Genomic DNA, 144,179 nt, shown 5'->3' with positions numbered 1-144,179 from the left:
TGACTTTGAATTATTACTGGCATTCCTTATTTGTATTAAAATCTTTAATATATTTTAGTAACTTTGAAGGAAATGCTATGAAGGCAGAATGTTCTCCGACCTACATGATCTTTATGTAGTTTGTGTGTGAAAATGTATTATGTGAAAGGTCAGGCTGATGATGACTGAGGTTTTAAACTTTGATGACTAAGGACTTAAAATCAAATGACTTACATTTATATGTGTACATGCATATAGAGTCTAATTCATTCCAACATTTATTATTAATATTCCTATGAAATAATCCTTAAATGCAAAAAGATTTTTTAATGCCAATAACAAGTGGAGCTTGTTATCAGTAACCTTCTTGAAGCCCATGTAGAAAACTTTCAGAGACTGGTTTTACTACTTTGCCTGTAGGGCATATCCCCAGAGGGCCTTTGCCAACACAACTCCTTCCCCTCTTTTTCCTTTATACTTCCAAAACATAATCTCATAGCATGCTACGAATTTAACATATTAAGAGAAGAGAGAATTGTCTGGAACAGCCAGAGCCCTTCTCATCCTTCCTAGAACAAGATGTCTTATGACATTTTAACCCAATATTAAATGACCCTTAGTGTACAAAACCCAGAGTGAAGTGCCTTTTGGTATCCATCAGCAGGGATGCAATTAAATGCATCCTCTTTTAGCAGTTTCCCTGAACTGTGGGGGACTGACTCACTCAGGATTCTATACCCGTTCCTGCCTGTTTGTAATATAGTTGCTTCAGTTATTGACTGAATTTTTTGTCTTACTGTACTCATGGAAGTGGGATTGATACTGGTACACAGTATTGCCAAGATGTTTTAGAGTTCATCCCTTCAGTTAATAGATGTGCACAATGACCCTACTTCATTTCCCTGTCTAGGGGCAGTCCACATTCCTCTTCCATGTTACTCATATTCACCAATACTCTGCCATTGCCTGGTATATTGTTGATATATAGATCAATGCATTACTTAAATGACAAGGATTAATGAATTACTTATACATTATATATACATATATCTATACATATGCATAGCAATATATGAATTCATACATTTTTAATATATCTAAAATAAAATATGCTCAAACAAAAGAAGAAAAATTAACACAGAGTAATAGAATAAAAATAGAATTTTGTAAATTAAAATCATGTTTTTGTGTAGCTGTTAGGTCTACCCTTATCAACAAGGAAATACTTGGACCTTTTAACATCACTGGAATGTTTTTTTCCTAAGAAAACAATTTCTTCACTAAAAATAAAATGCTCATTATAGATTGTACATGAGACATCTAAAAATTATCATCCGTTTGTCTTATGAAAATGCTAATGTTTATATAAAAGCATACAGTTACTAGTTTTATAAACAAATTTCTGGAATTTGATAGTAACCTTATCTGTATCACTAATGAAATAAAACTTTTAATGCTTTGGTGAAAAAAATTTTAACATGCTATAAAAGTATCTCATAAAACAATATATTAGCTAAAATTTACAACTTAATTTGAAACTAACTTCTTATTATGAAGAGAAAATTGCTTGTGATTCAGACAAAATCATCCATAAACACTATTGATTTTCTCCTTGCTGTGACCTATATCCTCTTCTTCTAGTCTGGTGCTCATGCCAGTATTGGCACTTCATGAATAAAATCCTTCAGAAAAATCCCCACAATGGACTCTTCGTTTTATAAAATACAAATCTACAGAGAAAACAAAGCAAAAATATATTCAGTAATTTTCTAATAACTTTAACACAACATTAACTTGATTGCTATGCCATAACAATCTATTTGTACAGCTTGAAGTATAATTGAAGGTATTCCTGTCCTTAAGCTATTTAGGAGATAAGTTTTCATAATTGCAGCCCATTGATTCACTCAATAAATCATTCTTCTAAGATGGCTGACTTCCACATGAAAATATGCAGAACCTCTGTGAAAAATATAAATCGAAGATCTATATTTGTATTTTTAGAAGTGCCAATCATTATTTTAAGGTCTAAACTTCAAAATTTGCAAAGAGAATTTTTTGTTGTTGTTGTTTGTGGTATTAACTGTAAATGTGTCATGTGCATGTTTTGATAACATGTAGACTCAGATAAAATGATTTATTTATTTAGTGCATTCATTCATCTTGCATTAAGCAACATGAGGAAATCTTTAGTATATAAACCTTAAGTAGTGCAAGGAATCCTCATTACTTTGTGATTAAAATAATAGCCAGCTCCCAAAGGAATGTAGCTTTTAGAAGAGGATAGCAGCCCAGTTAGGCAACTCAGTCGCAGTAGCAAGGAAATGGACTGAAGCAGTGTAATATTCATGCCGTGTGGTGCCTGATGAAATGTAAGATGGGTAATAGGGCATTTACTGTTCACACATTTTCTCCCTTCACTGCTTCTCTCATACCAATGTGCCATAATTTAACTATTGCTTTTATCTCCATCACTATTTGAAAATTAATGTTGCTAAATTTTTATTTGAAATTAACTGGATTTCAGTAAAAATAAGTAGAGACAGTTTATAAATGTAACATCTGTCACAACCAGAGCTGACTTAAAACAGATGTTTTCCTATAAGATCTATCATTTTTATTTATTCAGACTAAGTTCTACATGTTGAAGTCTTGGTCAAACGTAAGTATTTTTAAAAGGTCAGATTAGTTTCAGTGAATGTCAAGTGCCCAGTTTAGCAGAATAGAAGTCTGCAAAGAATCAAACTCTTTTTCTTTTTATAGAGGCTGATCATCATGTGTAAACAACATTTCTAAAGTACAACCTGAAAAGAAGATTCAAATTATACAACCCATTAAGAAGGAAACTTAGTTTTTGTTTTTTAAAATAGTAAAAAAAAAAAAAAAAAAAAAAAAAACATTTGCAGTATAATTATAGATCATTCCGATCATTTGCTTCGCCTTTTCTACCTCTTCTTCTGTCTAGGTCATCAGCATAACAGGAAAATAAACAACTCACGTTACTAAACCAAGGAGCTTCCTTACCTGAAAATCTTGTTAATACCCTTGTTAATACCACCCTGTATTCAGGAATAGTGCAGTCCTACTTTCCTAATGAAAAGGAGACTTCCTGTAAGGGAATGGCTACCTTTTATCTCCAGCGGTACCATGGGGCTGCCTCCAGACATTTTCCAAGGAAACTCAGATTCCACTGGAGAACCACACTTGCCAGTCTTTGTGGTCTTCTCTGAGTTTGGTAGCAAAATTTATTTAGAACTGCTAAGCTTTAATTTCAGATGCCATGTCACCCTATAGTTCTACTTAAGAAACATTAATTTATAGGTTCAATTCAATTCAACTATAATTCTAGCTAATGGACCTTAAATATCTACAAGATGCATGAAACTGTGTGTTTATCAAGAAGAATGCATCACTTCCATTAGTTCCCATACTCTGTCACCTCTTTACACACATAAAATTTTATTCATTTCATGTTACCAAAGGATTAAACATTAGGTCTCTGAAGTATTAGTTAGAGGAGGCCCTAATAAGTGCTTAGATGTATAATCAAAATCACCTCTAATGAAATGCAATCAGTTATTGTATTCCCTGGCTTTGCTGGTTCACATGATATTGAACTGTATTCATTGACCAATGATAGGTTGCTAGTAAAAAACAGTATTTGAATTTACTGTGTCACAAATCTGCCAAGGAGATGTCTGCAAAATGAAACAGAAATGCCATCTATCAGGATAATGAGAAATCATGAACTAAGACATAGGTGTCTAGATATCAATATATTACATTCCATATTCTAGGAGAACCTATTAAAGAGTATGGTCATGTATTACACTATGGCATATAGAATAGAAAGCTGATGCAAAAATTAGTCCCATTTACAAATTTATTAATCGCTTTGGATGTTATGATGCCATTTAACTCCTTGCCTGTCAGCTACTATTTTTTCCTAAATTTCATAGGATATATTTTACTATTTAAAAATATAGAGAGCTGGGTTTGTAGCTCAGGGGTAGAGCATTTTGCCTGTCATGAGTGAGGCATTGGGTTTGAATTCCCAGCATCACATCTAAATAAAAAAAAAATAAATAAACATATTATGTTCATCAACAATATAGGTACTTTATATATAAAGTACCGATATAATAAGTTGATTTTCAGTTATCTGTTGGTATGTCACATACCATTATAAAATAGAGAGGCTAAAAATTAAAGTAATTATTTATTTGGTTCACAAATCTGCATTTTGTGCAAGTTTCATTGAAGATGCCTTTGTCTTTGCTCCATGTGGAGTCAGTGGTTGTACTTGTCTGGGGCTGGGGGAAAATGCCCTTCCTAGAGAACTTGTGCACACATGCCTGGCAATCTGGTGCTGGCTTTCAGTTGAGAGTTCACTTTAGTTTGCTGATCTAGAGGCCTAATTTCTCACAATTCAATGGCTGGTTGCTAAGATCAAGTGTTCCAACAGTTAAAAAGTGGAAGTTTCTGGCTTTCTAGATCCTGTAAATAGCACAGTCTCAATATTGTCGTATTTTATCGGCAGTATTTTGAAAATAAAGGTTGAAAATAGCATTATTTGAATTTATATTATTTATATTTATATAAATATGTTGTCTTTATTATATTATACATTAATGTTTTAGTTGTTTTCATACGTACATGCTATAAAATATTTTTATATGATTATTTATATATAATATTTGTTATGAGTGACACCTAGGAGTATATGTTCCATCCTAGGAAACAACTTTTTTTCATCCATAGACCTATGATATCATAAAAGTTATTTGCTTTTCTTCTTTAGCATGGCTAAGGGTCTGTTAATTTTATTTATTTATTTTTTATTGGTTTCAAAGAACCAACTCTTTGTTCTGTCGATTTTTTCAATTGTTTCTTTTGTTTCAATTTCATTGATTTCAGCTCTGATTTTAATTTTCTCCTGTCTTCTGCTGCTTTTGGTGTTGATTTGTTATTCTTTTCTAGGGATTTGAGATGTAATGTTAAGTCATATATTTGTTGACTTTTTCTTCTTTTAAGGAATGAAATCCATGCAATGAGATTTCCCCTTAGAACTGCTTTCATAGTGTCCCAGAGATTTCAATATGTTCTACCTGTGCTGTCATTCACCTCTAAGAATTTTTAATTCTCTCTTCGATGTCTTCTGGAACCCATTGTTCATTCGTAGCATATTATTTAGTCTTCAGGTGTTAGAGTGGACTTCATTTCTTATTCTATCATTGATTTCTAATTTCATTCCATTATGATTTGATAGAATATAGCGTAATATCTCTACTTTTTTTAATATTTGCTAAGAGTTGCTTATATGGTCTATTTTAGAGAAGGATCCATGTGCTTCTGAGAAAAAAGTGTATTTGCTCTTTGAAGGATGAAATATTCTATATATGACAGTTAAGTCTAAGTTATTGATTGTAGGATTGAGTTCTATAGTTTATTTTTTCAGCTTTTGCTTTGAGGATTTATCTAGTGATGAAAGAGGTGTGTCAAAGTTACCCAAACTTATTGTGTTGTAGTTTGTTTGTTACTCTGATTCCAAAACCAGGCAGAGACACATCAAAAAAAGAAAACTTCAGACCTATATCTCTAGTAGATATACATGCAAAAATTCTCAATAAAATTCTGGTAAATTAAATACAAAAACATATCAAAAAGATCATGCATCATGATCAAGTGGGATTTATCCTATGGATGCAAAGTTGGTTCAACATATGAAATCTATAAATGTAATTCATCACATAAACAGACTTAAAGATAAGAATCATATTATCATCTCAATTGATGCAGAAAAAGCATTTGACAAAATACAGCACACCTTTATGTTCAAAACACTAGAAAAACTAGGGATAACAGGAACATATCTCAACATCATAAAGATTATCTATGCTAAGCCCCAGGACAACATCATTCTAAGTGGAGAAAAATTGAAGGCATCCCTTCTAAAAACTGGAACAAAACAGGGATGCCCTCTTTTCACCACTTGTATTTAACATAGTTTTTGAAACTCTGGCCAGAGCAATTAGACAGATGATAGAAATCAAAGGGATACAAACAGGAAAAGAAGATCTCAAATTCGCACTATTAGCTGATGATATGATTTTATACCTAGAAGACCCTAAAACTCCCACTAGAAAACTTCTAGAACTAGTAAATGAATTCAGCAAAGTAGCAAAATATAAAACCAACACCCATAAATCGAGGGAATTTCTGTATATAAGTTACAAACCCTCAAAAAGGGAAACAAAGAAAACTATCCCATTTACAATAGCCTCAAAAAAATTGGGAATCAACCTAATGAAAGATGTGAAAGATCTATATGATGAAAATTACAGAACCCTAAAGAAAGAAATAAAAGAAGACCTTAGAAGATGAAAAGATCTACCTTGCTGTTGCATAGGCAGAATTAACATAATCAAAATGACAATACTTCCAAAAGCAATATACAGTTTAATGCAATTCTGATCAAAATCCCAATGACATTCTTCAAAGAAATAGAAAAAGCAATCATAAAATTCATCTGGAAAAATAAGAGACCCAGAATAGCTAAAGCAATTCTTATCAGGAAGAATGAAGCAGGTGGCATCACTATACCAGTTCTTAAACTATAACATAGAGCAATAGTAACAAAAACAGCATGATAGTGGCACCAAAACAGACTGGTAGACCAGTGGTATAGAATAGAGGACACAGAGACTAACCTACAAAATTATAATTCTCTTATATTAGACAAAGGTGCCAAAAACATTACCAGAGAAAAGATAGCCTCTTCAACAAATGGTGCCAGGAAAACTGGAAACCCATTTGCAACAACATGAAATTAAAACCTTATCTCTCACCATGCACAAAACTCAATTGAAATGGATCAAGGACTTAGGAATACAACCAGAGACCCTGCGTCTAATAGAAAAATGTAGGCCCTAATCTCCATCATATGAGATTAGGCCCCAACTTCTTAATAAGGCTCCTTTCGTGCAAGAATTAAAACAAAAAATTAATAAATGGGATGGATTCTAACTAAACAAAAATTTTTCGGCAAAAGAACAGAGAGCCTACATCTTTTAAGCAAATCTTTACCCCTCACGCATCAGATAGGGCACTAATCTATAGGGTATATAAAGAACTCAAAAAGCTAAACACCAAAACAACAAATAACCCAATCAATAAATGGGCAAAGAACCTGAACAAACACTTATCAGAAGATGATATACAATCAATCAACAAATACATGGAAAATGTTCATCATCACTATCAATTAGAGAATGCAAATCAAAACTACACTAAGAATTCATCTCACTTCAGTCAGAATGGCATCTATTATGCATACAAACAACAACAAATGTTGATGAGTCTGTGGTGATAAAGGTACACTCATACACTGCTGAGGGGACTGCAAATTGGTACAGCCAATATGGAAAGCAGTATGGAGATTTCTTGGAAATTTGTGAATGGAACCACCATTTGATCCAGTTATCTCACTCCTTGGTTTATACCCAAAGGACTTAAAAACAGCATACTACAGGGACACAGCCATATCAATGTTTATAGCAGCACAATTCACAATAGCTAAACTATATCAACCTAGATGCCCTTCAATAGATGAATGGATAAAAATATGTGGTATATATACACAATGGAATATTACTCAGCAATAAAAGAGAATAAAATCATGGCATTTGCAGGTAAATGGATGGAGTTAGAGAAGATAATGTTAAATGAAATTAGCCAATCCCAAAATACCAAATGTGGAATGTTTTCTTTGCTATAAGGAGGCTGATTCATAGTGGGATAGGAAGAGGGAACATGGGAGGAATTGATGAACTCTAGATATTGCAGAGGAATTGGAGGGGAAGTGAGAAGGCATGGGGTTTTAAATGATGGTGGAATGTGATGATCATTATTATCCAAAGTACATGTATAAAGACACAAATTGGGGGGCTGGGGATGTGGCTCAAGCGGTAGCGCGCTGGCCTGGCATGCGTGCGGCCCGGGTTCGATCCTCAGCACCACATACCAACAAAGATGTTGTGTCCACCGAGAACTAAAAAATAAATATTAAAAATTCTCTCTCTCTCTCTCTCTCTCTCTCGCTCTCTCTCTCCTTCCTCTCTCACTCTCTCTTTAAAAAAAAAAAAAAATAAATAAAGACACAAATTGGTGTGATTATACTTTGTATACAATGAGAGATATGAAAAATTGTACTGTATATGTGTAATAAGAATTGTAATGCATTTCGCTGTCATATATAAATAAAAATAAAAAAAAATATTTGCTTCTGAAATATAGTCATGGAACTGGCATAAAATGGATATTTGCATTCAAAAAAAGAAAAAGAAAAAAAGGAAAGAAAAAAGTGACAGTGGGTCCCAGGCAACTTCCAAATCCAGAAGGGCAAATTCTAATAGATTTGAAGCTCTGAGAATAATACTTTGTGACTCATTGGCCTGTCCACATGGCCTACTCAGTAGTGGCCCCACCCTCTTAGTCCAAAGAGTTACCTTTTTTTTTTCAGATCTCTGCAAAAAGATCATTCTTTCTTCATTTTATGTCATTTCTGTTTCCTTCAGTCCAATATGGACAACCATTCTGTTGATATAAAAAAAAATTGCAAAAGCAGAGACTGGGGTTATAGCTCAGTGGTAGAGTGCTTGCCTAGCATGTGTGAGGTCCTGGGTTTGATGCTTAGCACCACATAATAATATGTAAAATATTGTGTCTCTCTACAACTAAAACACTTATAAAAATTGCAAAAACATTTTGGGTTTTTCATAAAACTTATGGAGCCCTATTCCATGAGACTTGAGGTCCTACAGTGATCTTCCTAAATGACTGCATCTCTGCTGTTGGGATTCTGCCGAGAAAGTTGAACCTGTACATGAAGCATGCATCTGATTTAATCAATGACTTTGCATCCACACACTTCTTGTTTCCAGAAAACATTGGGCACTCTGGTGCTTTTCTAAATCATCAAGTGCTCTTCTTTTTCCTTAAAAATTTAAGCCTTCATTTATACTTCTTCTCACGCATTATAAGCAATGTCTGCTGCTACTATAAAAGAATGCAACAGATTAGGTAAATTATAAACAATAGATGTTTATTCATCTTACAGTTATGGAAGTTGGAAAGACCAAGATCAAGGGGCCACATCTACTGATGGCCTTCTTGTTGCATCATAACATTGCAGAAGAAGAGGAAAGCACTTGGGACACAGAGGGGGAAAAAAACTGTTGAACTCATCCATTCATGAGGAATTCGATCAATAACTAACACTTCTGAAATAATGCTCTCAATTTCATTAGGGTGGTGCTCTCCTTACCTAATTACCAAACTTCCCATATCAATACTGTTGAAATTGTACTTCAACAATACACTTCTAAGCTTTTGAGGGGACATTCAAACTATAACAAACATGAAGAAAAAATTCAGGTCCATCTCCCTATGTTTGCTTGAAAACTTTTTTGACCAAATAGCCTATTCACAATTTTAATATGTGTATTTTTTAATTTATTCTAATTAGTTGTACACATGATAGTAGAATGGATTTTGACACATTATACATAAATGGAGTGTAACTTCTGGCTCTTATGGATGTACATTATGTAGAATCACACTAGTTGTGTAATCGTATATGTGCATAAGGTAATAATGTCCAATTTATTGACTATATTTCCTCCCACTATACCACCTCCCCTCCCATCACTCTTCTCTGGCTAATCCAAAGTACCTCTATTTTCCCGTAACTCCCACCTTATTGTGAATTAGCATCCATATATCAGAGAAAACATTTGGCCTTTGGCTCTTGGGATTGACTTATTTTGCTTAGCATGATATTCTCTGGCTCCATCCATTTACTGGCAAATGCTATGATTACTGGGTAATATTCCATTGTGTATATATACCACAATTTCTTTATCCATTCATCTATTGAAGGGCATCTAGGTTGGTTCCACAGTTTATCTATTGTGAATTGAGTTGCTATAAACATTGAAGTGGCTACATTACTATAAGGTGCTGATTTTAAGTCCTTTGGGTATATAATAAGGAGTGGGATAACTGGTTCAAATGGTATTTCCATTCCAAATTTTATGATTAATTTCCATACTGCTTCCAGTAATGATTGCATAAATTTGCATTCCTACCAGCAATGTATGAGTTTACCTTTCCCCCAACATCCTCCCCAACATTTACTATTGCTTGTATTCTTGATATTTTGATACTTCATCTCATTTTGGAGTGAGATGAAATCTTAGAGTTTTGATTTGTATTTCTCAAATTGCTAGAGATGTTGAATTTTTTTTTCATATTTTTGTTGATTGATTGTATTTCTTCTTCTGTAAAGTGTCTGTTCTATTTCTTAGCTCATTTATTGGTTGGGTTATTTGTATTTTTGGTGTTGAGTTTTTTTGAGTTCTTTATATATCCTGGAGATTACTACTCTATCTAACGTGCATGTGCTAAAGATTTTCTCCCATTCTGTAGACTCTCTCTTCATGTTATTGATGGTTTCCTTTGCTGAGAAGAAGCATTTTGGATTGAATCATTTATTATTTTTTTTTTTAAATTTTACTTCTTGTGCTTTAAAAGTCTTGTTAAGGAAGTCAAATCCTAAGCCAACATGCTTAAGATTTGGGCCTACATTTTCTTCTATTAGCACAGGGTCTTTGTTCTAGTGCATAAGTCTTTGAATCACTTTGAGTTTTGTGCAGGCTGAGAGATGGGATTAAATTTCATTTTGTTACATATAAATATGCAACAAAATATATGTGTTCTTTAAGATGATAACTATTTTTTCTTATTAATCTCCTCTTTTCCTTTTTTTTTGTTTTTCCTTTATTTTATTTGTTTATCTTTATGTGGTGCTGAGGATCGAACCCAGGGCCTCACACACGCTAGGCAAACACTCTACCACTGAGCTAAAACTCCAGTGCCCCCTCTTTTCCTTTTTATCCTCTACAAGAATTATTTTTAACACCATAAATCCTCAGATATGCTCACAAATGTATGTTTTGTCTTTTTACCAATTGTTGGATTCTGATAGGAGTGGAACACATCACAATGACCTATGGGTAGATGAAAGACAGAGTTCTTTCTTACTTATAAATGAGATGAGGGAAAGCCATGCCACAAAGTCACATAGGAGTTGCATGCAGGAAAAGGACAACAGCAATCTGGAACTGTAAGAGGAGGCTTTTGTGTGGCAATCAAATTGTGATAATTTGGGTTGAATGGGTTTCTTGTGGATTGTATAACTTGATGATTCCACAGGCACAAGAAAAGGAGACTATTTCTAGATGTTTGGAATCAGGGTTTCTGGTAGTTAGACGTACATGTTCCAATCCAGAAATGATAGAGCAAGTTAAGAAAAATTATTAAAGGGTGGGTATAGCAAACTTCCCACAAAAAAGAATTGAGGGCTATTTAGCCATAACCTCAAGACAGGAACAGCACAACATTTGTGAAATATTGCATGGCTGTCTAGAATTTGTGTCTCAAATGACTCAAATGACTAAAAGTTCTTACAACTTACATTCATTTCTAAATTCCCAAACAATTCCAAACTTTTTGGTAATTTACATAGTAACAACCTACTTTCTGTTACCAAAATTTTTATTAATCCCAAGATGCAATAATATAGTACCACAAACTGAGAAGATCAATTATTTAAAGTTATCATTTCACAGTTCTCAAGGTTGCAAGTTCTATCAGAGTGTCAACAGGATCATAGTTTCTCTGGAAGATCTGGGGCGATTCCATTATATAACTTAATCTTTGCTTTGGACTGTTCAGACAATCATTGGAATTCCTTGGCTTGCATCTGTAACTCAAATCTCTGCCTACATCTTCATATTGTGTTCTTCCTGTATCTCTTTCTCCATGTCTCTTACCTTCTGTGAACACAAATCACATTGGATTAAGGCCCATCCTAATGACCTCATCTTAGCCTGAGTCCATCTGCAATTATCCCATTTCCAAATAAGACCATATTTTGAAGTTTAGGGAAGGACTATTATTTTGTGTGAACACCATCCAACACAGTGTACTTATAGCTAATTATCCTTAGAATTGTTTTCTTTCTAAACAGATACCATCAAAACCAGAATTTAATTAAGACATTTTAATTGTTCCATATACATAGAGGATAGAACATGTTATAAAGAATAGCTAATATTTGTGAGGATAAATTCTAATGTTAAAATGCAGAGAATGATAAAATAATAAAAATTAAAAAAAATAAAATACAGTGTAATTTTTGTTTTAATGATTTAAAAATGTCCTACACAATTAAGTCTCTTATGTCACAAATGGGAATTAAATATTTAGAAAATAATTTATAGAATATTAAAAAATATATTAGACCTTGGAGTTTAGAAATTCTGAGTGGAAACTCCAGAACATAATTTTAAGGGAAATATATTTCTCTTCATAGTGATGTGATCTTAAGCATATTAATTATGCCATATTTCCAATCAAGTTGCATAATTCTTGGAAGAAACAATAATATAATTTCTGATAAATGAATGTTTATCAGAATTCTGATAAATAAATGACTAATGCCTATCTCAGAGTATATATTCAATGCATTTTCCTTGTTTTGGTCATACATCAAATATTTTAAATAGTACTTGGTAAGAAGAACTTGTGATTACTCTAAATTCACTTAACAGTTTATCATTTCTAACTTATATGCCTATTTAAAGTAACATTTATATGCTTTATTACTGCAATGGAATCATCAACAATTACAATTTTAATAGAATTAAATATGCCATGGAATGTTTATTGGTGTTTGTAATGTTCACCTAAACTTTGATCATTTATAAAACAAATTATCACAGAAATGAAAATGATGGCCAGGCACATTGGCACAAACTAGAAATCTCAGAAGCTTAGAAGCCTGAGTTAGGAGGATCATGTGTTCAAAACCAGCCTTAGCAGCTTAACAAGGCCCTAAGCAACATAGTGAGAACCTGTGTCCAAATAAAATATTTTTAAAAAGGGATGGGGACATGGCTGAGAAGTCAAGCATCCTGAGTTCAATATCTGGTTTAAAAAAAAAAAAAGCAATGAAAATGTTGGCTACACGGACACATTTGGAGATATTAACATGTGGATGTCAGAAAAACATTTGAGTGAACAATAAGTAAACATCTACACACCCCAAATCAACAACACTATAAAATGCACAGGTTTTTCAAGTACCTACAGAATGTTTAGCAAAAAGTACTTTATGTTGGGCTGAAATAAAAACTATTAATATATACAAAGGATTCAAATAAGAGGGATTGCATTCTTTAATCACAGTGAAATAAACAGGAAATAAATAAAATTAAACTGGAACATCCTGGATATCTGAAAACTAAGCAACCATTCCTGCATAACCATCTATCAAAAAGGAACTAAATAGCACACTTGTAATCCCGGTGGCCTGGAAGTCTGAACCGAGAGGATCTTGATTTCAAAGCCAGCCTCAGCAACTTAGCAAGGCCTTAAGCAACTCAGTGAGACCCAGTCTCTAAATAAAATATCAAATGAGCTGGGGTTGCAGAACAGTGGTTAAGCATCCCTGCTTTCAATCCATGGCACCAAAACAAACAAACAAACAAAACAAAAATCTAAGGAACTAAATAAGGTTTTTAAAGTAGTTTGTGCTAGTAAAAGTGGAACTTAGAAGACTTATTAGAACTTGTGAAAATCTGGTAAAATAGTGTAGTGGAAATCATTGTATTAAATTATGTATTTTATAAAAATAATGAAGGTACAAAATTGTTGGACTTTTCTCCTGATAATAGATATAAAGAAAGGAAAATTGAATACATACAAAATAGGAGAGAATGATTATTAATTCTTAGAGTAGAAATAAAGGATAGATAAACCTGTTGTACATTAGAGAAAGACAATAAAAAGGTCAATCCATTGGAAATAGAACAAGAAGGTAAAATTCTATTGATATGATAAGAGATATCACTACAGATCTTACAGTGAAATAATAGAAACAGAAAGTTACAAATTTTTACTTAGATCAATGATTCAGATATAATAGACCAATTTCTAGAAAATGTCTAGTAAATAGAAAAATATAATTTGATTAGTTTTTCCTTGTTGAATAAAAATGTTGCCTACAGAATTAAAAGCATTCTGTCACCACCCACCCTCTTCCCAATTAATCTATCACAGTTATATTCATGAGTGAATTTTTTCCAAAAAAATTAGGTAAGAAATAATATTTATTTTGCAGTCTTCCATAAAAAGGGGGAAGAAGAAGCTTTTTTCTTTAGTGAACATGTTTCTACTACCAATCCTCACATGAATCTTATGAAAAACATTTTTGACCAATGTATCTCATAAAGTTACAATACTACTAAATATTAGTAAATCAAATTTAGTTATATATAAAAGGAATGGTTTATTGTGACAAATTATGATTTATTTCAGGAATTCAAGGACCCAGTATAAAACCATAAATTTTGAAAATCTGTCAATGTAATTAACTAAGCCAATAAATTAAAAAGTAAAATCACATAATTACCCCAACGTTTGTTGAATTTAAATAGCCTTTCTTTTTTTTTGGGGGGGGGGTACTTTTAGATACACATGTCAATAGATTATATTTGGACATTATACATATATAGAGTATAACTTATTCTAATTGGGATCACATTCTTGTGATTGTACAAGATGTGGAGTTTCACTGGTTTTGTATTCAGATATAAACATAGGAAAGTTATGTCCAATTCATTCTACTGTCTTTTCTATTCCCACAAGATCTCTCAGGCAAAAATGATACCAGAAGACTTTTTTAAACCAATGATGTCAAAAAATAGATTAACTATGAATAATATTGTATTTAATGGTGAAATACTGAATATTTTACTCCTGTTATCAAGAAAAAAAGTCCAATATTTTCAAAAAAACTATGAATATGTCTGACTTAATTTTTAAAAAATCTGTTTTATTTTCTATAACAAAGTATCTTAAGAAATAAGAGCATGCTACAGGGACACTGCTACATCAATGTTCATAGCAGCACAATTCACGATAGCAAGATTGTGGAACCAACCTAGATGCCCTTCAATAGATGAATGGATAAAAAAAATGTGGCATTTATACACAATGGAGTATTACTCTGCATTAAAAAATGAGAAAATCATAGAATTTGGAGGGAAATAGATGGCATTAGAGCAGATTATGCTAAGTGAAGCTAGCCAATCCTTAAAAAACAAATGCCAAATGACTGCTTTGGTATAAGGGGAGTAACCAAGGACAGGGTAGGGACGAAGAGCTTGAGAAGAAGATTAACATTAAACAGGGATGAGAGGTGGGAGGGAAAGGGAGTGAGAAGGGAAATCGCATGGAAATGGAAGGTGTTCCTCAGGGTTATACAAAATTACACATAAGAGGAAAGGAGGGGTAAGAGAAGAATAATACAAGTGGAAGAAATGATTTACAGTAGAGGGGGTAGAGAGAGAAGAGGGGAGGGGAGGGGAGGGGGGATAGTAGAGGATAGGAAAGGCAGCAGAATACATCAGACACTAGAATGGCAATATGTAAATCAATGGAAGTGTAACTGATGTGATACAGCAATCTGTATAGGGGGTAAAAATGGGAGTTCATAACCCACTTGAATCAAACTGTGAAATATGATATATTAAGAACTATGTAATGTTTTGAATGACCAACAATAAAAAAGAAAAAATTAGATATCAAAATAAATGTGATTTTCAATTCCAAAAAAAAAAAGAAAGTGGATAAACACACTACATGAGTGAGTTAAAATATTCAATATTGTTAAGATGTCTATGCTGTCCAAATTATTGTCAAAGATTACTGTGATATTACAGTAATAAAGATAGAGTGGTGTTGGTATATGAGCAAGCAAAAAACTAATGCAAAGAGCAGAGTCCAGAAAGAGATCCCTTTATATATTCACTGCTGTTGTCTGAACATGCCCTGTCAAAGGGGTAGTGTGTTACAATATGATCAGGAATGTGAAAGTGTTCAAAGGGCTTTAGCAATAAGATCATGAGAGTAGATCCTTCTGGATGGGATTAGGGCCCTAATAAAGGAGCTTGCAGGAATGTGTTAGAACTCTTTGGCTCTTCTTCCATGTTAGTATGCCAGAGGATGAACCTGCTTGTGTTTTCATCTTGAACTTCCCAGTCTCCATACGTATGAGAAAATAAAATGCTATTATTTATAAATTAGCCTGTCTCTGGTATCTTCTTACAGTAATACAAATATATTAACTCATCACTTATTTGAACCATTCTAGTGACACAATAATATAGTGGAAATAGAGAATATTATGGTTTGAAAATGAGGTGTCCCCTAAAAGCTCTTGTATTAATACAGGAATTTTCAGGAGCAAAATGATTAGATTTTGAAAATTATAATTTAATCATTGAATTGATTCACTTGATTGAGTAAACATTTGAAAGGAGCAACAGGGTGGTAACAATAAGCAGGTGAGGCATGGCTAAAGAGTTGTGACACTGAGGGTGTGTTTTGGTGATTGTATCTTGTCCATCTGGCTACTCCCTCTCTCTTTTGGCTTCCTGGCCACCATTATGTGAGCAATTTCACCACCATGCCCTTGCCATATGATATTCTGCCTCACTTTGGGCCCAGAGCAATAGTGTCTGCTGATCATGGACAGATCTTCTGAAACTGTGAGTCAAAATAAACTTTTCTCCTCTAAGTGTTTGTCATCAGATATTTTATTCTTCTCAGGTATTTTCTAAAAAGCAAAGAAAACCTTACTAACACAGATGGTAAATCTAATAAATTTCACTAGAAAAAAAATCGTTTCATTAAAAATTATCTAAATTTCCTACCTTAAAGAAATTAGATTTTCTGATGAAAAAATTTCATAAGAAAATTAAGAGTATAACTTCATGATCATCAGATTGTCAACATTTGGGGTTATATAAGTTTTTATTGGATATTTTAACAATACACATTACGGGGTACAATGTAACTATTTGATACCAGTATGCAATGTGTAATGATCAAATCAGAATATTTACAATTTCCAGCTCCTTTAATTTTTTTTTGTAAATTTTTATTGACATAGAGTAATTATACTTATTTATGATTTATGGTGTCATATTTCAATGCATGTGTACAATATGCAGTGATCAAATCAGGACAGTTAACACTTCTACAGCTTATCCTGACATTATGCTTAGAGGCTTTTTCCTAATCATGTTATGCACAAAATATGTAGCAGTTTTTTATGAATTACAGTCATCCCACTGTATTGTTGTAGAACACTGGAACTTATCACTTGTATCTGTGTTTGGTACACATTAACCAACTTCTTGACTGTTCACCCTACTCCAGCACCTTTTCTCAACCTCTAGTAATCACTAATTTAGAATCAAATCCATTTTATTGTCTTCCTCATTTAAGATAGAAAATGCAGTATTTTTCTGTGTTTGACTTAATGTCATCCAGTTCCATCCACTTCACTGCAAATGATAAGATATCATTTTTTATGACTAACTGGTTTTTCTAATGAGGACACAAAAATTATTTTTAATGAGACTCATTTAGCTGTCTTCATAAAATGGACTTCATTAAGAGTTTTGAATTTCTGTTCATTCAGGGATACCATAAAGAAATTGAAAAGGCAAGCCAAGCCAAGGCATGTAAAAGACATACATCCTGATTTTTTTAAAAAATCGAGTAAACAACATTAACAGTCATTTCAAAAGACAGGCTATCCATTGAACAAGGTTTCAGTCATTATAACCAGAGAAAGGCAAATTAAAATCTCAATGTGTTTTACTTAACTGCCAGAAGAGTCAAAACAAAATAAAACCAAATGCTAAGTGTTATGTAATACATGTATTCGAAAATATCTGATATAGTTAATGGATAGTTGAGTTATCATAACTATGTCTGTGTTTTATAATATCATATGCAGTTATTCAATGATAAAAAATTTGATTCCAATGTATATAACCAAGGGAAATTTGTAGTTCTAGTTGAGACAGGGCATACAAAAGCATGTTCATAACAGCTTTATTGAAAAAATCCCTAAGCTCCAAAAAACTGAAATGTTCAACAGTGTTATGAATAAATAAACTATAGTAAGTTTATGAAGTGTAATACTATAAAGCTGCAAGATTAATAAATTAATGTTATATGCATGAACCAAGAAGGAACTCATAGACTTAATATTGAATTGAGTGAGCTGAATTAAAAAGAGTACATTTTGTATGATACTATTTATATGAAATTTATGAGGTAGGTCAGTTTATAAGAATGAAAGTCAGAAAATGATCTCATTGGTGGTTATTGTTTGATTGTTCTCTATTTTCATCTAGGTTATATGGGTAAATAAATCCAAAATATAAAGGGAATACACTAAACTATAAGAATGTCACATTTCAACAAGAGCAAAATATTAATTGCCCTTTGACTGGATGCGCACATATACACACACATACAAAAGCAAAGGTTTTGTAGTAACTGCAGCCTATTGATTAATTTACTACCATATTTTCAGGAAGACTCAAGTTGCAAGATATGTGTGGACAGATGGGGCACCCAGAAATTTTATTCCTTTGTAAGCCTTGTAGACCCTCAAAGTGTCCTGTTCCTTTTATTATTTCTCCTGGATTGTTTATACGTTAGTTGTTTTTTTGGTGATACATACCATTGTCTCATTCTTTCATTTTTGTTTATGCCTGTTTATGGTTTTTGAAAATAAATTATTGGTGCCCAGACTAAAAGAATCTTGGTTAAAATCCTCGTGTGACTAAAAATAAAATGGGACAGCTATAAGGCAGGAACACTTTTGCTTAAGTATGCCAATTGGATTTCATATAAGGAGTGTAGTGTGCATAAATTTATATTAATTTTAATGTACCTCTACCATAGTTTAATGCAAAATTATTTCTATTTAAATTGGAAAATTAGATGCAGATAAATCAGAGACATTATCATTAAGCCATTTATTTACCATAGTATCTCATGGATGTTCTTATTTTATAGAAATTTTATTTGTTATAATTTGATGTGCCATTCATTTTATTTAAAACTATACTGTGTGAGTGAAAAGCTATTCTGCAATTCTTTAATATAATCATAAATGTTATTGGGTTGTGTTCAGTTCTTTAGATGTCCAATTATCTTACATCCTGAATTCTGATATTTTATTTTGCTCCTTATAACTTACTGAGTAATGTTTGTTAAAATCTCATACTCTAATTAAATAAATCTATCAATTTTCGCCTATCAGATCATGAACTTGGGGCTTATGTATACTCAGGTTATATAATTGGTTTAATAAATATATAACATTATAATTAATACACAAGCAAAATATTTTTTACTTATTATAACTAGTATTCCTTTAAAGCTATTTTTTCCTGACATCCTTGTATTTAAAACAGATGTGTAATTATTTAACTTTTGTATGGCAATAATTTTTACCTATTTTATTTTACTTGTATTTTCTAAAGAACCCATGGCTTGGGTTTGTTTTCTATTTCACTTGACTTTTAAAATTAATTTTTAAATAATTATTGAGTGCAAGTATCCTTTGTTAAAAATCAAAGGGAAACAGAGAGGTATAAAACATGAATATACACAATGTATACATGAGAAATATTATATAATTTATGGGTTAGGTTGTAAGTATGCTTAAATTGACAGCTTGCTGCCTAAATGTCTGACATTTAGTAACAAATCAACTCTTAGGATTTATTTTTTAAATTTTCTTTCCTATACCTTGTATAGTTTATAGCAAACAAAGAATGGATGTTGAAAACAAGCACAAAATCAATGTCATTTTCTACCTTAAGTAAATATGTTTTTTTCCTGAAATACTATTTCTTACAAATGAACATGCAAGTTCTAACATATTATTCTTTTCTGGAAATAATTTTGAGACTAGACTAAAGGTGGCTAAAGATGGTATTTTAGAAAAAGAGAGAGAAAAAAAGAGAGAGTGAGATAGAGAAGTGGGAAAAAGAAGGAGAGAAAAAGAGAGGTAGGGAGGGAGAAAGGGAGGAAGGGAGGAAAAGAGAGAAAGAGAGATAGAAGACTTACTACTTTTAGAAGCTGCAAAATGAATACTTACTCTTCAAGATGGAGAAGACAATATCTGGTCCATGAAACATATCATTAAGCTGTCCATAGTAAACAGAAATGATTCCTTTATGTATTTTAGATTAGTAAATGCATTGCAAACTGAGGAAGCCAATTGTTTTTTCCAGAGAAAACTCAAGCACTGTATAAGGAAAATAAAGATTTTGCAGAGGGTTCATTTTCCATTTTAGACTTTACTTACTGAAAAAAAAAACGACATTCCATCATTTTGTTTATTATCTTTCTACCTAATTTTGTCCAGTGAATACAAGGAAAAAGAAAGAGGAGGACAGAATAACATTAAGCCCAGGAACAATGTCTTTACATTGGATTTCCACATGTGGCTTTATTCTTCTTGTATACAGTCTTTCCATGATTCACAAAAGACCAAATAATTCTATATTAAAGAATGTCAATTGTTATATGAAACTATTTTCAAATAGATAATGAAAGAAAATTTTCAATTGAATAGATTTTTCCAACTAGATTAGCTTATCCAGTTATATTTGATAAAAAGACCTTTCTGAAAGGAGGTTTTAGCTCATCATATTACACAGTTTATGACTATCATGCTGGAATCACCATAAATGAATAAGCACCGAAAATTGTAAACCAGAAGGCCAGTAAATTTCTTATCAGTGGTTTTACAATGTTTGAAATATAATAACTGGCCTGAGGATTACAAGGATAATTTTTTTTATTTTTTTTTTGTATGTAATTTCCTTTCCTGACACTTGAGATCTATCTGATGTGTAGTACCTGTTTGTGTGTATATATGTTATATATAATATATACACTTGATAATAATTCTGGCTAAGGTCAGAGATGACTGACATAGTTATTCCTCATCAGTGTTATCAGGAACGGAAAGATAAAATTTATATTTATTTATTTATTTATTTAATTATCTATTTTTATTTTGAGAAAGGGTCTCACTAAGTTAACTACCTAGGATCTCACTGAATTACTAAGGCTGGCTTTGATCTTGGAATCCTCCTGCTTCAGCCTCCTGAGTTTCTGGGGCCATAGGTGTGAGTCACCACACCTGGCTTAGGTCCACTCTTTAAATGCCCCACAAACTCTACGCTGCCATAGGATGGACGAAATGTACAACACACACACACACACACACACTCACACATATATTCTTTAATTTACAACTTAAGTCCTAGAAGAGACAAGATGTATTCAAACTATATTGTTTGTGTGCGGGGAGGTGTGATTTTATACTTCATGTTGCAGAAGCAGTGAATTATCGAGATGAGGAGATAAAATAGATTTTGGAATCAGAAATTTGGGAGTATGGGAAGGATGAATGCTATAAAAATTAGGCCTCCAAATACAGTGGATTAAGTCAATGAAAGTTTACTTTCTGCCAGGCCAGATGGCACCTGCCTTTAATCCCAGTAGCTCAGGAGGCTGAGGCAGAAGGATTACAAGTTCAACGTCAGCCTCAGAAAAAGTAAATGCTAAGCAACACAGTGAGGCCCTGATTCTAAATAAAATACAAAATATAGCTGGAAATGTAGCTCAGTGGTCAAGTGCCTCTGAGTTCAATTCTCAGTCCACTCCCCTGCCCACCCTCCCAGATTTTTCTTAGGATCCATTTGGTAATTTTTAAACTGTATATCTATCATCTATCCTCTACATTGGTTTTTATAGTTTAGTAATTATCAAATTGTCTCAAATTATCTTGCCTTTGGTTTTTGTGTTCTTAGTTATAATTTGTCATTTAATAACATCTCCCCTAGTAACTCTGTTCCTACAAATTATTTTTACCAAGTGAAATTTCACCTACTTAACATGTTTGCACCACATGTTGAGTTAACAAAAAGTTGTTAAAATAATCTAATATTTAGTTTTTGTTTCACATATTTATTATAAATAAAAATAATTCATGAGAAACTGTAGAGAATCACACACACACACACACACACACACACACATATACTCTTTAGTTTACAAGTTAAGTCCTAATAAGAGCATTCTAAATTAAAAATATCATAATTTGAAGTGGATTTAGCTAAATAAACAATTAGACATCATAGCTTAGGAGTATGGTTACTGTAAAGTATGGGTTGTTTATCATCATCATAGTATGAGTGATTGTGTACTATAGTTTACTGCCACTGCCCAAATTTGTAAGGGGATTATACAGCATAATGCAAGCTTGATAAAAGTTCAAAATGAAAACTTTTATATACTTTTTACTGAATCATATCACTTTTGCTTTATCTTAAAACTAAAAAACCAGGGATTGAAATACAAAAATTTGGAAACCATATATGTCAGTCTTTTCAATATAAAACTTGACTATAGTCAATAAGCAAATGGGATGGATCATTAGTTTTATATTTTTGTCATATTGAATTAGCACACATTTAGCAGCTTGAAGCACATTTATTAATCCTTAGCCCTCTAAGTGCAAGGTCTAGGCAGATCATGGTTCAGTTGGTCCTTTTTCTGTTTGTCAAAAGGCCAAAATCAAGGAGGTGTCAGATGTTTGTCTCTTTCTAAAAGATCTGGGCATGAATCCACTTGCAAGTTCATTCATGTTATGGACACAATACATTCCCATTATAGCTTTAGGACTGGAATCCCCTTTACTTATTAAAATTTATACAGATCATTCTCAGTTTCAAGAAGCCATTTGCATTTCATGGTTCATGTTATCCTTCCTCTAGTTTCATTGATAACAATAATAGGTCAACACCTCTTCATGTTATGAATTTCTGCTCCTCTTCTTCATCTCTCCTCTGAGTATTCTTTCTTTTTTCTGAGAAAAAAAATAATGTTTTGATTTTAGTACAAGTTTCATTATTTTTCTATAAATAGATATATACTCTTACGTAATCATCTTAATAGCCCAAATTACATTTTGGATATTTCTTTTGTGCTTTAAATTATATGAGCATTACTATCATCGATTTTTTTTACTTTGACACAATTTTTTAATGTGCTAAAAATAGTTAAGTTGATTGTAAATACTTAAAAATGGTAAAACTTATTATAGACCTTATTAGTACATATTTTCAGAAGCAACTTCATAATAGACTATGTTGACAGAGAAGTGTTTATAATACCATCAGACAGCCAGGTCCAAGGAGAGGCCTGTATTTGACCAGTGAGGGTCAACAGTCCTTTGTGGACCACCTTGTGACATGGCAGGTGTTTATCTGGGGCCTCCTCTGGAAGGTGGGCCTGGCCACACTGGACTGGCCCTTGCAGTAAGGGTCTAACTCCAGACCAGAGGTCTGCTGGCAATAAAATCATATCCACATCCAGTTCCAAGCCCTGTCCTCCTCAGAGTTGCATTCCTCTGAAACATAATCTGAAGATTCTGCTGTCACAGATGAGTGGAACAAGGGTCCAGTTTGGAATAGAGAGAAAGCCATTACTCCCACCTGGAAAACTACTAACTCATGCTTGTGAAGCTCTGCTTGCTGGCCTACTTATAAATTTTCATCACATAGAACCAAATACTGAGAACAAGGTGTCTGGGAACAGAGTCATGAAAATAAATAATTATAAACATAATCTTTAAATGATCATCAAACATCATCAGCAGGAATTTTACTTATTTCTTTATTTTTTTTAAAGTTCTTTATTCTAATTTGTTATATATGACAGGAGAATGCAATTCAATTCATATTACACATACATAGCACAATTTTTCATGTCTCTGGTTGTACAAAAAAATAGAGTCACACCATTCATGTCTTCAAACATGTACTTAGGGTAATGGTGTCCATCTCATTCCACCATCTTTCCTACCCACATGGCCCCTCCCTTACCTTCCCAACCCTTTTCCCTATCTAAAGTTCCTTCATTCCTCCCACGCTCCCCATTGTGAATCAGCATCCTCATATCAGAGAAAATATTCAGCATTAGGTTTTTGAGATTGGCTTACTTTACTTAGCATAATATTCTCCAACTGCATCCATTTACCTTCAAATGCCACGATTTTTTTCTCTCTGAATGATAAGTAACATTCCATTGTGTGTGTGTGTGTGTGTGTGTGTGTGTGTGTGTGTGTATATATATATATATATATATATATATATATATATATATATATACATACACCACATTTTCCCTCTCCATTCATCCACTGAAGGGCATCTGGGTTGGTTCCATGATTTAGGTATTGTGAATTGTGCTGCTATAAACATTGATGTGGCTGTGTCCCTGTAGTATGCTGTTTTTAAGTCCTTTGGGTATAAACCAAAGGGATAGTGACGGTTCAGTTCCCGGTTTTCCAAGAAATCACCATACTGCTTTCCATATTGGCTGCACCAATTTGCAGTCTCACCAGCAATATATGAGTGTGCCTTTTCCCCACATCCTCCACAACACTTATTGTTGTTTGTATTCTTTTTTTTTTTTTTGAGAGAGAGAGAAAGAGAGAGAGAGAGAATTTTTTAATATTTATTTTTTAGTTTTTGGCGGACACAACATCTTTTTTGTATGTGGTACTGAGGATCGAACCCGGGCCGCATGCATGCCAGGTGAGCACACTATGGCTTGAGTCACATCCCCAGCCCTGTTGTTTGTATTCTTAATAGCGGTCATTCTGACTAGAATGAGATAAAATCTTAAGAGTAGTTTTGGTTTGAATTTCTCTAATTGGTAGAGATGTTGAACATTTTTTTCATATATTTGTTGATTGATTGTATATTCTCTTCTGAGAAGTTCAATTCCTTGGTCCATTTATTGATTGTTTTTTTGTTTTTGTTTTTGTTTTTGTTTTGTTTTTGATGTTTAGCCTTTTGAGTTCTTTGTATACCCTAGAGATTAGTGCTCTATCTGAGATGCAAGTTGTAAAAATTTGCTCCCATTCTGTAGACTCTCTATGGACCTCACTGGTTGTTTCTTTTGTGGAGAAAAAGCTTTTTAGTTTGAATCCATCCCATTTATTGATTCTTGCTTTTAATTGTTGGGGCTATAGGAACCTTATTAAGGAAGTTTGGTCCTTATCTGACATGATCTAGGCTTACTTTTTCTTCTATTAGACTCAGGGTCTCTGGGTATAAATCATATCCACTTTGAGTTGAGTTTTGTGCATGGTGAGAGATAGGGGTTTAATTTCACTTTGTTGCAAATGCATTTCCAGTTTTCCCATCACATCTGTGGAAGGGGCTATCTTTTCTTCAATATATGTTTTTGGCACCTATGTCTAATATGAGATAATTTTAATTATGTGGGTTAGTCTCTGTGTCCTCTATTATGTACCATTGGTCTATAGGTCTATTTTGGTGCCAATAACATGCTGTTTCTGTTACTATCACTTTGTAATATAGTGTAAGCTCTAGTACAGTGATGCCCCCAGCTTTACTCTTCATGCTAAGGATTGCTTTGGCTATTCTGAACTCTTATTTCTCTATATGAATATTATGATTGCTTTTTCTATTTCTATGAGGAATGACATTGGGATTTTGACTGAGATTGCATTGATTCTGCTTTTGGTAGTATGGTCATTCTGACAATATTAATTCTGCCTATTCAAGAACAAAGGAGATCTTTCCATCTTCTAAGGTCTTCTATAATTTCTTACTATAGTGTTCTGTAGTTTTCATTGTAGAGGTCTTTCACCTCTTTCATTAAATTGATTATCAAGTTTTTTTTTTTGAGACTATTGTAAATGGGGTGGTTTTCCTAGTTTCTTTTTCCAAGGATTTGTCACTGATGTACAGAAATTCCTTTGATTTGTGGGTGTTGATTTTATATTCTGCTAGTTTGCTGAATTATTTTATTACTTTGTAAAGTTTTATGGTGGAATCTTTTGGGTCTTTTAGTATAGAATCATATCATAAGCAAATAGTGATAATATCAGTTCTTCTCTTCCTAATCTGTACCCCCTTTAATTTCTTTTGTCTGTCCAATTTCTCTGGCTAGAGTTTCAAGACCTATGTTAAATAGAAGTGATGAAAGAGGACAGCCCTGTCTTTTTTCAGCTTTTAGAGGGAATTCTTTCAATTTTTCTCCTTTTACAATAATGTTGGCCTGGGACTTAGCATAGACATCTTTAGCAATGTTGAGATATGTTTCTGTTAACTCCAGGTTTTCTCGTGTTTTGAATGTGAAGGGGTGCTGTATTTTGTCGAATGCTTTTTTTTCTGCATCTATTGAGATGATCATATGATTTTTATCTATAAGTCTATTGATGTGATTAATTACATTTATTGATTTTCATATGTTGATCCAAACTTGCATCCCTGGGTTGAGCCCCACTTGATTGTGGTGCATGATCTTTTTTATATGTTTTTGTATTCAATTTGTCAGAATTTTATTGAGAATTTTTGCATCTATATTCATTAGAGATATTGGTCTGAAGTTTTATTTTTTTTGATGTGTCTTTGTCTGGTTTTGGAATCAGGTTGATATCGAACTCATAGAATGTGTTTGGAAGTCTTCCTTCTTTTTCTATTTCATGAAAAAGTTTGAGAAGTATTAGTGTTAGTTCTTCTTTAAAGGTCTTGTTGAACTCAGCTGTGTATCCATCCAGTCCTGGGTTTTTCTTGGTTGCTAGGCTTCTGATGGCAGCTTTTATTTATTGCTTGAAATTGATCTGTTTAAATTGAGTATATCATTCAGATCAGTTTGAGTAAATAATGTGTCTCTAGAAATTTGTCAATGCCTTCAATATTTTCTATTTTATTGGAGGAAAAGTTTTCAAAATAATTTCTAATTATCTTTTGTATTTCTGTGGTGGCAATTGTGATGTTTTCTTTTTTTATCATGGATGTTAGCAATTTGAGTTTTCTTTCTCCTCCTCGTTGTTAGCATGGCTAAAAGTTTATCAATTTTATTTATTTTTTTAAAGAACCACCTTTTTGTTTTGTCATTTTTTTCAATTGTTTCTTTTGTTTCAATTCCTTTGATTTCTGTTCTGATTTTAATTATTTCCTGTCTTCTTCTAGGTTGAGGTTTGAATTGTTCTTTTTTCCCTAGGGCTTTGAGATGTAATGTTAGCTCATGTATTTGTGGACTTTTTCTTCTTTTAAAGAATGAACTCCATGTAATGAACTTTCCTTTTATAATTGCCTTCATAGTGTCCCAGAAATTTCAATATGTTGTATCAGTGTTCTTATTAATCTCTAAGAATTTGTTAATCTCCCCTTGGATGTCTTTTGCAATCCATAAACAATAATAGCATATTATTCATCCTCCAGGTGTTGGAGTAGTTTTTATGTTTTACTTTATTAATGATTTCTAATTTCATTCCATTGTGTTCTGATAGAATGCAGTGTAGTATCTCTGCTTTTTTGCATTTGCTAAGAGTTCCTTTATAGCATAACATATGGTCTATTTTAGAAAAGAATCCATGTGCTGCTGAGAAGAAATTGTATTCACACTTGTTAATGAATGAAATATTCTATATCTATCTATCTATCTATCTATATCTAGGTTAAGTCTAATTAAACCTGAGAAAAGTTTGTTTGATGAACAGAGATGCTTCATTGTTTAAGGCATATATATTTATAATTGTTTTATCTTGTTGCTGTATGTTTCCCTTAAGCAGTATGAAATATCTTCTTCATCCCTTTTGATAATGAGATAGCAAAAATACAAGCCTAGCATTCTATCTTAACACTCAGGAGCTTAGTGTTCATATAACCTCTGGTCTTTTCTGCCAAGATAATCAGGAGGAGATAATTATGTGTAACATAGTATTAGTCCATTATGAAGAATAAAAGGAATGATTATCTATTTTAACTCTGAAAGTTTTAGTATATCAAAATATACCCTTTCCTCTTTCCTTATGGAAGTCACAAGAATTTATATAATGACTTGTAAAATAAATCTCAATAATATAGCCTAGGTTGTTTAACATTAAATAAATATTATATTTCTGTGAGATATTTAAGTGATTATTTTATTTTTCATTTTTTTCTTGTGAATTTTTATTATTACTAGGATTTTTAAATACTTATATGGATGAGTCTCAAGTGATATGTCCAACTCATTATAGTAATTAGATAAATCATTTTTTTAACTTTTTGAGACTGTGTTATTACCCAGATTTCTCTCAAAATCATGATCCATCTGCCTCAGCCTCTTGAGTACCTGTAATTGCAGGTATCCAACACCATACCTGGATTTATGAAAAAAAATTATATAGAATTAGTGTATTATCAAATTATTCAAAATCATAAACTTACTATCCAAAAGATTAAATATTTTCTTTGAACTTTCTGAAACATTTCTGGAATTTCAAAAGAAGATTCTCTGAGATCTTATTTGATTATTTTTTATTGAGGGGCAGTCAAAAGGTAGACTATAAGGAAAGCAAAACTTTTTAATCATGTTACTGTTACAAGATTTTGGTGCCAGTACTTGGTTTTGTATTTACAGTAAAGCTGATGCAAACAAGCTGTCAAGAACTGATTTGAGGTAGATTTAATATGTAAATGATAACATCTGTGCCAAGTAAAGCAGAATGGAATTAAAGGACACAGCTCTAAAAATGTCTTCCAATTTGTTCATACAGAAAGGGTTCTGAGATGGGAAATATTCAATAACATATGAAAAGGGACTAATACAAAACATCAAATATTAAGCAGTAAATTAGTGAAAGCATATAAAAATGTTCTATGCCATTAGGGCCTAACAATAACTAATATTTATTGAATGATTTAACACAACTGTTAACAGGAATAGTGCTAAATCTTTCACATATATTAGCTCATTTTATTTATTAAAATCCCAGGAGAAGGACCCTTTGTTATCTGCTTTTGACAAATAAGGAATCAAAGGCACTGAAAGGTCACGCAATTTATCCAAGGTCACAGAGCTAAATGGTGAAGCCAGAATTGGAAGCTGGGAGATGCTTTGCCTAGCCCATAATCCTAAGCACTATTGTGTACATGCACATATATACAATCAACCCAAACTATCTGTGGATTTCATATATGTGGATTCAACCAAGCATGGGCTGAAAAATCTTTTTAAAAAACTTGAGTCTGTACTGAACATGCACAAAATTTTGTTTTGTCATTATTGCCTACAAACAGACACAATTATTCTCATAGTATTTACATTATAGTAGGTATTATAAGTAATATAGAGATGATTTAAATATGAAGGTGAACATCTATAAGTTGTAGGGAAATATTTTGCCATACTTTCAAAGGGATTTGAACCTCCATGAATTTTGGTATCCGACGGGGTCCTAAAACCAATCCCTTGTCGATCCTGAATATCAACTATGTTTTATTTTATCCAGTATTTATAGCAAACATAATCATGATCATTCATACTAAAAGATACTTTATATGAAGGTTTTGTCAATTGCATGAGTAAAGACTAAAATTTTTCTCACAAAATTTCAAAAATAAATAGAAATATTTTATTTCAGTGTAAGAATGGATTAAAATCAAGCACAAATGTGAGAATATAGATATTTCCCGTTTTTCATATTGATCTTTTTTGCCCATTCAAAACACAGTATTGAAGAATTTAGTGACTATTTACTTTTTTGGTACTGAAAAATTTGGAAATAATGAAAGCTAAATTTCAAAGAAAATCTTTCTCTTTTAACTTAAAGACAATGCAGGATACCGATACACTTAATTGTATTTTTTTCTATGTAAAAAAAAAAGACAAATTTTTCTATGTTGTGATTTTATTGACAGACTTGTCAAACGTATAAATATTAATTTCAAGCCGAGAAATATTCATAATATCAACTATTTCATGTGTGAACATACACACAAAGGTATATGTTCTTAGGTACATACAAAACATTCCTATGTTCAATATTTAGTAGTATTTATTTTAAAAATCTGATACATATTCTGTTCTTCCTTTTTTATTTTTGGACTTCATAATATTAAAATAACATTGACATGGGGCTGGGGTTGTGGCTCAGTGGTAGAGTGCTCACTTGGCACATGTGAGGCACTGGGTTCAATCCTCAGCACCACATAAATATAAAAGGTATTGTATTCATCTATATCTAAAAAGAAATGCTTAAAAATACCTTTAAAAATAACATTAACCTACTGACTTAAAAATCCATATAACTTCAGAATATTTTTGCTAAGATAGAAACAGATTTTTATTTAAATCAAAAAAGAAATTATTTAATATTTATTTCAAAACATACAGCCCCTTAGAGACAATTTACTATAGAAGTTATTTTTAAATATTCTGAATTTGCCTTTCATTAAGATGTTGTTAAATGTTGACTCACTGAATATGATTCATAATATTACATGCAAATAAGACAACATAGAAGACCCTTATTGATAGATTAATAATAAATTATATGGTAGTTTATATCAGAATTATTTAATAGAAAGAAGCAAATTTTACATTGGCACCCACCAGGAGGAAGTCACATTTTTAAAATATGTTCCATAAACAGTACAAGCATATATTAAATATTATTTTGTTTAAAACAAAATTGACCTAAGTACTCAAGTTTGGTAATAAATAGCCAGATAGGTATTTGCAGACCATATGTACATTGTAAAAATATACCACCAATGTTCGGCCTTAACTTTGTAGATCCTTGGAGATTTTTTTCAGAAGTATGCCAATTTTAAAAACCAAAACTGTTATCTAAACACAAGATAATATACTTTAATGTTAACTAGAGCTGCTTAATTTTCCTTGTGGCTGGGGTTGTGGCTCAGTGGTAGAGAGCTTGCCTAGCATGTGTGAGGCACTGGGTTCGATTCTCATCATCACATAAAGATAAAATAAAGACACTATTTCCATCTACAACTAAAAATATTTTAGAAAATATTATTTTCTATGATTTGTCTCAAACTATTTAAAACAAACAACTTAGGCACCTGATAATGAAAATTGTCATGGGTACTCTCTATTCATTATATATTTCTGGCTATATAAGGACAAATTCCTTTGAATACTAACATGTTAAAATATCTTATAGTTAAAGAAAATAAGGAGATTGAATTCCAGTTTGTTTCTGTCTAAAGAATAGTCTCAGAGACATAATGATTTTATTTCACTTAGCTGCTTTTATTGCTTAATTTTATAGGACATTTAAATCATTTTGTAGGCCTCTGCCTACCTATTAGAAATAGTCAGTCTGAGGAACAGGGAGGTAGAGTATGTGAATTTGAGAGGTATTTCTGAATAAGTGATCCATAGTAGCCAATTGAAATATTTGATTCAATCTCTCTTAAAGCTATTATTTCTTTGGAAGGGTAATTTGCTGTTAAAATGGGGAATTGATGCTTCCTACTACAGTTAAAATGGTCCGCCCCTCAAGGCTCTTGTGGAAAATAGCTGAAGAATATAGAGTTTAAACTGGTTCTTGTTTCCACTGGAGTTATAACATTTATGTGCTTTTATTGATTTGAGGCTTATGAAATAAATCTGGTAACAGAATTGTATGGTCGAGTGATTTATGCCTGTAGTCTTTAAATAGTGTGACAGTCTCTAGGGAATGTTTTCCCTGAAGTCTAATAATAGTATTCTACATTTTTTTTAATTTCAAAGTCTTGATTTTATTTAGAAATGGTTTCCTTGAAACTATTGAACTCCCCCATTCTCTTCATGACTTGCTTCAATCCATCTATTTATCAGACATAACCTGAACATTTCTTATACAGCAGACATATTCTACTGCTTCTCAGGACTGCTCCATATTTTTTATTGTTAGTTATATATAACATTGGGATTCATTTTGACATAATTATAAAAGCATGGAATATAATTTGCTCTAATTCAGTCCCCATTACTTCCCCTTTCTCTCCCCTTCATAGGTTTTATAGGTTTTTAAATTAATGTCTTGTGTCTCTATGTAATAGTGTGATTCACCCTAGTATATTCATATATGTACTTAGGAAAGTTATCTCAGATTCATTCAATTGTTCATCCACTATTTCATCCCTCTTACCTCACTGTCCTACCCCTTCTTCTACCTGTGCTCTGATTTTTCTTCTATTTTGATGGAATTATTCTTCCACCAACACTTTTATTTCCTTCCTTCCTTCCTTCCTTCCTTCCTTCCTTCCTTCCTTCCTTCCTTCCTTCCTTCCTTCCTTCCTTCCTTCCTTCCTTTCTTTCTTTCTTTCTTTCTTTCTTTCTTTCTTTCTTTCTTCTTTCTTCTTTCCTTGGACTAGCTTCCATATATCAGAGAAAATATTCAGTTTGACTTTCTAAGTATGTCTTATTTCTCTTAGTATGATAGTCTCCAGTTTCATCCATTTATAGGCAAATACCATAAATTTATCCTTCTTTATGAGTATTACTACACTGTGTATATGTACTACATTTTCTTTATCCATTCATGTTGAAAGCATCTAAGTTCGTTCCATAGCTTGGATTTTATTAACTGTGCTGCTATAAATATTAACGTGGCTGCATAACTGGAGTATGCTGATTTTAAATTTACATACATACCAAGGAGTGAGATAGCCTGGTCAAATGATACTTCTATTCCTAGCTTTGTGATAAATCTTTTTTTTTAATTTTTTATTGGTTGTTCAAAACATTACAAAGCTCTTGACATGTCATATTTCATACATTAGATTAAAGTGGATTATGAACTCCAATTTTTACCCCAAATACAGATTGCAGAATCAAATCAGTTACACATCCACATTTTTACATAAATCTTGATACTGCTTTCCAGAGTGGTTGCACTATTTTTTAGTCCCACCAACAATGTATCAGTGTACCTTTCTCCCTATACCCATATCAATACATACTTTTATTTGCTTTCTTGATAATTGTCATTCTGACTGGAGTGAGATGAAATCTAAATGTAATTTGTATGTATATTTCCCTAATTGCTAGAAACATTAAACACACATATTTGTGAGACATTTGTGTTTTTTTTCTTTTTTTTTTTTTAATTGGGTTACTATTTTTTTCTGATGTTAAGTTTTTGCATTATTTAAAGACTTTGGATATTATTAATTAATTGTTAATGCCGTCAGAAGCAAATGGCAAAATTTTCTTTGATTCTCTAGGCTCTCTCTTTGTGCTCCTGTTTACTTTGCTATACAGAAGCTTTTTAATTTGATGACAACCCAATTATTAATTTTTGGGTTGTTATTGTGTATTTGTAAGGTCTTCTTAAATAATTTGTTTCCTCTGTCAATATGTTGAAGTGCTGGACCTATATTTTCAAAAAGAAGTTGAAGTTTATGATCTAATTCCTAGGTCTTTGATCCACCTTGAATTGACTTTTACGCAGGATGAGGATAAGGGCCAAGTTTCGTTCTTCTACACATTGATATCCAGTTTTATCAGTACCATTGCTAAAAAGCTGTCTTTTCTACAGTGTACTTTTTGGGCACATTCATCTAGTAATGGAAAACTATCTTTATGTGGGCTTGTCTCAGAATCATTCTATTTCATTGATTTCATTGGTATTCATATCTGTTTTGGTGTTGATGTCATGATGTTTTTATTATTATCACTCTCTAGTAGAATTTGAGATCTGGTATTGTGGTGACTCCAGGATTGCTCTCTTGGTTCAGCATTGTTTTGGCTATTCTGGGTCTCTTATTTTTCCCACTGAATTTTAGAACTATTTTTTCCCTAGTTCTGTGGAGAATGTCATTGCTATTTGATGGAAATTGCATTGAATCTGTGTAACACTTTTGGTAGTATCACCATTTTGGCATAGGTCTTCATATCCAAGAACATGGGAGATCTTACCATCTTCTGAGGTTTACTTCAATGTATTTCTTCAGTGTTTTATTGATTTTATTGTAGAGGTTCTTTTCCTCCTTTGTTAGATTAATTCTCAAGTTTTGTTTTTTTTTTTTTTAATTGTGAATAGGATAGCTTTCCTTATTTCTTTTCCAACAGATTCATTACTGGAGTATAAGCAAGAGATTGATTTATGTATGTTGTTCTTGTACTCTACTACTTTACAAAATTTGTTTATCAGTTCTATAAGTGTTCTGAATTCCAAAGATGTTAAATATTTTAAAAGTATATTTATTTGCTCTAAAATACAGGATTAAGCATGAATATTTATCTCACAAAAATATATTTTAAAATGATGTAAATATATGTATTTTGTGCCATATACTGTTAATAGGTATCTTACACTTATTCTTGCTATTTTCTTTGATAACTCTGAGTTTTGATAAGGGTATCTCTCACCTTCCTGATCTCTTGGATAGATGGTAGCTACTTGCCATCATGTAGTGAGAAATAATCTAGGTTTCTGCTCAAGTTTTGTTTTCCTAACTTAGTTAAGTTTCTTAAGTTAACTTAAGTTCCTAACTTAAAGGTAAAGCTGGGTCTGGAATTGAAACCTCCGCCAGGGAATCAGAGCATGAGGAAAACGGAAAAAAGAATCATGGAACCCTTGAATACTGTTGAGTCACTGAATGAGCAGTAGACACTGGCTTTTCCTGGCTTCATTGTTCTTGTTCTTAAAAAGCACACTGAGATTTTAAGAGAAAAATTATGGCTGTTTGTTATTATTTGCAACTATACAGACACATTTTAAAAAATAAATTGAAGTTTAACATATATTCTTTGTAGACTACAGATGACATGACATGCTGTGGCCATTTTTTTTCCTGAATTTTCAAATATTATAGCTGTACTAAACAATAGTCCCATAGCCCTCTTCCTGCACGTGGTAGTTCTGGCAGGGGATGGTAACTCCCTGTTCTATATGTAGCCTGAACCTATCTTCTGTTACTGCTGTCTTGGTTTCTAATTGGGGTATTTTCCAAGAGAAACCAAGTGTCTTGACTCTGATTTAGGAAATAATTGTTAGCCTACGATATGAACCATTGATAAATGGGCTGCATGGGGATGGGGGAGAGCTAAAAAGAAAGCATTATGTCTCCTTCCTTACAACTGATTACGGTGGGGTTCAGTGGTTCATATAGTCTTTCTGAAATTGTCCTCCAAGACTAAATAAACCAATAGCTGTACTTTTCAGGAGGTGAAGCTATCTCAGTAACACTTCCTTGATTTTTTGTATTTTCTTCCTGTCCTTTCCCACTTCACTTCTGTTGTCCTCACATTCTGACTTCCCGGGAATCTGATTCCCCAGAAAAGTCATAGTACGTAAATACTAACTTAGGATGTATTTTTTTTTTAGAGAATTTGGCCTAAGAAAGTTAATTGGATTTTTTTCCCCTGAGGTAATACTCTACTGTATTTACTTCAATGAGTTGCAATTTTCTAGTTTTGCATCTATTATAGATGTGTATCTCCTCTAACTCCTTTGACATAATGTCCATTTTATTTATAAAAAAAATATTCTGTGACATTTCTAGAGCAATGAATTCACCAGTGCATGCGTCTTCTCACCCTAGGCTCTCCCGATGCTAATCCTGAGCAATTCCTGTGATTTAAATTTTGTGAAAGACTTGAAATAATGAGATCAGGTAGATATTAAAATATGAAGTGTTTCAGGTATTTTAATATATCTGAATTTTATTGAAATATATAAAGAATAATATTTAGTTTTTAAAAGATAATTAGCAATCTCACTCATTTATTAAATATACTGATTATTATTAAATATACCTGTATACTTGTAGAGGCAAATCAATTATATATATATATATATATATATATATATATATAATTTAAATCAATTATATATATATATATATATAATTTAAATCAATTATATATATATATATAATTTAAATCAATTATATATATATATATAATTTCTTAAAATTAAGAAAATAAAACAGCATTTATTTAAATAGCAATTCTTCCAACTCATGAACATTTATGTCCTGACCTATTGAACACAAAATACTATAGTAATTACCATCAAGCTATTATGTATGAATTCTTATACAAATATGTCTCCTTTCTTGGTTGTATAGAAGTAATCAGAAGGTAATCAGGAAAAAAATATAAATTTTCTTCAACAGGTATCAAGCAGTGAAAGAATAATTCAAAGAAGGTTATGCCTTGTCACATCTTGTAGGAGGCTTTGAATAGAATTATTTTACAGAGTACAGTTAATTTAATTTGAATTTAAAATCTTGACTCTTTTTTGACCCCCTTATTCTAAAACAGATGAACTAAAGACTTAATGGATTTTTTAAAGTTAATTAGAATCTAGTTTAAACTGTACACTCAATCCCAGAGGAAAACCTTTTACAGATGCAACAGATAAATTACTATTAAATATTTTATAACATAGCAAAAATAACTGAAATACAGTGAATATGTATAATAGGCCATATTTATGGCTTTTAATTTAATTGTTAACCTGGGAGATGCAATTTCCTAAAATAAAATTTGTTAGAAATGATAGCATCTTTCACCAAATATATATCAAATTTAAGGCAATATACTAGAGAACAGTATGTATAAAAACATTCAAATATTCACAAGAAATCTTACAAATTATGAAATTTAAATGTAGTCTTATACAAAATTTTCTCCCCTAAGGTCTGAGAAGTCATGATAACATCACATTAAATCACTGAATAATAAAAATATATTAAGCAACCAATTTCAGCTTGGAACTGTTCCACATTGGTAGACGTTCACAATATTGTACACTTCCAATATTGTACTCTACCATAGTAATTTTTCCTGAACCAGATAGAACCTTTATTTTCTTTTCCACTTGACAGTTTCACCTATTTGAAAAGAGATGTTTATAATAATATCTTATGCTGAGTATCTACTAAATGTCAGGCATAATTCCAAAGAACTTTTCTGAAGGAAGCCAAACATTTCTACCTTAAAATGTAGGTGCTATTTTTAGAAGAGGAAAACTAGGCAGAGAGAGGCTAAGTCACCCCAGGTCTTATCACTACCTAGTTCTGGATCCAGATTCAAATCCATACTGTGGTCCTAGGTCTCAGATTATAAATATATAAATCTATCTCACTTATTTCCAATGAATTCTCTCTCTTAGGGGTTTATTTTCTACCTTTCTAGTCTAAAGAAGATCATATGCTTATATGAAATTGAAGCCAGGTGTGGCAGCACATTCCTGTAATCCCAGCTCCCTGGGAAACTGAGAGAGGAGAATAGTGAGTTCAAATACATTCTGGACAATTTAGAGAGAACCTATCTCAAATAAGAAGTAAACACAAGGCTGGGGATATAGCTCAGCTGTAGAGCTAACATCATCCATAATCTCATCACTCAGGTAAAAACCACAACACCCTAAACAAAGTACCCTGGTCTATTTTGAACTGAAAATGGTGCACATCACTAATTATCTCCATGTTTGTTTGTTTGTGTGTTTGTTTTTGCCTTATTTTGTATTTTATTTAAAGACAGAGCCTCACTGAGTTGGTTAGCACCTCTCATTTGCTGAGGCTCGTTTTAAACTCCAGGTCCTCTGGTCTCAGCCTCCAGAGCTGCTAGGATTATAGGCATGGTCACTGCACCCAGCTCCACACCTCTCTTAATGCTTTGTTCCCCCCCAATCTCACAAATAATGCTAATTCCAAAACTAAATATGTGCACATGCAATAAAATATAGATTAAGACACTGGAGTAGGCTATGTGCATAATAATAAATGAATCCCATTCAAATTCCTACTTCTGGTACATTTCCACTGGCATCACTTTCTGTCTCTTCTTCCTTAAAGCAAGCAACTTCCCCTTGATGTCCTGATAGGCAGAAGGTCACTAGACACCTGCTTCCTATTAGTGGTATGTTTTAGTGAATCTTGATAGTGAGGAATATGTAACCATTATTGCTCAAATGTGGCCAAATTAAATATTCATTTGCTTGTTTTGATAGCTTTGTTGAGATATAATTCAAATATCATGCAAAAGAGCTATCAAAAGTATAAAATTTAATTATTTTTTGTATATTCCAAGATCTATGCAACACTCACTTGAGTCGATTTTAGAACTTTTACGTCACTATAAAAAATTCTACACCCAATAATAGTCACTTCCCATCCCATCACCTAACTCTACAGCCCTTAAGCTGTTTAAAATCTATTTTAAATCACTACAGATGTAGCTTTTCTAAATATTTCATCTGACTGAATCTTATAATATGTAATTTTATGTGACTTCTTCTTCCACTAAGCATAAGAATTTCAAGGTTCATCCAAATTGTAGCATATACTAACGTTCTTTTTATTGCTTCATTTCATTTTATGGATGAAAAATATTTCAGTGTATTAATATGACACAGTTTATATTCACTTGTCAGTTAATGGACATCTGGGTTGTTTCTACCAGTTAGTGATTGTAAATAGTTTTACTATAAGAATTTGAACAAAGATTGGGGGTAAACATGTTTGAAATTTTCTTGAGTATACACCTAAAGGTGAATTTGTGGGATTGTGTGTTATCTCTATGTTTAATAGTTTGAAAACTGCTGGACATTTTCACAAAATGACCATACCATTTATATTCTTACCAACACTGCACGAGTGTTCCAAACTCCACATCCTCATCAAGGCTTAATATTTAAATGATTAATTCTATTCATCCTTGTGGATATGAATGAGTATCTTTTTGTCGATTTGATTTGAATTTTCCTGATAACTAATGATGTCAAGAATCTTTTCATGTGCTTGTTAGTGAACTGTTTGACTTCCTTGGAGAAACGTCTTCAAATAATTAGCCCATTTTAAAAACTGACCTGTTATTTTATTATTGATTTGCATTAATTACATACGTATTCCAAATATATATTTATATTATAATTATTTTCCTTATCAGATACATGATTTGTACATTTTAAAAATCCATAATGTGGATTACATTTTATTCTTTCTTTTTTTTTCTTTTTTTTAATTGTTGGTCATTCAAAACATTACATAGTTCTTAATATATCATATTTCACAGTTTGATTCAAGTGGGTTATGAACTCCCATTTTTACCCCGTGTACAGATTGCTGTATCACATCAGTTACACTTCCACTGATTTACATATTGCCATTCTAGTGACTGATGTATTCTGCTGTCTATCCTATTCTCTACTATCCCCTTCCCCTCCCCTCCCCTCCCCTCCCCTTTTCTCTCTCTACCCCCTCTACTGTAAATCATTTATTCCACTTGTATTAGTTTTCTCTTACCCCTCCTTTCCTCTGATATGTAATTTTGTATAACCCTGAGATTCACCTTCCATTTCCATGCGATTTCCCTTCTCACTCCCTTTCCCTCCCACCTCTCATCCCTGTTTAATGTTAATCTTCTTCTCAAGCTCTTCATCCCTACCCTGTCCTTGGTTATTCCCCTTATATCAAAGCAATCATTTGGCATTTGTTTTTTAAGGATTAGCTAGCTTCACTTAGCATAATCTGCTCTAATGCCATCCATTTCCCTCCAAATTCTATGATTTTCTCATTTTTTAAAGCAGAGTAATACTCCATTGTGTATAAATGCCACATTTTTTTATCCATTCATCTATTGAAGGGCATCTAGGTTGGTTCCACAATCTTGCTATCATGAATTGTGCTGCTATGAACATCAATGTAGCAGTGTCCCTGTAGCATGCTCTTATTAGGTCTTTAGGGAATAGACCGAGAAGGGGAATAGCTGGGTCAAATGGTGGTTCCATTCCCAGCTTTCCAAGAAATCTCCATACTACTTTCTAAATTGGCTGCACCAATTTGCAGTCCCACCAACAATGAACAAGTGTACCCTTTTCCCCGCATCCTCTCCAGCACTTGTTGTTGTTGGACTTCATAATGGCTGCCAATCTTACTGGAGTGAGATGGTATCTTAGGGTGGTTTTGATTTGCATTTCTCTGACTGCTAGAGATGGTGAGCATTTTTTTCATGTACTTATTGATTGATTGTATGTCCTCCTCTGAGAAGTGTCTGTTCAGGTCCTTGGCCCATTTGTTGATTGGGTTATTTGTTTTCTTATTGTCTAATTTTTTGAGTTCTTTGTATACTCTGGATATTAGGGCTCTGTCTGAAGTGTGTGGAGTAAAGATTTGTTCCTAGGATGTAGGCTCCCTGTTTATCTCTCTTATTGTTTCTTTTGCTGAGAAAAAACTTTTTAGTTTGAGTAAGTCCCATTTGTTGATTCTAGTTGTTAACTCTTGCGCTATGGGTGTCCTATTGAGTAATTTGGAGCCCGACCCCACAGTATGTAGATCATAGCCAAATTTTTCTTCTATCAGACACCGTGTCTCTGATTTGATATCAAGATCCTTGATCCATTTTGAGTTAACTTTTGTGCATGGCGAGAGAAAGGGATTCAGTTTCATTTTGATGCAAATGGATTTCCAGTTTTCCCAACACCATTTGTTGAAGATGCTATCCTTCCTCCATTGCATGCTTTTAGCCCCTTTATCAAATATAAGATAGTTGTAGTTTTGTGGATTGGTTAGTGTGTCCTCTATTCTGTACCATTGGTCCACCCGCCTGTTTTGGTACCAGTACCATGCTGTTTTTGTTACTATTGCTCTGTAGTGTAGTTTGAAGTCTGGTATCGCTATACCGCCTGATTCACACTTCCTACTTAGCATTGTTTTTGCTATTCTGGGTCTTTTATTATTCCATATGAATTTCATGATTGTTTTATCTATTTCTACAAGAAATGTTGTTGGGATTTTGATTGGGATAGCATTGAACTTATAGAGAACTTTTGGTAATATCGCCATTTTGATGATGTTAGTTCTGCCTATCCATGAACAGGGTATATTTTTCCATCTTCTGAGGTCTTCTTCTATATCTCTCTTTAGGGTTCTGTAGTTTTCATTGTATGGGTCTTTCACCTCTTTTGTTAGGTTGATTCCCAAGTATTTTATTTTTTGGAGGGATATTGTGAATGGAGTAGTTGTCCTCATTTCCTTTTCAGAGGATTTGTCACTGATATACAGGAATGCATTTGATTTATGCGTGTTGATTTTATATCCTGCCACTTTGCTGAATTCATTTATTAGCTCTAATAGTTTCTTTGTAGACCCTTTTGGGTCTGTTAGGTATAGAATCATATCATCTGCAAATAGTGATAATTTAAGTTCTTCTTTTCCTATTTTTATGCCATTAATTTCTTTCGTCTGTCTAATTGCTCTGGCCAGTGTTTCGAGGACTATGTTGAACAGAAGTGGTGAGAGAGGGCATCCCTGTCTTGTACCAGATCTTAGAGGGAATGCCTTCAATTTTTCTCCATTCAGAATGATGCTGCCTGTGGCTTATCATAGATTGCTTTTACAATGTTGAGGTATGATCCTGTTATCCCTAATTTTTCTAGTGTTTTGAAAATAAAGGGATGCTGTACTTTGTCGAATGCTTTTTCTGCATCTATTGAGATGATCATATGGTTCTTATTTTTACGTCAATTGATGTGGTGAATAACATTTATTGATTTCCGTATATTGAACCAGCCTTGCATCCCAGGGATGAATCCTACTTGATCATGGTGTATAATTTTTTTGATAAGTTTTTGAATCCGATTTGCCAGAATTTTATTGAGGATTTTTGCATCTAGGTTCATTAGAGATATTGGTCTGTAGTTTTCTTTCTTTGAAGTGTCTCTGTCTGGTTTAGGCATCAGGGTGATGTTGGCCTCGTAGAATGTATTTGGAAGTTCTCCCTCTTTTTCTATTTCCTGAAATAGCTTGAAAAGTATTGGTGTTAGTTCCTCTTTAAAGGTTTTGTAAAACTCTGCTGTATACCCATCCGGTCCTGGGCTTTTCTTAGTTTTTAGTCTTTTGATGGTTTCTTCTATTTCCTCTATTGTTATTGGTCTTTTTAGGTTGTCTATATCTTCCTGACTCAATCTGGGCAGATCATATGACTTAAGAAATTTATCTATGCCTTCACTATCTTCTATTTTACTGGAGTATAAGGATTCAAAATAATTTCTGATTATCTTCTGTATTTCTGAAGTGTCTGTTGTGATATTGCCTTTTTCATCCCGTATGCTAGTAATTTCGGTTCTCTCTCTTCTTCTCTTCATTAGCATGGCTAAGGGTCTGTCGATTTTATTTATTTTTTCAAAGAACCAACTTTTAGTTTTGTCAATTTTTTCAATTGTTTCTTTTGTTTCAATTTCATTAATTTCAGCTCTGATTTTAATTATTTCTTGCCTTCTACTTCTTTTGCTGTTGTTTTGCTCTTCTTTTTCTAGGATTTTGAGATGAAGTATGAGATCATTTATTTGTTGTTTTTTTCTTTTTTTACGGAATGAGCTCCAAGCAATGAATTTTCCTCTTAGAACTGCTTTCAATGTGTCCCATAGATTCTGATATGTTGTGTCTGTGTTTTCATTTAACTCTAAGAAGTTTTTAATTTTCTCCTTAATGTCTTCTATAACCCATTGATCATTCAGTAACCTATTGTTCATTCTCCAGGTGATGCATGATTTTTCCTTCCTTCTTTTATCGTTGATTTTCAGTTTCATTCCACTATGATCAGATAAGATGCATGGTATTATCTCTACTCCTTTATATTGTGTAAGTGTTGCCCTGTGACATAATATATGATCTATTTTTGAGAAGGATCCATGTGCTGCTGAGAAAAAAGTGTAACTACTTGATGTTGGGTGGTATATTCTATATATGTCAATTAAGTCTAGGTTGTTAATTGTGTTATTGAGTTCTATAGTTTTCTTATTCAACTATTGTTTGGAAGATCTGTCCAGTGGTGAGAGAGGTGTGTTGAAGTCTCCCATGTTTATTGTATGGTGGTCTATTAGACTCTTGAACTTGAGAAGAGTTTGCTTGATGAACATAGCTGCACCATTGTTTGGGTAATCTATATTTATGATTGTTATGTCTTGTTGGTGTATGGCTCCGTTGAGCAGTATGCAGTGTCCCTCTTTATCCCTTTTGATTAACTTTGGCTTGAAATCTATTTTATTTGATATGAGTATGGACACTCCTGCTTGTTTCCGCAGTCCATATAAATGGAATGATTTTTCCCAACCTTTCACCTTCAGTCTATGTATATCTTTTCCTATCAAATGCGTCTCCTGTAGGCAGCATATTGTTGGGTCTTGTTTTGTAATCCATTCAACTAGCCTGTGTCTCTTAATTGGTGAGTTTAAGCCATTAACATTTAGGGTTATTATTAAGATATTGTTTGTTCTTCCAGCCATATTTGTTTATTAATGTTACTAAACCTGATTTGTTTTCCTCTTTGATTACATTCCCCCCTTTACTGTCCTACCTCCCACTGTTGGTTTTCAATGTTATTTTCCATTTCCTCTTCCTGTAATGTTTTGCCAAGTATTTTTTGAAGAGATGTTTTTCTAGCTGCAAATTCTTTTAATTTTTGTTTATCGTGGAAGGTTTTAATTTCATCTTCCATCCTGAAGCTCAATTTTGCTGGATACACAATTCTTGGTTGGAACCCATTTTCTTTCAGTGTTTGAAATATGTTATTCCAGGATCTTCTAGCTTTCAGGGTCTGTGTTGAGAGATCAGCTGTTATCCTGATTGGTTTACCCCTAATTGTAATCTGCTTTCTTTCTCTTGTAGCTTTTAAAATTCTCTCCTTATTCTGTATGTTGGGCATCTTCATTATAATGTGTCTAGGTGTGGATCTCTTATGATTTTGCACATTCGGCGTCCTGTAGTCTTCTAGGATTTGAGATTCTGTTTCATTCTTCAGGTCTGGGAAGTTTTCTAGTATTATTTCATTGAATAGATTGTTTATTCCTTTGGTTTGGAGCTCTGTGCCTTCCTGTATCCCAATGACTCTTAAGTTTGGTCTTTTAATGTTATCCCATATTTCTTGGATGTTCTGCTCATGGTTTCTTAGCAGACTTGCTGAGCTGTCTATGTTCTTTTCAAGTTGAAATACTTTGTCTTCATTGTCTGATATTCTATCTTCTAAGTGATCTACTCTGCTGGTAGTATTGTCAATTGAGGTTTTAAGTTGGTTTATTGCTTCGTGCATTTCTAGGATTTCTATTTGTTTGTTTTTTATTACCTGTATCTCCCTGTGAAATTGACCTTTTACTTCCTGTATTTGTTTATGTAGTTCCTTGTCAAAGTGATGTTTCATTGTCTGATTCTGCTGTCTCATGTCTTCCTTGAGACTCCAGATCATCTGAAGCATGTATATCCTGAACTCTTTATCTGACATTCCATCTGTTGCAGCTATTACCTCTTCTAAAGTTGAGTTGACCTGCATTGCTTGTGGTCCTTTCTTTCCTTGTCTTTTCATACTGCTCACATTTCTTTCTGCTTTGTGAAACTGTTGTGTTTTTGAAATTTCCCCCCTATTTATTTATATTGCTCTTGTATATTTGGGAGATCTCCCTTGCAGGGCGGGTAGTGGCTGTGCTCCTCCTATTATTAGGGTGATCTATCTACTACGCTGGTTGGTCTCAGGTCTGCCCACCCTGCGGGCGCAGGTGGTGGCTCTGCTCTGCCCCCACTCCAATTGTGGTGACGTAACTACCACGCCCTCGGGTCATTGGTCCTAATCCGGATGTGGGCGGCAGCTCTGCTCTGCCCCTACTCCAATTGGTGTGACGTTTCTCCCACGCTGGTCGGCCTCTAAGGCTGTTCCGCCGGTGGGTCGCAGTTCTGCCTACCTTGCGGGCTCGGGCGGCAGTTCTGCTCAGCCCCCACTCCCAGTGGGGGTACCTGACTGCCTCTCCAACGGGTCGCTAGGCCTTTTTCGTACACGGGCAGCGGCTCTGCTCCACCCCCACTCCAACCAGTGTGACGTGACTGCCTCGGTGCTACTTGTCCACCACACTGGCAGGCTGCCGGGCCTGTCCTGCCAGTGGGTCGCAGTTCTGCCTACTTTGCAGGCTCAGACGGCTGCTCTGCACAGCCCCCACTCCAAATGGGGTGATTAGGCTACCGCGCCGTCGGGTCGCTGGTCCTGTTCCAGGCGAGGGCGGCTACTCTCCTCGGCCCCAGCTGCAGTTGGGGTGTCATGATACCACGCCAGCGGGTCACTTGGCCTGCTCTGGGCACAGGCGGCAGCTCCACTCTGCCCCCCAGGGCCCCACAGCTCCCAGGAGGACCCTGACCGAGAAGCAGTCCCCGCAGGTTCCCCAGCCCTGGGCCAAAGCAGCTTCGGGAGCCAGAACCCGGCCTCTCAGATCCCGGCCACGCTCCGCTAGGAGCAGGCTCCACAGAGCGACCCCCGTGGGTTCCCCAGCCCCAGGCCAAAGCAGCCCCAGGAGCCCGAGCCCGCCCACTCCAAACTCTCCCAGCTTGGTGCACGCTCTGCTAGGAGCAGGCCCAAAGACGCAGTCCCCGCGGGCTCCCCAGCCCCGGGCCAAAACTGTTCCAGGAGTCAGAGCCCAGCCGCCCCTCAGCGCACGTTCCACTTGGAGCTGGCCTCAGCAAGCAGTCCCCGCAGGTTTCGCAGCCCTGGGCCAAAGCAGCCCGGGGAACCAGAATCCGGCCGCTCAAAGCCCGGCGCACGCCTTGCTAGGAGCGAGCCCTGAGGAGTATCCTCCTCGGGTTCTCCAGCCCCGAGCCTGAGCGATCTGTCTGTGAGACGCAGGCAAATACCAGCCTGAAATCACCTGTTCCATAGTTGAATGAGCTGAGATCAGTAGAAAACAGGGATGATTACATCAGCTCCCCAAGATGGTGGCTGCTCTCCTCCTCCGTGGTCCGACCGGTGTCGAGAACCGAACTGGACCGCTTCTCTCCTCTGTCTCAAAGCCGGAACTCAGCACTAAGCACGGCCATTGCACCGCTGGCAAGAGCCCCCAGAATCCCCATCGCTGTACTCCCGCTACGGTACCTTGCCGCTGTACCTCGCCGCTACCCAGTGCGAGCCGCAGACTCTATCCGCGGGGCGGTCCGCCGACCAGGCTCTGCTACCCTCGGTGTGGAGAAATCGCCCGCGACCGAGCCCCCGCAGCCGAACCCCGCGGGATGTAAATCCGTCCTCTAGATTCTGGAGCACCTCAATTTCACTGGAAATTCCCAACAAGGTAGCCTTCAGCCATTTCACCTCGTCTTTCTCCCGCACAGTGATGCGGCGCACTGGGGTGATGCACTCCCATCGCCGCTATCTTCCCTTCTCTATTCTTTCTTGATGAGGTCTTCTGAAGCATGAAAGTTTTTACTTGTTTTATTTATTAATTTTTTGTGGTCCTGAGGAATGAACAGGGGTGGTCTGCCATGAAGCTACATTCCCAGTCCTACCCCTGAGCTACAATCCCAGTCCTAGCCTTAAACTTGCAATTCTCCTGCCTCAGTTTCTGGAGAGTCTGAGATTATAGGCATTTGCGACTATAGATTTTAATTTTGATAAAGCTCAATGTATATACTTTTTCTTTATAGCTATGTTTAGAGTTTTGTTGAAAACAGAGTCAATTTGTATAGGATTGAATGAGTAGCTATGTGCTTTAGGATCTGATTCTCCCTTTAGGCAAAAAATCTGAGGAAGGTGTCTGGGAATGAACATTCAGACTCTAGATCCTTAAAACTGGGTGGAACAGGGTATAGGGAAAGTCCAAGGCCCCTCCAGTTTTCCTTTACTAGAGTAAACCCACTGCCCTATGAGTTGGGTATTGTAATTCAGAGACCAGTATTTCTCAATGTGTTGTGTGCAAGGTAGAGTTTCAATTCCATAAATAGGGCTGAGGAAGAAAAGGGCCTATACTTCTGGAATACAGATACCCAGGACATAAGCTTTATAGGTATCTGGAGCTGAATGGGAGATGCTGATATCCTTCTCCTTTCCAGTAATAATGCTAACTGGGAGTACAGGGAATATGAAGCTCTGTGTTCTTATTGGCATCACTTTGGAGTACAGTCTACCTCAATGAGCTTGGGTAAAGGAGGCAAGGGGCATTTACTGATGTAAAGCCATACACATTTTCCTTTAGTATAATGTTTTCATAGATTTTCTTGATTAAATATTTCATTGGATGTTTACCCTTAAAACCATGTTTAGTGACCTTTTGTTGCTACTACGACTAAAAGATCCAATTAAGACCAGAGGTCTTAGTCCACAGATAGCCAGCTCCATTCCTTGGGAACCAGGTGAGGCAGAACATCATGAAGGAAAAGTGTGGCAAAAAGAAGCAGCTCAAATAATGATCAGAAAAGAGAGAGAGAGACAGACAGACAGACACACACACAGAGAGAGAGAGAGAGAGAGAGAGAGAGAGAGAGAGAGAGAGAAAGAGACTACACTTGCCAGATACAAATACATACCCCAAAGCCACACCCCAACTTTCACCTGCTCCAGCCAAACCTCACCTGCCTCCAATTACCACTCAATTAATCCCATCAGATGATTAATTCACTGACTGGTTTATAACCCAATCATCTGTGCTCTGAACTTTCTTGCATTGTCTCACAAGTGAGTTTTGGGGGGATGCCTCACATCCAAACCATACCACCTTTCCAAAAGTATTTTTTTATAGTTTTCAACAGTTTCTTTGAAGAAAGTATCAATGAAACATCTCATCCACTCATTCCAGTTGTTAATCTCTCAAAAAATAGTTTTAAAATTCCATAAAAGGACATTGAGTTTGCTACTCTGTCTACGTTATACTTTATCCACTTTGAGAGCCAAAGCCAAATTCCTGTCTTTGGCTCATATATACTGGGGTAGACTAGGTGTATTTTGTTCTCTTATAAAGGAGACTTAGTGAACAGCAAAGAAAGATTATTAAGTTAAACTCCTCACTACTTCAGAAGACTATTTGACATCTATTTATTTCTTTACATTTTCTGCCTTTAACTTCTCAATTTTTGATTTTGAATCACTTTTAGTACAGTGTGGTAAAGAATGTCAATTATCTCCATAATCAAATCTAATCAAAGAAACAAGATGAAAAAGAACTACTGAAAATAAAGCTTCAAAGGAGATGAAGAACATGAGTCTAAGTTATATATGAGCCAAGTTTTCCAAATTTCCAAATTCTTACCAAAGGAACAAACATGTAAAAGTTATATGGTCTTTATTAAGTTAAGCTCTTTCTGAAGTGTTTTTTCTCATTTGATGAAGAATTTTTCAAATTACACCAAATAACTTGTAACTATTATAAGCTGAGATAGGGATATGTACTCTATAAGAGAAATTCATGAAATGTAAGTTTACTTTTGGAAGTTGGAAAATAAGTTAAATATGATAGTTCTTTAGACAACAACCATCATTGTTAAAGGAACCTAACTTTATCAACTCAAATATCCTGAATGGGAAAATAAAGTAATGAGCCCATTTTACATACTTTTATTATGTGTAATCTTTCCTTTGGTTTGATTTGCACAAAATGATAAAGCTTATTTTTTCTTGTAACTGAAATTCTAAAGTTGATGTAAGTTTCCACTTTTCAATAGAGGTTCAATCTTATGATGAAGGACTTGGCTCTTTTTATCTGTTTTTGTCACTTTATATGTTATCTGCTTAATGCTAAGCCCAGATTACATAAAGTTTAAGATACAGTATTCTTTTATTAGTAAAATATTTAGAAATTCTTCTTCAATTTTTGAATTAGATTTACTGTTATGTTTTAAAAAGTAAAAGATTATTATTGTTTTTATATATCAGAAAATAAATAAGAATATCTAAGTTTTAATTTCAGGTATGTCAAAATTAATGATATTCATTATTTTCAAGTATTTATGCCACATAATCCTTGAACTGATCTGAAATACATTATTTATTTAGTTTTTGATTTTTTTTTTTTTGAGAATGCTGGAATTGGACACAGAGCCTCATGCATGCTAAGCATGCATTCTATCCCGTGATATACTCTGAGCCTTTACAGTTGCTCTTCCTTGATGTGATTTTAAAGGAAGATGAGGATATTTATGAAGTTATACATGTAAGTTTTGTCTCAGTCATATACAGCCAAATTTTCCAAATTCTGACCAAAGGAACAATCTGTAAAAGTTATATGCTCTTCATTAAGTTAAGCTATTTCTGAATGTTTTTCTCATTGGATAAACATAATTACATTTTCATTGAGCTATTAAGGAAATTGAAAAGTACAATATATGTGAAAATATATGCAGTTTTGAAAAGTATGCATTAGTTTTTCAATATTTTTTTCATTTTATAATAGAAAATTATAACAGAGTTTGTTTTATAATTATTTAAATTCAAAATTAACTTTTCTCTGTCTATGACAAATAAACTTAGAACAAAAAATTCTGGTGAGAGCTTTGTTAATTAAATTAATAAAAAAGAAAATATACTTTCAATACCTTGACTCAGTGCAACACATGCAATGAGTGCAACGAGGTTTTGACAGTGTCTGGAGCAGTACATCTACTGAATAAGTGGACTTATCACATTATATAGATTTGACTCATAGGGATCAGTGAAAGAAACCTAGCTGCATATTTAGCTGTCAGGACTAGATAATATTAATATCAAGTAAAAATTCATAATGTATAATTTTTGTCATTAAATTTTTTCTTGAATTTTAAAGGCATTCAAATATTAAACTTGATTTAATAAAATTTATATTGTAGTTATAAAAAGTCAACTGACTAGTGATTGAAAAGAAAAAAAAAATCACCATTTCTCAACAATCCTCTAGGTTTTGCAAGCTGTTATATGTTGAACATTTGTGTTCTTACATGAATATAAAAATTCTAATCTCCAAGCTAATTGTTTAGGTGAGATTTCAGATAGGATAAGGTCACAAGGGCAGAACCCTCATGAATGGGTTTAGTACCGGTATAAATGAGATCCTAAAAAGCTCATTTGCCCCTTCCATCAAGTAAAGTTATAGTGAGAAAATGGGTGTCTATGAACCAGGAGAGATGTCCTTTCACAGCCCCTGGATCTGCTCATTTCTTGGTGTTGGACTTATCAGAATCTAAAATTGTGAAAATTAAGATGTTGTTGCTTATAAATCATCCAGTCTGTGGTGTGCTATCCCATGTGTCCAAATGGACTAATACACATGCCATCATTATAAATATCACTATAGATAAGGATTATATATTATACACTACATAATATCCTTACATATAAGGATATGAAAAATTGTAAGTTACTTATTCAAATTGAAGTACATCTGATGTAGTTTACTGGACTTAAGTAGCTGATTTTAATATGAAATACTAGCATATTGTTAAAAGAAGATTTAAATTACATTATTTTCACTTTCAAAAATCACTTCAATTATCTAAGACAAAAATGCATGCTGAAAACCCAAAGTGACCTTTAATAGAGATCAATCATTAACTATTTTTCTCACTCTCATCCATCATACAGCCAACTTTTTATGGCATCACAGTTGGCATTGGCTCAAAGGTATTAGTCTCTCTGCTGGGACACTGTGTTGACAACATCCTCCTGTTGCTTGTCCATTTGTTTGTCTTGGAAAACCTCCAAATTCATAGGAAAAAATAATGTTAAAATTATTCTCACTGAGTCATCTGAGGATAAATCAACATGTGAGTTCAAAAAAGTGGTAGAATAAATAGATTGGTGTAAATATTTAATGTCTATTACTACATGAGTTAATAAAAAGACTTTCAAGTATGGCATCTGATATTTTGAGAAATTGTTCCTTTCAAAATTTCCTTCCACATACAACCAGAATCTTGTGACTAAAGGTCCTACTGAATAAGGGATGGATGAAGCAATCCCAGATAATTTATATTCAGAAATTATAGTGTACAGTTCTCTTCAGAAACAATGAGTCTATATTTTTAAGCAAAAATACTTTTTTCTATATATTATGCATTCCAGGTAGAATTTATAGTTGAAATATTTTATTATCTCTTTTCAAGTGAAATGAGGCTTGCAAAGTGTCTGGAGCTATGTACAAAAATATGATGCTGAAAGATTTATATTCTGTAAAACTCTCTCCTGAAGATTTTTGAAGGAAATATACCTTTTGCAACATCACATGACATCATGAGTGGTTTTTCTTACATGCTATTTTTAAGGATTTTACCTTCTTGCACTGCACAATGAAATAACAAACCTATGTTGGGATAGTAAAAGGTTATGGCTTAGTGAAAGCAAACACATTAAATTACTCTGCTCAATAAACATTTTTCTATTTTTATTCAAATCATAATATCAGTGATAACAGATTTTTTGCATCTGCAGAAGTGTATTTTTTTTTCCATTGTCGATGGAAATACAGACTAATAGAGTAACAGGTAATGTAACAGCTTGCAGGTAACTGTAATTTTTGTTTTTATTTTTTATTTTTGTACAATTTCTCCTCATGTAATTTGGTATCAAAGTCCTTTGAATTTTAAATATTCACTGTTACCTGATTGTTTATATTATTTTTGACATGAGAGTATGTAAGTGTTTGAGATAACATTTGCACCTGTCTATCTAAATGTCAGTGCCTTAACCACAGAGATACATTTTATCTTAAGGTGTACATTTTCCTGCTATTATATAATCATTAACAAAAGAACCAGTATTTGTATTAATGAGGATGTCATGAAAAGCATTTCAACACTATAAGTACAATCACCTCAGAAGGCAAATAATATTATGAGTTAAAAATTGGCAGAAAGGAAAATTTAAAGAATTACAAATGTGGAAAGTTTTTAAACATTATTAATTTAAACATGCAAATTAAAACAACAAACAAATAGCAACTCAATACTTTGCATTTCCTAAAAAACATTTTGAAAAACTCCCAATGATGCCAAGTTTTTGTGGGACTAGAAAAATATAGCAAGCTGACAGTGCAACCCATATGACATTCAGGAGAGCAATCAGACAATAATTCTAATCTAAGTACACTATTTTTTAAAAATCTCCCAGATGTTCCCTATAAGAACAGGATATAGGTATCTAGTGGAGTAACATTTGTAGAAATTATTAATTGAAGACAATTCAAAGCATACTGCAAAAGCACAGTGTGGTTTATATAGTCTCTGGAATATTATAATGAAGCAGAAAGAAATGTACTATCTGTACCACATACAATTTTAAAAAAAAATCTGAATGGAAATTTATTCACAAAAGAATATGTAATAAAATAGCATTCACACGAATAACAACGTCATGAGCAAAAATTACCAACTTAATGGTGACAAGAACATATCTACAAAGCATGATACAAATTAGAAAGTTTTTATACAGAAAGGGTATATAAGTAGAAAACGTGGACAAATAAAACAAGACAAAAGAATGAAAAGACTTTACACAAATTTAGGATAATAGATATTTTTGAACTAAATTCTGTGATCTATTTCAATTCTCTATTCTTTGCAGGGATAGGAGAATGTATGTAAAGGAATGAATAAATATAACGGATGACAAAGTTTAGATTCAGAAAGCACTATTTGCAATTAAAACTAATTGAGATATTTGCTTTTCTTTAGTAGAATACTAAAGAAAAAGGAAGACCCCAAATGCAAGTTGTGGTCAAAATGCATTCTTAAAAAAGTTGACAAGACTAACAACACTAGACTTCTTTGCAACAGGAAAGAGCAATAATATTTTCACTGAGATGAGATAAAAGAACTCCAGACCAGAGCGGTGTGGCCATCTGGGCAATTGCTCACTGTCATCTTTAATTCACTTTTTTCTTTGTGGTCAGTCAATACTGCTTCTACATGAGTACCAGATAACAATAATTTCTATATTTTTTCATAAGTCAAAAACTAGTTCTTAAAATAGAAAATAATGGAAATATTTCTCTTTAAAAATGTGCTATGAAGAATTATTTAAACACTGGAAGAACTAAGGAGCCAGGTGGGGAAGAGTGGAAAACCTCCCCACCAGGAAAAGGAAACCTGTGTGCTCCCCTCTTCCAAATCTAGAGGGAAAAGCCTGAGAATGCTGTGTAACCTGAAGCCAAGATCCTGGGCCTTTCAGAGGCAGCTGGAAACTCTGAAGACCTGCGGTGAGAGGTTGGAACGTGAAAGTAGGAGCTTGCAGACAGGATTCTATCATTTGCATATATAAATCCAAGAAATAGTTTGGAATATTTTTTTTTGATCATTAGTTTTTAATATGTCCTGTTCACAATGAATGTTCTTTACAATATGAATATTTATTCATGGTGATTATTTAAACATTTTTATTTTTATTTTTATTTATTTATTTTTATTTTTTTATTGGTTGTTCAAAACATTACAAAGCTCTTGACATATCATGTTTCATACATTAGATTCAAGTTGTTATGAACTCCCAATTTTACCCCATATACAGATTGCAGAATCACATCGGTTACACATCCACAGTTTTACATAATGCCCTATTAGTAACTGTTGTATTCTGCTACCTTTCCTATCCTCTACTATCCCCCCTCCCCTCCCCTCCCATCTTCTCTCTGTACCCCATCTACTGTAATTCATTTCTCTCCTTGTGTATTTTCCCGTTCTCCTCACAACCTCTTATGTGAAATTTTGTATAACAATGAGGGTCTCCCTCCATTACCATGCAATTTCGCTTTTCTCTCCCTTTCCCTCCCACATAATGTATCTGTTTAAAGTTGATCTTTTCTTCCTGCTCTTCCTCCCTGCTCTGTTCTTAGTTGTTCTCATTATATCAAAGAAGACATTTGGTATTTGTTTTTTAGGGATTGGCTAGCTTCACTAAGCATAATCTGCTCTAGTGCCATCCATTTCCCTGCAAATTCCATGATTTTCTCATTTTTTTAGTGCTGCGTAATATTCCATGGTGTATAAATGCCACATTTTTTTTTATCCATTCATCTATTGAAGGGCATCTGGGTTGGTTCCACAGTCTAACAATTGTGAATTGTGCTGCTATGAACATCGATGTGGCAGTATCCCTGTAGTACGCTCTTTTAAGGTCTTCAGGGAATAGTCCCAGAAGGGCAATAGCTGGGTTGAATGGTGGTTCCATTCCCAGCTTTCCCAGGAATCTCCATACTGCTTTCCAAATTGGCCACACCAGTTTGCAGCCCCACCAGCAATGTGCAAGAGTACCCTTTTCCCCACATCTTCGCCAGCACTTGTTGTTGTTTGACTTCATAATGGTTGCCAATCTTACTGGAGTGAGATGGTATCTTAGGGTGGTTTTGATTTGCATTTCTCTGACTGCTAGAGATGGTGAGCATTTTTTCATGTACTTGTTGATTGATTGTATGTCCTCCTCTGAGAAGTGTCTGTTCAGGTCTTTGGCCCATTTGTTGATTGGGTTATTTGTTTTCTTATTGTTTAATTTTTTGAGTTCTTTGTATACTCTGGATATTAGGGCTCTATCTGAAGTGTGAGGAGTAAAAATTTGTTCCCATGATGTAGGCTCCCTATTTACCTCTCTTATTGTTTCTCTTGCTGAGAAAAAACTTTTCAGTTTAAGTAAGTCCCATTTGTTGATTCTTGTTATTAACTCTTGTGCAATGGGTGTCCTATTAAGGATTTGGAGCCAACCCCACAATATGTAGATTGGAGCCAAATTATTCTTCTATCAGACACAGAGTCTCTGATTTGATATCTAGCTCCTTGATTCACTTTGAGTTAACTTTTGTGCATGGCGAGAGGAGGGGATTCAGTTTCATTTTGTTGCATATGGATTTCCAGTTTTCCCAACACCATTTGTTGAAGATGCTATCCTTCCTCCATTGTGTCGCGACCCCCTTGCCCGCAAGGAAGACGCAACAACAGGAATCTTCTTTCAGCCGTTTATTCAGGTCCTTGATATTTCTTCTTCTCCCTCTCGGATGCCTCTCCCAGCCTTAATAAAGCATCTCAAGCCCCAATGCGAAGCTGCCACGTGGAGCTTTCTCATAGGGTGTTAAAAAACCATGCGCCAACTCTCCCAAATAAGGAGTTGTTTGTTACAGACCACAGCGGAGCCAGCGCCATCTTGTAATGGCGACCACAGTCCACAGAAACGGCTCACCACAGTTCCCCCTTTTGTTTTCCAAAAACAATACAGGCGAGAGTAGAGGTCCTATCCCACTGTGCAGAAGTGGCTGCATAGTATGGCTCAGCCCCAAGGAGGGCCCTTCCCCAGATCTGAGGCCATATCAGCCGACGCCTTTTTTCGTGGGACGGGGCGTGGACACGTCTAACCCGCATGCAATAGGACATGCTCTCCTTGAGGTCCACTTCAAGGATCACTCAAGTGCAGTGCCTTGCCTCGCATCCTGTATCGTGATGATGGTGGACGAAGGGGGATGGCTGAGGCTGAACTGTGGCTGTATAGAAATACAACGACAAACAAGTTGGCAACACCCTAAAAGAAAGGCACGGGTCTTAAGGCGATAGAAAAGCACTAGTGTGGAAACCCATCTGCGTGCAATGGCAGTAAAGCCGGCAGAGTGCAAGGGCTTTCCAACACTAAGAGAATAACAAAGAAAGACATGTCGATCCCAGTGCAATGTTCATAAAACTTGGGGTGCAACGACCATGTCAAAGATTTACTATTTAATCTGCGCAAGCCAGACTTGAGGTGAGATGCCATTTTCTAAAGCTGCAAGAGCTTGTATGATCATAGCTTTATCTGGACCAATTTCCGGCCAAATATTCGCCAATGATACGGGAGGCATTCCTGGAATCATTAAATCATGAACCGGCATCGGCATTGGCCAAGCCCGTGCCGCTGCCCACCACTGCATTGGTGTCGTCCATGTCATCGGCACCAGCACCAGAGCCAGAGCGCTCAGCAGAATGAAGATCCTCATCACGGGATTGCTGTGGTATTTCTTGTTGCTGAGTAGCTGGCGTCAAGACTCTTCTTGTCAGGCGTTCAGGGACCCACAATGGTTCCGTGCGATCCTGGGGAAAAACACATACAGATCCTCGTGCCCATGTCAGCACGGGGTCGGGGCCGTTCCATTGGCCCGTAAGAACATCTTTCCACTTAACATAGCCACTCACAGAGGGCTGAGGGGACACATGTCTATCGGCCGCAGAGCGACCGTGAATATCCAAATTCAAAAAATTAATGGTAAAGAGAGCTAAGGACAGGCGTTCTTTAGGAGTATGTTCAGCTCCTATTCCCCCCTTTTGTTTTTGTAAAGTTTCCTTTAAGGTGCGATGAGCACGCTCAACAGTAGGCTGCCGCATAGTGGCAAGCACACATAATTGGAAAGGTTTATCACTTTGGAGCCTGCATAAAGTAGCATGTTGTATAGCTTCTTCTACTGTCATAAGGGCCGCTCTAGCCTCTTTAGTGAGGCTACGAGGGGAAGTAAGATCTGGATCACCCCTAAGAGTAGCATACAAAGGCTGTAGCATAACATTAGAAATATGTAAATATCCTCGTATCCAATTAATATCTCCCAGCAGTTTTTGATAATCATTTAGAGTTTGGAGATCCTGAGTTCGTATGGTGATTTTTTGTGGTCGTAATTTGCCATACCCAATTGTTGCTCCCAAATACTTAATAGAATCCCCTGTTTGAACCTTTTCAGGTGCAATATGCAGTCCATATTGAGCTAACAACTTCACTAGGTCTTTATAGGCCTCATGAATTGTCTGCTCTAATTTAGCAGCCAATAATACATCATCCATATAATGAATGATCTTGATGGAGGAATACTTTTGTCTGAGAGGTGCGAGTGTCTTCCCCACATACATCTGACACAACGTGGGACTATTAGCCATTCCCTGCGGCAACACTACCCACTCAAACCTTTGATCTGGTTCCTCGTGGTTACACGATGGAAGGGTGAAGGCAAAACGCTGCGAGTCTTTAGGATGCAAAGGAATAGAAAAGAAACAGTCTTTAATGTCAATAACAATAATGTGCCAGCCTTGAGGAACAGAGGAGAGCAGAGGCAGCCCTCTTTGAATGGGCCCCATAAGTTGCATTTTAGCATTAACTGCTCGTAGATCATGCAGTAGGCGCCACTTCCCTGATTTTTTCTTAATGACAAATATGGGAGTATTCCATGGAGAAGTAGAAGGTTGGATGTGACCCAAGTCAAGTTGTTCTTTAACTAGAGCATGGGCTGCTGCCAATCCAACCGAGGGAAGAGGCCACCGAGGCACCCAAACAGGCTCCTCGGTGAGCCATGCTATGGGTATTTGAGCCCCAGCGGCCCCTAGGAAAAACCCAGACCAAATCTGTCAAGCTTTTCATGACCTTGTACAGGATGCTTACGTCCCTGTAAATGTTTTCCTAGTCCCAAACCTGGCCTATACCCCATACTTTGCATAATTTGTTGAGACACCGGGGAATAATCATTACTAAGAGTGAACCCCATGTCTTTCATCAGATCACGACCCCATAGAGAGATAGGTGAATCAAGCACATAAGGCTGAAAGGTACCATTATGTCCTTCTACGTCCTTCCAGAATAGATGTCTACAGCTAATCTGAGGAGCTTGGCATATCCAAGTCCTCTCAGAGATTGATCAGAAGTCTGCACTGGCCATCCCTTAGGCCAGTCCCTAAGCGCTATAATGCTACGGTCTGCTCCTGTATCAAGTAATCCCACAATAGATTTACCTTCTATGCTTAATTCCAAAGTAGGGCGATTGCTCATATCTAGTGACAAACAAGCACAATTCCCTCCGGTGGCACCAATCTCATTCCCTGTCCGTGACCTTGAGTCAGCAGGGAAGTGATTATGCAAACTAGGCAAAATTAGTAATTGAGCAATCCGATCTCCTGGGGAGATGGACACAATGCCCCCTGGAGCTTCCACCATAACCTTTACTATCCCTACAGTATCAGGACTTATGACTCCGGGGAAAACACGAAGACCTTGTAAAATAGAGGATGCACGTCCAATTAGCAAACCTACAGTGCCAGGTGGTAAAGGCCCTTTGAACTCAGTTTCCACCAATTGGACTCCCATCTTAGGTGTTAATACGAGTCTGGAGGAGGAACAGAGGTCCAATCCCGCGGCACCTGTAGTGGCTCTCCGCGTTTCATGGGATGGCGTAGAGATGGCCATGTCTCGGGTTCGGGTGTAACATTCTCCACTGCCCCATATATTTGTGGGCCCTGGGGTCGAGGGCCCCGTCGGCCGTTTTTTGGCCCAGCTGAAATAGGTTGTCCATGAATGTCCCTCACTGATCTACACTCTTTTGCCCAATGCTTCCCCTTTTTGCATCTTGGACACAACCCCGGTAGACGAAAGCCATTGGAAGGGCCACCGTGAGGAGGTCCAGTAAAATTGTCTTTTTTGGGACATTCACGTCTGACATGACCGGGTTGACCACAATGGAAGCACGTTCCGGCGGCAGGACCGCCCCCTTTTGCAATCCGAAGGACAGCAGCTGCAAGACCTGCATTAGTTAAAGGTCCTCCAATCTCTCTACACACCTTCATCCATGCTTCTATGCCTTTGTTCTTATAAGGAGCGATTGCTGCTTTACATTCCTTGGTGCATTGCTCAAAGACCAATTGCTTAACAAGGGGCATGGCTCTATCAGGATCCCCAAAAATCTTTCCAGCGGCATCCACCATCCTTGCTACAAAGTCTGAAAAGGGTTCTGTAGGGCCTTGTATAATCTTGGTCAAATTACCAGATACCTCTCCTCTGTTTGGAAGTGACTTCCATGCCCGAATGCAAATGTTATTAATTTGATCATATACCTCAAGAGGGAATCCTGTCTGTTGATTAGCAAATCTACCTTGCCCCAAAAGCATGTCCTTATCCCAATGAGGATGTCCCGCCGCATGGTTTTGGGCGGCCTGTTCTATTGCGCCTTCTAACACAAATGTTCTCCAGTCCAAATATTTACCTGGGGAAACACAAGCCCGAACAAGGCTAGCCCAATCAGAGGGAGTCATACAGTATCTAGACAGACTCTCCACCTGAGTTAGTGTGAAGGCGGCATCCACCCCATAAGTGCGCACAGACTCCGCCAGGGTCTTCACAATTTTAAAATCTAAAGGCTCATGGAATCTTCCCCTATTATCGTCCTGAAAAACTGGATAAGCAAGACCCATCTCAGCGTGAACAGCCTTCCATGTTTGAGCATGGAAAGCTCTCCCCGAAACACCCCCACCATACGGCGGTGGATCCGGAGGATCACATTTCTTGAGCCCCTGCTTATCTTTGCTCCCTTCTCCTACAGCTAAACTCCCTAGCTGGCGAGACAGCCTCCCAAGCTCCTCCTCCTCATTCTCCTCTTCCTCTGACCCACTTTCACATGGAGGTGTGCGCAGCGCACTGAGATCTGGATACAATCGCCTCTTCCCCTGTTTCACGCTCCGCACACTTCCATCCTCCCGAGATACCTCACTTCCTGCCGTCTCTGATTTCTCCTCATGTAATTGTTCTAGAACTTCCTGTCCTTTAGTAAGTGCGTCATGACATCTGTCCTCTGTGAGGCAACTACGGACTATTCTCCAAAGGGGTATCACCCCGCCCTCTAATATGCCCTGCTCAGAAGCAAAGTCAAGATCTTTGCCTAATTTATCCCAACTAGGTATGGTAAGGCTGCCCGAAAATGCAAACCACGGTGCAGCAATATCTATCTTCTGTAAAAATCTCTGTAAAGTACGATGCTTCACTTCCAGGCCCTTGGAACGTAACAGGCCATCTAGGGCCAGGAGAAGCAGACTTGAAGATGCGGCACCCATGACACAACAACAAAAGAAACACAGAAAACAAAAGACACAGACGACAAAAGAAACACAGAAAACAAAAGTGAAAGTACACATTGCAGCTGCAATAAAATATGAGGCTCTCTCTTTCTTTGTAGAGGAGCTGACCCTGCTTTGGTCGCGGATCCCACTTACTGGGACTATCCCCGCTTTGGTCGCGGGTCCCACTTACCTGGGACTATCCGGTGCACCACCCCTGACGACTGAAAGTTCTGGTTCCCGGGTTTCGGCACCACTTGTCGCGACCCCCTTGCCCGCAAGGAAGACGCAACAACAGGAATCTTCTTTCAGCCGTTTATTCAGGTCCTTGATATTTCTTCTTCTCCCTCTCGGATGCCTCTCCCAGCCTTAATAAAGCATCTCAAGCCCCAATGCGAAGCTGCCACGTGGAGCTTTCTCATAGGGTGTTAAAAAACCATGCGCCAACTCTCCCAAATAAGGAGTTGTTTGTTACAGACCACAGCGGAGCCAGCGCCATCTTGTAATGGCGACCACAGTCCGCAGAAACGGCTCACCACACCATTGCATGCTTTTAGCTCCTTTATCAAATATAAGATAGTTGTAGCTTTGTGGATTAGTCTCTGTGTCCTCTATTCTGTACCATTGGTCCACCTGCCTGTTTTGGTACCAGTACCATGCTGTTTTTGTTACTATTGCTCTGTAATATAGTTGGAAATCTGGTATAGCTATACCACCTGATTTCACGATTCCTGCTTAGAATTGCTTTTGCTATTCTGGGTCTTTTATTTTTCCATATGAATTTCATGATTTCTTTATCTATTTCTACAAGAAATGCCATTGGGATTTTGATTGGGATTGCATTAAACCTATAGAGAACTTTTGGTAATTTTGCCATTTTGATTATGTTAGTTCTGCCTATCCATGAACAGGGTATATTTTTCCATCTTCTAAGATCTTCTTCTACTTCTCTCTTTAGGGTTCTGTAGTTTTCATTGCATAAATCTTTCACCTCTTTTGTTAGGTTGATTCCCAAGTATTTTATTTTTTTTGAGGATATTGTGAATGGAGTGTTTTTCCTCATTTCCATTTCAGAAGTTTTGTTGCTGATATACAGAAATGCCTTTGAATTATGCGTGTTGATTTTATATTCTGCCAATTTGCTGAATTCATTTATTAGTTCTAGTAGTTTTTTGTAGACCCTTTTGGGTCTTCTAGGTATAGAATCATGTCATCCACAAATAATGATAATTTAAGTTCTTCTTTTCCAATTTTTATGCCTTTAATTTCTTTCGTCTGTCTAATTGCTCTGGCCAGTGTTTCGAGAACTATATTGAATAGCAGTGGTGTCTTGTTCCAGATTTTAGGGGGAATGCCTTCAATTTTTCTCCATTGAGAATGATGCTAGCCTGAGGCTTGGCATAGATAGCTTTTACAATGTCGAGGTAAGTTCCTGTTATCCCTAGTTTTTCTAGTGTTTTGTACATAAAGAGATGCTGTACTTTGTTGAATGCTTTTTCTGCCTCTATTGAGATAATCATATGGTTCTTATCTTTAAGTCTATTGATGTGGTGAATAACATTTATTGATTTCCGTATATTGAACCATCCTTGCATCCCAGGGAAGATGGCCGCTGCATACGGGGGATGCTGAAGTGCTGAGCGTGGTGCTCAGAGCAGCAGCTTTAATCGAGATTTCGCGCAGCTTGTTAGAGCTCCTTTCACCATTAATCTGTAGCAGACCACTTTGCCAAGCATCAGAAAGAACAAAGAGATTGAAAAAGAGACACTTGGCTCCCGGACACTTTGCTGCTCAGAGCCGCGGGCGCTTTGCGCCCATCTGCTTCCTCTTTCACTTCACTCCCAGCAGAGAAGCTGAATGTGTAATCAGCAGTGGATTGTAAGTACTTGAGGCAAAGAAAGCTCAGTGTGCCCCGCCTTTATTTTTTTTTTTTTGAATATTTTCTATACAGGGAGAGTTAGTGGATTGGGATTGTTGGCTGGGCTGTGGTTTCGGGGCCGAAAATCCACTCCGCAGGAGCCGCCATTTGCTTTCTGCTTGCTGTCTTGATGGCTCTCTCTACATTGTACAGCAGCCGCATCTTGAGGCTGGAACTGGGCTGCGTGCGGAGCCCTGTCCTCTGAAGGCTGGACCACGGCCTCGAGCGCCTTGGTCTCCTGTTCGCCGCTGCACCTTTGGGCAGAGCCTGCTCTGGGGTCGTTCGGCATCCCCCTGCAAGGGGACCCGTGCTCCGGAGGAGGGGGCCGGAGAGCCGCGGCGGTAGCCGCTTGGGCCCCGGGAGCCGGGAACCGGGCCGAGGAGCGGCGGAGGCCGCGGCAGCGCTGCTAAGATCGCGGACAAGCGAGGCGCCCGTGAGCGCGGCCCAGAGGTGGAGGCGACGGCAGCAGGGTTTCATTTCTAGAAAACTGGAGTGGAAACAGAAGCAGCAGTTTGTATAATCCCAAGATCTTGCTTATGCCAGGAAGCTGTAAGGGTAACATGAATATCATTGAGGAAGTCTAACATGGTGGCAGGCGCGGAGAGATCAAGTCTCTGACCTCTTCAACTGCGCGGGCATAGGGAGCTGTAAATTATCTAAAGGCTGTTTGCTCAGGATCACTAGGCAATGCTGAGCTGACGTGGATCTGGGGCGTATGGTCTGGGCCCCTCAGAAAACACACACTGAGCACGGATCAGCTACATTCAAGCTCTGGTTCGCCTGCTTCTCGTGACTCAGCACTAACAATCCCGCTGAAATAACTGGTCGGCCCTTCTGAACTTAGAGGTAAAAGCCAACTGAGCCTTCATAGGCAGTGGCCACAGGACTGAAACGGGGATTGGGAAAGATAGTCAGGACCCACCCGTTGCATTGGTCACCCGGCATAGGGAACGAACGGTCACCATTTGCATGAGATACCACCTTGGAAGAGAACTGACGTCACAGGCGGAGGAGATAACTGCATTGAAACCAGCGAGAAAGGTGTGTAATCTCCTAGTCATCTCTCTCCACACAGCGGGGGAAACCTTAAGGGCCCCTCCCAGCTCTCCTGTGAGCGCGATAGCCAGACCGAGGGAATCAGGAGTGGTGTGGGACTCGTGGCGCGAAACTCCCGGCTACCACTCCCACCAGTGCTGACAGCTGAGGTCTCTTGCATCAGCTACCTGGGGCGTGGCTACCGGAGGGCAAGCAAATTCGCTGGGGGTTCTCAGCCGCAAGCTCTACAAACTTAGGGTCTGAGGGAGGCAAATAGGTAGAGGGAGCCCAGGTGTTCATGAAAACAGGGCTCCCAGAACAGCAGACCTGGCGTGTAGCCAGTATTGTGGTGAGCGTCACAGGTGAGCATGGCCTGGATTAAGGAACCACAAAAGAAGGCCCTAGGCACTCAGGATTGGAGACCCGCCCAGTCTGGGAGGAAGAGCTGCTGCACAGCTATCGGTTTCCACCTATTGAGAGGAGAAGCTTGACCCAGTGGGCACAGCTCCACCTACTGGAAGAGAAGTTAATTGAACTCTTGGACTACATTTATTATTATTATTATCATTTTTTTTCTCTTTCTTTTTTTTCCTATTTCTTTCATCTTCAATTTTTGTTGTTGTTGTTCTTTATTTTTTAATGTTTTTAATTTTTTTGTTTTAATTTTTTTTATTTTATTATTTTTTTAATTTTCATTTTCATTTTTTATTATCATTATTATTTTTGTAAAAAAAATTTATTATTTTCTTTCTTTCTTTATTTTCTAATTTTTGTTTGTTTGTTTTTGTTTCTTTTGCCTTTTCATTTCTTTTCAATTTTCTTATTCCCCCTTCCTTAAATTCTACCTGCCTACTCTCATTCTCTTTAGTGACTTCTTCCCTGCCCTTCTAATATCCTTCCTCCCAAGCATCAAATAAATTTATAAGAGTAAACAGTAACTCAGCACTCAAACAGAACAAGAAGTAACATGACCAGCATAAAAAAAGCAAGGAATAAAAGGAGTACAAACAATGCAGGACAGCCTAAATATTCAGGAAGACCTACATCAGCAGAAAAATGGTCACATAAAGAACTCAAGGTACACCTTAGACAGATGGAATGGAACCTTAAAGAGGATACGAGACAGCAAATCCAAACAGTGAAAGAACACATTGAAGATGAATTACATAAACAGATAAAAGAAGAAGTTAAGCATCTTTATCAGGAGATAGAGATTATAAAAAAAATCAAACAATAATTCTAGAAATGAAGGAAACGATAAACCAAATTAAAAACTCAATCGAGAGTATCACTAACAGAATGGAGCAAGTAGAAACCAGAACGTCAGATAATGAAGACAAAATATTTAAACATTTTTAGAAATGGATACAAATATTTTCATATGTGCCAATATGACCATAATCACTCCAGGTTCACAGTCTTTCAAAATTAGTTTAATTAAAATATGTAAGTATACCTTTGTTTTTACTGAATACCATATCAAGTAGTGTTACAGAAAAAATATTTTTATAAAAGATCAGATTATAAATATTTTTGATTGTGAGAGATATAATATATATTGCTGAAGCTCACTCCTTTGTGTTCATGAAATGGACCGAATTGGATTTGTCCTGCAAAGAGTAAGATTCGGCCTTTGGTTTATAGTTTGCCATTATTACTTTAGTATAAAATTTCATTGTAAAGACAGCTTTACATGTTGACCAACAATTGTGAAAATGAATTCAATCTATTCTCCAGTGATGTAGAATTTTAAAGATAAATAATTATCCTTTGAAGTAGTAAAATGTTCAAAACCATTAAGTCCTATCATTAGTGAGATCTTTCATTTCCACGATTTTACAAAAGTCTCAAATAAATATGGAAACATTCCAAAGATTACTATCAACTTTCAAATATGTTCATAGGTGGAAAAACTCAGGAATAAATACAAACAAATAGCAAATAATTAATTCATGGTAAAACTGTGTGATTTTTGAATGAATGTGTGTTTTGATTGCCTATGAAATTATCTGAAAACCTGGAAATTCATCAAACTCGCAAATGAAAGAAGAGAGAGATGGAAAGAGACAAAGAATGTGTGGTAAGAAGAGAGAGATGGAAAGAGACAAAGAATGTGTGGAAGTCCTAATGAAGAAAATTCTACAACTTTATTGAATTACTTTAGAGGAAATTTTCAATAAAAATTTATAATGTGTTGATCAATAAATGCCATTAATATGTCAGATACATTTATATTTATGTTTATATTTGACTCAGTTGTTTTGAAGGTCTCAACAGAGTTCTTTATATAATTTCACATCTTGATTTTAAATTCTATAGAGAAGAATAAAAAGACTAAGTCATCCAAGTACTTTGAAAGAAGAGAAAAATGGAGTTGCTCATTGTATCAGATATCTAGTCTTATTAGAAAGCTATAACAATAATAATATATAGGATTAGAAGAGGATAAAAAATGCTCAAAAAAAGAGAATTAACTGATGCACTCTGTGCAGATACACATCAGTGGTGACATCTTATGAAAATCATAGATGAATGGTTAACAGATGGAGAGCAGATGCAAATAAAAATCACTCATATGGCAAAAAAATGTAATGTTTAACATATAGCCACACAAAAAATATAAGTATATTATTAAAAGTGATTCATCATAAAGTCATCTGAAAAATATTAAATTCACATTGATAAAAAATACAGTTTTTGACAACACTATCACAGAGGATGAAGAACACAAGGAACTCTGAAATGCTGTAGGTTGACACGAACACTGAAGTAACATTGAAAATGAAGATGCACATACCACATAATATAAAGGTTTCTGTTCACAAACTTTGAGTAACAGTTGCAAAAAAGAAAAAAAAAGTTTCCTGAAACACTAGCCAATTAGTAAAAATGTATGAAAGAACTGCAAATGTCCATTGATAAGACAATGGAATACTAATATTGAAGATAAATAAAAGTTACCTGCAATTATAAACCTAAATGAACCCCACAAAATGATGACTACCTAAAGAAATTAATGAATACATAAATATTAAGAATATAAAGAGCAAAATATAATTTGAATAAAATTGAAAGTGTACAACATATTCCTTTCTGTTTTGGGGCCATATTACTATATGTTAATAATCTAAAATTTGTACAAAAAAAGTTAATAGCAATAAACCTAGCAGTATTAGCACTAATGTTAGTTAGACATCTAAAAATATATATTCTATTGAGAATTCAGAATTTATTTCAGTGAATTATTTCTGCTTATTATACACAGTACAAACCTTGCTTCTACTCTCATGACTCAAATATAAACATTCTCCATTTCTTTTTGTCAAGTTTTTCTCTTTTATATTCTGTGGCAATAACATCTGCTCCCAGTGTGTCAGCTTTCAGCTTTATGAAAATATCTTTCAAATTCACATCTCCAGTCTAACCACTCCCTCACTAATTCTGCATTTCCAATTTCCTGTTGGGCACTACCAGCTGGGTGTCCTACTGGCAATTTGAAGAGCAGTATTTTATTGCATGAGGATCAAATAAGGGTTAGCTAATGCTCATTGAGCATTATCAGAATTAGCCAAAAAGGACATGTAAAGCATTGCTCTTTGCACTTTCTCCTGTAGTGATAGTGATTTATGGAGTTTGTTCATGACCTCTAATATCCGCTGTATATGATTGTATTTACAAATCCTTTACAGGCTTCAAAAAGTCAGGAAGGATCTCTTGAGAAGGAAAATTATAATTTTAAATGGAAAATAGGATCATGCTGCAAATGGACTGAAACATTTTCAAATTCATTAAATATGTTTGCTTATTTGAAAGAATATAAAGGATCAATTGTTTCTTTACATGAAGATATCCTGACAAATATCAGGGTATATTTGTATTCTTCCCATCTTCTCTGATACCTTGTCCTTTTTGATATTTAATCTTTCAGAGTTTATCTCCAGCTGAATAAAATTAAAGCAAAATGTTTCACTTATTCTCATTTCTTCAGTTCACTAATGTCAATTACTGTTCATTCTGTACTTTTTTCCTACTTCTACTGTCTCTGAAAATATTCAGTTTTTAAGCCACTAGATTCTCATTTCTGCAATTCAATCAATTGCTTAATATGGTCTTTTAAATCTTTAATAGTTCCTGATTTTAAACTCAATTGTTAATGTGTATTTTATTCATTTTTTTGTTGAACATATCTGTTTTTCTAAACTCTCATATCTTAATCATATTTTTGTCAGTTTATCATTGTTTTATTTTATATACTTCCTAACTCAGTATATGATTCTGTTTCTCAATTTATAATTCTGACAGTTTCTAAAATATCTATCAAAGAGATCTAAGATTTTTGAGGATTTTTAATTTTCTTTTCCGGGAAGTTTATGTAATTAGTAAGAACAATACTCTGTATTTCCATATTTTGATAAATCAGTGATAACAAGAGAAATAATTGTAGAATTTAATACACAACAGAAAGTTTTGCATAACTATTAATACTGAAGCTGAACCTAAGACAGAGGAGAATGAAATGGTGGTGTTTCTGAAGGCATTCTGTTTTCTGCACATTATTTCAGAAATTGCCCCCTTTCCAGCCTCTTTCCCTAGTCTTCTTTCTGTAATAATGCACTTCCCTGGGAAGCTGCTACACAGATTAAAGTGAAATGTAATCCTTGTTTCTTGGCAAATTTTCTTTTAAAATCTGTGCAGCCACTAGAATGTACTGAATGCTGATCACTTTCTCCTTTACTGATTTGTGATTCTACACACAAAAAAAGTAAAGAGTCTTGGTTTGTTTGTCTGTTTTTTTTGATTCAAACTATTATAAAAATGGAGCAGAAGTTTGTACTATGAGAGAAATCATAATAAATATCTTACACATGGTAATTCTGACTTGGGGATCACACAGTGGTTAAAAAATATGATGATTCTCAACAAGGGGAAGTTTTGAAGCAAAATGAGAAAAAAAAGTGTAATTGATAGGTTCAGTTAGAATGACCTTGGCCATATAGTGGCAGAAAATTTGTAAACACTGTCATCCACGGTTATATAGAAAAAGGAAAAAGGTACCCAATAAAGTCAATAGACTACCTAAAAAATTCCTGATTTCTGCTTAGTGCCCATGATAAAATCTGAGAAGTGATGGATGACTTAAGGAACAAACTTTCCAGTTTCAGTTAGAATTTTAAAGACAAATATGGAGCTAGGGCAGTCTTTCCAGCTAGAGAAACATTTTAAAAGTAATTGATAGCCTCAGGACAAAGATCAAAGAAATCCAGAGTACTGCCAGTAAAACACTGCCTCTGGGAATCCAGAGTATGGCTGGCTGAGAGGCCCTTGGTTAAGACCATAGAAAGATTTAAAACAGTTTCTCAAATCCTTCTTTAGTTCAACAAAAAAAGGCCCTAAGAATAATATAAGAGCATGCACCAGTGACCCTCTTGGCTAGACAACAACACTTCTAAATTCTTGAAAGCATTGTTCCACCACTTACTGATGGCAATCAAATGCAGGGAAGGTGGATTTCCAAGGTATTTGTGAGTGTAGATTCAGTCTAGAAAGCAAAAAGTAAGAAATGCATCCAAAATTTAAAGTGATAATATAAACTTTCACTGAAAAGGACAGAGAGAAATCAAAGTGAAAGGTCTTTGAATCTCTAAATTTGTACAAAGAGAAAGCAGGTAAAATTAATGATGATAGGGGTATTTTTGATGGGAACAGAAATATGAGTTATTGGGAAAAAAAAACATTAGGCAGAATTTAGAGCCAAGGAAAACCACTGAAAAGGAATGGCCTTAATGAAGTAACTAACACCATATGCCCAGCTGAGTTTCAGACCTGGTAAGGACCGGTGCCTGAATGCCCACTACTTCATTCCATGTTTTGAACCACCATGAATGTTGAATGTGTGTGGAACAGAAAACTTGCCCTTTTTCTCCTAGGAACAAAGAAACCATATCAAATGACTGAACCAAACATGAACACATTATCATACCTACTCTGAATTTTGGACTCTTGAATCCATAATCATTACAGATTTTTTTTATTATATGCCAATACTTCCTCAGCATGTTTGTTATAAAGAAATTGTCAAAAGGTACTTGTATATCTTCTCTCCTATTCTGAGCTTTCCTCCATGCTCAGAAAAGAAGAGGGTGGGGAAGAGTAAAAGAAAATAGATTTTCAAAAGCAATGGTCATAAAAAGAACTTACAGTAAAATTTATTCAATATCCCAAGAATAAAAACAAAACAATAGTAGAAACAGAGAAGCATCAGGAAGAAAGTAAAAGACATTTTCCTTCAACATACCAAATATTGATAGCTTGTCATTAATCATTATAACAGCCCTTAGGCATAGATATTAAGTTTCTCCGTTATAGGTAAGGTAATGGAGGTCTATAGATGATAAAGTAGTTTTGTTAAGGTGACACAGCTAGGTTTCTATTCTAGGTATGTTTGAAGATGAAGTTTGACTATTTTGCTTTACCAAAATTTTAACATTCAGGTAGCAGCCTGCCTAAGACATAACTGAGTCTATGGAATTTCTGTGTCAGTAGAAAACTGAACTTCCCAGGGAAACAAAAATTAAATCTTTCCTACCTGTCAACATAGAGTGGTAGGATCAACGAGGAGTTACTCAAGGATGACAAACCTGGTTCCTTCTGAATTTTCAGAAGTATGGTTCCCAGAGGACCTCACATATAGAAGATAGAAGGAAGTGATAATGCAAAATTTTATATGGGCATAGCCTTTGATATTGTTTTTCAGATAGTAAAGTATGATTGCTTCTAGTTGTAGTTTTTCATCATTCATTTCTCAAGTTGTAACTCATTCATTAATGCTATATCTTGGATACCATTAACGGGTTTTCCGTCCTACAGTCTACCATCTATAATTTTCATTTGTATGATGACACAATTAAAATGATTATTGCATTGTAAATGTTTATAATTATATTCTTGCAGCTATATGTCTGTCTGTGAGTGTGAGCTGGCCCCAGGAGCATGACCCTAATGGAAGCACATTTCTGAAACTGAAGGATCTCTGAGGAGATGGAATGCTGTTTGTGGGTGGCAAGCCAAGTAGTTAAGGCAATGTGTTTTTTCCTGGTAGAATTGTGCTGTGTGGTCTACACTCTTTTGCCTGATACATAGAAGATAAACTGAGAGGGATGATTTGAGTGAAGTCAAAAATAAATACCAAACTGTGAAATCTATAATATAGGATGCTCTTCTGACTTTTATCAATTTCTCACCGCTGTACAAGGTAACTTATTCATGATGGAAGTAAGTCCAGGTCCAAAAGATTATTTGTATTAATGCAAAGTAGTTTTGTCTTTTGGCTTTGCTTAGAAACATTCCATTTGTCTTAGTTTCTTAGTTTTAAATTAAAAATATATTTGTTATTTTTGTTTCCTTTCTGGGGATTTGAGATAATTCAATTAATTCTGTTACAGTAGAAAATAAATCTCTCTGATTCTGGGCTTATGAAAAATTTCTAGACAAAATATTTTTACCATGATGTGTCTATCCATATTGAAATAGCCACAAAAAGCTGGGATCAAGTCTTATTCAAGGACCTTAAATTTAATGCAGCCAGCATAATAGAACCTTGACGTTTTCTTTCTTTTTTTCTTTTTTTTAAATCTATCAAATTCTTTTATTACAAAACCTTTTCTTTGGGCATACTATAGTAACATCAGTTAAAAATTAACTGACACATAATAATTACATGTATTTATGGAATGCAGAATGATACTTTGAATCATATATATAACATGTAATGATCAAATCAAGGTAATTAGCATTTCCATGCTCTTAAACATTTATCATTTCTTCGTATTGGGAATCCTTAAACTCTACTAAATATTTATAAAATATATAAAAGTTGTTGTAAACTATAGTCATGCTACCGTTCTATCAAAGAGTAGAGCTTATTTTTCCTATCTAATTTTACTTTAACATTTTACTGTTTAAAACTGCGTACATTAAGCAATGAAATTTAGTTTTACTTATCAGTTTTACAAAATTTAAAAAGAGTCATAGCTCTAAGAGAGTTTTCCCTTTATCCCTTGTCTAGTCCCTTCTGATAAATTTTGCTATTCTTTAAAAAATATATTAGAATTATCTTTAGGAGGTCAGGGAGAAACAAGACTTCTTATATTCAGAAGGTGAGGATGAAAATAGAAATCATATAAACAGTTAAATTTTTTGTAGAGATTTTAGATACTGTTCTCGAGAGAAATAGAGAAAATTGGATTTATAAAGAATTTATAAGAGGGGCTGGAGCTGTGGCTCAGGAGGTAGCGCGCTCGCCTGGCATGCGTGCGGCCCAGGTTCGATCCTCAGCACCACATACAAACAGAGATGTTGTGTCCGCCGAGAACTAAAAAATAAATGTTAAAAATTCTCTCTCTCTCTCTCTCTCTCTCTCTCTCTCTCTCTCTCTCTCCTCTCTCTCACTCTCTCTTTAAAAAAAAAGAATTTATAAGAGATTTATCACGTGACTTGAGCCATATAATCATGGAGGCCAAAGAATTCCATATTATGCTATCTACAACTGGAAAACCAGGAAACCAGTAGTATGCTTCAGTACAAGGCCAAAGACCTCAGAATGGGGGTGTTGGTAGGGTTGATTGACATAGTTGTACAAACATGGAGTATATCTTATTCTAATTAGGATCCCAGTCTTGTGGTTGTACATAATGTGAAAATTCACTGCAGTGTGCTCATATATGTACATAGGAAAGTTATGTCAAATTAAGTCCTCTGTCTTTCCTATTCATGTTTCCTGTCCCACCTCTTCATTCCCCTTTGTTTAATCTATTCTCCCTTCCTGCTTGTTGATGTGTTATTATCTATACATCAGAGAGAACATTCAAACTTGGGTTTTGGGGGATTGGCTTATTTCACTTAGCTTAATAGTCTCCAGATCCATTCATTTACCTGCAAAAGTCATTAAGTCATTCTTTCTTATAGGTGAGTAATATTGCATTACATATATACACCACATTTTCTTTATGTATTCATCTGTTGAAGGATCCTTAGGTTGATTCAATAGCTTAGCTACTGTGAGTTGAGCTACTATAAATGTTGATGTAGCTGTGTCACTATAGTATGCTGATTTTAAATCTTTCAGTATATACTCAGGAGTGAAATTATTGGGTCAAATTATGGTTCCTATATTCAAAGTTATGACAGGTAACAATTAACTCAAATTTAATTATGTAGTCATCTATATTACTCAAAGCTTTTGTTGCATAGCACCCAAAATGATACATAGGGTATTTGGAAAATGTAATAGTACACATATCTAACCTCAACATTCATCCTGGGACATAAAATGATGATTAAAAAAAATCACCTGATAATCATTAAATGAATGATCTTCAAGTGAAAGAAAACCTATAATCATATCTTGATAGTTACAGCTGTCTTATAAAAATGATTTTATTTTATATGGAGTTAGCATTAGCTAAGAAAAAGTTAATATAGTAACCACAATTTTAAATAATTTGACACTAAAATTCCATGAAATAATTCTTAGTGCAAAAAAACAATTATCAAAGAATGCAAAAGCAATGTAAATATAGACATTTTTAATATGGTCAATAGTGAAATACTCTACATGTACGGGTATGTGTGTGTATTGGACAAGGTGGCTACTCCATTGGCATGTATCCCTAAGCGGATAGAGTGAGCAGCCTCTTGTCAGCATGGGATGAGTATGTGCATTGATCAGGGAATAGATGGGTTTCTGCTATAATAAGCCATTGAGATTTGGGAGTTATCATAACATATTACAGTGTGGTTCTGTACCAACCACTGGGAGTAGTACATGGGATATAGCTAAATGAAAATTTTAGGAAAAATAACTTACAAACAGAAATAAGGAAATGTTACAAAACAATTATTTTAAGCAAAAATGAAAATAAACTTTCTGAGTGGAATTGGATTTTGGAGTGGCAAGAGTCATAGACTATGAATAAAAACATTGGCATGCAGAATTTTGCATGCGTATAAATTAGGTCCACTGAATCTCTGAACTGTGGCATGTGGCTTCCATTACAGTGGCTATAGCAGGATTTACCAAAGACATACCATGTGTTGTCACTCTTGCTGCTTGGAAAGAACCCCACAAGCAGCCAACCAATGACTGAAAATAGGTCTTGCCTCTCTACGGAAGCACCTTGCAGGTTGATTAGCCTCTGGATGATTGCTCACAGCTATACTGATAGGAGATTAATAGATACTGTTATCTACAAATAAAGACATTAGGAAAATTTTTTAGTAGGTAAAAATTTGTAAAGATGGTGAATAGTATGTGAAACAATCAACATAGTAGATGGTAAAGGAAAGAATAATAATGTGAATGCTGACTTGCAGTTTTAAAATATGAAAACCTCATTTCACAACAATAGATTCAATGTGATCACATACTGGTAAAGTAAGTTTGAATGAACTGATGTAGGATGCAATGTAAAATTGACTTAAGTTTTTTTTTTTTTCACTAAATGAATCTTGCCTTCTTAAATAAACCAAGTGCTAATAATTAAAAATCAGTTTATTCTTTCATACACACACACACACACACACACACAATTGTGATTGTATATCTTTAAGGTTTGTTTATAGAGTTTAACTACATTATTAGAAACTGGAATACAATATTTGGAACAACTAAATGTGACAGCTAAACTACAATTTATACCATTTCGCTATCAGGTCCAGGCACAACTGCCTTATATCCCTATGTTTGAGTGCAGGTTTTCTTACATCCCCGTATAGCATAAATACCAAGCCACTGATGTGCTTGACTCAGGATTTTCTTTCCCTTATCACATTTGAAGGTTTATTTTTAAGTGAAGATTTACTCTCTTTCCTCCATCCACAGCGGTCAGCACTTTGTACACTCTTCTGTACTTCAGAAAAAAACATTCACCAGCATTTCTTGCTTCTTCAGGGACCAAGAGCAGTGAGAAATAGAACACTGTCATCAACTGAGAGTCACTCAAAAGTACAGACATGTTTTTTGCTGCATTTCTTATTTTGACCTTGGGCATTCTTGAAAAAACAATGAGATATCAATGATATATCTGGGTAATTTGGAAAGAACAAAATGTCTTGATTGTTCACTTGAATTATTTATATGACTGATACAAGACAAAGGGAGAAAATTTAAATGTAAGCAATATTCTACAGATCTTTTTGTCTCCTAGTGTCTAGATATTTTTAAAAGTTTAATATATAGTCTCTTTATCTTGTTATCAGACACATGAAGAAACATTAACAATGCTAAAATGTGTGAAGAACTTTCTCAGGACACATAAATCACCATGTAATAACAGGCATTGTTTCATTAGATATGCACAGATGGTGGGTATGTTTATTCTTATACCTATGTAAAATTATTTTTATTAAAATATCTTTCTGCTAGCAAGTAGAAAGTGATGCAAGCATGTCACTGTCATTTCTCCTTTAACATTAAAAATAAATGCAGAAAGCAAGGAGACAATTCATGCAAAATACAAAAATCTACACATTAAACCTCTACACACTAATTATTTCATGGGCAGCTGGCTGAATTTGATCTGTTATTAAATTCATCATTGATGGCTATACTACAATTCTTGTGGTCATTCTAAATCATCCTTATTAGAAAATATGCCAGCGGAATAAACTTTGCATTACATACAAAAGTTACTTTAGTGCATGTTTTTATATTGAGTTAATGGCACAGTCTGTCATTATACCAAATTTTATGCTTTTGAAGCAGTATAAAATTTATCATATTCTCTGTAGTTTTGACTTTGAAATGTAAAACCACTTTCAGTGTATACACTCAAATAAATGCCAACCTTATGTACATAGATGCCCACACTGAAATATACACTCACATTTAGATTTTTATTACTTCACATCCCAATTTTGATATTTACATACAAAGTTGACCTGTTTTAGGTTTTGGTTTCCTGAAGAACATACCCACCCAGTTATATGTTAAATTTTGACCATATTCATACCAAAATTTTTTTCAACTCATCTTTGTAGAATATTGAAATCATCTTATATTAATTTGCTTTAATGTTGTAGCAAACACAGTGCCAAGAATGCTAATGATTTGACCATTATTTTTTCCATAATTGAAAAATGACAAATGATCCTTTCTAAGAGTTGAGCATGTAATCTATAACCAATCTAACTCATTGTTAAAGAATGACAAACAATACTTATTTTTATTACCTTGTCCACTTTATTAACACATCTTGAAATTAATACAGTAATATTTTTATAATGCTGTTAAATACTAAGATTTATTATTTCCTCATATATGTGGATAATTTAATGTATCACACAATATATTATGTATAAGTTAATCAGCAATGTTTATATTCTTTATCAATGTATTCGTAAATCAAAGGTGAAATCAATCATTTATATTATATAATTTTATTAAAAATTCAAAAAAAAATCTTATTCAATTTAATTGAGAGATTTTTGGACATTACAAAAATTAGAATGATTTTTTTCTGACAGATATTTACTACATTTCTGAAGGGAAAAAATTACCTGCTGAGCCATATTTTTAGTGTAAATAAAAAAATCCATTACAAATTGCTACTTTGGAATATAACTTAAAATCCTTAACATATCCATAAGTAGAATAGGTCCATAAGAGTGGGTTCTTGCCTGACAGTTCTTTCTGGAAAATCCTCTAATCCTTCTGTATTCAGGGAAACATATATTTAGCATATGGTTACAATGATTCCAGTACAATTAAAAATCAAACTCACAACTAGGTGAATACTACTCAAATATACAAATCTATTACTCCTGATGACTTTTTAAAAAGCCTACCTGATAGGTATCTTCATAGCAGCAATGATTACTATCAGGGAATTATAATTAGCTTAATCTGACTCTGAAATGTTTTCTCATTTTGAAGCCCTTATATCCAAGAATGTTAAAACATCACTGTACACTTTTGTTTTATTATTGAGATAATGGTTTTGTATTAGATTTCTCCATTTTTTATAATTGAGAAAACAAGTTGTTTTGGGACAAAATAAATCAGCATTATTGAAATAAGAATATCAAAAAAGTTATTTTAAACATATACTACTTAAATTAGTGAAATAATCAAATATGTCCTCTACAAGCATAATTAAACTTTCTGAGATGTAATCATACTTTCTAAGTAAATTGTTGTGCAAAAATTCTAAGGCAAAAATTTGAATTTAATCAAATTTCCTTGGAAAAGAAAATTTACTAGGAGTGTGATATAGTTTTCATAAACAGTAGATTCATAAAATGAAGATAATCGTGATCCAGATGGCAATTCTAATTAAACATGTTGAAATACAAATATTTCAAGATAAGTTTATAGGAGTTTAGATACATACATAAACCTTGTAACCATCACTGCAACAGAAGTTACATTTCTATCACCCAAAAACATTTCCCGGTAATTCTTTCAGGAAGTTCCTCTTGGTCCCTGGCAAAATGCAACCATTGATCTGCTTTCAGTCCTAATAAAGAAGTCAAATCTACTTCAGAATTTTATATAAGTTAAATCATAGATGAAATATACTAATTATTTTGACTTCTTTTTGCTAAACATAACTTTGATTCAAAGACATCTCATCAAATGTACAGGGAATTGAATGCAAGAGCATGTTACCACTAAGCCACTGCTCTACATCTCCAGCTCTATTTTCTATTTTGAGACAGGATCTCATTAAATTGCTTGGAACTTGCTAACTAACTTACTGAGGCTTATTTTAAATTTGCAATCCTCCTGCCTCAACTTCCCTAGCCTCTGAGATTACAGGTGTGAGCCACCACACTCAGACCCAGAAGCTTACAAGAAATTCTTATGGACTTATATTTCTCGTTATAAAATAGAGATTATGATTTTAGGTTGAAATAATAGTTAAAGGAATCTTTTGGGGATGGAGAGAGAGCTCAGCTGGTAGAGTGCTTGACTTGTATACACAAGGCTCGGGGTTCTAAATCCCAGCACCACCAAAAAAAAAAAAAAAAAAAAAGAAAAGAAACAAGAACACTTTTGAAGCGTTCTTTCTTTATATGTAATTATATAAATACTAATAAAAGGAATATTTGTTAAATTAAAACATGATATTTATTTATATGTAGCTAGTGTATAGATCATTTTATTATAAATAAGAATCAAAGCAACCACCAAAAATCAACCTTCACAAAATCAATAAGTGTGAAGAACTATAATATACAAAAAGATATGTAGAATAAAAATCAAGTTAAAGAAAACATATAATATCAATCATATCAGTTATATCAATTAATGTCAATATTATACTTCCAATTTAAATGAAAAAAGAGAGGGTATGATAAAATAGCTAATAACAATATATTAATACTGTTCATTTCTATTTCCTACAGTATATCTAAAATAAATTGCCAAAGTTTCAAAGCACAAGATTGGGAAAAGATGTCATATGAAGTAAAGTTAAAGATTGGATTATTAATTGAAGACAAAATAAGAAAAAATATTTAAGGGGATAAAGGCATCTTATTAAACTTATACAAAATACAATGTACAATGAAAATATCACAGTCATAAAATTTTATGAACCAAATAACAGAGCATAAAAGTATACTAAGCAGAAAGTGTTTGAAATTCACACACAAAGTATATAAATGGACTTGATTTTAATACATCATTTTCTGTCTATGAAACATAAAATATTGAGAAAATAAAGCCATATAGCATTCATACTATTCATCAAAACTTAGAGTTAGTTGAGTTAAAGTTAGAGGACCTGTGATATGAATTTGTTTTTCTTTTCTTTATTTTCATTAATTTGCCTTTGTTTTCTCCAAAGAAGTATATACATTCACTCACTTTTGCGGTATATTTTAGGGAATGTGTGAGATTAGACATTGTAAATGACAAGTATCATTCTGTTGTTATTCAAAAGATATTATTATTTTTAATTTTTAATTCATTGTGCATAAACAGTATGCAGACCATTGTTCTAAACCTAGATATTTCAGCATGGTATAACAGCAGGATTCAATAAAGAACCCTGGGTAACTTTATCAAGATGATGTCCCTCTAAAGGGAATGCTCTCTTAGCTTTTATAAAATATGAAATTAGGTACCAGGCACAGTGGCACATGCCTGTAATCCCAGCAGCTTAGAAAGCTGAGACAGGAGGATTGCAAGTTCAAAGCCAGCCTCAGCAATTTAGTGAGGCACTAAGGAACTCAGTGAGACCCTGTTTCTAAATAAAATATAAAATAGGGCTGGGATGTGGCTAAGTGTTGAGTGCCCCTAAGTTTAATTAATAGCACCTCCCCAAATGAAACATTAGATAATAAAGACCTTAAAACTATTGTTATTATTAATAACAATTTGTGTAAATGCGTATGTTCCCTCACAAGCTCTCCTTTATTGAGACAAGTCCATGACACTGTTATTGACCTCACCTCCTCTTCAATGAACTCTGAATGAGTTACTCTAAAAAGCTATCGACAAGTTTGAGGTTGTCAAGTAAATTCATATTTATCTGTTTTTTCTTGGTTTCCAAATACATGTTGGGACCTTGTATAATAGAAATAAAACAGCTATTAAGAATATAATATCTTACCACAGTTTTGTACATTTTGACACCATATCATTGCCCTTTTTATGATTAATGATTAAAATTATTCTACATCTGACAGAAAAGTGATGGCTTGAAGTGAAAATTTCATTTTTTCTCATACATAAAATATAGGCAGTCCTGGATGGGAGAGAGATCTACAGTCATTAGATGTTCTAGGACTTTCTACTTCTTTAATCTGCTATCCTCTGCTAAAGATGGTCCAAAAGGCCTGCTGAATTCCAGCCTGTTATGAGATCTTGTATTATACAATTTTCTGAGAAAAATATCAGAATATGCATAATAGAATTTTCATTTCTAGCATCTGCTTGCTTAAATACTGAGCTCTGAAAACAGGTTAAAAACAAGCAAAACTCACCTTGACTCTCCTGGGATTCTGTGTTCCAGATGAACCCTCATAAGAACTGAACTTCTTGGAGCGAAAAGGCTATGTGGACAGCTCAGCATTTTGAACATGGATAGGCAATCAGTACACATAAATGACTTGAACAGTGTAAGTTCCAAGGCATTTTTTCAATCAGAACAATAGCTCCAAAACTCGGAGATTGAATTATTTACAAGTTTGGTGCCCTAATTCAATGGTGTATAGACTATACATGTATTTATTTGCCTGTAGGACCGAATAGGATTTCCCAAAAATTGTATGTTGGAGCCTTAGCCCAGAATATTTGGAGATAGGACATTTACAAGGGCAATCAAGGTTAAATGCAGTCAAAAGAGTAGAGTCCTATTCTAATGGAACCTGTATTTAAAAAAAAGGAGAGAGAGAATAGCTCTCTTCTCACCATGCACACACAAGGAAAAAAGTCATATGAGGACACAATAAGAGGGCAACTCTTTGCAAAAAAAAAAAAAGGGGGGGGAGGGGAATTTAATCAGAAATCAAACTTCCCCTCAACTTTATCATGAATTTAACAGAACAAATTCATGTTTTTAAGCTATTCCAGTCTTTAGTTTTATCTATGGCAATCACATGCATAGATGTGTCTATGTTTATATAAATGTGTGTATGTATGTATATACATAAACATACACACACATATATATACACACATACATGCATGTACACATATATCCATAACAAAAATTTTCATTTCATTGCAGAAAACATTATGTTTCCATTCTTCACTCTGTAACTCATATCATCAAGTAAATTTCCATCAATACATAATCATTGATTGCTCATAAAGTTCTCTATGTAATCATTATAAATATTAAGAGAGTGTCTAGGAAAATAATTACTACATTGTTATAACAACAGTTTTCTATGTCATAAATGCACGTTTTTAGTCCTGTTATTTTAATCTGGCACTAGATTTGTAGAATAGCTGCAAAAATGTATTAGACAGTTACCATATATCCTTTATTCAATCTTCCACAATATTTATGCCTCATAAAATTATAGCTCAGTTGTCATAAAAAGAATATCAATGAAAAGGTAGCATTGACAACACGTAATCATGGAGGGTATAAATTATATTAATTTAATTATATAAATTTAATTATTTTAATAAATACTATTTTAGTGCAAAATATTTGTACCTATTATCTGGTATCTTATAGTTTTTTATTACATTATTTGCTTATTCTGAAAACTATATATAGTCTTGCTTTTGACAATGTAGAAATTTTAATCAAGAGACTGTGAGATCATAAACAAAGAATTAATGAACTCTTATGTAATCAAACAGCAGGAGAGAAACAAAACTCCTCAAATATGACATATTTAACATGTAGCCATTTAAGGAAGGACATAAGGATACATAATTTAACACATGCATTTTTAAAATACATGTGTGATTTATAATACTCAACAGAAAAATCTAAACTCTGTAAAATCTCAGAGTTGCTCCTGCCTTGCTTTTCTAAACACTGTCAGAGAGAAAAGCTCCAACGATGCTATCAGGGGTAGTTCATCATCACCCACAACATTCTTACCTTTGTTTATAGCTAACCTTAGCTTTTCAGTAATATCACCATAAGGTTCAGTAAAACTATAACCTCTTTATAATATCAATTTCAGGAAAGAACATGATTGTTCTGCCTCCCTCTATTATTTATATAATATGAAAGACACAGGTTTTTTCTATCAAGCATCTTATCTCAATAAGATTATTAGAAAAGTAACTCCCTTAGCTTTCTTTCTTCCTATTAAACTTCTATAAGATCATAAGCAGTTTAAAGGAATAATGGTTAGCAGTGGGAAACCTTCAATGCTCAGCAGAAAACAAAAATTGAAATCCATTCATGTGGTAGAATTATTAGAATCATATATTTTATGCTAATTAAGTTATGTAAGGAAATAATCTGAAAAGTAATTGAGCAAAAGGTTTAAATTATTAGCTAATATTTTATTATTCATATCTTGTCTCTGATATTTAAAAGAACTCATAACTTCATTAAGTGTTTCCATTAAAGTTATCACAAATAAAGTTCATTGCTACATGCAAAAAAGATATTTTTAAAGTAAGCTTAAATCTATTTTAGATTTGAGCCTACTCATACATAAAAATACATTTTGAAATTTTAGTGTGGGATGATTTTGATATTTTATTACAATTCACATAATGCATTTTATTATTATTAATTTAGGGAATTATTTTATTTCCTCTTTAAAAATATCTTTGGATATTGCACTGAATTCATATGCTATATTCATTACTCAGCAGTCAGAAAATTTCCTTTTCCTTCTTAGAAGAAATGAAATATTCCCTTTTACAACTTTTAAAGGACAGTAAGTAATAAACAAATGTGATATATTTGAAGCTTTAAATATGTGAAATAAATTATTAAAGAAGGAAAGTCAGTAAATATATAAGGTTTAGACTAAAAATGTCAGTCCACAGAGCAGTTATATCATCTTATGGAATTTATATTTCTTCATGAAGTGATAAAATCATGATTAATACACACTTTTAACATCACATTTTAGCTGTCAATAAATATTATAGAGGATGTGCAGTGAGCCAAACAGAATAGAGAATATCCCGATAATTGAGGGAAGACATGGAGGTTTCTTATCTTAAAATGTGGGGGAAAACTATGGCTTGTTCAATGATGTCACTCAGATCTCCGTTTACTGACCTCTTCAAAGGGGAGGATAAACAATAACGGAGTAAAGTCAGCTTCCACAATAGAATAGGGTCTGAGCTGAACCTTCCCCATTCTGCTTTATTATGACATCAAGAATCTGAATTTTCCTCCTGTGTTCATAGGCTTCTAACTATGCTGCAGTTGTTATAGATGGATTTGAAAAGTAAAAGCAAATTTACCAAATTTCATGGAATTCTTATTTGCATAAAGAGAAGAAAAAAATATGTAAACCAATATACAATCAAACCCTAAATTCATCTCAATCCTTCAACTAAGAGAGTACTCCTAAACAATATGAATCATTAAAATCACAATACGACTTCAAATTTCAGGTATTATTATGGCCAAGTTGCTGGCTAGCTTTGCCCTCCTGTAGTATATATTTTTAATCACTTCTAGATATCATCAAAGTTTCAGGGCAATCATTAAAATTAGCAAAACTATAACACATTTGGAATAAAGTTTTGAAGGTTGTCTAATGGCATACATATGTAAAATCAATACAAAACAGCAGGAGTGGAGTTAGGCAGTGATTCTCAATCACAAACTGTAATATAAATGTGGGGCTTGCTGTGTAAGTCATGCAGTAAGTCTTTACAGTTCAAAAAGTGTAGAAGAGAGTAGGAATTTTTTTTGAAAGAGGAACTACTAAAATTGTGTACATTAACTTGGGAATGAAAAAAAATTACTACAAATGCACCTCTAGAGTTTGGAGGACACACTATAATGCTGATATTTATTTATTTATTTATTTATTCATTCATTCGTTCATTTTTGTTTGTTTTGTTTTAATCATTCCTTATTCTTCTTTATTAAAAAAATCTATCATGCAAAAAGTCCTGGGTCCAACCCCAAGCACCAGAAAATTATATATATATATATATAGTTTTTTTCTTTTTCCACTTTGCATTTTTATGTTATTTTCCTCTTTGCTAATGTCATATCTTTCCACTAAACTCCCTGTCTTATTCCTCATAAGTGAGACTGACACCTAAGAGCCTGTTGAAGCTTAAAGGATGTAACTTACTCTTCTTGTTCACAGGATCAGAAGGAAAAAAATAGATGTCAGACTCCTATAGAATGCAAAATACTTAATAATGTCTTTACTTAAGGCAGGGGAATCAACCAAGGGTAATTTTGCACCATAGGAGTTATCTGGAAATGCTAAGAAACATCTCTATTTGCCACAACTTCAGAAAAGGATTATTGTTGGTTATCTGACAGGTAGAGGGCAAGGAAGAAGCTAATTATCTCAAAATGATAGGTTAGAGATACCAAAAAGAATTATCCATCCAAATACGACAATTGCCTAGAGATTAAGATACTACTTCAAATTGACATTGATTTGTATAGTTTTCTAGAATGCAGATACACTTTTCATGAAATTTGATGACTTGCTTGTTTCTTTTAATTTTAGCTATGGGATTTTCATGTTTTCCACTTTTCTGCTATTGTATTTATTTTCTCTCTTTTTTAGTCTTCTTTCTTTCTTTCTTTTGATTTCTTTCTTTTTTTTTCTGTTTATTTCTTGCCAACTGTTATTTCCCGTCAGGCTTCTTTTGTTAAGAGTGACTTTGTATTCACTAAACTCTTTTCTTATTCTGATATTGCTTATTATGTCATGTTCTAAAACCTAAGTAAGACCTCAAAAAATAAATATTATTTCAAAATTATTTGTAATATTATTGAGTACACGCCATGCAGAGATTTCATTACAGGCAACTATCTAAAATCCTACTTACTTTAAATGAAAAGCAATATCCACAAATTCATCAATAATGGCACATGTGTTTATGTGTGGATGTGTGGATATATGCACATGTATGTGTGTGTGTGTATATATATATATATATATATATATATATATATATATAGACATACACAAATATATGCACATGTATATGTATATATGTATAGATATACACACAAATATACAAATATACATACAAAATCATGATCATAATTCTTTTTTTATGGTGCCAGAGATTAAACTAAAGGGTCCTGAGGCGTTTTACCATTGAGCCACATCCCCAGAGCCTTGCTAAGTTGAACTTAATGATTCTCTTGCCTTAGCTTCTCATGTTGTTCTGCTTACAGGCATACACCACAGTGCCCATTATGGATAATTCTTAAATGTTCCAAAAACACACAATTATTTGGAAATGAAATTGATCTCATTTTATTTTATTCTGAAAATTTTTAAGCTAAACTTTCTTGTTCCATGTTTTAATAAAACATACTTAAATCACTTGCTTTTAAATTTAGTTCAACAAAATTATACTACAAATATCCCAAGTGCTAGGAAATAAGAAAGTCTGAGGTAGGGAAGTGCTTAGAAAATGTGAATCAGTAAAAGTTCTGGTTAATTATAAAGACCATATTATGGCCAAAGTAAAAAGGTTAGAAAAACAGTATAAATGATAAACAGGAAAAACAGATCAAGAAAGTGAAAGGGCAAGATTTTGGATTGATTACTACAAAAAGTTGGTCAAAATCTGGTCTTTGAGCTGGACACAGTGGCATACTCCTTAAAATCCCATAGACAAAGAAGGCTGAGGCAGGAGGATTGCAAGGCCAACCTCAGCAACTTAGCAGGAGAAAGTCTCTAAATAAATAAATAAATAAGTAGGGTTGGAAATGTAGCTTGATGATAAAGTGATTCTGGTTTCAATGCCTAGTAAAAGACAAATGAAAAAAAAAATAAAACAAAAATCTGGTCTATGAAGCATTTACTAAGGAATGAGGAATAATTAACAGAATGTTGTTAAATAAGAAAATGTGTAAAGATATAGGACATATATGAAATAATTAGACAAAGCTTGAAGAACAAGGACTTGCTTGCTTAGTTTTACTTTTATTTAGCTTTAAATTAAAACAATATTCTCAAAAAGACACTGTTTAAGAAGTAAAGAGTAAAATGATTTTTTTCACTATGTAACTATAGGATTTTGATAAAATGACCAGCTTTCATTTGAGAAATATTCAAGTAACACAGTCTTTTGAAATACTAATTTTCATTTAAGTCCAAGATTGATAGGGATCATTCAGGGTCCATCTTGTAAATATTGAGGCAACCCTTTAATTATCTTCTACTTCTAAAAAAAGAAAGAAAAATATGAACATAAATAAAAACGTCAAATTTATTTCTGTTCATGTATTTCAAATAAAATGTTTGTCTTGAAAAGGACTTTTGAATTCCCAAGAGGCCTTACCTAAGGCAAAGACTATACTTGATTTCCAATCAATTTTTCAGTTTCAATTTTTATTGCAATAAGTGCGGAAACCCTCAAGCAGCAAAACATAGAAAAAGAATCAGAACTTGCATAGCTCACTTTGACAAATGAGGATTAAGTCTGTCAGGGAACAACAGAATTCTGTAAGAGTTGCTGAGTGAAATTCATGAAGCATCATTCCCTTTGTCCTGAAGTCAATGAGGTCATTTTTGGCAAGGTCTGCATCATTGATTTGCTGTCCATGTCAGCAAGGAAGGATTACAAATCCATGTTTCAATTTTAAGGTCATGGGAGAAAAAGTAACCTTCAACAAATTTCTTCAGGGTTTCCTAGTATCTGTAGATATCTGCCTGCATATAAATTAAATGGAAGAATTTGCATAGTTGTCTTTTTCAAGTAACTTTAATATAGAGTGCCAATTTGGCCCAAAGCAGAATTTGTAATGATGACTTGCAGAACTTACAATTTTGAAGGCTTTTATTCACTCATACATCCATATAATGAGACACTCTTTGGATTTACCCTTCATTTTCAAACTGTTCTGAAAGTAAACTTTTCTTAACTTTAAAAGAAAAAAAAAACTTTTCTTGGATTTTCAATACATTTTTAAATGACATGTTTTATGAATCAGCAAGTATTATGTAGTTAGGAAACTATAGTTTTCACTGAAATATTTTACAATTCCACTTGAATATACTTCAGGATTTAGCGAGTGGAGATGCAATTTCACAGCAATAGAGAAAAAAAAATCAGAATCTCATACCAATATTGGATACCAACTTCATCCTGCAAAAACAAATGTGCTTTCACAATGGGGAGTATTTCTTCACAAAGTCCATAAAAAGTCATTAGTTGTGAAGAATCTTAGCTGTGTCATAAGTAAATGAAATGCCAAGAATTTTCTTCTAGTTTAACTTCCTTTAACTAAAAAAAAAAACCAACCATTTCAAATCTTCATTTAAGTTATGACTTTATTTATAGAAAATTAGATATCTTGATAAACATTAATAGTATCGTTTAATTTCATGAAGAGGAGTCACGGCATGAGCATTTCTTTATCAAACAGCATTTCATAATGAGACAACAAGATATTGTTAAAACAAGATATTAATGTGGTTAAATTTATTTGAAAGGCACATAGATTTGCTTGTTTGATTTTCCCTGTGATTTCATTTCTACAAACTAGTTGAATATCTTGTGTTATTGTTTGGATGTGATGAGTCTACCAAAAGCTCATGTGTAAGACAATGCAAGAAGGTTTAGTAGAGAAAAGTTCTGAGTTATGAGAGCCTTGATCCAATCAATGAATTAACCCCTCTCCCATGGGATTATTTTGGTTGTTAACCTAAGGTGGGTAGGGTGTGGGTAGAGGAGGTGGATCCCTGGAGTCATGCCTTTGAGCTATGTATTTTGTATCTGGCCAGTGTAGCCTCTCTCTCTCTCTCTCTCTCTCTCTCTCTCTCTCTCTCTCTCTCTGCTTTCTGGTCAGCATATGAGCCACTTGCCACCTCTACACTTTTCTGCCATGAAATCCCACCTCACCTCAAGCCCCAAGGAATGTTGCCACCTGCCCATGGCCTCTGAAACCATGGGCCCCAAATAAACTTTTACTTCTTTATTTTTTTTTTCAGGTCTTTTTGTCACAGCAATAAAAATGCTAACTAAAATATCTTGTTTCATTAAATTTTCCCCAATAGCATGACTTTCAATTTTAACATATGGTGAGAAAGTATTTTATGCTCAGGAAAGTCTAAATTTTTATGTAGTTAAAGATAAATTAGCTCAATCCTACATTAAAAACTAAGATTTCAAATTTTCCGACATTTTTATCTTTTATTCACTTTGCTTTATGATTAAATTTAACTTTATAGATTTTTTTCTTTTTTTTAATTTTATTTTTTTATTGGTTGTTCACAACATTACAAAGCTCTTGACATATCATATTTCATACATTAGATTGAAGTGGGTTATAAACTCCCAATTTTACCCCAAATGCAGATTGCAGAATCACGTCGGTTACACATCCACAATTTTACATAATGCCCTATTAGTAATTGTTGTATTCTGCTACCTTTCCTATCCCCTACTATCCCCCCTCCCCTCCCCTCACATCTTCTCTCTACCCCATCTACTGTAATTCATTTCTCTCCTTGTTTATATTCCCATTACCCTCACAACCTCTTATATGGAATTTTGTATAGCAATGAGGGTCTCCCTTCATTTCCATGCAATTTCCCTTTTCTTTCCTTTTCCCTCCCATCTCATGTCTCTGTTTAATGTTAATCTTTTCTTCCTGCTCTTCCTCCCTGCTCTGTTCATAGATGCTCTCATTATATCAAAGAAGACATTTGGTATTTGTTTTTTAGGGATTCGCTAGCTTCACTAAGCATAATCTGCTCTAGTGCCATCCATTGCCCTGCAAATTCTATGATTTTGTCATTTTTCATTGCTGCATAGTACTCCATTGTGTATAGATGCCACATTTTTTTTTTATCCATTCATCTATTGAAGGGCATCTGGGTTGGTTCCACAGTCTAGCTATTGTGAATTGTGCTGCTATGAACATCGATGTGGCAGTATCCCTGTAGCATGCTCTTTTAAGGTCTTCAGGGAATAGTCCAAGAAGGGCAATAGCAGGGTCAAATGATGGTTCCATTCCCAGCTTTCCCAGGAATCTCCAAACTGCTTTCCAATTTGCCCGCACCAATTTGCAGTCCCACCAGCAATGTACAAGTGTACCCTTTTCCCCACAACCTCGCCAGCACTTGTTGTTGTTTGACTTCATCATGGCTGCCAATCTTACTGGGGTGAGGTGGTATCTTAGGGTGGTTTTGATTTGCATTTCCTTGACTGCTAGAGATGGTGAGCATTTTTTCATGTACTTGTTGATTGTTTGTATGTCCTCCTCTGTGAAGTGTTTGTTCATGTCCTTGGCCCATTTGTTGATTGGGTTGTTTGTTTTCTTATTGTCTAATTTTTTGAGTTCTTTGTATACTCTGGATATTAGGGTTCTATCTGAAGTGTGAGGAGTAAAAATTTGTTCCCAGGATGTAGGCTCCCTATTTACCTCTCTTATTGTTTCTCTTGCTGAGAAAAAACTTTTAAGTTTAATTAAGTCCCATTTGTTCATTCTAGTTATTAACTCTTGTGCTATGGGTGTCCTATTAAGGAATTTGGAGCCCGACCCCACAATATGTAGATCGGAGCCAACTTTTTCTTCTATCAGACGCAGAGTCTCTGATTTGATATCAAGCTCCTTGATCCATTTTGAGTTAACTTTTGTGCATGGCGAGAGAAAGGGATTCAGTTTCATTTTGTTGCATATGGATTTCCAGTTTTCAGAACACCATTTGTTGAAGATGCTATCCTTCCTCCATTGCATGCTTTTAGCTCCTTTATCAAATATAAGATAGTTGTAACTTTGTGGATTAGTCTCTGTGTCCTCTATTCTATACCATTGGTCCACCCGCCTGTTTTGGTACCAGTACCATGCTTTTTTTGTCACTATTGCTCTGTAATACAGTTTGAAATCTGGTATCGCTATACCGCCTGATTCACACTTCCTGCTTAGAATTGCATTTGCTATTCTGGGTCTTTTATTTTTCCATATGAATTTCATGATTGCTTTCTCTATTTCTACAAGAAATGCCGTTGGGATTTTGATTGGCATTGCATTAAACCTATAGAGAACTTTTGGTAATATCGCCATTTTGATAATGTTAGTTCTGCCTATCCATGAACAGGGTATATTTTTCCATCTTCTAAGATCTTCTTCTACTTCTCTTTTTAGGGTTCTGTAGTTTTCATTGTATAAATCTTTCACCTCTTTTGTTAGGTTGATTCCCAAGTATTTTATTTTTTTTGAGGATATTGTGAATGGAGTGTTTTTCCTTATTTCCGTTTCAGAAGTTTTGTCGCTGATATACAGAAATGCCTTTGATTTATGCGTGTTGATTTTATATCCTGCCACTTTGCTGAATTCATTTATTAGTTCTAGTAGTTTCTTTGTAGACCCTTTTGGGTCTTCTAGGTATCAAGTTAAAGGCATTCCCTCTAAAATCTGGAACAAGACAGGGATGCCCTCTATCACCACTTCTATTCAATATAGTTCTCAAAACGCTGGCCAGAGCAATTAGACAGACGAAAGAAATTAAAGGCATAAAAATAGGAAAAGAAGAACTTAAATTATTACTATTTGCAGATGACTTTATAGATTTTTTAACTTATTTTGGCTGTCATTTTTATTTTACTTTACTATGGTCAACTAAAATAAAATTAAAGAACATCTGCTTTTCAATTTTTCTATTTGCTTACCTATGTATGACAAGTGTTATTATTCCTATGAGGAAAGGCCTATGTCTATAAGAACAAGTTAAGATATGTGTTTCTATATGTCTATAAGAACAAGTTAAGATATGTGTTTCTAGTTCTGATCTATTGGAAATTATCTTAGACACTGCAATATTTTAAAAGTGAAGATTCTATATGTGATAAAGGATTGTACTGTCTTATAATACTCAATAGTAGAGAGAAAAAAATACTTTAAATACCTCAGTCAAGGTTCCCAGTGAAGAATGTAAGCTAAAGACTTACATTAAATTTTGCATCCTCACGAAATCTCACACTAGCTATTGTGAGAAAATTATTTTTTAAGACTTACAACTACAATAATAGAGATTATAGAAGATACAACACCAGCCACAAATTTATCAGTTGGCAAGCAGATAAACAATAAACAACTGAAGTGGCTCTGAGATAGAGGAAGTTAAATCAAATTATCAAAATGTGAGAAAACACCTTATTTATACTAGAGAACATTCAAGGCATCAGGAATGGCTATCAACAAGTGCCTTGAAGTCAGGAATAAAGAGATCAGTAACCAAAATGAGGACAATTTTTAGAACACTGTTTATGAGCAGTTAGGTCTCTGCAGTTTTTTGAGGCAGTTAAATCACAAAACAGAAACCTGTTAAATAATTTCATCTTCTCATTCAATTTTAAGTATGTAGTGTAACCAATTATGTAACCAATTATGGTAAAGTACCCATATCTATAGTCACTTCCTCTAGATAAGCATATAAGAATTGTGCAAAAAATTTTATTATGTTTAATTATGAGATCTGTATTAGGTTTCTATAGAGGAACAGAACCAACAGAATATATATATGTGTGTGTGTGTGTGTGTGTGTGTGTGTGTGTATCCCCCAAAAGCTCATCTGTGAGACACTGCAAAAAGGTTTAGAGAAGAAATGTTTGGGTTATAGAGCCTTAACCCAATCAGTGAATTAATCACCTAGTGGGATTAATTGCATGGTAACTGAACACAGGTGGGGTGTGGCTGGAGGTGGTGGGGTATTGGGGGTGTAAACTTGGGGTATATACTTGTATCTGGTGATTAGAGATCTCTCTCTGCTTCTGATCACCATGTGAGATGCTTCCCTCTACCATACTCTTCCACCATAATGTTACACCTCATCTTAAGCCCTGAGGAATAGAGCCAACTTTCCATGAACTGAGACCTCTGAAACTGTGAGCCCCAAATAAAATTTTTCTCCAGTATAGTTTATTTGATTGGTTCTTTTAGTCATACCAGAAAAAAAAAGGAAAACAATGTTTTAGTCATTTTGTTAGTCATTGCTGTTATGAAATACCTGAGATTACCTATAAATAGAAATGATTTATTTGACTCATGGTTTTCAGTTCATGGTCAGTTGGTCCTGTTACTTTTAGTCCCGTAGCAAGGGAGCACATCATTGTGGGAGCACTGAGTGAAACAAAGATGCTCACTTCATGAGTGGGAAATGAAAGCTAGAAAAAGGAACTGGAGTGGAGTCTTGGAATTCCTTTCAAGGGTACACTCCCAATGACCTTCAAGTTTCTACCACCTCCTGGTAGTACCAAACTGGAGAGTAAGCCTTTAACATCTGGAACTTTGGGGGACATTTGAGATCTATATCAAAGTGCTATTTTGAAGTGAAAATGATTAAACTCATATCTTAATACTAAGGTATAACTGATGGTGATATGTAGCAACCCTTAGTATCCACAGAGTAGATTACATGTTCAAAGAAAAGGGGGTTTAATTTGACACGATACATCGAACAAGTGTTCAGTGATGACATCAAACGTGTATGAAAGCACTAATTTACCAGAGAATAGTCTTTCTACATGGTTAAGAAGATAATTTGATTTGTGTGTTTGTTTTCTTTGGGTTGCAATGGGAGTATTCAGAGTCAGAGAGAAGAACCCAATTTATGTGGTAATGAGAACATAAGAGATTATAAATGGTCAAAGGAAACATACATTTAGAAGGTAACAAAGACCCATTACTTGGATTTTAAATAATCAATTACAGTGACAATATTCCATCTTGCCTTTGAGGTAACAAGTCTATTATATATATATTTTTGACATCCTGGGTGATACATTCAGAGCCTCTTTATTCTATTATCTTGTAATGAAAAGTTGAAATGCTTCTTTTCTAAAAGGTAGGTCAAATGTCTTCTTTGATATAATGAGAGCAACTATGAACAGAGCAGGGAGGAAGAGCAGGAAGAAAAGATTAACATTAAACAGAGACATGAGATGGGAGGTAAAGGGAGAGAAAAGGGAAATTGCATGGAAATGAAGGGAGACCCTCATTGCTATACAAAATTACATATAAGAGGTTGTGAGCGGAATGGGAAAATAAACAAGGAGAGAAATGAATTACAGTAGATGGGGTAGAGAGAGAAGATGGGAGGGGAGGGGAGGGGGGATAGTGGGGGATAGGAAAGGTAGCAGAATACAACAGTTACTAATAGGGCATTATGTAAAATTGTGGATGTGTAACCGACGTGATTCTGCAATCTGCATTTGGGGTAAAAATTGGGAGTTCATAACACACTTGAATCTAATGTATGAAATATGATATGTCAAGAGCTTTGTAATGTTGTGAACAACCAATAAAAAAAAAAGAAAAAAAAGAAGAAGAAAAAAATAAATAAAAGGTAGGTCAATTATTCCTACTTGTCTTTAATTCATATGAATGTGGTTTAATGCTTTGGTGGTAGAATGTTCCATGAGTTCCTTAGATCATCTAACATGGTATATCTCAATCTACATGTACTGTTCTTACTAAAGCTTCATTTTGAGTTCTATGAGACTGTGATGTGCTTTCTAATTCCTAAGGTAGTCATTATTCTTGGTATCTTAGGTGAAAAAGCTGGACATTAAAATGTTTTATTTATTCTAATGAGGCCAGTACTAAAATATTTCTCAGAATGTTTGTTCTCTATGTCTTCTGCCTACAATCTCAGCTGTTACTGCTTTGTAAAGACCTTGTTGCTTTGACCTACACTTATTCAACACAACCCTCTACCTAGAACTTGTGGGAAATCCCCACATTGACTTCTTCTGTCTCATTCTGTTTTCTTCATAAGTGCTCTATCTTCATAATTCCAAAACTACAACAATCTCAAAGTATGATTTCTATATCCTTAGTTCAACAAAACGTATTTTTCCACTTTACAAAGCTCTTCACTGGCAATGATCACAGGGTTAATCTTGTGAGTGTACCTTCTACCAATAATCATCTTTTTATGCTGTGTGTTTTCCATTGCAAAAAAATTTGTTTCAAATTTTGCCCATTTTTGTAGTTGCTACTTGTCAGAAGGCTAGTGTAGCAATTATTTGGTCACATATAAAAGAGTTATTTCTTGTTGTGTTGGCCCATCTTCTATTGTTATTACAGAATACCTGAGTGGGTAGTTTATAAATGAATGAGGTTTATTTAGCTCACAGTTTTAGAAATCAAAGAGCAAAGTGCCAGCTTCTGCTCAGCTCTGGTAAGAACCTCATGGACACATCACTATGTGGTGAATTATATTATGGTTGGGCACAAATGAGATGGAGAGATCAAGTGTTGAGAAAGGAAGCCAGAAGACTGAAGAGGCAGGCTGCTTCTTTTAATAACAACTCATTCTCAAAAGAAATAACAAGTTCTCTGTTATTTCCCTGTCTATGTGTTGCATGTACAAGATCCTAAAAGCCTTCCATCAGTCTCTACTTCCTGAAGATTTTGCCTTCGGTTCAGCATCACCACATGGGGGGACCAAGCTTCGGGCACAAGAAACTTTGGAGAACACATTCAAATCATCTTCAAACCATGGGACTTACTTTTGTCTACATTTAATTCAGTGCTTAAAAATGAAGTCAAATATTGAGTGATATTTCTGAAATTTTGTCTGTTCATTCCTGTAGTTCTGTCAGTTTTTGTTTTATGTTTTTTTAAGTTTTATTGGCCACATCTACTTTTTTTCATTTTAAAAACATTTATTTGATCATCAAGCTTTGCTTTGTAAATGCCCTAACATTAATTTTATTTCCCCACATTAGTTTTTCATACCATTTTAGTCCTTTGTACTAACAACTTAAAAGCACTTAATTATTTTAACAAATGTAGATTACCCCCAGATACTTATAATCTCTAAAAAGACCAACAGAAAAGCTGATCTTGGGAGACAAGTCAACCTACAGAATATTAGATAATAATAATAAGTTGTTCTGAGGCTCCTAGCATATGTATATAATATACTGAGTTTAAAAAATCAAGTATGATTGTTCAGTTTGTCATCTTTCCCATGATGATAACAAAGTAAGAAAAAAGAAAATGATGTTAAGCTTCAGTCCTCCTTGAAATATTGACAAAAACTTACACACATGCTTGTGCCTGCACACACACACACACACACACACACACACACACACACTACACACAGATGCTTATTCAAATTCACAAGCATATAAAATATTATAAAATAGAAGTAAGCCCTTCAAACAAATAATAAATACTGGAGTGATTAATTCTGGTGGAGCAAGCATATGGATATGATGAAGAGCTGAGTAATCAAACATTCTCATGAATAATCAGAGGGTCAAAGCAGAACCATGGTTGAGAAGGCAAAACGCTACCAGCAAAACCTGACATACATACTCTTCTTAATAATGAAATTATTAGGTGTTTATCTGATAGGAAGTCTACAAAAACAATATTGACTAGTATTATCTAGCATACCAATAGAGCATTGATTGTAGCATTGTGTATGTATTCAGCTAAATACTGAAAAACTAAAATCCAAAGACCACAAAATAAGATGATGAATTGTAGAAAGAAATTCATATTATGCAAAAGTTTAAAGTTTGAATTAAATAATTACTGAATAACTTTAAAATGCATTAACTGAGAGAAACCAATGTATGCTACCAACAGTATGGAGTAAATTGAATACTAAATACTAAATACCTTCAGGAATGGTGCTTTTGCTTTTCTTGAACACACATATAAAATGTTAAGAAGGATACACAGGAACCCTTAAAGTAATTAAATTAATTAAATTTTGTGAATGGTCCAGTGAAGGAGAAGAAATCCATTTACTCACCATGTTATAAATTTCTATTAGTTTTCTAATGTACATAAATATGTTATTTAATTTAAAGAATATAAAATAATATAGAGATATATATTTTATATTTGTACATTAGTCTCAGGACAGTCTGAGGTGTATAGCTCTTTATTTCACAGGTTTCCTATGATTATTTTAGTTACTAGTCTTTTCATAGTGTCTATAAATTAATAAAATTCAACAAATATTTTTTTTTTAAAGAGAGAGTGAGAGAGGAGAGAGAGAGAGAGAGAGAGAGAGAGAGAGAGAGAGAGAGAGAGAGAGAATTTTTTTAATATTTATTTTTTAGTTCTCGGCGGACACAACATCTTTGTTGGTATGTGGTGCTGAGGATCGAACCCGGGCCGCACGCATGCCAGGCGAGCGCGCTACCGCTTGAGCCACATCCCCAGCCCTCAACAAATATTTTTAACAGTCTTGTAGAAAACAGGCATTTGCATTTTAAATGTGCATATTTTTGAAATAACAATTTCACTTTGAGAAATGTAGTTCCGCTGTTATGTATTTAAAAAATAAAATCAATTAAAAAAAGAATTTTCCTATAGCCCATCTCTCCCCTCAGTGACAATGAGCTGTGCCTTTACCAGTGTAGGATCCTGAGCTTACATGTCATATCCATATGTGTTAAGAACTTGAATTATTTTGCCCCTATTGTAGTTTATTGAAGATTTCTGCCTGATACATTGGTGTCCCCCCCCATTGACCACATCTACTTTTAGCTCTATTATGTCTCTTTTAAAAATGACACTTTTATAACTATGAAATGTTTACCTTTCTAACAATGCTATTTTTCTTTAAGTATACTTTTTCTGAGTATACATTAAATTCCTTATAATGAGTGTTTCTGTTACATGTCCTTTTCCTCTCCATTACTTCTAAATTATCAGTGTCTTTATGTATAAAATGCAGTTGCTAAAAATATGTGGTCTGGTGTGCAAATTTGGCTCTATCCTGACAATCACTCCATTTCATTTTAAGCACTCAATTTATTATATCTATTATAATTATTGATATAATTAGATTTATTTATAATCCTTTGGCTTTCTATTTATTTCCTCTGTACTTTCTTCCATTGTCTTTCCTTTTTCTACTACTATTGCCTTTCCTAATATTTTACTAGTTATTTTTTTAATCTGTTCCTTGGCATGTAGCTTTCTGACTTTATTTCACTTTATAAAAAACTATTTTGAGGGCTGGGGATGTGACTCAAGCGGTAATGCACTCACCTGGCATGTGCGGGGCGCTGGGTTCGATCCTCAGCAACACATAAAAATTAAAAAAAAAAGATGTTGTGTCCACCGAAAACTGAAAAATAAATATTAAAAAATTCTCTCTCTCAAAAAAAAATTAAAAAAAAACTATTTTGAATTAAAATCATAGAGATGGAAAAGATGAAATTAAAGATGAAAGAAAATTTAGAGGTTACCATAGTCATTTCCATTTAAAAATATTTATCTAGAGATATTTCTTTAGCATAAACATTTACATAGTGAGACATATCCCATCAAAACCTGTGCTACCCTTCAGCTGTGATTGTAATTAGAATGTTTGTTCAGTATTGTTTAAAGATTGAAGACAAGTAGAATCAATCAGATCTTGAAATTGCAAAACTTATACTAAATAGATATTTAATAGTGGGCAAGATTTTTATATTTCATTTAGTATCCACATAACTTCTATAAAATGAAGATAATAATACAAATATTGTTTCTATAAATTCCTTCCTTTTTGCCTTTTTGAAGAATTGTTTTACAATCAATTAATTAATGTCAGTATTCACGTTTATCTTTGATACAAACATTAAACTATTTTTTTGTGTGTCTCAATAATTCTCTGGTGGCTTGTCTAGGCATTATAATAAGTGGAATTAATATTATATGTCTATATCTGTCATGTGTACATCACTTCAATAATCATGTGAAAGACTCACACAGTGAACTTTTACTGACATTTGTAGGTCTTGTTCTGTCACTATATCCTTCTATATTGTAATCCTGAAAGTCCTTCTGTTAAAGTTTTATTAAATAACTCAATATTTGATCAAAAAATCAAGAAAATTGAAAAAAGTAATTGTTTACTTACTGTTTATTATTTTGTTATATCTTCCTGTCTTTTCACTAGAAATATTTTCCTGTCTGAAAAATATCCTTCTTTATGTCTTATCATGCAGGTTTCCAGGCAGCCTATTATTTATCTGATATTTAATAGCTTAATATCTGAAAATAATTTGGCACCTACAGATGAATAAGAAATGTTCATGGATATTTTAGTATGCTTTTATTTAGTATAAAATAAACAGTGAATTTTTTCACTCCAAAAGTAGTCTATAGAAAATTATCAAGAATGTTCAGTGTAGAACATTTCTAATTCGTTCATGCCAAGTTGACATATTGAGCACATAAATATTTATGAAATCATCCATGGGGGGGCTGTAGGAATTAGCTTTATATTGATTATGCCTAGTTATCTGTTCTGTGTGTGACAATATGGAAATGGGTGCAAGTTGCTCCTATTGACTTACTGTCCAATAAATAATTACAGTTCATTACTTATTGATTATGCACCTCTACAATCATTTCACTTCTCTCTTTTTTGTGGTATCAGTGTCAACTTTAGATCCTGAACAATTTATAGACAAAAATTAAAAGTCAGTTACAAAGACAATGTGCTCTGTCAAATAAGCTGTGTCCCAGCTCACCTATTTGCATGTGACAAAAGGAAGTATTATTCTTGCAGTCAGAATCAGGACTTCTAAATGTACTGAGCCAGTCTCATTCAGAAGACAGTAGAGGCTGTTCTGCTTGGTCATATAAGGTGTCCAATAGTTTCATGTTAGAATAACTTCACTCCAAGAGCACCTGGAGGAACACTACTCCGCACCCAGGTTGTCAGATGGAAAAGGGGCTAATGGCACTTCAGGCCATTGCCCAAAGTTTTCTTTTATCCCGGTGTGCCTAAATTGCTCTTAGTGAAAATAATTTCTGGATCTTGTTCTAGGCAAGAAGATGACAAAAAAATTGAAAATAAAAAAACAGAAAACTAATAAGTTGTTACTCAAATATTATCCACTGAAAATCATTTTTTCTCTCATGTTACTACAATCATCAACTAGAGCCAGGATTTCTTGAGGGCATTATGTAAGTCAGTTTCCACCAAGTGTGATTCTTAGAATGAAGAAGTTTCTATCTTCACTTAGGTATGGAAAATGACTTTCATCCAAATCATGGAATATTTCTGCATGTTCTCTTCAAAAAGACCAGCTGACACCTGACCCTGAGGAAGAGAAGTAAACATTGACACAAGGGTTTCAGACAACATTGCCTTTGCGGTTCTTTCAGAATAATTAGTACACATGAAAACCACCAAGAAAACTTATTTTTTTCCATAGGTGAAATTATATATAAAGATTTAACTTTCCTGAAATTCTGTGAACACTGAGAGCAATCAATTTCTTTTTCAGTTCTTAGCAATGGCGCTGAGATCAAAAAGGGCAGTTCGAAGAAGAAAAGCTTAAATGATGATTTTATTCTTTTGGTATTTACATGGTTGTAAATACAATTGCAAATAGTATAAATCTGATAATTATTTATAATTATTATGTATATACATAAATAACTATAGTGATTTTTAATGAAAATAACAGTATTTTCAAATATGTTCTCAATTTATACATTGTCACAGGAAAAAAAAAAAAAACCCAGCAAGCAATCTTAAAACCAATGACTATACTTTTTTGATTATTTATAAATGAGTTTCTTCATATTATTTGACCAAATAAAAATGAATCCTACAATTACATCAAATCAAAGCTGACCTCAGTGTTAAGAAAGCACTGTCACCATCCTGTTTTATGCTCAGTGAATCCAACTACGAATTAGCTGTCTCCTATTCTCACCTGATCTCACCATAAAAATTAATTTGGTCTATAAAAAGTAAATTATGTCCTTAACTAAAACTATTTATCTCTGTGGGTGTCCTTGGAACTTTCTAGCGCTTTGGATGGCTATCTGGCATTAATTATCTCAGGCAACATTACTTCCAATGTTTCTACTATTCTAACATCTCTCATCTCTTTTTTGTTGCTCCCATTAGTGTTTAGAATACTGTTTGAAATAATCTCTCAGTTTATGATAATGCATTCAGTCTATTTTATTTCTTTTTTTTTGGTTTCTTTGCATTTCAGTTTGGTAGATTTTATTGACATCTTTTCAAATAAACTGATTCATATCTCAGTCATTTTTATTCTAATGATGTCCAATAAATAGCATTCTTAATTTTTCTTTCAATGTTTATAATTTCTAAGACTTATGTTGAATTCCTTGATTTTTTTTCTATTTGCTTATATTATCCCTCTACTCTTGTATATTGTCCATGAGTGAGATAATATTAATTGGAGATATTTTTAAATGATTAGAGTTATTTAAATTCCCTGTCAGATCATTTCAAAATCTATATCACATACAAGTCTGGTTATAACACTTAGTCCCTTAAATTGTGTCTCTTTATTTCCTCTTAACATGTCTTGTATTTGTTGTTTTTCTTCTTGCTGTTGAAAGCTGGATGCATTGAATAATACTAATTGATATAAATAGGATTTTTGTGTAATGTTTGATGGCTAGCAACTGTTCTGTGTTCAATGTTTGCTTTACCTCAGGTGTCAGAGGTTTTGCATTCCTTTGGTGCTCTGTTTTATTCATTTTGTGGTGCTAAGGATGGTGCCAGGACCTCATACATGCCAGGCATGTGGTCTAATACTGAAAGTTACCCCAGGCCCTAGATTCTAATAGTTAATAGTCTATTATCTTGAAGTATAACTCTTTTTTTTACATGGACAATATATATATATATATATCTCACAGTGTTGCCAGGTGATAATTACAGGAAGCACACACCTGTAATCCCAGTGATTTGTGAGGCAAGTTCAGTTCGAAGCCAGCCTCAACAACTTAGTGAGACCTTATCTCAAAATAAAATGTAAAAATGACTGGATTTGTAGCTCAATGATAAAGCACCACTGGGTTGAATCTTCATTATTGGAGAAAAAAAATCAAATCACTTATATGTAATTTTGTTTAGCAATGAGTGTCTCCCTTCATTTCCATGCAATTTCCCTTTTCTCTCCCTTTCCCTCCCATCTCAAGTCTCTGTTTAATGTTACTCTTTTCTTCCTACTCTTCCTCCCTGCTCTGTTCATACTTGCTCTCATTATATCAAAGAAGACATTTGGTATCTGTTTTTTAGGGTTTGGCTAGCTTCACTAAGCATAATCTGCTCTAATGCCATCCATTTCCCTGAAAATTCTATGATTTTGTCATTTTTATTGCTGCATAGTACTCCATTGTGTATAGATGCCACATTTTTTTATCCATTCATCTATTGAAGGGCATCTGGGTTGGTTCCACAGTCTAGCTATTGTGAATTGTGCTGCTATGAACATCGATGTGGCAGTGTCCCTGTAGCATGCTCTTTTAAGGTCTTCAGGGAATAGTCCAAGAAGGGCAATAGCCGGGTCAAACAGCTAATTTTTTTTTTTTACTTTTAGTACAGTATTTAATGAATTGCACAAGATATTCAACATTTTATTATAAAATAGTCTTTGTGTTAGGTGAAGTTTCCTAACTCTAGGATAATGTGTTTTATGTTCTGAGCATATTTAAGTCAGACTGGGTTAAACTCTGATGCTTGGTAAGTTAGGTATACTAACTGCATTTTTCATTTGGTATTGCCCATATATAATGATTTATCTCTTAGGTATGACCCCATCATAAAAAAAAAAAAAGAAAAAGAAAAAAATCAAATCATATACTTTAAACACACACAGTATTTATTTATCATGACTCCAAAAACTGATAAAATGATTAAAATGTATTGATAATTATAGCTGCCTCTATTTTATCATATTTTTAATTCATTTTAACAGAAAATAAAACGACAATTATTAGTTCAGAAATTAGTTTTTTCTCTCTCATGTTTACATTACATTCTCAGATTTAGTACATCACCTTATTGATATTCTCCTTTAAAATTTGTATGTGTAGATGTTTTTGAAAAAAAATTTCTATTGTGAGTTTAAATTAAAATCAATGAGAAAGAATGAAAGTGGGTATAGATTTGCTGAGTTTTGTATGAAAAGGAGATCAGGAATAAGGGAATTAGGTCCCTGCTTTTGCTGAATACTGAAAATTTGAATGATTTAACTCTTATCTGTTTGTAGTACATACCCACTTTTTTTCTTAATAGCAATAAATATTTTTAGTTGAGGTGAGCATAAAAAAGGATGAATTAGGTCAAATATTGTAATTAATGAGTGATATGCAAATTGAAGGAAAAAATTTTGCAAGTCTTACACCTATTCTTTATTGATCTTTGCTAATTTGTCTCTGGGAGTTGGTAATCTCTTGTGGGAAAACAAAGATAAGTAGCTTTTGGAGTTCGTAAAGTAAATGAAAGACAGAATGCCCCAAATATTTATGCAATTGGATATGTGTTTATTGTTTCCCTTAGTGGAGAATAAGTTTCACTCAGAAAGTCACTAATTATTTGGGCCTTTTAATATTTATTGGTGCATTATAACTATACATAATAGTGGGATTCATTTTGACATACTCATAAATCTTTATAACAGTTTGCTCAATTAAATCCTCAGTACTTCTTTTTCCTTTCCCTTCTCCTCCCATTGACTCCCTTCCTCTGTTGGTTTTCATTTCAAATTCTACTTATTTATTTTTTCTTTACATTGGTGCATTGTAGTGTTTTTTTTTTTTTAAGAGAGAGTGAGAGAGGAGAGAGAGAGAGAGAGAGAGAATTTTTAATATTTATTTTTTAGTTCTCGGCGGACACAACATCTTTGTTGGTACGTGGTGCTGAGGATCGAACCCGGGCCGCACGCATGCCAGGCGAGCGCGCTACCGCTTGAGCCACATCCCCAGCCCGTGTAGTGTTTTTTTTTTTAAAAAAAACTAAAAGGCTGCATTTTTAAGTAAGACTTTAAACTCTACGAAGGAACCTAGAAAGAACAGGAGGAGGAATATATTAATGGCAAACATCAAAAAAAGTAAGAGAGGAAAAAGCTAGTTACTGTCACATACTAAGAATGGCATAATTTTTTCCACTATCTTTTGTGAGTTTTATACTGTCATCAAAGGCAGCTCAATAATTGTGCTTCCTTGTTGCCATTATTACTTCAACCATCACTGTAATCAAAGCACCACTTTCCAGAGCTAGGAGAAACAAGGAAGGTTAACTTATCAAACTTCTTTAGTACTATAAATTATGAATTTTAGAGCAAAATGATTTCTCTAGCCCCTATGTGAATAAAGGGCCTAGAGAAATGAATGTTGTTAGATTTTTTTGACATATCACATATAAATTTTGTGATCACAAGTAAATTATGTGGAAAAACATTCATGTCAGGCACCCATGGAAAACCCATTATTTGTATATAAAAATATCTTAAAATTAAAGTCATTTTGAAAAAGAATCTATGTGTTTATTTTGAAGGACTATATACATTGTACTTAAGTTCCTTGGAAAATACTTAAATATATTACTACTAATAATGATAATAATTCATCAATAGTATATTAAAAATATATCAGGAAAACAACAAAAAGTAAAAACATATCTTAAGCTCTTGATTTAATTCTGTGAGAAATAGGAATCCATGAAATCTGTAGATTTTTAACTTTAGGATTATAGTTCATTTAGAAAATGCTTATTTGGCAAAAAAGAAAAATGACATACATCAGTCATACATGCAGTAGCTGAGAGAGGGAAACAATCCAAGAGCTCTAATTTAGAACCTGCACCGGACAGAAGAGGACACTGGGGTCAAAGAGAAACAATGACAGTAGGAATAAGAGCGGAATCCAGGTGATTCATATTTGTATGTATTTTTATTAACTAAATCTGCATAATTATGTCATTTACTTTCATAAGACAACAAAGCACATTCCATTTAATTTCATATTTTTTTCTGTCTTAGGATAATTTTTGTGATTTTTTATCATAATCTATCATTGATAGAGGTTAAATATTACTATTGATGCAAGCTAGATTTTTTTCATTTATAGTGCATGCAAAAGAATAAACACTTAAATAAGTGAACAGTTTGTCTCCAATTTAGATTTTTTTTAATTAAAAACTGAAAAATCAGTTTAGATTTTGCTCACATCGAAATTACTATACATGACTCTCTGTTTACAGAATAGGAGTTCTAAAATTCAGTTTGTAATATGAATTTCTATATTACTTTAAATTTTATGATGTGTATCATCTGTTATAGAAGTTAAAACTTTAACTTCAAAGTCAACAAAGTCAAACTATGGTTTCAAAATAATTTCTGAAGGAACCAGTTACAACACAGTCATAAATGATAGAACCAATAGCTAGATATAAAAACCTATTACAAAACATATGTCTAACTCTGTACATTATTCAATAAAATTTTGGTCTGAAATAAAGAATTGCTACCAATAAAATGATGTTTTACATCATATGCTTGAACACATATTTGAAATACATTTGTATACTTATTCTGAATAATAAAACATTATTATAATGCTAATATTTTAAAATATCCCTGGTTTTATATCATTGGTGAGAAGAACGGGTTGGTGTAAGTCAGTGGTACAACTCTTGCTTAGCAAGCATGAGAATTTGGATTTAATTCTCAGCATGCAAAAGAAAATAAAATCACGTTTTAAATCTGTGAATAATTTCTGGGAACATAATATTTAACACATTTAATTTATGAATTTGACATAAAATATGTCAGAATGTCATAGTATGTGGAAATATATCAGTTTATTTCTCCCTTGCAAATATAATAACTCTAACTGAAGAAAATCAGAGAATAAAATTTTATCATGGCCAATTTCTAATTTATTTAATAAATATTTATGATATGTAATGCAACGGTGTTACACATTATACTATATATCATTTCACAAAGAAAAAAGTATCAATGGAAAAGATAAAGAAAATATTATCTGCTGTTGACAGTAACAGCAGAAAAGTAACAGAAAAGTAACAGAAAATTGATACTTAAAGAAACTTTAAAAATAGCTTTTAACAGAATGAAAAAATATTTTCTGATAGAGACTAATTTCCTTCCTTTGTGAATGCATGTAGCCATGAGACATTTTCAATACAAAATTATAAATGAATTAGCAGAAGAGAAAAACCAGAAAATCATGTTTATAAAATAGTCCATTTAGGAAAAACATTATAACACTTTCATCATATTTTAGCATTACATCTTATATTTAATAACTGGGATAGTAAGAATTTCATGCAATCCAGGACTGGAATGAATTAGTCACTACATGATGTAAAAATGTTTCCTCTGGCTACTATTCATGTAATAAAGTTAATATCATTAAACAGAAATTTCACAAATTTACACTACAGGGAATCAGTTTGGGGTTTAAACTCAAAGTAAGAAACATTTTTTTCTTCAAGAAAATAAAAGAGTATCTGTCGCTTTAGACTGAAAAAGATGTTGACTAATAAAAAAAGAAAATCCTGACTGGACTAGAGAAACCACACCTTGGTAAACACTCAGTTACAGGTCTAAATCCTGGGCTGGATTGAGTGATTAGAGTGAGGGAGGGGATGCTGTGAGAGAGAGAGCTTCTCTCAAATGTCCCCAACAACCACGCAGTAAGCCAGCAATGGATTCTGCATTCACTCCAGTACAGAAGAATAATATAGAGGGAGCATAGAGCTCACATTTTGCATAATATAGAGGGAAATATAGAGTCTTTCAAATAAATAAAATGACAAACAAGATAGTTATTGATCCCCATTGACTTAGGCATTACTAAAAATCAAGAACTGTTTGGAAAATGAGAATCCTAAAGCAAAAGTAGATCAAACAGGATACCTGGTGTAGAAATAATTTGGGTCAAAATACATATTGACGTATCTAGTACTAATCCATTATCCAATTGTGGTACCAGGATTACTAAAACAGAGAAGAAGGTGTCATTTTATTTAGAAGCCAGGTTCTTATTAAACTAAAAAATGAAAGTAAAATTTTTTGATATGCTACATCAAAATATATGGCTATATTAGAAACTATGAGAGATGAAACTAAATTCCATCTCTGGTCTACCCTTAATATATTTGGAGATTTAAATAATAATATAAATAAAGGTCCACAGACGATATATCTAATTACCAAACGATTTTTAAACCAAGCAACCAAGTATGTTTTATCTTCTTGACAAATACATTTTCTTAATAAAGTGAAAAGTTAGTTTTAAGCATAATATTCCCACCCTCTTCTGAGTCCATAACCAGAAGGTACAAGTAAGAAGATAGACAGCTCCTGGCCTTTATCTGATCGTCCCAGTTCCATCTATAACAGGTTGATTTTCGCACTACAAAGCAACTATTGCACATGGACATGGACACAGCAGACTGCTCCTTCTAGCTGTTTCCACAGTGTCTCATAAGAGCAACCGTTTTGCCCCTACATTTATACTACATACCATCAGCATAGTCAACCCTGCATAGGACAAATTCTTCTTGTACAATTTAAAGTTCGCATTTTAAAAATCTTTAATATTCTGAAGGTTCCAGAAGTAAACTTTTGATTTGACAATAGTGAAACCACTTAGAATTAGACTGTTTTCTTTGGCATTTAGTTTCAAGGCTCTGAGAATATTTCAGATAAGCCCAAGATACAGCAAAACTTGCTTTCTGAGAACATAGAGCATTCTCTAGGCTTCCATCTGAGGCAAAACAGGTGGGTTTCACAAAACCTGGAAAGCTTTTAGCCAGTGATCCTGTCTCCTGTCTGAGGCTGCATGGCTTTTGTTTTGTATCCCTTGCTGTACACATGCTCCATTTCTCCCTGAGTGTATCAATTCCTCTGCTCAGTGTGTGATTTCTGCTTATCCAAACTTGGCTTGCTCAAGACTGGCATACAATGGTGCCACCTGCAGTCTGTTTCTACTTCACTTAGTGTTTTAATGTCCAATCCAAATCATCCACTTCTATTTCTTATTTATAATTACAGAGAAAGACTTGAATAGCCTCAAAGTTGGTCAAGTGTCCACATTTCTTTGTTTTTGGTGAAAAGTTCTTTAGTTCATCTTTATACAAGGAGGCAACAATCTGTTTATATATAGGTGGCTAGACCCTCAGATTGAGATATATCTAATTTTCTTATGAATTGTCATGAAATTAAACAAATTTTTCTTTTTTGAGAGAAAGGGAACAAGGGAGAATATGTATTGGATTTTACATGAAAATCATTACATAAAGAGATACATTAATAAAGTTTTTAAAAATAATTTGTTCTCAATTTTCTTTTTGTAATACAATTTATTGTCTAAAATAGTCATGAAATATTCATAATACTTGAAAATGTAAAAAATAGACAGCATTTTGCAAATTTAATATAGTCTTTTTATTTTTCACATTTGAGAAAATTCAAACACAGTTTACAACCATTTTTTTTTTAGAAATTAACAGAACAGAACTGCTTGCTAGTTAATAAAAGATATAAACTGCTAGTCACATAAATCACTACCATAAAGTAGGAAAACGTAAAATTTCGTGAGACATGCTAATGTCAAGAGGCCTATACTAGTAATTGAATATCACATTAATTAATCACAGAGAAACCTACTAAGATAGAGACAGGGTTTCATGGCTACAGGAAGGTATACAGACTCCAAGAAAGGGAAGGGTCTATTGGTATTGAAATGTGTTTAAATGTAGCTTACTGCTTGTTATTACAACTTCTGTCTTGAATGGATGTAAAAGAACACATTGACTTGATGTATCTTCAATTCCTGAGTGGATTTATGCCAGTGCATTATGATGACACAGATGGACTGTTAGTTACTTTAACCATCTTATCCTATTAAATTCATATTCTCTGAACACTAACTATAAGAGAGACTACAGAGTTTGATTTTTTCTGTTGACATTTGCTAAAGGAAGTCACTTTGAAGGTTGTCTAAGCTTATTCTTTTCTTAAATGAGGATAATATCTGTTCTGCTTTCAAAATTGTTGTGAAGACTGAATCTGGCATACACACACACACACACACACACACCTACACACACACACCCTCTGCCCATGTAAGCAATAAAGATGTAATTCTAGATATTGTGGGCATAGAAGAAATCAAAGTTAAGTCATGAAATTAATTAAGGCATTAAAATATGATCAGTAAAGGAAGATATAAAGAAACAAATTTGAAACTTACTAAATCACAATGTCAATATTTACATTTTTGAAATTGAAAGTTCAGAATACTTTATAAATGGACTAACAACTGTTAGCGACAAATGAATCATTGCTTTGAACTCCATAGCTTTGGACAACTAGACTGTCTTTTGGGGTTTCTCTGAGTACAGTGGTGCTTAAAGATCTGCCCATTTGCTAGGCCACTGTCAATGAGGCAGATTCCATGCCTGGCTTCAGATTTATGGGTTTCAGAGCTTTAAATTCAGATGTCTGCTGCCTTGGGTTGAAGGAAATATAGCGAGCTCAAAGGTTTTGAGGCGCCTGCTCTACCAAGCCAGAAGAAGATATCTTGCAAAGAGATAAAGCCCCTATTAGTCACTTCCCATAGACCTTGTTTACCTTGAGGAACCCACCCTGAAAATAAATCGCTTTGATGTCCTTCCGTTTAAATAAAGCATCTACAGGCTTTTTCCTTTCTTAGGGAATAGACCCAAATCCTATTCCACCGCCTCAACCCGTGAAACTATTTTTTATGCCTTTTGTATTTTATTTCTTATTAATTATTTCAGACTTTTAATTTCCTAGTCATTTCACTGCTCCTTTTGGGTAGCTGCGAAAGACATAGCAAGAAACAACTAACACCACACTAAAACCAGTAAAGAAAATATACATTCATAGGGAAATTCACCTAAAAATAGCAAATAAGGATCAGAACAGGAATTAACCTGATTTCTACTCTATTTAGATTATTTAAAAAATACTGTATTGTGAGTTTGGAATTCAATAAAATCACATAAAAGAATCATATTCACTCATTATTTTATTAAAACCATACTATGTTCCAGCTGCTACTATAACTTGAATCTGAAATAGTCCCCAAAGGCCAAGGTGTTAAATGCATGTTTTCCAATCTGTCATTATTAGAAGGTGCTAGAAATTTTAAGAGGTGGGGCCTAGTGAAAGGTGTTCAGGTAATAGCAGCCATGCCCTTCAAGATAATTGTGGGTCCCCAGTGTCTTCCTTTTCCTTTTAAAAAAAAAAAATTTTATTTGCCTACCATAAGGTGAGTGACTCTTCTCCACTTTCTGTTTCCTCCCTATCTACACGTACTACAAGATGACAAGCCCCAATACAACAGGGCAAACTGAGAATGAACTGAAACCTCCATAACTATGAGCAAAAATAAATATTTTTTCCTTATTAGTTGTTTTTATCTGGTATTTTGTTATAGTAATGGTAAGTTGACCAACACTTTCATTGTGATTATCAAATAATTAAATAATTGTATTCTTACCAAAGGTGGCAGTGGACATTCACATAAAATAAGATTTTCCTTGTCTCTGTGGTTAGCTGCACTAAAGAAGTAATGATTACACTATTCTTTAAAACATGAATAAAATAGAATTTATCTAGAAAATTAAGTTCTTTAGTAAGAGGACAATATGTTCAAAGCCCATGTTTGGAAAATGTAAAGGAAAATTCAAAGATGTAAAAATCATTAAATTTGAAGTGAAAAATGTAATGAAACATGAGCCTGGAGAATTTCTCATGTGACCATATTATATAAAGCCTTGAAGACGGTAATAGTGATTGTTTATTTTATTGTAGAAAGAATGACAAGTGGTTGATAAGTTTTAGAGGGATAAATAAAATAAGTTTTGTGGTTTTCAATAAACCCCAATGTTTATTGAACTATAACTAGGATCAAGAGCTTAATATTTGAGGCCAAGGAAGTCTGTGTGGTTTTCTGTGGAAGGAATTAAGAATAAATAACAATATAGATCTTGTCTAAGAAGAAAGACAAAAATTAATATTTGTTACTTCCATCTAAGCAATGTCCCGGGGAATTGAGTTCCAATTATCTATAATTCAATATTTCTAAACTCAAAAAAATGACTTAATTTTGTGGCTTCTACAGATTATTTAAAAGTAACTACTTTTTTAACTGGCCAGCTTAAATTACTTCATTTTCCTTTAAAAATTTCTCTAGAATATAATGATTTCAGAGTCTATTTACACATATTATCATTATTTGAAAGGTTTTAGGAGTATTTACTTTTCTGTTGCTTATATCACAAAAATTACATTTGCTACCTAGTTATTAATCTACTTCTCTATATCTCTATACACACATTAATGCAAATGTAATCCATTTCCATTTCAACAGAGGTTTTAATATGTTCTTGAAGAGTATTATGCTACTATGTGTGGGATACACCTAGTGATGCTGCTGCTACTGGATAGTGTTAGCTTGAAGTAGTTGACTATTTAAAAAATTAAATAGTATCGTTGCTCTCATTCCAGATTCACTAAACTAATTTACTTGTGGTTAGGTTGCTATGTACTTTGACTAAAGGAAGCAAAGCACACTGATTTATCATAGACACATGTGGCTGAATTTTCAGGATAATGTTGCCGTTATCAGTTTCTCCATGACTGTGTTGCAAAGCAAGACTTCTAATGCAGCTGTCTAGACAAATCTGGGGTCCATAGACTTAGAAGGATAGAGAATTGAGTCAAATGCCACCTGAGCATTACTACATTTAGAACCTCCATGAGTTACTTAAGTGCATCATTAAAATAGGGAAAACTTTATAAATTTTTGTAGTTGTAGCAAAGATTTAGTTCACTGTGTTTAGTGCTCTGCCTGGTATGTGGTGTGCATTTAATAAACTCTTTTAACTTATATTTTAGTACTGTACATTCGTGTTTGCTTTAGTTGCTTGTGCATTTCCTATTCATTCTTTAATCTTAGTGAGCATAAATATCTGAGCCTACAAAACAAGCACTGGGTTATGGGACTTGTCATATTATGTTTCTCAAAGAAAAACTTCCATAGGCTCAGGAAATATCTTCTTAGAGATCACTTTCCTTCTATGACTTTTCTCCATAAACATGTAGAGGATGAAGAAGACAAGTACATGAGGCAAAGGTCCTACATATATTAGGAGATGCCAAAAATAAAATGAATGTTTACTACATGTAATTATTGGTAAAATGTAGAAGTCTAACATATTCGTAATTGCAGTGAGCAAACACCACACATTAGCCTTAATAATATAATTTGTTTTACAAATTCAAGAGTAGTGTTTTTTTGAAAGCCATAATGAAGAGTGATTGAATTTCAGTAATTCAATTTTAATAGTTGCCAAATTAATATTAAAAGTGTGATATTTTTATAGTTGGCACCTTTGAGGGGATTAGGATAATGTTCAATCAATCTCAACCATTGTTCATCAACAGGGTTAGAAAGAAAAGAGTAGATATCTTGTGAGCTTTTCAAAACATACACGGTTAACAACTGCTTCTCCAAACTCACTCTTGACAAACTTTTCCAATGTGGAAGAATCTCCAGAAGTCATGAGTATCAAAAAGAACAGAAACCACGTGTAATTCAGGAAGCAGTCCCTTTGGCATTCATAGAGGAATTTTCCCAGTTTGGCATTTTATTAACAGTAATTGTCCAACATATTATTTATTTATTTATTTATGTATTTCTTATACAAGGATTGAAACCAGAACTCAGGAGGATGTTTTACCACTGAGCCACATCCCCAGTCCTTTTCATATTTTCTTTCTTTCTTTTTAAATTTAATTTTATTTTTTTCACTTTGAGATAGAACTTGCTAAGTTGCTTAGGGCCTTGCTAATTTGATGAGGGTGGGTTTGAATTTATGATCCTTCTGATTTTTCTGCCTCAGCCTCCAGAAATCCCGTGGATTACAAACATGTGCCATGGCATCAGGCTTCAATTCCTATCTTTCTTTACAATGCACTTACTTAGTTACTTTGAAAGAAAATTCTGTTGCTCTTCTATTTATCTATGCTTCTAGTGGGTTAGAGACACAGTTTTGAATTTTTAAAAATGTTCTCCTGACCACTTCTATTATTGCTACCTCAATTTATACAGGAAGCTTGAGAAGCTTTCCCAAAGATATACAACTAATTTGGGAAAACTTGTTGGCTGAATTATTTAGTTTTATTTTCCAATACTTTGCATTTCAATGCAGGCATATGTTATTATGAAATCAATGATTTTTATTATACTTATGATAGCAGGCCAAGAACATCTCTCAGACTTCTTTTAAACATTCAATTTTCCTCACAGTAAACACTGATCATTCTTAATTGTTTATAAAGAGAAAGTTAGTGATAAATATGTTAATTTGGGCATAGTAAGTATCATTTTATTCTAAAGTAATTTGATAATTTTATTTAGGAGCAGCAGTTATTTCTAAGTTTTCATAAATTCTAATCTTTCCTTTTTTTCTAGAGATATCCTGGTTAATGATATCCTTAATTAATTAGGTACATTTTAGACTGATGCATAAAGTTAATGATTTCAACTTGTTAGAGCAGTCTGAAAGTCAGATAAAAGGATTTTTTAGTCTGGCTTCTGACATTTTTCTAATTTTTTTCTCCATTTGACTATGCTAATAAAAGAACATTTTTTGTAATATATTTACATGATTGCTCATAAAAATGTAATTATATTCTTTGTCTTCTAGCTCCCCATTTTCCTGTCCCATTAGAATAAGTCATGGATTCATGCTTTCCTCTAAAACCACCATATTGCCATGAGCCAAATATGATAAGTGGGAAATTTATCTGACAAATGCATGGTGAAATTTCTGCTCACCAAATGGTTTTCATATTGCAGCATAAAAAGGAGCCTTGGGAAATGAATCTACAGATTTTGGAACAGCTCTTCAAAAATTGCCAGAATAATCTTCTTCATAGCCCAAAGCAAGATGTAAATTAAGAAGCAATACACTTGAGTGTAATGGAGCATGTGCTTATAAATTCATGGTTCCATTCATCTCTTGTAAACAGCTCACATTGTACCTCCCAGGAACAATTACACAACACTAAAGAGTTTGAAATTATAAATATTAAGACAGAAAATTTCCTATGTATTTCTTTTCAAATAAGTTTGGAGAGGTTAAGGAGGAGTACAATTCTTAATTGTTATATTGCTTTTTAATTGTGTATTTGTAGGATGAATGTCAATAGAATTAAAAAAAAAAAGCTTTGGGCAAAATGAGTAGGAAGTAGTGCTTGTTGTCAGTAGAATATAGATGAGTGTTAGCCTGTTGGAATGGCAGCAGTGTGTCCACACACCAGGCAGGTTGTCAGCACTCACGAAACTACTAGAAATTTTTAGTATTCAAAGTGCTAGAATCTAGCTAGAAGATGGATTCACCAAGCAGGTGACAAGGCTCATCTCATGAAAAAAAAAGTTATTAATATATTAGCAGGACACTGACTGAACAAAATATATCTTGTATAAGAGGATTTTAAAATTTCTCCGAGTATGTAGTAAATATAAGCTATAGAAAAGGTTTCCAAATTAGGTTGATAGTGTTGTATGACAATTCAAAAAAAGAATAAGATTAAAAAACATTGAACAAATATTGAATAGAGTTCCAGAGGTATATTGATCCTAAAATATAGTACAATGGCTTCAAAGACTGTTGCTTGAAATTCTGAGAAATACCTATGATCTTAATCTAAGACAGTACCCTAAGTATTATTTGAAAGAATAAACAATATAGGGGGAATAAACGATCAACTGCTTGATATTATAACACCTATTTCATGAAAAGAGGTAACTAAAAAGGCCAAAAGCACTCTTTATGTTAAAATTACCAATATTCCAATGTTTTCGAGATGCAAGAGACATGGATAATTGTCAGAAAATTGAAGAAGGCATGTCCTTATATAAGGGCATAAATGTAGGTTTGGAAAATAGACTGAAAGACCCATAATCATTAGCAGAAAAGGAAACTCCTCAATAGGATATTAAATAACCACTTTGGAAGATCTTAGAAAAATCTAAAAATAGTTGAAATGATACTTAAGGTTGTAGTTTCAAGGCCTGTGAAAACATCACATGTAAAAAAAAAAAAAAAGAGAGAGAGAAAAGCAGAAAGTTTAGATAAATCTAGGAATGTGTCTATTGTCTTGCACAATGCCAAAATATTAGAAAAGCACAGGAATCTCAAGTTTGAAAAGTTGAAGAACTTGGTGAATGATTTCCAAAGGTCTCATGCATGGTGCTTTTGGTATAGCAGTTTCACAATTCAAAATTTTCTGCACAGTTTGGGGAAGGAATTCCGTGGAAACCAAACTTTCATTGAAAAAACCAGCCTCTATCTCAGAGCAAAGCCCATCCAAAGAAGGGACATGGCCTTTGTCCTTGGAAAACCCCACAGAGCACTCCTAAGCACATTCCCACCCTGCTAAGTTGTTTATCTACAAATAACAGGAGAGATCTGCTGTGCCAGGTGAGCCTGACTCAGTCAGGCTAGGTGGGGATGCATAGCAACCCCCTAGAAGCCACCAATCAGCATGAGACAGGGAAATTCCTGGGATGCCAGATAACCCTCCCAGTAGTTTATGGTGGTTGATAACATGTTGGGAAACCATGTAGTTCAGCATGTACACCCCTCTTGGCTTAAACCAATCAGTTCAAACAAATACCCCTTTTGTATTGACCTATCACCCCTACCCAACTTGTTCCCGCCAGTGAATGTGCTAATCATGTTTTAGAGTTGTTATTTGATTTTCCTGCAGTGTGTGATGATTTGCTAAAAGAGGCTATGATGTATGTGAAGACCCTGCCCTCTCCAAAGAATGTATAAAAATGCTGCAAACCCTGGGTTCGGGGCCTCTCAGTGTCACCAGTTGCTGTGTGTGCGCACAGAGGACGGAGATAGCTCACAATAAATACCTCTTTGAGGCTTACATCGATCTTGGGTCTCTGGTGGTCTTTGGGGGTCCCGAATTCGAGCATAACATCATGAAGTGGGACTCAGTCTGGTTTAGTTTTCTGGCAACATGGTGGCATGAGTTCAGAGCTACAGCCAGTCCTGGCTGGGATAAAATTGACATTATTAAGGAGGAAATGAATTTTTCTAAAAAAAATGAACAAGAAGTGGGAGAATTCATAAAACACTGAAGTAATATTAAAATTTGGGGGGATCCTGTTGAAAGGTTTTGGAAAAAATTTTTTTGAGTTTATGTACATACAGAGCACTTTAAATATTTTTCTTTATTGTCTTTTTAATGGTGATGAGATAAGTATTAGTGATTCCTCGTTCATTTCTGATAATTTGTATCCTGTTTTTTTCTGTTGGATAGTCACATAATAGATTAATTTATTTTACTGAATTTCAAAAGAGCTTGCATTTGTTTCAGTTGAATTTCTCTATTTTGTTTTACAAATTAATTTTGGTTAAATTCCTATTGTTTATCGTAATTAGATATGTGTAATGTTAAATTTCTCTTTTTTTCTCTAGTCACCTAAAATGAAAGACTATGTTATTGATTATTGATTTTAGATTAATTTAAATCTTTAATCTTTATCAGTGAATACACTTATACTATGAATTTCCCACGAAGCACAATTTCTCTACATCTCAAACATTTTAATACATTGTATTTTAAATAAAATTTAGACTAAAATATTTAAATTAAAAAAACTTATTCTTTGATCCATATGTTACGTAGAGATGTTTTGTATATAATTATTATTATTATTAAACATAATAACTGGAATTTGTTAGAAATCAGGAATACTACTTTAACATTAAAAATATCAGACCACATTAACAGGCATGTGGAGAAACTGGATCATGACTTGCTACTGGAGAAACAGTGATATGATGTATTAGGAAGAGAGTTTACTAGTTTCTTTTAAATCTATAAATTTGCTCCAACAATCATATTTATAGGTTTATAAAACTGAGTTGAAAAGTTATAAACATACAAAAATCTTCATGCTAATGTTTAAGCAACAAAATTGATCATTGCCAAGATCTAAAACCAACCAATGTGTACTCCACTAGGTAAATGGGTTTTAAAAAGGAGCTACAAACACAAAGAGGGATAGTAACTATATACCTATATCCTACCTATCAAACTATGAAATTATATGGATGAATTTTTAATGCACATTTCTAAGTGATAAGGATCAATCTGAAAAGACTAAAGACTGTGTAATTTCAATGAACCAACACTTTAGAAATGCAAAATTTGAACAGGTATTTCAGATGTTTATAGGGTGATGAAATTATTCTATATTTTACTGAAAAGGTAGACACATGAAAATCTGCCATTTTTTATTCCTATAAAAACTTACAGCAGAAAAAATAAAATTGATACATGAAAATTTTAAGAAAATTATTTTGAAGTTCTAGGGATGCAGGAATGTAGAATGTAACAAAATAATCAAATTATTATAAAATATTAAACGACTGAAGATTATCGGAGAAAAAACTATTGAAGTAAGTTGCTTTGGAAATGAATGGAATCTATGAGATTAATGGACAAAACTTATAGGAATAAAATAGTTGGAAAAAAAACTATACTGTAGTTGATAAAATTTCTTCCTGTGACAATAAGGTTAGCAATTTTAATACCACATAAGTGTACACTAGAACTTACAAATTATAAAATAGACAGTGGATGTCAGTAGCCATGTTTCTTGCTCTTGGTTTAAGTGCAAGGTGAGAAGTGTAGAATAATTCATTTACCTAAAGAGTAAAATGGAAGACATCAGTATGATTTCATATTTACTGTAATGTGGTTAAAGGTAGTTATACACAGAAATATATAGGCATATGTCAGTATGTATGTATGTATGTATATATATATATATATATATATATATATATATATATATATATATCCTTGTTGTGTCAGTTATAAGGGTCCAGATCCAATAATAACCCAATAATAAATATAATTCTCCAGTTACAGAAAGCAGTTTTATGGAGAAATGGCTGATGCTAGGACTAGGGCAAAGAATATTCAATTTTTTTTAGTGAATCTTTTTTGTAGATGGACACAACACAATGCCTTTTGTTTTCAATTTTTATGTGGTGCTGAGAATCGAACCCAGGTCCCACCCATACCACGGAGCCACAATCCCAGCCCTGATATTCAAATTTAAGTAGATCAATTTGTCCTTTTGGTAAAAACCCAGGAATGGGATAGCTGGGTCAAATGGGGGTTCCATTCTAAGTTTTCCAAGGATTTTTCATACTGTTTTCCCTATTGTCTGCACCAATTTAAAGTCCCACCAGCAATGTATGAATGTGCCTTTTTCCTCACATCCTTTCCAACACTTATTGTTGTTTGAATTCTTAATAGCTGCCATTCTGACTGGAGTGAGATGAAATCTTAGAGTAGTTTTGATTTGCATTTCTCTAATAGCTAGAGATGTTGAACAATTTTTCTTATATTTATTGATTGATTGTATATCACCTTCTGAGAAGTAACTGTTCAGTTTATTGGTCCATTTATTTTTAGATTATTTGTCATTTTGGTGTTTAGCTTTTTGAGTTCTTTATATATCCTAGAGAGTAGTGCTCTATCTGAAGTGTAAGTGGAAAAAATTTGCTCTCAAGCTGTAGGCTCTCTATTCACCTCACTGATTATTTCTTTGCTGATAAGAAGCTTTTTTAGTTTGAATCCACCCTATTTATTGATTCTTGATTTTAATTCTTGCACTATAAGAGTCTTATTAAAGAAGTAGGGGCCTAATTCAATATGATGGATATTGGGGCCTATTTTTTTCTTTTATTAGACACCGGGGTCCCTGGTTTAATTCCTAGGTCCTTGATCCACATTGAGTTGAGTTTGTGCATGGTGAGAGATAGGGGTTTAATTTTGTTTTGTTGCATATGGATTTCCAGTTCTCCCAGAACCATTTGCTAAAGAGGCTATCTTTTCTCCAATATATGTTTTTGGCAACTTTGTCTAATATGAGATAACTGTTATTATGTGGGTTAGTTTCTGTGTCCTCTATTCTATATCATTGGTCTACCAGTCTATTTTGGTGACAATATCATGCTGTTTTTGTTACTATATCTTTGTAGTTTAAGGTCTGGTATAGTGATGCCACCTGCTTCACTCTTTTAAGTAGAGCAATTTGTGATGGCAGAAAATAAAATAGTGCTCAAATAAAAATAAGAATCCATGGGCTAGTGGTAAAACTCAGTAGTAGGGTACTTACCCAGAATGTACAAGTTCCTGGGCCTGGGTATGATTCTAAGCATTGTAAAACAAAACCAATTAACAAACAAAACCCATAGGAGACAATGGAGATATGTCAAATTACTACAGGAGCTAACTCAAAGAACTCCCAATGGCCAAACCTAAAAGATGTGAGCAAATAGAAATATAATATTATTTGATATGAACTCAAAGTATTAAATAAACTATCCCTGAATTCATGATGATATATATATATATATATTAGATAAATAAATGAGTAAAGAGAGATACTCTTTATAAATTAAACCAATTTATTATTGAGTCATATTCTACAAACTAATTGATCAACCCTTCTCAAATTCACTGAAAATGAGGAAAGTCTAAGGAATTTTTACAACAAAGAGGAGCCCCAAAATAAATAAAAACAAAATTTGATAGGATGTCTAGAATGGGATCCTAGGATAGAAGAAGTTATTGGGGAGGCCTAAAAAATCAAATAAATTATGGATATTAGTTATAATGATAATACTGATATAGTATTACTGATTAATTTTCACTAATGTAGGTGTCAATAACAGGGGAACTAGCCAGATGAGGTGGTGCATGCCTGTAATACCAGTGGCTCCAGCGACTGATACAGGAGGATCAAGGGTTCAAAGCCAACCTCAGTAATAAGTGAGGCAATAAGCAACTCAGTGAGACCCTGTCTCTCCAGAAAATACAAAATAGGGCTGGGGATGTGGCTCAGTGATTAATTCCCTCTGGGTTCAATCCCTGGTACAAAAAAAAAAAAAAAATAGTAGGGGAACTGAGTGCAGGCTTAAGTACACAAGCATTCTGCACTATGTTAGTGATTTTTCTGTACACATAAATGCTTGTTGTTGCAATCCACCTTATTTTAAATGATACAAAAAACATTTCTTGGTTTTTTAAATTTTTAAACAGGTATTGAAAGAAGATGATGGATTACAGAAAGAGTGTGCTTGTCAGCAGTTCTCTACCACCAGATATAAAAAGCAGAAATACTGCTCTTTGGTGAGTTGGAAAATTTAGGCGACTCACTGAGATTCAATGCTGGACAATGAAAGTAACCACAGAGACACAAAAAGGTAAAGATTTTGAACATGTTATAAGAAACAATAAGTTACATTGAGAGACTGAGGCAGGAGGATTGTGAGTTCAAAGCCAGCCTCAGCAACTTAACCAGGCCCTAAGCAACTTAGCAAGACCTGTCTTAAAATAAAATATTAAGAGTAGTGCTAAGGATATGACTCAGTGATTGAGAACTCCTGGGTTCAATCCCCAGAGTGTGCCTGGATCAGTGTGACTGAAATAGGTCCTCAGAAAATGGTACCCAAGACACACAAGCTTCAGATCAAGAAGAGAGAACTCCCTTTGTTGCTGTGCCACACGTGTCGTCCAGCAGCGATCGGCATTTCCCCATCAACAGGGCGAGTCAAATCTCAAACACCCACTGACAGAGCTCTAAGGGTCAGCCAAGACCAAACTCCAGCTTCTGGAACTTCCAATTAATAAATCTGCACAAGCTCCAGTATAAATAAGTATTCACCATTCTCTCCCACTATATTAATGAGCTTTAGTTCCTACTCACAACAGCTGGAAACCAGGTAAAGAACACAAAAACTTTAGATTTAACAATCCCCACCCCTTAATCCAAGAGTTACAAACCCCAAAAATAAACACAAGCAATGAAAATCTGTTCTTAAACAAGTCCTTTATTTCCCATTAAGTTTATTTTAATTTTTCCCTGTTTTCTTTTTCCTGTATCCCCATTTTTTCACTTTTTATTTAATTAATTTTAATTTTTTAAAAAAGTTTCATTATATTTTAATATAATTATTTTAATATAAATATTTTCCTATTATTTAAGATTGTGTGTGTGTATATGTGTGTGTGTGTGTGTGTGTCTGTGTGGTTGTGAGTCATCTCACTGCATGAATAGAATCAGAAAAAAATATATATGTATACACATTATGTACTTATAATCTTATTTTCATTTTAATTTCTTTATTCTTCAACTATTTATCATACAGGCTTAATTTGACTTAGGTGGGTTATAATTATACATGGATTTGAATTGTTTGGGTCTTATATTTGTTTGCACTTTGGCTTACTGCCCTCTGCTTATTGTCCCTTCTTCTCTCTATTCCCGTGCTGTAGTCAAATTTTCCTGTTTCTTCTTCTATTTCCTTATTTTATTACTTTTAATTATTTAATTCCTTGTTTATATCCACCAATCTGTTACATATCTCTAGACTCTCTTCTTCACTCTTTAAACATTTCAACTTTCTATTGCCTTCTTAATGTATTCATTTAAGAAATTGTAATCACACTATGAAAGAAAATTATATAATTTATAAATTCTCGACCCCATTCACATTGTTGTGAATATTATACAGTGAACAACATAGTAGACCCCTGCTGGTTAATGACTGATCTAGTTCATGCTATTTATTTTTTCTTAATTGTTGGTGCTGATGTTAAATTTTGACACCACCATTCTTATATATGTGTCAATTAACATTATAAATATCAAAGTAGACACTGGACATTTATCTTAAGACTTTGCATCTGATGCTAACATTGCTATTTATGAGACCACGTCCTTTAAAAAGTGTTGGAAAGTGGTTGGGACACTTCAAGTTCAGAGTAGAGATCCTACTGCAAGTACTGCTCACAAGTCAGCCATGTAACAGCAAAGCTCAACTCACACAATATAGCCCCACTCAAGCCTCAATGACTCTTCAATATATACAACTGGGAGGATAAAAACCTCAAACCAACAAGTGACCCCAAGAAGGGAAAACCTGAGGGGACCCTTAGTTCTCATTTCTGATCATCTACTCATACAACAAAATCAGAGAGAAGTCTTTGAATAAAAAAGATAACTACACACAAAAAGACATGTATAAAATAGGAGGAGGAATCTATATCAACTATTGTATTTTCTCTGAAAACATGATGAAACAGATAAATAAATCTTCTAACAAGTTCAAAATATCCTAAAAAAGGATTGCAGAGATATAAAAGTTGATGTAATTCCACTTTCTATAAAAATTTTAAAATGTTCCATGACCTAAAAGAAGATACAAAGAATGAATTATGAAAGTAAATACAGGAGAAGAAAGACCATTTAAATAAATAAATAAAGATACTAAAAAGAAATCAACTAAAACTCATGAAAATGAAAACACAAAGAAGCAAATAAAAAACATAATTTGAAAGCATCACCAACATATTGGACTATGCACAAAATAGAACTTCAGGCCTTAAAGATAGAACTTCAGATACGAAAGAAAGAATTTATGAACTTAAATGATAAGTATGTGATAAAGGAAAAAAAGTAAAAACCAGAATTAGAATATACAAGAACTCTAGAACAGCATAAAAGAGCAAAACTGAGACTCACTGACATAAAAAAGAACTTGGAGTTACAGACTAAAGGCATTAAAAACATTTTCAATAAGATAGTAACAGAACACTTTCCACATATTAGAAATAAAATGGACATCCACAATCAGCATGAATATAGGACTCCAATAGAAAAGACCATATCATAACAGAGCATCTCCAAAACTCATCATAATCAAAATGCCTTACAAAGAATATAAGTAAAGAATATTAATATATACAAGATAAAAAATGTCAGGTCACATTTAAAGGAAAAACAATGTTTCATCTCTGACTTCTCAACTGAGACATTAAAATCAAGAAGGACTTGTAATAAAATATTCCAGGCTCTAAAAGAAAACAATTGGCTGTCAAGATTGCTACATCCTTGGAGCTGGAATATATAATGCTAAGCAAAATGAACCAATCTCCCAACACCAAAGGCCTAATGTTTTCTCTGATATGTGGATGCTGATCCTTAATGGGGTAAGGGGGCTAGGAAAGAATGGAAAAACTTTGGATAGAGCAGAGGGGAGTGAAAGAGGAGAGGGGTGTGGGAATGGGAAGGATTTGGAATGAGTCAGACATTATTACTCTATGTACATGTATGGTTGCACGATTGCTGTGACTCAACTTTGTGTACAACCAGGTGAATGAGAAGTTGTGCTCCATATGTGCACAATATGTCAAAATGCATTCTGCTTGCATGTATAACTGATTAGAACACATTTGCAAAATAGATTGCTATATCTAGCAAAGCTATATTTAAAAATCAATGAAGAAAATAAAATCTTCCCAAGAAAAGGATAACTAAAAGAATTCATGACCATGAAGACACCACTACAAAAAGTGCTCAAAGATATACTGCACACCTCTAAAAGAAAAAGAACAACAACAACAACAACAACAAAAAGCTCCTTAACAGATAATGGACTCTAGAAGCACAACCAAGTAAATGAATATCAAGACAGAATAAAAAAATGGCAGGACATTACAAACACCTATGAATAGTAACACTGAATATAAAAGACATAGATGGAAGACAACACTTCAATTAAAAGACATACATTAACAGAAATGATTTAAAAACAAAATCCAACAACTAAACTCTATGCTGTTTGCAAGAGATTCACCTCATGGCTTAAGACACCCATAGGCTGAAAATAAAAAGATGAAAAAAAAATATTCCATGCAAAGAGAGTCTGAAAAGGAGGCAGACCTATTATCATATCTGATAAGGATGATATGACAAAGAAGATTTCAAGCGAAAATTAATCATAAAAGACAAAGAAGGGGAAAGGGGAGAAATGTAGAACAAATTTTTTTAAAAATCATGCTATCTACTTATATAAATATACCACAGGAAATTCCACCTTTATGTATATGTAAAAAAGCAACAACCAATTAATAAATAATCAAGTGAAAGGAAGATCAGTAGAATAGAGGAAGGAGAATAGAGGGAGGGAGGAGGAAAGGGAAATAGGGGTATTAGGGACTAAAATGGAGGATGGAGATCAAATACTATGTGACAATGAGTTTGTCAAACTGAACCCAACTACTATGTATAACTTAATGATCTAATACAAAATTTAAATAAAGTAAAATAAAAATTTGAACTGTAAAAAGAGGATGGAACAGGGCATTATTTGTTTGCTTATGCCTCAGTGTTAAAAATTCAATTCATAGACTAAAACAAATTTCTGATGTAAGCGTTCTTTGGTTGGGGGATTTGTGTTTGGGTACGGTTTTAAACTTTGTTTTGTTTTGTGCCTGTTCAGTGAAATAAGAAGGTAAAATCCAAGTTTTTTTTTCTAAGTCTAATTAGTCAACAGGTATAGTCAACTCAGGCTCTGGAAGTAGGGTTTATAAAACTACTTGTTAGAACTTCACTTAAAAAAATAAAATAAAAGCTACCACATGGAATGAATAAAAGATTAATTAGAAAATTTTGTAGATGTTTTTGGTGTTGAACTGTGATATGAGTCCTATAATTGTAAATAGAGATATTTGGAACTAATGTAGAGAACCAATTTTTTTAAACATTATTTGCTTTTAAATTTGGTAAAGTTTCAGTTATCCCAAACAAAACAAATATAAAATTTAATGTTTCAGACCACAAACTAATGCATAATATCCTTTGTCTAATGTTATGTACTGGTATTTTGATTTGTGCAGTCATAATTTGTTAAGATGACTTCATTTTAACATCCACTGTTATAGATTAATAATGCAAGTTCAGATTTAAAGAATGATGGGAAAATGGTGTATGGAATACTTTTTAAGTATTGAGAGTTCCGTGTGTTGAAAAAAGTAATTTAATATTCGGGTGTCAAGAAAAAAGTTTTATTAAAATAGAATGCTGGAAATTGGCAAGTCTGGTAACACTGGTACAAGAGCATTTACCATGAACTTATTAATGGTGAGTTCAATAATAAGCTTTTGAGAATTAAGAAAAAAGAAACTGTTCAAAAACGAAGTTCATAAAATAATATAAATTGTTCTACAAATTAAGGGAAAATTGATAAACTGGATATCTTTGAATAAAAACTATTAAAAAGTACTATGTATTTTATTTATTTATTTGTTTGTTTGGGTACTGAAGATTGAACCCAGAGGTGTTAACCACTGAGCCATATCCCCAGCCCTTTAAAAAAAAAAAAAAAATATATATATATATATATATATATATATATATATATTTCATTTAGAGGCAGGGTCTTACTGAGTTGCACTTCACTTTTGCTGAGGCTGGCTTTGAACTTGCAATCCTCCTGCCTCAGGCTCTCCAGACGCTGGGGTTATAGGCATGCTTCACTCGCCTGGCCTACTGTACACTTTAAAGTGATTACTAACATCTTCTTTTGTTATTATTGGCTTGCTCTTAAGTCCACATTTGTTACTCCTTGTATCCTCCTATAAATACAAACATTCTTTGCTTCCCTAAGATTATTACAACAAATTTGAGATTATTTATACAGTTTCAATATGATCTGAACTGAGAGTGAAGCTACCCATATTATGCAAAATGCTTCCACCCATCTCACCTCTGTACTTAAGTACAAAAATAATATGATTATGGCATACTTAAAATTATTTTCTTTGACCTCCCCTTGCCCCAAAATGGGTCTTTGAGATAAGAATGATTATTTTGCAATTTTATTCATAGACGTCATTTTTTAGTTAAGAGCTTTCCTTCTGAAAAACATAAAGCAAGATATGGTTATCCCAAATATTTTATAAAAGGCAGAAAAGTGAAAATGTTTGTTTTAAATTGCTAGTAATTTTAACAACAAAATTTATTCTGCCATTCTATCTTTACATTCTGCTTTAAAATTTTGTGTAACTGTTTAGGTCCCTGTTCCAAAGAGCAGGTTTTAAACTATGGGACCATAACAATTTTATGACTTTTTTTAGTATTAAAAGTTTCATTTTACTTAAGAGTTCACACATATATACATATATGTGTGTATATGTTTATAGACTTATATTAACATATTTGATACATATACTAAAGCATGCAAAAATGCATACAGTCAGATTACTAATTTTTATGGGTATGCAAGTTATTAAATAAGATAGGAAAGAGTATAATATTCACTTTGCCCTGAATAAACATTAAAATTCATGTGCAAAATTATTCTATTTATTGATACATGACACAACATGAAATGGCCTGTCCTGAAAAACCATTGTTGCTTTTTGCTTTGATGTGTTTTCCAAGAAGCAACTGAGGTTTACAATGCTGTATCTCCTCTAGAAAACTGGTTCCCTTTGCTTAAATCTTTTTATTATTACTCAGCCAACTACCTTAGCCATCATTCCCATCATAATGAAATATCATTGCATTGAAGAGCAAGACAATTCAATGATTTTATTCTAATGTCATGCCTTAATCATCATAGTTTAAAAATTTGGGTTGCTGCATTCTCTAAAGTGGATAATAACAAAAGTTCAGAAACTGAAAACCTCAACAAATAATCAGGGAAAGTTCTCTTTATAAAAGACCTCACAGACCTGCAGAATTGTAGACTTCTCTTTCATAAAGAAAGCAAGGCAATTTTCCATTCTGGGAGTAATTTTCCTTATTTAAGCATTTGAACTGGAGATGCAATGTTAATGGTAGAATTACTTTAAGAAGAAAAATATAGGTGTCTTGCTATTGTTAATGTGTGTGTGAGAGAGAGAGAGAAAGAAACAGGGGTACCATTTTTTATCTTTTAAATCATAATTTAATGTAGAAGCTTTTGAAACAAAAGTTTTAAAACTATAGAAAATTACAAATTTTAGCTAAAATTAAACATAAATCTATAAATAATGCATATATGTATATATCCTTGTTGTTGTTGTTTGGTACCAGGGATTGAATACAGGGGTACTCAACCACTGAGCCACATACCCAGCCTATTTTGTATTTTATTTAGAGACAGGATCTGAGTTGCTTAGAGCCTTACTTTTGCTGATACTGGTTTAGGACCTGTAGGCTCCCAAATCCACTGGGATTAAAGGAATGCACCACTGTGCCCAGCTATAAGCAATATATTTTTGTGCACTTGTATAGATAGTTTATTTTAGTGTATTTGTAATTTTTCTTATGAATGCACTGCTTTAAAATTTTATATTTTTTTATTATTACTATATGGTACATGACATTTAAAATATAATGCTTAATATATTCATACTAATCCACTATAGCTGTAGATTCTTACACATTTAACAAGTCTTAATCATTGGAGATCAATATTATTTTCTGTTGTCTATACTATAAATAAAACTACACTGAATGACTTTCAAAATATCTTTAAATGGGATTTGAATAGTTTGTTAAGTCAAATTATTTGGACACTGGCTAAGATAAAAAAAAATCTTAACATGACTAAGGGGATATTTGTTTTGGAAGAAAATACATGAAAATTAATATTTAAACATATACAAATATGCATACATATGCATATAATTAACAATAATGCAAATTTAATTTATACACATGAATTTAGGTTTGTGTATATGTTGTGTTTTCATATACACACATATGTATGTGTTTATACATATAGATCTGTGTACACATGTGTCTTGCATTTGTGCATACACACACACACATATACATTAATGCAATTTAATTTTACTTTTAGAATGTATAGCAATGTCCTTATTTAGAGACAGGATCAAATCCATCATTGTATTAGTTTTTATTTTAACAAATTGATGGTTCTATAAATGGTAGTTTAATTCTATTCATGGGGGTTATTTTAAATATTCAATATTTTGAAAATTTGTATCAATCATTTGTTTTGAAGGGTAATACCTATGTATGCTACGTTACTTTATCTTCTGAGATAAAGTTTAAAAGAGGTTGTCTAAACTATTAACTCAGATAATAAATACTAAACAAAAAGCAAATAATAGATCCACAGAATAATTGCTTGTTATCATGAAAATTTTATCAATTGGAGTAAACTCTAAAAGGCAAAAATCTTTCTGTCAATTATACCAAAAAAAAAAAAAAACCCTGCAAGGCTAGGGAGAAAAAATGTTTTAATGGGTTTGTAATCGTAGGCTCAACTAATGCATAACAAAATCAATATAGTGAAGAAGTTGATATACCAGAGGCCTTTAAAGGTCATTTTGAATGAACGTTTAACAGGATAATTTGCCAAATCCCAATAAGGAAAATGGAATGCATTTAAAAAGTGCTCAATGAAGAGGAACTGAGAAGCAAACACAATGATGCAAAGTAAGTCCACTTAATTACTTAATATGGAGAGAAAACATTGGCAATTATTAGAGAAGGAGTTTGTGAATAAGAGCACTCAACATTAACCCTACAGACAGAAACTTTATAGTTCCATTTCTGAGTGTTTTGGTTGATTTGAAACTAGTTTTAAATGTTGTAGAATATTATTATATACCATATTATTAAAACATTGTGGTCACAAGCTAGATTTAATGACAAGTTGAACAATTTTATTTATCAGGCTTTGAGATAGACATATCCACATATATTTTTTTTCAATCTTACGAAGCAGAGTGAGATATATCACTACACCCTACCCAGTAGATATCAAAACATCTCAGCCTATAGACTAGTACATACAAATTCAGAATAACTAAAGGAGTTGCTTTATAATGATTAAAAGCAGGTTTCTTCTAGTAAAAAGTTATGATAGTAAGACAGAAAGGCTACTACAGTTTTGAAAAGATAAACATCTATTGACAGATGAATGAATACATAAAGAAAATGTGGTACATATATACTATAATAGTTGACTTTGCATTATCTTAACAAAATACTCAAGGCAGACAACATAGGAAGAAATGAGACTTGTTTGCTCATAGTTTGTAGATTGAGAGTTTAAGATCAGGTGGTACCATTTATTCCTAGTCAGAACACACGTAGGAAAAAATGTTCACATCTCAAACCAGGGAGCAAGAAGACAGGGGAGGGTGACTTGCTTTTTTTATATATAAAAATCTTTACAGAAAAAACTCCAAAGGGTTTTCACAAATAATTCCTTTCCAAGGGGTCCCAGTGACCTCAGGACTTCCCACTAAACCCCACCTCAGAAAAGTCCTACTGCCCCCAGTACTACCATCTTGGGAACAAACTGTTACATGAATCTTCAGAGGACACTTAACTTATATACAAACCATAGCACATAAAACAGAAGCTCATTTAACCTTAAAAATGAAGGAAACTCTTCTATTTCAGACAGCATGAATAAGCCTAAAAGATATTATTTTAAGTCAGACAAAAGAACTGCACTAAACACAGAAGAACGAATCCTACATACTACTTGTATAATGATATAAAATAATCAAAATTATAGAAGCAGAGAATTAAATAGTAGTTACCAGGGGCTGGGTAGAAGGACAAAGGGAGTGGGTATTATTCAAAGCACACAAAGTTCTCTTACACAAGATGAGCATATCCCACAGATCTACTATGATAGCATTTGCATATGGTTTAAAAATACTGTTATAGTGTTAAAATTTTGTCAGTTCTTGTGTTTAGTATTTACATATCACACAAATATCATATATACCATCACTGAAAAGGAGATATTATAATAATCCAACAGGAGCTCAAAAAAGAGGAACACAAGGTATGGGATGCAAGCACTGTGTGATGACAGCAGAGAGAAGCAGGGGTTTGTGTTCTTTAGTGATCATCAGTTTTGGCACCAGAGAGCAGATCTCATGTTCCATCAAAATAGGTGAAAGATCAGTAGACTAGATGAAGGGGGCTGTGGGGAAGGAAGAAGGACAGGATAAGAGAAGAACAGTGGAATGAATCTAACTTAAATTTCCTATGTATATATATGAATATACTTCAGAAACTCTCACCATCATAACAACAACAACAACAAACTAAAGGTAAATATCAGAAAGATCAGTATAATAGAGGGAAGGGAAGAGGTGGGGAGAAAAGGGAAATAGTGGGGATTGAAGAGCAAATTTTATTCCATGCATTTGTAATTATGTCAAAATGAATCCTAATGCTATGTGTAACTAAAAATAAACAATAAAAATTTAAAAAATATCTTAAGAGGTTTCAGGGAAGGAAGTTCTTCAGGGGCCCCCTACATAAAAGATGAACAAACTTGAAATAAATTTCTAAAATAAACATTCTTGTGAAATGCCTGTCATTGCCCTTGTAATTAATAGGGTAATGATATTTGATGACAAAGCATACTACCTCTCCTATTAGTAACAACTTATTAAAGAAGTTTCCACTCTTATTAGAGATATGTAAATCCCCACTGACAGATAAAAAGACATTCCCCAAATCCTATAAACAGCCTGAATTAAAACCTGGGACTAAAATGCCAGTATGCTAGTATATCCATAACCAAGTGTTTGGATTCTTAAATAATATGAATTTCTAAGTGGATAAAATTAGATGAAGAATTCCTTTACACTTCTAAATATTTTTGTAGATATTCCAAACAAAAGCTAGAATAGATGTAAAATCTATATTGATTTTATGGTATTTATTTTTTAAATAGTACCTATATGGATAAGCTATTAGATGAACGTATTTATATTTTTAACTTTTTTTTTTTTTGGTACTGGGGATTGAACTCAGGGGCAATTGACCACTGAGCCACATTTCCAGCCATATTTATATTTTATTTAGAGACAGGGTCACACTAAGTTGCTTAGCACCTCACTTTTTCTGAGTCTGGCTTTGAACTCACAATCCTCCTGCCTCAGCCTCCTGAGCCTCTGGGATTACAGGAATGTGCCACATCACCCAGCTTATTTTTAACATTCTTAAAGCTTCTGAGTTATTTTAGTATTTCTATTTTGAAAGCATAATATAGATAATACTTATCTTATGTCCAAATATCTTATTTTGGAGGCAAACCTTTCACTTTAAGTTATCATTGCAGATAAAAAAAATCAAAAGTTTAATTTAGTATCATGAAACTTAAGGATTTTTACATCATTTAATTATTCATGTGTAAAATGTATGCCTATCTTATTGTGACAGATGCTTGTTCAACATCTGCTATTTGAAAATTCTGTCCAAGGTTTTGGTACTTTGGTATTTGTTGTAGTATAGGATATAATTCCAGAGTAAAGAACGAAGATCTAATGTAAGTATCATATTCTTATCTTTTTTTAGGGCTGTTTAATGAAGGGGATGCATATTTCTAGCTCTGCTGGAGACACAAATGATTTCTATGTTGCTTGTTGAAACTGTTGCTTCAATATAATTTTTAAATATAATAACATGGTAACTGTTATGTAAAATAAAATATAAGGTACTTTCTGGCAATATTTTTCTTTTAAATATAGCAAACTTGATATATTTGTTTTTTTACTTAATATGAACTACACATTTTACCTTTATTTCAAGTACTGATAAATATATCTTCTATGAAGTAATTTCAAAGCAAAATTTGAGAAACTATTTTCAGAGATATAATCAGTCATTACAAGTCACCCAAAATGAACTGAACAAATCATAAAAAATGAATAATTTTAGGAGTCATATTTATAGGGATTCTGAATCCTACATGTGCTTGGAGTGGTCTTCCTATCGTTCCATCTCAGAAGTTGTTTTTTTTTTTTTTTTCCATGTAAGCAGATGGAATTAAACTTAATCTACTTTTTTCAGCAAGTACCCTTTGAGTGGTTCTGAATCTTTTGGAGGAAAATATCAAATAAGTGAGAGAAATTAGAGAGAACAAACAAAGAATGTCAACACACTTACAGACTTTTTTTCATTTTACATAAAATTAAGGAGTACCATGTCCATTTGACATACAACATCTTTTCTCATTAGAATCACCACACAGCATTTTTAGGTTTACATCAGTAATAAACTCAGAAAACATAAATTACTGTATTTACTTAACTTGGCAGAGGATAAAGGCAGATAATACAGTATACATTACATCTTTATTTAAATTTAGAAATTAATTTTATTGAATTGTTAATAAATATACAACATATTTTGCCTAATTTAGGCACATAATATTTGAATTTTGGAATGTATGGAAAGTCATATATTCTGGAAATATACATGATTTTTATGTATAAATTAAAACCATGGAATTATTATTACAACAATCTTACTAACCCTTAAAATGTTTCATGTAGAAATCCCTTCCTATGCTTTGTGTCCCTTAAAAACTACCAATCTGTCACAATATTGTTGTCTTTATAGACTATCTATAAAAGAAATAAATTCATATATGATTTGCTACAGCTGCCTTTTTTTCCTGATTATAATACATTCGTAGTCATCTGTGTTGTCCATGTCTCAATAGCTCATTCCCTATAGATGTTGAGCAATCCATTGCATGAGTATACTATAATACGGTACATTTGAAGCATTTGATAGAGATGTTTCTTTTTCACAATTTGTGATAATTATGAATGAAATGGCCATATTGACTCCAAGCTATTGTAAGAAACTATAGCTTTTTTTCTTATCTAATGACCTAAAAGAGTACATTTTTGATAATAGATAAAATGGTATAAACCTATTTCAATTTGTCTCTCTACTTATTAAAAATGAAAATTTGGGGCAGAATATGCACAAACAAAAAAACTCAGGAATCTGAAAAGTAGATAATAACCAGCAGATTGTTGAGAGGAGCTAAAATTTGAAAATAAATAAAAGTTGTGTCAGGAAATTTCCTGATTTATTTCACTATCTGTTATTCTCTGACAGAAGAGTAGGCTGAACTAAGGAAATTCATGTCAGAAGTTCTTAGTGAAACCTTGGTGCATGGGCTGTCTTTATGGCTAGAGGACCTGGGGAAAATGTCCCCAGTTATCCAGCTACAGAACTATGCTACTGTGCCATGAGGGAAACTCCATGAGAAAATCTATTCCTCTGAATACAGGAAATGAGATCCCTATGAAGCAAACATTATGGAATAAATACATTTTTCTTAATGTATCTTCCCAACTCCCTGGCTACTGAATACTGATTGTGGACTATTTGTATGGAAGTATGAAAATGTATGAGGAGCTAAAACAATGAAAAAAAGCACTGTATGTATGAGCAAAAAGAATTGGAATAAGGCCCTGAGAACTGAATTCTCTAGGAGAAAGATCCAAGGGAAATAATATCTGTCAGGGAAGCACTGATTCTGTACACAGACACTAATGAGTCTTGTAATTTCCTCAAGTAGAACATATATGGAATACTCCTGGGGAAGTACACAAAGGTTTTTGTGAATTCAACTAAGATATAAACCATCATGGAAGTCCCAAAAGAAACTCTGAGAGACAAAGTCACAATATAGCAAAGGCTTTGAAACTAAACTACTACTAAAACTACTGTGAACTGACAATGAAAATTTGTGGAGCAAATTTAATACTTGCTTGCTGAACTGAAATGGAATAAAACAAAAACTTACACTCTCAGGAAGATTTTAGCAGAATTTAGAGTCTTTGGATATAATAGTAAAAATATCCAGGGCACAATGGATACCTTCTTGACATTCTATTGAAGTATTATGAATTGGGGGGATGGGGGAGAACAACTTGCAAAATTTTAAAGAAAAATGATAAAGTAGATATTATAATTATTAAGCATACACTTAATGCTAGAAAATTGTTAATAGAGTTGAAACTAAAGGTACATATCCTCAGTAGATAAATATAAACTATATAACATAAGCAAATATAATTTTCAAAGTGAGAAAAAAAATGTCAGAAATGATAAATTAATAACTGATTCAATAGCTAGGTGATGATGATAGTAATGAGTCATGGACTCAAAAACAGATCAACTACAATGATGTCCGATGAACAGAAAAAAAAAAAATTATTTAAAGTTAGCAGAGTTTCAGGACCTGAGAGCCAATATTAACAAGTCTAACTTCTATGTCATTGGAGTTACTGAATGATTTGTACAGCAATATTTTTATGAAATAATGAATGAATTCTTTAGATTTAGCAGATAATTGTGTAGATAATCACAATTTTAAGAAACTCAATTAGTTTCAAACTAGATAAAATCAACCATGACCAGACATATTATTAACAAATTGTCCAAAAATCAATGCAGCCTAATGTCAATAGTACATGCAGGGGAATAACAATCTGTTTGACCTGGATTCACATCAGTAACCCCGAAACCCAGATGATGGTAGAATAATAAAGTTTTAAAAAGTTAAAACCAAAACTGCAAACCAGCAGTTCTAGATCCAATAAAAATATGCTTTAGGAATAAGATTGGAAAAAAAACATTTTCTGATGAAGTATAATTAAGAGGATTCATTATCAACAAACCTGCTGTGTTGATAAAAGGCTAAAGGAAGCTTTTTATGCTGACAGAAAATTATACCTAAGAAAAATAAGAAAGTTTAGATTAATGAATTCTACTGTATATCAATTACAAAATAATTTTTTTCAGTTCTAATAAGATATAGCTAGGTTTTGTGTGGTAAGAACATGTTTAACTTCATAAAAATCTGCTAATCTATTTTTACATAGACTCAAAGAAGCAGCTCCCTGTTTCCCAAAGTTTCTCTGCCGTTCTGCATTTCCTTCAGTACCTTATAAGTTTCTGTTGCTATTGAAAGGTTTTATTTTAGCTAATCACATCAATCATATCAAGACCTCCTGAAGTTCCTACTACATTGCCACTCAGTGTCTCCTTTCCCACAGAAGGTATGCAAGACTTTTGGTTCAGCAGGTGACCTCAACACAGACAATAAGTACCCACTATTCCTCACAGTCTTCTGTGTCTTGTCAAAAACGCCCAATGCCAGCACACTATTTCTCCAGTTCATATTTGTTTCCCCTTATCAGAGATTTTAAATTTACGAAGCAGGTAACACACAATTTCCAACTGGACATCTCATATCAACAGCACCCAAGGGATAAAACATTCAAACACATTGTTCCAGGTTCTATTGTTAATTTAATGATTCTACCTATTCTACTTATTTTATTTCATTTGCTCTTGATTTCATATTTATCTATTATTTTGAGCTTTTATTTAAAACACACACCAAAATATTTGATCATTTTATATCTTGTTTTAAGTAATGTTAGGTGAAGTCAAGACAGGACATTAATTTAGGACTAATTTCACTTGATTGTATCAGATAGGCAAAAATATGAATAGTCCCTGAAATTCTTCAAGTCTTGATTATTACTTCCTGTGTTTTCCTTTGGTTGTTGGTGGTTATTTTCATATGCTTGAGCAGCCTCCTAACATGTACACTCAGGTGATAAGGTCCTGGACCTGAGTCATCACCAGACCTCCCTTTGGGCTACAGGTATAAGCTTGGCCTTGCCTCAAAGCCCATTAGGCAGAGAAGCTTAGGCACAGGTAGCAAGAAGGAAGCAAGCCCAGGGACAGATGTTCATTAAGCTAGTCATCACACCATGTAGCAGAATCAACCAGAGTGATGCAAAATACTGATAGCCAGGTTCCTACTAGGCCTAGGAGTCAACATGGATAAAAATCCTTCTGGTAATTCTGAAGATGTTCTGGGATTGGAATCACTGATAATTCATCCCTGATTTTCTAGAAGAATCTCCCTAATCCCAACAGGAGATTAATTATCCTTAATACTTATCATTATTAAGTCATAGTTTAAGGGAGAACCTCTGATAATATCACAGTTTTCTTTCTGTGCAACTTTCTCCTTTCTGATACTCTATTTTGTGAATGCAAGGCACCCCAGCCTCTCCTGACTCACAACTTTCTCTCCTCAAAATAAGGAGTGCAACAGCCTTGCAGTTAGCTCCTGCTTTCTGCTCTGTGCCCTGAGAACACTTTATGCTCAGTGATCTGGGGCAATGTTAGTACTTCCTTTTTCTCCTTTGTCAATCATCTTTTGATGCCTTGTATTCTATTGTCTGAAATCACTGTTTCATACATTTGGTCCTTTTTTTGCTAGCTTTTTCAAATGTGTGGGTAGGCCTGATCCTTGTTACTCTATTTTGGCTGGAAAACTTGATCATTTATTTTTGTATGTGTGCATCAAAATCCTGACAATAAAGAAGTTAATTAAGGGCACTTAAGTATAAATATTTCAGCATGGGGAAATTTCATATTTGAGAAGACACCCACTTATTCACACGCAGAAAAATGGAACATAATATATTTGGAAACTTACAAGATCAGTTTCAGATGAAGCTTGAACACAGTTGATGCTGAATTCCAATTAATGCTGCTCTGCTGGAACTGCAAAAATTTAATGACAGAAAACCTGTCAACCAACATCTGCACACCAGAGGAGCTTGCAGAGGCTAAGAAAAGATATATGGGGGGAACTGCATCACTTTTGGTTGAACTGTGAGCTCCACTTTAAGAGGGGCACAGCTGGTATTTCTGTTCTTGTCCATAAGCTTAGTGAAGAGGATTGAATAGAATCACTTAAAGAGCTTAAAATTTGTCCCCTGAAGTAAACCTGGATGTTTTCACCTTTCAAATCTTATATCAAGAGGGTCACAAGGCTAGTTGCTGAAGAGTGAACTGAATTTGAAATGACTACATTCAACATCCTGTATTTTCAGATTTTGTTAAGAACACATTATTTTCTGTGAAGCTGATATAAGTCACAACTGACAGAGTCAGCATAGGGCTCTCTTGAATTCTAAGAGTAAAGGAGAAAAGACTTCATCAGAGAGAAGCTACATATAACTTAAGGGGCAAATATATCAGAAAGCAATGAATCAGGGAAATAGCCATAAGAAATTAAAGTATGTGGTCCCTGGTATGAGCTGATTTTCTGAAGAGCATATGAGAGCCCTCAAACCAGAGCATGAGATTTATACATCTCCCAAGACTATAGAGCATGCTGTCCACTGTTGATACTACCTGATAACCAAGGCTTTTACTTCTGATTCACCTTCTCATGGTCACTGTGCTCTTGCTCTGGTGGGATCAGAATCAGAGTGGCAGAGAACTAGTAAGACATAAAACAAAAATAAGATCAATGTACAACACCATTTTCTTGAATGTGAGCATCTTGTCTTCACTCGTGTAAGTGAAAGGAGGGACTCTTTACGGAAGATAGAGAAAAAAACCACAATAGTAGAGCAGAATTTTCACTAGTATTTTGGTTCATATCTTAATTCCTGAGTAGAGGAGTACTAATTATTTTAGAATTATGCAAATTGTATGGGACCTGCCAAACTCATCCTCCTAGTATGAGAGAATAATAACTAATCCCACTGAATTAAAGCTCAAAAAATAAGCTTCAGTATTGTAAGTTATCAGTTATTCTAGCTTACTAAAGTAGTTTTCTACACATGTAACACACATTCACACACACATACACACACAATGATAGGGAGAAAGTTGGGTTTTATAAATTGGATTCTATAGCATGTGTTTGGCTAATTAAATATTATACTGTTCATATTCCCTCTCCCCCAACTTTTTTCCCTTTAACTATGTTCCAATTATGAGTGCTTTCCTCAATGGAGAAGCAGGGAACTGAGCAGTGAAATGGCAACTATAGCACTGTGATGGACAAGGTGGTGTCACTGTCTCAGAACCATGCTTAAACAGATGCCAAACTTGCCACCAGGCACTATCTGGTATATGGCAATTAGCAGCAATTCAAAGAGAGTTAGTTATTCAAAAATGTCAGTAGAGCCTACTTTACAACAAGATTTAATGTGGATGATTAATGACTCTTAGCATCCCAAAGCTGTGGGAGTAAATATGTAGATAAGGGGAAGATTACACAAATGTCTCAGACACTTCATCAATTGTCTTGACTTGTCCTGTGACTACATTTACTAATGAGTTATAAATGCCGTGGGCCTATCTCTAGCTACCAAGACAATCATCATAGTACAGTAGTCAGGAAGGGCTATGGGACCTGCTGTGAATCCCATTTAAATTAACATGGCCCAGTGATATTTAATTTGCCTTCTAAATACTTTGGTTCATCCAATTTAGACTTTGGGACAACTCACTCAAGAGAGAGTTTATGTCTGAAGGTTCAACCTGATATAAGGAAGAACATCTGCAATATATCTACCAGGCTTTCCAAATATGTAGCATGAGGTATATGCCTACATCCTATTCTCTGGTGCTTAAAATCTAGCACATGAACTAGTGTGTTTTTCCATAGAGAAGAGGAATACTAGATGAATGTACAACCATAGGCAGCAAAATTAGAAATCAGAGAGTGTGGAGAGTGGGTGAGCCCCTGGTCATCAGCTAATCCTTTAGTGTTGGCAAAGTCAAGCCTGGGAAACATTCCTTGCCAAAGCTGAGAATGTTAATAGCCTTGACTCTCTGCTCTGATGCTAACAGTTATCAGACATCCCAGGACAATGGCAAGGTAATGGCAGAATGTTCTTAGCACTGCAACAATAGTATGCTGCAAAATGTTCCCAGCTCAGTAACCTTTTAATGCACAAAGAAGCTTCTGACAATTCACAAGCTTTGAACAATATCCAGTGCCTCTATAGTTCAACTTCCTGCTCATGAGACCCTATGTAATAAATTTGTGGAGCTAGTTCTAGGTCACTGCTATGCCATCAGAGTATCACCAGTATGGTAGTATTAAGAAGTGAGATATTTTCTAAGATGATGAGGGCAGATTTCTCATGAATGGAATTAGTGTTCTTATAAAATAGTCCACAGGGAGCTAAGCTCATTTACCTCTTCCATCATCTGAGCACAGCTAGAGGGCATGGTGTTGAAAAAAAAAGTGTACCATCACCACACACTGAATTCACTGGTATCTTGATCTTTGACTTCTCAGCCTTCAGAATTGAGAATAAATTTTTGTTGTTAATAAGCTATAAGTTACCTAGATTATTGTAATTTTCCATAGCAGTCTAAAGGTACTAAGACATACCATCCAAACATTGCTGCTCTAATACGGATCCAGTGATCTGATGGATGAGTAATTTAAAGATTTCTGTATTTACTTACTAATTTTTAATTCATGCATCAGTGAAGCAAGGTTGTATTTTAGGGTGATAGAGTATTTAATATAGATGGGGATTAAATTCCTGCAAAATATATATTTTTATTATCCAAACTGAACACACTATTAAATTGGACACCATATAAACTAATGCATTCTATTAAGTAATACTTTTTAAAAAATCATTATCCCCTAGAGATACTATAGCTGCACTAAATAGGGAAGAGGGGTGGGAGGAAAAGTGACGGGGAAGGGGATTAGCAAGGATGGTGGAATGTGATGGTCATTATTATACAAAGTACATGTATGAAGACTTGAATTGGGTGTCAACATACCTTATATACAAACAGAGATATGAAAAATTGTGGTATATATGTATATTAAGATTTGTAATGCAAAAAATAAAATACATGTATAAAGGCATAAATTGGAGTGAAATTTTATATACAGAGATAAGAAAAATCGTGCTCTATATCTGTAATAAGAATTGTAATACATTCCACTGCTGTAGTGTATTTTTAGAAAAAGCAATAAAAGATTTTAATAAATAAATAAATAAATAAATAAATAAATAAATAAATAAAATGGTCCTCAAAGTGATTTTTCTATTATAGTAATTTTATTGAAAGCATTGTTTTGATAAAATTAATATACAATAGTATTTGCCTTTTTAAAGTGTACAATTCAGTTTTCTCTATAAAGTTATTAAATTATGCAACCATAAGCACTAATATGTTCTTCATGTCTAATATATATAATATACAAATAAATGTATGTATATTATACACATTATAAATATATATATATTTTATAGTACACATATATACATATTATATATATATATATATAATATGTATATGTATGCATTAGCAATAACTCCTTATTCCTACCTCCCCATTGCAAGTGGAAACCCCTTCTGTCTTTAAATTTGCCCATTTGGGATAATCATACAATATATTGCCTTTGATATCTGGCTTCCTTCTGTTAGCATGACAATTTCTTTATAATTTATATTTTTGTATCAAAGGTATAACTCCAGACATTACTATATTGGTCATGCTGATTTACATTTTCAGCAATAGTGCACAAGGGTTACCTTTTCTTCTTCTCATCAAAACTTCTTATCTTTTCTTATTTTTGATAATAGCCATTTTAATCAGAATGAGGTGATGTCTCATCATGGTTCTGATTTGTATTTCAATGATGATTAGTAATATGGAACATTTTTTCATTTACCTGTTGGCCATTTATATGTCTTTTGTCCTTTCTTTTTGTCTTTTTGATGTGCCTGACACACTAGGAAAGTGCTCTACCACTGGGCCCTGTAATGTCTTATTTTAAGAAATATCTATGTAGGTCTTTTCCCCATTTCTAATGAGATTTTTCTTATGAAATAATTTGTGTCCCTTATGTGTGTGCTTGTGTGACAACATTATGCTGTTTTGTTTTTATCACTTCATAGTAGATTTTGAAATTGGATAGTATGATGCCTACAGCTATCTGGGGTTCTTTATCAGCATTTAAAAATATGTTATTTATTTTATATACAAGTGTCTTATCAGGTACAAGTTTTGGAAATGTTTCCTCACATTCCTTGAGCGTCATTTCACCATTTTATACTATCTGTTGAAACAAATGTTGTTTTAAATTTGAATAAATTCCATTTTTTCTATCTTTTTCAAATTTGCTGTTGATATTATATTTAAGATGGTACTGTTTAATCCAGGGCCACAGAGGGTCACTCCTATTTTCTTGTAAGAATTTTTGCATGTTACCTATTATATCTTTCCTATAACCTACTTTATGTTGGTTGTATTATATTATATTAGTACAGTTTTCTAACAACAATTTTTTAAAATGACATTCCTTTCTATTTAATTATTACTCTTGTCAGTTATCAATTAGCTATCAACACATGAATATATTTCTGAACTATAAAGTTTTTACATATTAATCATTAAGCCAGTAACACATTTATGTGATCATAGCAGCTTTAAAATAATTTTCAAGAGAATTAGGATCCACCTGCTTTCTTTTCTACCTCTATCATTGTTCAACTATTCTGAGTCACTTGCCTGTTTATACATGGTAATACAAATGGCTTCAACAGACCTGTCTTCAAGTTTGCTATTTCTTCTGTGAACTCCCATCTGCTATTAAGCATATCTAACAAATTTATCATTTCACTGATTATACTTATGAATTGTAGAATTTCTATTTGATCTTTTTTGATCATTTAATCTCTTCACTGATAAGTTGTTTTTAGTGAAATATGTCATCCTATTTTCCTTTAGTCCTTTTGACATGTATCACTTTTGAAAAAAATATATAGAAAGACATAGATATGTAAGTGTAGATAACCTGAATGGGACATCTTTATTTAGCAAGCCCCACAATTGTATTTGGGGAACATTTTTTATGAGCATCTTCCCTGTGTCTGAATTAGGCCTTCCCATGTTGTTCAGGCCTTGAAAAATTTTGTTAAAAACTGGACATTATATATATAATATAGTTTAACAATTCTTAAAACCAGATCTTCTACTTCTTTTCCTAAAGATGGTTGTTATTGATATCATTGTTGCTTTGTTGCTACTGTTGCTACTATTTAGTGACTTTTCTAAATTTGGTAAAGTCTTTATTCTGTGCAGGATACAGTCTCTGCTCCATTATCTTGAACATCAACTGATGACAGAAGTTTCCTCATCATCCTTAAAACAACTTCTTCTTGTTTTCTCTCAGGAGTTCTATGTGTGCTTTGCAGTATATTTCCTCTATTCATGAAAGTAATTTCCACATATGAGTATTCATTTCCTATTTAACCCAATGCTGAAAGTCAGCCATATATGAATGATTTGGCCATGTCTCAGGTCATCCCCAGAAATACGTACAGCATTCCCTGTGAACACAACTTTTTAGGTTCTTAGGATTATATTCCAACTTTTCAAATTGCCATAGAAACATTTCATTTTCCAGCTATAAGTGCTTTTGTTTGACCTCTTGTTTGTTTTATTATGGAACCATGGTCTACTGTGATGTTAAACTATTACAGTTGGTTAATTTTTTCAATGCCCTAGGAAAATGGTGTTCATACTGAATGAAGCCAGAATCAGATCAATTTAGAAAATGCTGGAGAGTGGAATTTCCACAGAGCTGCCAGGCAGGTCAATCACTGAAATTTCTTTTGAACCGAGACTTCTGGGGGGGGGCTCTAATCCTATTCTGCCTTCTTCAATGGCAGTGGGCTACTTTTTTTCCCTGCCGCTATGATGAGGAGGATGTTTTTTGATTGTCTATTTGTTTGTTTCTGTTTTCCCCAAGATTTTAATAATGATGAGAGAGTGGGAGTGGGGCAATTTAAATAACTGTAATATTTGCTTGGCTTTTCTTTTCAACATTTAAAATAAATAAATGTACAAAAAAAAAAAAAACTTGGAATGCTGTAAATTCTTTGTTTATTTTCAGAGATCTGAGTTTTACTTAACATTTCTTTCCAGCATTCTTGTTGCTTTTAAGTATTAGAAATTTGTGGTTCTTTATATGTACCATTCTCAAAGTACTTTTCAATGATTGGGACTAATATTATTTGCCCAAAATTTAGTGATTTACTTGAACTTATCTTAGGCCTATGGGCACTTTCTTGTGAAGTCCAGTTTTTGCAAGAGCTGCACTGATTTATTCTATCCTAAACCTTTCATCCTTGATATCAGAACACCCTCAATACATGTTTAAGCTCTCCTTCCTCTTCCATCCCTCAGATAATATGTGATCCTCTGATCTGTCTTCAGTAAAAAATGATGTTTATTTGGTTCAGCCACACTCCTTACTATCCATGTTTTCTCAGTATTTTCTTTTCTTTTTTTTTTTTACTCATGTAAACACTTGTCTGTTTATTAGACTTATATCAACTTATAAATTTCAAAATAATTACGTAGGTAAATATATATTTAACTGTACACAATATTTACAACTTACAGATTTTCAATTCAAAAGTAAACACTTAAGCCTTAAAATGTATGAAAAAGTTGGCACTTTGTGATATAACACTTCAAAAATTTCAAAAGCAACTTTACCTCAAAAATACATTACACCATCCTTCCAAAGTGCTACTGTTCCTGGCTCATTTTATCTCAAAAATGGACACGAGTATCCAAATCTCTAGGAAAGGAGTAACAGATGTATTGTTATACTGAAAGCATTTTTACTGCTGAAAAAAAGTTTACAATAGCTACAACAATAGTGGAGCAAGCCTATAGAATCCCAGCTACTCCGCAGGTTGAGGCAGGAGGATCTCCAAGTTCGAGGCCAGTCTGGGCAAGTCAGGGAGACCCTGTCTCAAATTTTTAAAAAAAAGGGGGGGGGGGGGCAGGAAGCTGGGGCTGGGACTTAACTGTAGAGCTTCACCGGATCCAATTCCCAGTAAGGTAAGAAACAAAACAAGAAACCTTATAACAAAGCCCCTTTCACCCTCCAATCCTGAGATAACAAATCCTGTAGTTCTCCCTCATCGTCGCTGTCAGCATTCTCCTCTTCCTTTTTTTGCAGTTTTTTTACAGTCAAAACCTCTTTAAGTTTATTTTTAATCTCATCCTGGCGATTCCGCAGCTTTTCCACCCGACGGTAACATTCTATCTGCTCATCAATCTCCCCAATCTGGCGGTCCAACCGTCCCTCCTCATCCTTTTCAGCGACTATAGCTTCGGAAATAGTGTTGACCTGCCTCAAGGCTTTTTGAAATTCGTCCCACTCTTTGTCCATTTGATCCTTTGGAGCATCAACCTTTCGTACCTTTGCATCTACTTCAGGGTCGTCAAAAAATCCTTCCGGTATTGCGTCCGCGGTGTTCTCTCTCATTTCCACCACTTTTTCATGTATTTCTGCTTTCTCAATTGACCCTGAATGAGGAATTAAGGGGGCCTTGGGAGGATTGGTATTAGAGGAATCGTTTGGTAGCACACTACTTGTTGCTTCCCGCGAGGAAGAAAGTGTTCTTTGCCGTGTGTGCTAGGCGGCAGCTTGCTATCTCCTCTTTTTCCTTCTCCGCCTCCCTCCTCTTCCTCCTCCTCCTCCTCCTCCTCCTCCTCCTCTTCATAATCAGGGAGTAAACCGAGTCCCGAAGGTTTACTGGGTGTCGATCTAGCGGACTCTTTTCCTGTTTTGTCAAAGTTGGTGGACAAAGCGGACGTGGAGGGCTGTACCTGAGGAATCCAGGCCTTCGCTCTCTTGGCGTCTTGATTATCCGCATCCGACACTTTCCTCTTGATGGAAAGAGACGCAGCGTTTGCAGATGGACCCTGAGCGGCTCCCTTCGCGCCTTTCAGCTCGGCCACTTTCTCTCGGTGCTGCTTTACAGAGGGCACAGCTCAACTGCCCCAAGCGGTTGTACTTCGCGAACGGAGATTCTATCCTTTTCCGGTTAGTGCTCAGACGCTGCTTCTCCTTCATCAATCGTCTGAGTTCTTCTTGATTTACTACTCGCTTCCCGGCCGGAGGCCCAGCGGAGGCGGAGGACGCCATTTTTGCGACCAGATCCCTGGCGATTCTGGCTTCCGTCCCCTCTCAGTATTTTCTATCCACATACTCTTCCCTGCTTTTTGACTATAAATTCCCAATGTGCCATGTTGTATTAAGTCCAATCTCTCCTCCACTACAAAATGTATTGCAGTGGTCCTGACACCTATCTCAAAACTTCTCCTCAATCACTGTCAATGAAGTATTTCCTATGGTACTTTAAAAAGTGCAGTTGGATATTTCTGTTTTAATACGCTCATGCAGATACAACATCATGAACGGAAGAGGGTTTTTTTTGTATTTTTTTTCATTAATTCTCCTCAGTAAATACTGGTTGATATGCAGTGCCTGATATAAACTCAATAAATATTTGTTGAATAATTAATACATTATTTGTGTTGGTAATCAAAGGTCTTAATGTATTTTACTCTTTTTTTTTTTTTTAATTTTGAGACAGGGTCACATTAATTTACTTAGGACCTCACTAAATTGCTGAGGATGGCTTCGAACTTGCTGTCCTCCTGCCTCAGCCTCATGAGCCACTGGAATTAGAGGCATGTGCCACTGTACCTGGCTGACACTTCAGAAAAGCTGATAAACAATTTAAACAATTCTATCTTATGACTCTGCTCCAGTAATGTTTATTGCTTTGTCTATACTGCTTTATCCACTTATGATTTCACTAAAGTTAGAAATATCCAGTCCCTTCTCAAGTCAATACAGTTAGTAAGCGGTTCAATAGAAATTACAATCAAAGAATTGAATCAGGAACCAAGCAGTATGCATGTGGCACATGCCTGTAATCCCAACATTCCAGAGGCAGAAGCAGGAGGATCACAAATTCAAAGCAAGCAATTTAGAACTTAGGAGGACCCTGTGTCAAAAATAAAAATACAAAGGCCTGGAAATGTGGCTCAGGGGTTAAGACCTTCTCGGTTCAATTGCTAGTAAAAAATAAATAAATAAACAAAAATTTAAAAAAAAAATAGGAACCAAGTATTTAAACATGACATCTCCTTTTTGCAACTCCGTGGATTTAAGAACTTTCAAATGCTGTATAAAAATATCAACTAGTTAATAGATGTTAAAATTAAGATAAACATAAGAAATTCCCCAATTAATCTTTAATCTAAGTCTCATTCATTTTGAATATAGAAATAGCAATTCATTACAACTATACCATAGGTCAATATGAAATGACTTCAGGATTCATTATTAAGAGGAATCTCAAATGTCAATGACTATTTACCTGAGGGGAAGATAAAGTTGCTTCTTGGCTCCTAGAAGTCTGTTCATCTTTATGCTTCTCTATGACATGACTCTGGAGTCCATATCTCCCTTCTAGCTTTCCTTCCTTGAGCTGCTGCCTCAGCACTCCTGGGCCTTTTCTCTCAGTTCTACAGTTTATGCACTAATGCCTTCAAATATGCCAAGATATGACGAAATAGGATGTGGCATGATGTGATATGATAAGATAATCTTTATTTATAATCCTTATTTAATTAAAAGAGTTATGTCTCTTCATTTTAAACACATCCATGCCATTCTATTGTCTGCATGTCAAATTCCAATCTATTTTTGTTGGTAATCAAAGGTCTTAATGTATTTTACTCTTTTTTTTTTTAAATTTTGAGACAGGGTCACATTAATACCGACAGGGTCCCAGTATACATTCCTAGTCAAAAGTAATTTTTGTTTATTCATATTTGCTATTCTCATAAGATATATATCAACTGTTATTTGAGGCTATATGATACTGAATTTGAGAGCTAAGGCTTTGAAATCTAAAGTTTTAGATTCAAACCCCCTTGTTGACTCTCTTTATGTGTGTGAACACTGCCCAGTAGTGTCACTTTTATGACCCTAATTTTTTGTGTATAAGAGAGGATAAATCTTATTTCTCTGACAGGGTTATTATAATGATTTAATGAAGAAATGCATAAGTTCAGCAGAATCTGAGACACTTAAGTTCCTAGTATTTAGTAACTTTTATAATTGACAAATACTATTTTTGATAACTATTATTATCATTCTTATTCAGTTTGATTGTGAAATTTCAAATAACATTCAGTTTGTGGTATGTGTGTATATACTAGTCTGTGTTGTGTGCTTAGGGAAGACTAGTATTTTATCCTAGGAAATTTTATTTATATATGTCAATTTTCATAGTGTCTGGAACAGTTCAGGGCTCAACACATCATAGCTGATGAAATGAATAAGATAACATCAACTTAGTTTTAAGTACATGTGTTTATATGCCAGTATGTAATACAAAAGTTTAAGCAAATATATAGAGTAATACACACACACACACACACACACACACACACACATATTTATTACTCATATCAGTAACTGATTCCGCTGTATACAGTCATTTCAGATAAAAGTGACTCATTTGATATTGATTATTATTTCTTTCTAAAATATTAAGACAATCTATAAAATGCAAAATATTAACTCAACTTATTCAGTCAAGTTTAAAAATCATTTCTATACATTGTTTTAGTAAAGTTATTGGGAATTCAATAAAAACAAGGAACTCTTTACAATTAGTTGTTTAAGTAGCATTAGATAAAATGGGTGATTGAAGTAGATATTTTGAATGAGTTTTTGATATTTAATTAAAATCAAATGAAACAATAACATCTCAAATTAAAAAAATAACGATTTAATTCTTCTGTGAGGAATATATTTTGATAGTTTAAAAATCTTCCTGGAATCAAAAGTAACTCTGTTTGATGAATTAGAATAAATGAGAATATATAGAAAAACTTATGACATGATTTTGTTTAATTAAAGCCTCTGGAGAATCCACTTAGTAATAAAGGATTAGCTTATCTGTAACAGAGAATTGGCCACAAATGTAAAAGTTCACAGTGATAACAGTAATGGGATTAGAGTCACATACATGTGAAGGATTTTCCAAGTTTTCAAATATTTTAGATATGCAACAATTCATAAAATCAAAATGGGCTACT

The 144,179-nt window shown here is 33.9% G+C and overlaps 1 pseudogene across 1 annotated transcript; it reads right to left on the bottom strand.

Annotated features, from left to right (window-relative positions):
• Positions 1-139,889: 139,889 nt before the first annotated feature.
• LOC308649667 (zinc finger protein 830-like) lies at positions 139,890-141,215 on the bottom strand (annotated as a pseudogene). The gene has a single exon. The product of its transcript is annotated as a zinc finger protein 830-like (transcript).
• Between the last annotated feature and the right edge of the window lie 2,964 nt (positions 141,216-144,179).

The sequence above is a fragment of the Spermophilus citellus genome (assembly GCF_964194105.1).
Source record: "Spermophilus citellus genome assembly, chromosome: 5".
In the NCBI taxonomy this organism is placed as follows: Eukaryota; Metazoa; Chordata; class Mammalia; order Rodentia; family Sciuridae; genus Spermophilus; species Spermophilus citellus.
Note: the sequence above shows the minus strand (reverse complement) of the source record. Positions and strands in the feature narration are given on the sequence as shown.